Here is a 144,179-nt window from a genome sequence, read left to right on the forward strand (position 1 = left end):
TTGATGAACGGTAACTCGAAATTAACTAATCCTTGGCTGCAGAATTTAACAGGCTGTGCTGTGCAGGAAGTGTCCTCAGCAAGTTCTTGTTTCAAAAGGCTTGGAGTATAAGAATATGAAGCTGAAAATTCATAATTCTGCTCGCATTGGTGAAGAGGCTCACATGCAAATTCATACTCCAAAGTCATCCATCATCTCTGTCAATTTTTCTGATGTCTGATAACCTTTTCTAACATTAGGGCTGTGGTTTAATTTGACTGTGCCTTTAAAACAGTGTTATTCTTTTAATATATTAACCATACAAAAACATCAGACAAGAACCCAGAGAGAGCAGACGGTACCAGCATTCAATATGGAGAGTACAGGGATTAAAAGCAGGAGAAGTACAGCTGTGATGCCCAATTGCTCATATGCCTCTTCTTTTCCATTTCCAGTCTCTGTCTCTTACCTCTAGGCCCTGGGATTCCCAAGAGGCAGTCATTGTAGTAATGACGAAGCAAAGAAGGCATTCTGTATCTCTGCCTCCTCAGCATCCTGTTACCACGGCACCCACCTCACTTAATAGCAAACCCATATTTTCCATAGTTTTCTTTTTACTGTTGACATATGTAAAAAAAGCTTTTCTTGTTATCTTTTACCTCCCTTGCCAGATTAAATTCCAGGTGGACTTTAGCCTTTCTCATTGCATCCCAAAGGCCCTGGCAACATTCCTACGTTTTTCCCAAGTGAACAGGCCCTTTTTCACATTGGACCTTCTTCTTCCCTTTGAGTTTATCCATGAGCTCCTTCCTCACCCATGCAGATCTTCTGCCTACTTTCCCTGATTTCTTACTCTTGGGATGCATCAATCTGCAGCTTGGAAGCTGCAGGGCACTGGGAATCTGACTGCAATTTGTTAAAGGTGCCGTTATTGGAGCTGAAATGGTAAAGGACAAAAGAGACAGTGTTGAATCCTGCCTGTGGTTCAAGGAAGCTGAGCATCTCTCTTTGTTTGATGTCTCCAGCTATTTTTAGCTCTTGCTGAAAGTATTCTTAGAAGTGCGGTTCTCTTCGCACGGTGCTGCTTTCCCGTGGGCAGCAAGGAATCTCCTCCCTGCTCGTCCCCGAGCCGTTCTGCACGCCATGTGGTGAATGGTGACAAAGCAAAGCAAGGTGTAGCTTGGTGTGGTCCTTATTCTTTCTGTACTTGTTTTCTTTTCATCATCTGAAACTTGAAATCTTACCAGGAACATTTTGGATTTAAAAATGCAGAAAGACTACAACCTCCTGTTATTCTAAGCTTTCTCTGCTGTTACTTTTCTCCCTTTCTGAGGCCCTATCGCGGGTGATAAGGGCAGCATCACTCAGTGTCTTGGAAACTTGAGGCACAGGCTGGTGAGCACGTCCTTGTTGCAAGCAATCTATGTCCGTAGTGCTCAAATGCAAGTGCTGCTTTACAGTTGTAATTATCCAAATGTTCTACACTTAATGTGTAAGTATTAAATCCTCGTAAATAGTGCTGTCAGGTCTATTTGATTTTAATTGTTTTGTTGTTAAACAAAACAAGCACTATATTTAAATTGATTTCCCTTGCAGTTCCGTTGTTTAGCTTTTCTTCTATTTTTATTTCTATCTTTTAATGACAAAGAGAAAAGTACATCCCTCCTGTACAGCAGGCAACAGCCAAAATAAAAGCACATCAAATGAGCTTACTTAAACAGACATACTCATAAAAAGTTAATGAGATATCAAATAATTACAGGAAAAGGCTGAAGTCCAGCTCTGTGTGGAGTCTAAAGGTCTGAATTGTATTTAAGGCCGATCAAATAAAATGTGTGTTGATGGTATAATGCCAAGGCTCTATCATCAGCAACGCATCCATTTTTTTCAAGGACAATAAACTTTAATGGGCTAGAGGAGTTGCATCCAAATCCCATAAAATGCCCTGTCATTGGACGTGCAGAAGAGACTAAAATTGGTTTTATGGTTCAAAATATTACCCTACTGTGGTTTTGCTCATCACACTTCTATTTTGACACAGGAGCTAAGTAACATATTACATTATAGTGTTCTAAATGAGTGTTTCTACTACAGGGGCAAACACATCCTTGTCATCTGCAAACAAATGTTGTTTGTTCAGCTAAGTGGGGCCGTGGTGGTGCTGGTGGAGCCGTGTACCAGGGCTTTCTCAGCAGCTCTCCCTGACACGAGAGGTGATCCCCAGCAGCAGCAGGGAGAGGGCTGAAGTTTGGAGGAGGGGAAGGCAGTCACTGCAGGGTTTGGGCTGCTTCTGCCCGTTATCCTTGCTGGGCGGTAGTGCAGTCTGTTGGCTTGGTGAAAGCTTAAGGGATAAAGGACTTTGGTGCACCCTAGGTGCATCTCGAGATGCAGATGCAGATGCCGTGCCGTGCAGAAGGTGCGGATAGGAGAGACCTGCTCTGCCTGTGCTTGTGGCTACACACAGACACGGGGCGTCCCAGGCTGGGAGGAGGCAGAGCATTCCTGTGCAGCATGGAGGGATCTGGCTTGGGCACCAGGCCAACCATGAGTGCAAGTGCCAATGTTTGTGCTGGCTCTGCGGCAGGGGGTGCCCTTTCCTTCCCTTTTGGGTTGCACTAATTCCATATGGGATGTTCAGCGGAGAAATTGGGCTTTTTTCTGGCTCTGTGCACACCCTGAAGCAATGCTTTATTCCAGAGGTTCAGAAGGTACTTCTGGCAGCAAAGGAAAGCAAACAAATGGCAGCAGATGGTACCCTCTGCTTTAGCAGCTAGGAATAAAAACAGAGAGCGGTTTAAGATCTCTAAACTGCTCTTGTGATAACGTTAAAGATACACGGAGGATTTTTAACAAGTTGCTTTAGCGGTGGGAAAATGGATTTCCTTTCACTGATTTTAAACGCTCCAGTCAGCATTCTTGTCTCCACCTGCTGGTAAAAAGAAGCCCATCTGCAGCCCTCGGCCGCGCGGTGCTGCAGGCGCTGGGTTACCATGCCGGCTTTCACTCCGCGTTAAAGGTCTGACTGATGTTATTTGCACACAGCAAACTCTGTAGATATTCAAGGTATACTGGGATTGTAGAATGTGCCTGGAATGTATATGTTGGCAGAAGCTCCTTCGTGAGTATTTCACTATAGTGAAACCAGTGCTGTAATGCAGTCCTCTTCCTTCTTAAAGATGCCTGTATCATTTTAGAATATATAAACAACTCTTAAATTGTTTTCCCTGAGCACCAACAGGATTAGAACAGCAGTTTCAGAGGTGAAAGGCCTGTAATTAATACAGCATGCCAATCAAATCCCATCAGTGAAACACATTTCATTAATATTTGTTTTTTCTCTGTTAAATCACGTTCTAAACACTGTAACAGCTCACATCTGTCTTTCATAGAACAATTGTAATTGAAATTAAAATTTTAGTTTTTCTAAGGTAATTCTATTTTAGGAGTGTACATTCTTGCTGGTGGGTGCATGATGTCTTCAGCTTTATATCTCAGAGCACTGAAAGCTCTATTTGATCAATAGCAACTGCTTAGTTTGTCTTTCACCCGATAAAAGGAAACAAAATGTTTCCCTGAAAATTCCTCTCCACCTTTACCATGTTTGGACCTCCTGTCTCCTGCCTCTTCCCAGCTCTTCCCCAGTATTCAAACACAGGCAACTTCAGCCCATCTCCATCACACCCTCTCCATTTCTTTGCTGGGTTCTGAGGCTGGAGCCGGGCTGTGTGTGTGGCAAATAATAAAACCGTTCCCTCCAGAAGAGTCCTGGTGTCCTCACAGCCGCCCTCAGGTGATGAATCCGGGGACAGTTTAGAATGACAGCGATTGCTTCAGAGAGCAGTGACTGCGTTGGCAACAAAAGGTTTCCCAACAAGATGTTGATGTCATGCAACTTTTATCCATTTTGTCTGGCAAAAGAAGATTGAAAGTTCAAACTCAGACAGGCTTTACGATTTCTTATTTAAACAGCAACATTAATATATTATAGAATCATAAAATCATTAGAGTTGGAAAAGACCCCTAAGATCGGCTGCTCACCTCCCAGCCGTACTCAACCATGCCCACAGCACCGCCTCTTCTTGAACACTTCCACAGGCAGTGACTCCACCACCTCCCTGGACAGTCGGTTCCAGTGCTTCCTACTATCAGATTTACCAATGAACCACACTTTTTCTTAGTATCTTTGGTAGCGACTCCTTTCCACACAAAGCCAAGGAAAGGAATTTCAAACACAGAAAGCACCGGGGCAAAAACCTCCTGAATACAAATGTTGCATGCTCCTCAGTGTGTGACCAGCTTGCAATCTACTAATTGAGGTCTGATGCTTTCCTCGTGCTCTGCAGTGAAATTACTCCAAGTGATACAGAAGTATAAGCCCTGATCCTGCCACTTCCCCAGCCTCACAGCTGAGGAAAACAGGACATGGGAGTGCCTTAAATGCACTCAATCGGCCTCCTGAGTAATCTTATAACTGTCGTATAAAATAAATAAATAAATAGTAACAACACGGCGATATTCTCAGTCTTATCCCATTTTTTTAGAAGCGATGGCTTCATTCCCCGACACCGGTAAAGAAGCGCTCACGTGAGCTGCGGTTTGGGAGCCGCAGCCCCGCTCCGCTGTCGGAGCCCCGCGGCACGGCGCGGCTGCTGCTCGGTGTGCCGGGAAGGGGAACGGGAACGGAGCGGGCAGTGCTGGGGCGGCGCGGGGCTCTCGTTCCCCACATTCCCGCGGCCCTGCGGCGCTCTGAGGGCTCCGCGCTCCGCGCTCGGGGCCGTTGAAACGCCGCTGCGGTGGCTGCCGGGCCGGGCGGAGCGTTCGGAGACGTTTTTTTTTCACGTGAAGGCAATAATGCCTTTCATTTAGGCACAACGTGGCATTCAAAATTAAAAGTGTAAACGCCTTTATCTACTGGCTTACATGACAGGCTTCTTGAGCCCGAGCTTTTAATTTTGATTTTTCTCTCCTAATTCGAGCTTTCGTAAAACAACGCCGACGGTTGACAAGGTGTTTGCCTCCGTGTGGGCGAACGCCTGAGCAAATCAGAACTCATCCTACGGAGTCACTGCTTCAGGAGCGCGGGATGGGCGCTGCAAGGACGGCTCACTGCGCCCGCGCCCGCAGGTGAAGCGAACCGCGACCCGACGCGTTCACGTCTGCGGGGATCGCAGAGAAAAGGCACCTTGAAGTTCTCCGTTCCCTGTTTCAGTTCACCGCTTTTTAACGCAGGTTAAAAGAGTGCTCTAAATATGTGGTGAATGTGAGTGTTCTACTACACAGTTATCATACAACGGGATCCCCCCTCGGACACACCCCAGCTATTACACAAATATTGAACTCCACAATATTTGGGGTTCTGGGAAATCTCCGGGGAAAACAAAAGACAAAGTCTGGCTCTGAGCCGCCCTTTCCATCGACCTCTGCTCGTTCTCGGTTTTCTGCACGCAGAGCTGCACTGAAGTGTACGAAAAAACCACATCTACAGTAAAAGAAAAAAAAAAAGAGAGAGAAAGGGAAAGGGAAAAAAAAAAAAAAAAAAAAAAAAAAAAGAGGAAAAAAAGGAAGAAAAAGGGCAGGCAGATCCAAAGCACTCCTCCATTTTTACCAAAAATAAGAATGCTAAAATAACGAGGGGAGCAAATCTGTAGTGAGGGACGTGTCAAAGTGGTTCATCTGCAATTGCCTCAGTGAGGCTAACGGTGAAAGTGTTTATTGTTCACGATAACCTTTGAGCCCTGGGATCAGAGGATTTCTTTTAGGAAAACACCTTTCAAAGAGATCACTCTTCAATCAGCTGCCACAGTCGGCTTTATGCACACTTACTATTTCTCGTTATCTGGGAATGTAAGTGCTGAGCTCACTGACAACGGATTGAAAATCACTGCGTTCTCCCAACTCGGAACGGAATGAGGACGGACCGCAGTTCGGCACCGGCGGCTCTCTTTCAAAAACTACCGAGCCGGTGCGGGGCGATCGAAGCCCTGACTTCTAATAAAGACCTCCGAGGGCCGCTCCGAGTCTCGTCTTGCCAGTATGCAGCGCGTCAGATAAACGCAGACATGCAAGGGAAAGAGATAGGACAAGAAAATGCTGCCAGAAGAGCCTGCAGCTTCGTGTGCATCTTTAGAGTGATCTGTTGGCATCAGGTGAGAACATGTCATGTTGTGGAATTACATCAAGCAACTGCTCTTCATGACAAACTGCCGGCGCTGTGTGGTGCGGATCTTGGGAACGGGAGCCTGTAAGTGAACCGCATCTGAGATGAGAGCGACGGGAGCGGCTCCGCGGAGCTCAGCGCTGCAGAGCGGGGCGCGGAGCGAGCAGCGCTCCCGGAGCACTTCTCCCGGGTTGGGAGATTTGCTTTAGCGTTACTCTGCGTTCTGTGTGGCACACACACACTCCAGTGATTTCCTTCCCTCTTGTCGTACTGCGTGTGCTTGGAGTCCCAAAGCAAATATTTCCACCACTGCATTCTTTAATGACAGTGCAGTAATCACTAATATAAACCAGAAAGGAACTCTCAGCTCTGCTATTCCAGGAGATTCTCAGGCTGGCGATGTTAACAGCGTTACTTATTCTCACGGTTTCTGATATCTCCCCATTTAATGTGATCGTTTTCTATTTACAGAGGTGCGGGAGACCCAAAGCAAAAAGACCGACTATGTAACGTAACAAAACCACCTACTGATTGTATTTGCTGGTAACCATTAATATCTTACATGAAAAGATAAACTATCTCGTATGCAAATCCCTCTCCTTTTTCTGTCTGCTCTCGGTCTTTATTTCATATTTCTCCCTTTGGGAAGCAACAGGCAGAGCAAGAGCACCGCGAGATCGCCGGCTGCAGCCGTGTAAAGCGGCAGCCCCGAACTCCGACAGTGAACCGCGGGCGCGGAGCCGGGAACCCCCGGAGGGCTTCGGCCACGCACCGGCCGCGGCTCCGCTCTCGGTTTCCCACGGAATTTCCTCGGATCTTAGGAAGTCCCGGGACGGCAGCTGTGCCGTGACGGCGCCGTCGTGCAGGGAAGAGAGTGGTCGGCGGCAGTCGGGATCCGTGCTCCCTTCGGCTAGGCGGCAGGAGACGTTGGTCGTAAGCGAGCGGCTGCCCAGCCTGGCCAGAAAACTATTTCTCGTTGTTGGATTTCGTTTGCTCCTGAAAATGTGCTTTTATTAGATTTGTCGATTAAAGGTATAGATGTGACCCTGCAGTGCGTCCGCAAAGACGAGGAGCGAGCAGCTCCGTCCTTTCCAGGTGAGCCGCCTGCCCTCCCGTCCCGACTGAGCCGAGCCGTCGGAGTCCCCGGCGTTGCCTGCAGCCCGGGCCGGAGCGGGGACCGCTGTGCGGATAGAGCGCACCGCGCGTACCGAGCTGCGAGCCGCCCGCAGGGGCTGCCCCTGCTCAGCGGTTCCCGGCACTGCCCCCGAGGCCCCGACGGCTCGGCTCGGCCCGGTTCCACGAGCAGCGCTGGTCCCGCGCCCCCTCCCGGGCAGCCCCACGCACCTGCCGATCTGCGGGGAAAAAAAAAGCGGAAGATTCGGGTGCACTCATTCCTCCTTGCGGCTGCTGGGCATCTCGGCCTTCTTGCGCCGCACGGCGCGTCCCGCCGGGCTTTTGGTGCGGTTCCCGCCGGTGCGGAAGGTGCGGCTCTGCGGAGCGTGTCACGGCTGGTAACCGTGCGGGCGCTGCCTCGTCGGTGACCGACGGCTGCGGAGCATTCGAGACCGACGGCTTCGGCAGAACGCCCAGCGCTGGGCTCGATGCACACACGGCGATACGGGCACCTGCCGAGCCCCGCCAGCAGGAGCCCACCGGCCTCGGAACGGCCCCCACCTCACCACCAGCCCGTTGGGCTTCGGAATTCCTGGGGCCGCGCCGAGGGCCCGAGGGGGAGCGCGGGCACTTCGGACCCGTCCCGCAACCCCGGGGCAGCGGTCGCCCGCCCCCGTCCCCCCCTCCCCCGCCGGTCGGCGGCCCAGCAGATGAAAGGCTGCGCTCCAGGAGCGCCCCGCGCCGCAGGTCCCCCCCCACCCCCCCGGGTGCACATGTCAGAGTTCACAGACCTGGCTGCTGCCTTTACAACGCTGAGCTGTAAAAGAGCGGATATTAAACCCGTATAATGGATCCAACTCCAAGGAGAGGTTAAATTTCCCAGTGAAATGAAGGTATTTGCCCTGAACTGGGAAAAGGACCCCCGCCCTCCCCCGGGCTGGGAAACGCGCGGAGCCATCAGAACTCGGCGGTAAACTCTGCCCCCAGCCCTGCACCTGGCACCGGCCGCCGCCGGACCACATGTGTGCGCCACGCCGCTGCCAGCCGGGCCCAGCCCGTCCCGTCGGGCCCCGTCCCTCCCACTCTGTCCCCGCTCGCGAACACGGGGTGCCCGGGAGGGCGAGTGCGGATTGATGGTGGGGGCGAGGATCGGCCAGAACGAGGTCGGGGTCCGGCTCGGTGTGATGTGAGCGGGGACCGGAGCCGGGAGAATGCGTTGGGATGCGGGCACGTTTTCCGCTGCCGCCGCTTCTGGCCTCCGAGCTCAGCCTCTGTCCGGAGCCGGGCCAGACAAGACAGCCTCTTCTCAGCGCGGCCGCTGGCGGGCGGGGCAGCTCCCGGGGCAGAGGGGCGTGGGATGCGGACCCTCATGCGCCGGGAATGCCTGGGGAACTTCGAGGCCGGGTCGGAAGAGGCCAAGGTGCCCCACAAGCGGCCCCATAAGAGGGTAAACCCCGTCCCGGCGGTTCCAGTGCCGGGCGAGCCTTCTGCCTGCGGCGCGGGGAAAGCAACGCGGGGCCGAGCCTGTCGCCGGACGGGGCCGATTGCGTGGGGCTGACTTGGCGCCTCCCGCGGACCCGTGCCCGCGCCGGCGGGGAGAGAGGGCGGAGGAGCAGCTGCGCGCCGAGCCGGGACCGCCCCGACGGGCCCCGAGGCCGCCGCTCCTTCGGGCGGGCGGAGGGTCCGAGGCCTGCGGCGCTCAGCAATGCGGGAGGCGCTCCGCTGGCGGGGAGAGGACGATGGGCCCGGCTTCGTCTGCCACGCTGCCCTCAAAAATCCACTTAAAAAAGATGAAGGCACATGCAAATGCGTGGCGCCTTCTTGCTTGTGCCTTTAATCATGGTAAATTGACTCTCGTTCCTCCAGGCCCCCCCAAAATACACACAACGCGCACCGCACCTCGGCGGGGTTGGAACTCCCAGCGCGCCGCGCACTCGCACGCACCGGGACCTGCCCGGGGCGATCTGGCGCTGCACGGCCCCGTGCGATGCCGCTTCCTCAGCAATTTTCCTACCCAAAAGCTGCCGAGAAGGGAACAGAGATAGCATCGGGCTGCCTATATCAAAGAGATCCTGCTTAATTAAAGCGGCGGCGCGGTGCTCTCCGTCTTCCCCACAGCGCGGCCCGGATCGCTCTCTGCCGACGGTTCTCGCAGCCCCCGGGTGGGGCCCTCTGACATCCCGCGGGGCGCCGGCCCCGGGCCCCCTACGGGCAACGGGCGTCCCCGCCGTCGTCCCCCACCTGCTGCCGGGGCTGCGGCCCGAGCCCCGGGGAGGGGTGGCTTCGAGGCGCGGGGAGGCACCGCATTCTGCGCAGAAATCATTTGTTTGTGCCACCGAGAGGCAGCCCGGTAATTTATTGTTATTGTTAGCGGTAACTACACTTCGCGGCTCGCTTACATTTATCCTTCCGAAGGAGGCAGCGCGGGCTACATCCGTCAGCGCCGGGCGCACCCGCCAGCCGCTCCGAGTGGCCCCGCAGTGCGCTGCGAAAAAGAGGGCGGACGGCAGAGCGGCTCAGAGCCACAGGGCCCGACGGGGCGGCTCTGGGACTCCGCCGGCTCCCCCCTGCCGGTGCCCGGGCCGCAGCTGCCCCCGTCGGGACCGCCCCGCAGCGGGCTGCTCCCCTCGCAGCGATGGTCGATGCCGAGGCCGTGCGGGGCGCGCAACGCCGCTGCGAGGGGAGAAAAAAAAAACAAAGAAAGCCGCCGAACCCCGCAGCCCCATCACCGTCCGCTTGTCGCACGGCCGTGGCAATGGGAACGAGCGGAGCGGGCAGCTCCGCGCGGGGCAGTCCCGGGATCGCGTCCGCCGACTACGGGAGTCCCGAGCTCGCCTCGCCCCGCCTGACCCCGGTCCGCTCCCGGCCCCGCAGTTCCCGCGGCGCTCCGGGTCGTGCCTCCGCGCGCCGGCAGGGGGCAGGCTGCGCTCGGGGCCGGGCCGGGCCGGGCCGGGCCGGGCCGGGCCGGGCCGCGGAGCGATCGTCGCCTCCAGCGGCCACGGGAAGTTCACCCGCAGCCGGGACTCACGATCTCCGCTCGCGAGGCCGCCCGCACTGCCGGCGCAGCCAATTCCCGTCCCGCGGGGATCTCCTCGAGCCCTCGGGGCCGCCCGCCTGCCCGCCCCCAGCCGGGAACTCAGCAGAACACGCGAACGCGGACGGGCCGCACACTCCAGAACGCGCGGACATCCTCGCAACCGCCCGGGGACCGCGCGCTTAAGGCAGAAAAATCGCGGAGCTCCTCTGTCTCCGTCCCTTCGAGTAACGCGGGGCCTCACGCTGTCCCGAACGCGCGCACAGCGCCGAGCGGAGCTCTCGTGGTCCCGCACGGGGTCCGACCGCGGCCCTGAGCGGCGCTTCGAGCGGGGCTGATGCGGCCGCGGAGCTCTCGTGGTGGCCGCAGCTCCGCGCCGCTTCTCTCCGCTCCGCCGCCTCGTTCGGGAAACACGGAGCGGTGTTTGGCCGCTGTGCTCTCCAAATTAAAACAAAACACCTCAAAACAAAAAGATTTGTCTTGCAAATAAATGCCGAATTAGAAGCAAGCCGCGGAAGGTGGGGCTGCGGGGCTCGGCTTGGTTTTATTTCTGTGATGGTTTTGCGCGTGGGTGTTTTAATTGTATTTTGTCTTTTCGTTAAAAGCACTTTGGAAACCGAAGGTAACACCTCATCGAATGGCTCTCGGGGCAGCGGGCAGGGATGGAAGCAGCCGGCGCGAGGGAACCCATCTTTAGGGCGATATTTGTGAGTGAAAGCCGAAGAACAAAGATGGAATGGATCCCGGGGGTGCAAGGATGTTGAATTCCCGCTCCGCTCCTCACGGCCCCGCCGCACGATCGCTTCGCTATTTTCGTTTGGTTTTTTTTGTTTGTTTTTTTTTTTTTGTTTGTTTGTTTTGGGTTTTTTTTTTTCTTTACTTTTCTTTTCTTTTTTGGTTGGTTGGTCCCTTTTGATTTTGATTTTTTTTTTTAATGAGAATTTACGAAAACTATTTCGGAGAGAAAAGTGGGGCTCTGATTGTCCTCGTAGTCGTAAGAGATAGACTGGTGAAAGCCCAATGTGGTGGAGAAACCGAATCTTTACACGAAAATAAGGAGGTAACAAAGAAAATTAGTGTACATGAGATGCTTTTCTCTCCTCCGATTGAAGTCTGAAATTTAAGCAGCTTTTTATCTTGATCTCAGAATTGAATAATCGTATATTATTTTTTCAGCATTAGCTACAAAGGTTTTCAGATTTATAATGTCCCGAATAAAAATAAAATAGTCTCTATCACTTAAAATCCTTTCCAAAATATTTGACTAAATCACGAATTTCACTCAGAGCTGTTTCTGCATCAGCAGGAAAAGGCTTTATCTTAAGACCCAGAAAAAGACGCATTAAGTAATTCAGGTTAACACTTGTCCTGCTTATTAAATATCAACATTTGAGGAGCATTACAAAATAAACTCTCTTCCTTCAGCGGGGTCACAGCATAGTACGGGTCACATTAAGAATCCCGCGCAGAATCCTTTCCAGATTTTTATTTCCTCAGATTTAAATTTTAACAGTATCAGCAGAGAAACAAAAACGAAAGGAAAGCGCGAGCCCGGGAGCTCGGGAGATCTTTGTCCCGCGTGCGGAGATCGGTGCGTCTCGCTATTCGTGGATCGGTTCCGAACAAGAAAACAGAAGAGCGCATTATATTAAAATATGTTTTGTTTTTTTTTTTTTTTCACATGCATATTGTGTGCAAATATACGCATTGTGTATATAAACACGGAGCATCTACGCGTTTCAGTACTTTTGCATTTAAGAGTACGAAAAAGCACAGCACATCCGAAGCCTTCGGCACGAAGCATTATGTACGAAGGGCGCAAGGAGCCCTCCGGGGCACAGCGCGGGCCGCTCCGCCACCCTCAGCCCCGGGCGGTGCAGCCGGGGACACGCGGGGCCGCCGGGCGCTCCCTCGGGCAGCGCGGAGCTCCGAGCCGGGAGCGGCTCTCAGCTCCGGACCGGCGCGGGCCCGGGTGGCAGCGGCGAGGCGACTCCGGCCCTTTCAGGTGCCAGCGCGGGAATCGGGCGCGGCCCCGGAGGCTCCCGCTCGAGGGCTGCCCGTGGTGGTCGGGCCCCTCCGCCACCTGCCCGCGCCCGGCCGGGGGACGCCAGAAGCGGGGGAAGCGGCGCAGCTACGTACCGCTGGGCAGGAGCCAGGAGCCGCCGTCGGGCCGCGCCGCCGGCTCTCGGCTGCCGCCCGGTCGGTCGCGGCACGGCGGAGCTGAGGCTCGGGGCTGCGGGCGCCGCTCCGCCGCGCTCCTCGGCGGCCGCGCTCTCTCCTCCCGGTCCCCGGTCCCCGGTCCCCAGCCCGGGGCGCGTTCCGGCTCCGCACCCGGTCTGCGCCCCTCAGCCGAGCAGAGGCGAGCCAGACCGGTCCGCCCCGGGGTGCGCGAAGCCCGCCCGCCCCGCGCCCCAGGCGCCGCCGCGCTTCGGGGGCTGCGGGGGCCCGCCGGGGCCAGGGCACTATTTGACGTCGAGGAGACGGATCACCGCGGCGCAGCGATACTGCGCGCACCAATGGAGTTCAAATGTCAGCAAGTTTGAGGAGGGGTGAGGCGCCGGGGGGTGTGTTCCTCCGCCGCGGCCCCTGCTCTAAACGGCGCGGCTCCTCGGGACGCCGCATGGCACAGGGGCTGCGGAGCGCCGGGAAGCCCCGCCGCCGCCCGGCCCCACCGCTCCGCCCGGCCCGGCCCCGGGAGGGCCCTCCTGCGGGCGTGGGGCTCGGCGCTGCCGGGAGCAGGTGACACCGCGGCCGCCCCGCGCCGTGTGCGCGGCAATGTGCGCGCCCGTGTAGCGCGGCCGCCCCATGGGCACGGCGCCGGCTCGCTCCTCTGCCCCCCGTCTCTGGAAGCGCCGGCAGGAAGCGCGCCTCATGTCTCCCAGATAAAAGTAAAAGCGCTCCCTCCTCCTGGCAACGCAGCGCCCCGCGCTCGGCCCGACGCGGGGTGCGCGGCCCCGCAGTCCCCGGCTCCCCCGCGCCGCCGCCCCATATGGACATCGCCTCGGGCCCCGAGTCCTTGGAGAGGTGCTTCCCGCGCGGCCCGACGGACTGCGCCAAGATGCTGGACGGCATCAAGATGGAAGATCACCCGTTGCGCTCGGGTCCGGCCACGCTCGGAGTGTTACTGGGTGAGTCCCGCTCGCTCCTCGGCCGTGCCCCAGAGGAGACGCTCCGCGGCTCCGCGCCGTCCCGGGCTGCGCCGTGCGGGGCTGACCGCGGGTTGCAGGCGCGGGACTGAGTGACACTTCGGGGCGCGCGCCGGGAGCGGCCGCTCCGCGCGGTGCTGCCGAGCTCGGGGCCGGGGCCGTCCCGCCGCCTCACGCCGCGCTTTGCCGTTCGCAGGGTCGGAGTGCCCGCACCAGGCCGTGTGCGAAGGCTGCCAGAGGCCCATCTCGGATCGCTTTCTGATGAGGGTGAACGAGTCCTCCTGGCACGAGGAGTGTTTGCAGTGCGCGGTGTGTCAGCAAGCCCTCACCACCAGCTGCTACTTCCGGGACCGAAAGCTCTACTGCAAACAGGACTACCAACAGTAAGAGCACCGTGCGCCCGGCGCGGCCCGGACCGGCTCGGCTCGGCGCGGCGCGGCTCGGCGGCGCGGCTCGGCCCGGCCCGGAGGAGCGCCGCGAGGCTCCGAGCGGACGCCCAAAGCGCCGCTGAAACGGGGCAGCGCCCGGGGCTGCCGAGAGCGGCGGGGACCCCAGAGCCGGGGCGGAGCGGCCGCCTGGAAATGAGCGTTGCGCTGAAATAACGCGGAGTCCAAACGTCCTCGCGTTTGGACCCGCTGCGCTCCGCGGTGCCGTCGGAGGGGGCAGCTCGTTGCGGCCCGCTCGGCTGTCCCACGCGGCTTTCGGGGGCACCGTCGCGGGGAGCCGGGCCGGTGGGCTCAGTCCGTCCGAGGCCGAGACCCGTCCCGTAACCGCCCGCGGCGCCGGCGCTGCTTAGGATGGTCCTGGGAGCCGCGTCCCTCCCGCCGCGCCCGGGCGCCGACCCGGCCGGGAGGAGCCCGGAGAGCCGCGTGCGGGCGGCGAGCTCCGAGGTGACCTTGCGGGGCCGTCGGGGCGCATCTGCCCGGCGGACGGGGAGCGGGCGCGGGGCCGTGCGGGTTGTGCGGGGGTGAGAGTGGCCGTGCCCGCAGGGGCTGGCGCCGACCGTGGCACCGCGGCCGGGCGGGGCAGGAGGAGCCCGGCGCTGCCTCCTTCCTCGCGGGCCCGGGCGCTCCCCGCGCTTTATTTTATTTACACTTTGTCCCCAAAATGTCAGGCTTTGTCGGGAAAGCGGCCCCCCGCCGCGCCGTGTCCTTGTGCGGAGACAGAGCTCCGGCCCTGCGTGGTGTTTGTCCTCCCCTGCAGAAGCCCACTTCATGCTTGTCACCGAAATTGAGGATCCTTTTTGTGCCGGGAGGGGGGCGAACATGGGCACTTCAATCACTAGGACATAATATGGCTCTGCTAGAAGTCTGGCAACAAACAAAGAACAACAACTATTGGTTTGCATCAACTTTTGTCAGGCATTCAGCAGGCTTCCAGAAAGGCCTGAAGTGGCTTAGTGGCAACAATGTGCATTTCATAGCTACAGCATGAAAATCCATCTCCATGGAAACTGGTAGTAAATGCTAACATGACATGCTGAGTATAAATATTGTTAGGGTTATAACTCTTGTATAAATGGCCCAGATAAATGTCCCCCTGTTTAGGAATTACAACAAAACGTGTTATTTCATACTGCAGCCCTTACCAGCATGCTATTAAAGAATCTTCCACGGGCCTGGGTACTTCACATGAAAGTAAACCAGAGTTCTCTGCTCTGCCGCAGTCCTGCCATTGTGGGGCTGAAGCTTTAGCAATATTTGTGTTTTCTTGGGCTGCTATTAGGGAAGCACCTCCACATCCTTTGCATTTGACTTCTACACAAAATAAAACACACGGTAGTGGCTCTACTGGGAGGTCAGTGAAACTTCTGCCCATGTAGGCAATATTACCTTAGGAACTTTTCTTAATGGAGAATGAATTTAAAGTGGCTGTTAGTCTACCTGAAAAACATACAAACAAACAAAGGGCATTATTTGGCAATATAAATATTTATGCTTATAAACGAATGCATCACTTCAGCCCTATCTTTTAGTTTCTATAAAAATAAGGATAACAGTTTGTAAGTCGGAAACCAAGGTGATAGGAGTATTGTTTCGGGGGGGAGAGAAACTTCTTTGACTGCAAATAGAAATGTAACTTCTTCAGAAATTTCTGTGTTATCAAAGGGGTCCGATTGTTCAGGGGGAGCGGGGTAAGCAGGCTGACGAGCAATAAAAAGATATCAACATGTTGGCCTTTGTTGCATCCCAGCACCTAGTGTGACATTACATGGTGGCCTGCTGTGTGTGCCCCCAAGGACTGACAGCAGAAGGAGCTCACGGAAAGGGGAGGGGAGGCACGGTACATCCAAATTTGTTTTCTCTGAAATTTTATTAGCCCAAAAGAGCAAACGTTGACATCGCTTGCGTGCTTTTCCTCTCTGCAGTGTTTTAGCATGGAGAAACCGTCTTTTGTGATAGCTGAAGTACAAAAGAGCCATAAAGACACGCCGGCTGCTTCCGCGGCAGCACGATGCAGGCGATGGGTTTTGTCAGTGCGGAGGAGCAGTGCAGCAGCGGCGGCTGCTCAGCATCTCCTGCTCACAGCCGGCCCAGAGCTGCCCGGTGCTGAGCGGCGTGCCGGGGTGCAGAAGGGCACTATCAGTAACATCAGGTGCTTTCTGTTACTGGAGTCCTGCTTAGAGATCTCTGGAAAAAAATAGAAGAGGGAGAATAAAGATTACTGAAATATCTTAGTTGCTGAAATGTACTTTAAATAGATTTTCTGTATGTAGTAATGTAATTTAAAGGTCAGATTTCTCCAGAACTCCCAGGACTATAATCAAGTGCTCTGTGTGTATCTTTGGAGAGCTGCTGTCTCGTCTTTCTAATGAAAGCAAGCTTCTGATGGGTCAGATATCAGACCTTAAACCTTTCACTGGGTCAGCAACGATTCCTGCCCATCCTGGGATGAGGGCATTTGGCATTAGGGGGGAGGCTGCAAATATTTGTCTTTTTTTTTTTTTTTTTTTTTTAATAAAAATGTTGGCTGTTGTCTGTCTGGTGCTACCCCTGTGCTTGGAATGTTAGAGTAAATCCTGGGGGAGACGGCTTAGTGGCCCAAGCACAGTTTGAAGCAGTCAGAGGTGCCTGATAAATCTAATTGATCACAAAAGTACCGCCGGTCTATCAGTAGAACCTGCGTTTTGCTGTGCATGTGTTCTGTGCTGTTTTTATAACGGTGCAATTCAACCTTTTTCTTGAAAAGCACATACTGGTCTGTTGATTTCATGTGAAGTATTTACTTTCTAAGATGTGCTGTTTTGAGGGACACAATACCTTTGCTTGTGGGGCTTTTAGGGAAAAATACGGAGCAGAACAATGGCACCGGGAGGGCGGACTCTTGCAAACCTGAGTCAAACAAAATCGCTTTGAATTTAATGAGACCTTTGCCAGACTGCAGGATTGATACTCATTTGGAACCTTACATTCACAACTTTTTCTACAAAAGTTTTTTTTTCCCTGATAAATTGAAACCTTTAGAATGAACGCTTCCCAAAAATAGCTGTTTTACGTAGTTTTACTCAGGTTATTTGCTTAAATGAGTTTATTTGTTGTGTCACTCGTAACAATGCTTCCTGCTGTAAAACGTTAATATTAATATTACATTTCTTTTCCATTTGTATGGTCCTTTTTTCTCTGCTTTTTTCTGATCCTGCTTTTCTTCTGCTTTGTTTTCTCCTCACTACTCGTTGTTACGTAACGATTTGCCCCAGTTACTGCTGATATTTAAATGTATCTATGCCACGAACAATAAGCATCTCAGGTTACATTTTTATATCTACTCAAAATAAATATAATTTCTAGAAAGACCCATGTTCTTATTCTAGTTTTGAAAATAAAGGCTGTAAAGGCGGTCATTTATTCAGGGAACAGCATAACGAGCCTCACAGTTCGTTTTTCATAATTTTTCATTAATGCATTTTCAGTTTTGCTTAGAGTGGGAAAGAGGAGTATGTAGATTTTTGTTAGATTCTTAAAGGCACGTCAGGCATTGTTTTAGCATCATTATTGGATGCTATCAAAGAAGTACTTGCGATATATTTCTGGTGCTTATTTGTACCATTCTTCATCTTTGAGTCCTTCCTTGCCTATGTCTGTACTTTCTGTGTCAGAGCAACGTGGAGCAGCGTGTACCTAGCAGGAAGGAAACAAAGTGCTGGGAAACCTTGTTGCTGTGTAAATGTTAACTCCCCCAGATTTTGTAAATTCTTTCACACGAGCTTAATACTGAGAGTGATGCTTCCTGATTCAGCTGTGTTTTATATTCAAAATAATACAAAGGCTTCCTATTAATAAATGTCTCTAATTTTCACGGAGGTTATTTTTCTTCCAGAGAGAGAGAGAGAAAGAGAAGGGAGGGAGAGAGAGGGAAAGCATTTCTGCCGTGAGAGCGGGCTGTGGAATGTAGGCAGAATTCAAGGCGCAAGAAGTGACTCGAGCTCTCAAGTTCTGCTGCGTGCAGAATGGGCAGTTCTGTCTGCTAACGGGGAGATTTTATTTGTTTTCAGTTCTCCTCGGCCGTTTTCTTTCAAGCAGGCTCACTGTTGGTCAGTGCTGTCCCACTCAGCTCCTGCGCTGGGCCGGCAGCGCTCCCTGTTTGTGCCATTGTGCGACAGCGTGAGGACGAACTGCAGCTTACAAACGAGGAATAACGCAGGCACATGCTCAGGACGTACAGTAATGATTAAAGTTATGTCATCCGCTAAAAATGCTTTTAAAAGTGTCTGAAATACTCTGGGTTTTTTTGCTGGAAATGCAAACAGTCCCGCACTGTCGGACGTGTGGGCCAGGTCTAGTGTTGTCTGTAAGAATGGGCTTTAGTAGCACCTCCAAACAATTCCGAAATCAGGAGTGCTGAGGAAATGTAACTGTTGTTTGTGCAGATGACGTAAGCAGAATTGCAGGAGTTCAGGCAGAGCCCCCTGGGGTCCCCATGGTGTCAGCAGGAATCCGTCTCTTTGCGGACACGGACAGGGCCTGCAGAGAAGATAACCATGCAGGTTTGGCCCCAGACCGACGGAGCCGGCAGAGAGCAGAGCTGGGTTGGGAGTTAAGGTGAAGCAGTGTCACAGAGATCTGGAGTGGAACACATCTTAAGAGTCTGGGGAGACATGTTGTTTCCTTCGATAAGCGTGGTAACCTCACTAGACAAAGTAATTGCAGTGGTAATGTATAGTTTTATCCACGGTAGAAAATGATAGGGAGGATCATTTTACAACATAGGCAATATGCAATTATATTAATAAGAGGATAATTTATAATACTTATCTTTCAAGCTTAGAAAAAATAGCCAATACGTATGATACATAGTACTGAAATGTCTTCGCTGGTGTAAAATGAACAGGAGTGCTCTTTATCCCCTTAAGAAAATGCATCCATTATCTTTTGGCCTAAACTACTGAGCTAATTCACAGACATACGTTACACCTTTTCAGTTATCGATAATATATTGTGATAAAATAGCTCGATTATAATATAACTTTTTGGACTGATTATTTTATTAATGTATTTTAATTGTAAATGTGTACGCCTTTTCCTCTGTTGTGGAGCAGGCCACAAAGCAGAAATGCCTTGAAATGCTTACTGCTCTCGTGAGCTTGAGAGGTGGTGGCAAAGGCTGCCTACCTTAGTCACATAGATGGAAACAAATTTTCAGAAGAAAAAGGAGTGCTTTTTCATAATGCAACTGTAATTCTTTTTTTTCATTCCAGACAAAATTCACAAAGGTGAGATTTATACTCACCCTACTTTTCTTCACCGCTGTTCTTGTTGCAACAAGAATTGATTTCGTTTTGTTAGTACCTCCTTCCGCTGGCATGAAGAATGCAGCAGATAAAGTAATCATTGGATGTGAGCTCAAGCTCCCCACATGCTCGCAGTGCAAGTCAGCAGGAGGTCGGAGCGCACCCGAAAGAGGACAGGGCCTTCAGTGTAAGGAGATCCATAAAGCCACGCGAGCTGTCCTTGCTGTGCAGTCGTGCACACAGACACACGCACAGGGCCTGCACAGCCCAGCGCCCCGCCGTAAGGAGCACACAGACTGCTGCCGGCAGCTCAGTGCGGGGAAGGGAGGACTGCTGAAATACTTTTTTTGCTTATCACTGCTAGGCTGAAGAGCAGGCAAGCCCACGCTGTGTCTGCTTTGCACAATGCTTCTCGTGCTGTGTCGTGCTATTGGCAGTTCTGGAAGAGCATAATGGTAATATTTTGTGATAATGCTGGAGAGCAGTTTTCTGCTGCTTGAATGGACTGTGTGCTTTTGATGAGTTGCACAGAGCGCAGGTTCACAACGGCTGTTAAACACTGGTGAAATGGAAAAAGAACATGATGGTACCCTTTAAGAAGGATATTTCAGGTCTGAAGACAAACTCGCAGAAAACAAGCAAACAAACAAAAGAACAGGGATAAATGCTTCTTTTTGCCTGCATTTCTTTTGCTTATACGATAAGTCTTATTACTGCTTCAGTGAAAGAAAGCAAGCAAGTAAATAAATAAAGCTGTGGAGCGAGTGGTGCAGCAATCTCCAGTAAAGGTAAACAAACCATGTGTTGCTCTTGGATGGTTTGTGTGGCAGAAAGGTGTTTTGGCATGATGTGGGGATGGCTGCATTACTCAGAAGGCAAAGACTGACTCAGTGCAACGACAGTGTCTTGTTCATTAAAAAATATCCAACCCCCACATTTGTTCTGAAACAAAGAGTTTGGTTGGGTGTACAGAGCACTGTGGTGTGAACCCTGCCAGCTGAGCAGCCAGGTTCTGAAACGAGAGGAGTTACAGTGCAGTGAGATGGGTGCTATGAAGAACAGAATTGTCCTTTCTTTAGCTGGGTTGGAATGAACGTATCAAGTGAGCCAGGAGTGATTGTCGAATATACACGTGTGTCACTGAGGAATGATTTTATCTTGATAGAAAATATTTGATTTGTTGTTTTTCGTGGTTTTTTTTGTTTTGTTTTGTTTTTTTTTTTAGAAAGTAGAAATGTTTTCTGCATGAAGGCACATGAATAAATTAATATCTAGTGTAAAAGAAAATAAAAAAATCAGGCTAGACTTCTGAGTTCAAGAATACAGAGCACAAGAGAACAAAACCTTTAAGGTAGAATAAGATAACTTTCGGTTTTAAATATGGTTTTCTTTGCTGTTTATAACACACATGCTGATACAGGTCTGAATCTTGCTTCTTTTGCTCAGGCAAATTATTCACTGTTTCTGGATACTCTGTTAAATTCTAGATAAAACTGAGGCAGATCTTCAATAGTTGTTTTACATGTGTATGTATGTATACATAGATATATATATCACAGCTCTTACATTTACTTTAAGTTCTTGAACTTGCTTTGACTAGACTGATATTCCTCGAATGAAATATTGTCTTGCTTTTGTTTTACCCTTCGGTGTGCCTGCAATTGCTCTGAATGTATCTCAGCAACCTCAGCAGTCGCTCTGGCTGACGCAGTCCCCGAGATCAGAGCCAGTCATGGCATCAGAGATATTCTGAACATCCGGGCAGGTCGTCATTGCTACAGTGGTGTGAGGAGGAGACAGGAACAGAATCCTGGAAGTGAATGGGCAATTCTCAGCAAATAGGCTCTAGTTGTTACCAAACAAATTGCCAATAAGTATATTCTCCTTTTGTACAGCCAACACATACCCAGTATATATGTATTGCCACTGCCCTTTACTGGATACTGAATGTACCTTATTAGTGGGAAACACCATGTGTTGCAAATTATGCAATTTTAATAGAGTTTATGTAGAAGGAAAGCCCTGAAAATGAAGGATCTTGTATGCAACATTAAGTACACCCTGCCTATAGAAGATAAAGTTGTTACTAGAGGAATCCAAAATCTGTTACAACTTTTCAGGACTGAGGTGGAAATCTACCAGCCCACCTCAAACCTGCCTGCATGCTTCTTACTGTGATGCTCAGGCTGAATAGAGGGAATTTTACTCTTCAAAAACTGTTTGCCGTGGGCTGGTGAGCAAGCAGACGTTTGCAAGGTTGTGTTAAAGTGAAGGAATTGTTAAAATGGTTAATCCCAGTGTGTTAATTTGTTGGTTTCGAAATTTTACAGTGATCTTCATTATAGATCCAGCAGAACTGCTACAGCGCAAATTGACTAAAAGCCACTTAATATCACCGCAAAGGAGGAGTAGCATATTTCTTAGGAACTTTGTTAGGGTTTATACTCTGGTGCTTCTGTAACAAGCCAACGTGTTTACGGAGAACACTTGTAAGAGAGGTCATTGCTTTGCTTCCAAAACATACGACATATTATTTTTAATATGCAAAAAAATTTCCTTTGCAAATGTTGACATGAACTTGTGAACATGCAGTTCCTATTGACTTCAGTGAGAGCTGTCCTCTCTCATCAAAGGATAGAGTTTGGCTCTTGATTTTACTGCAATCAGTGTATTATTTATAATGTACAAGTGTGCACATGCACTCTCCCAGTAAGAGCTAATAGAATTTATGTGCACATGCTGAGGATCAAATCCTGCTGGTAGCTGTTAGGAAGTTTGCTCTCATGTGTTTGCTTCTTAGTGTAACCTGAATCAGCATTCACTGACTGAAAAAACAAAACATAAAGATCTTTACATGACAGTCTATACCCATACTCTTTTCCACACTTGTTTCTTTTACTGTAGTTTGTTATTATGATAGGAAGTGAGCAGATTTGCAGAAGAAATGACTAATAGTGTTTTAAAGCATTTATTACAGCTAGTGATTACTCACACTGTGCTATAAGACTGACAAGCATCACTGCTGCTCACAGTAGTTTCTCCTTACAAATTTAGCACTAGTGCATTCCTTGTATATTGGTGAGAAAGCACATTTCCTACAGGAGGCGGATGTGAGAGGTGTGGCCAGCAGTGTGTTTGCTGCTCCAGCGGAGCCAGGGTCACTGGGAGCTTTGTGGGGCTTTGGCTGCAGCGTGGTACCCACCAGAACCCAGGAGTGAGAAAGGCTGCAGTGTCATTGACAGCCACAACACAGAACGGCTGTGGGATCCTATCCTTTGACATGATCAGTTCGCTTACAGCTGCTATTTTTTCTATCACCTGATAGAACCTATTCTTGCAACTTCCCATTAGAAATCTCTGATTTCTAATTTTCTCTTAACTTCAGTGCAGTTTAATGGGGGATTGCCTGTTTGCTGAGGTTTCTTTTGGTAATGCATGTGAGATGAGATGACCATTTAGTTCTGTATTGTATAGAATAGATTTATTAGAAAATCCTATAAGAAAGCACTGTAGAAAACCAGGAAATGGAGCGAGTCGCAAAATGGAAAAAAACCCCAACACCAAACAAACAAACAAAAAAAAAACCCACAAAACAAAACGCTGAAATGACTGCAAGCAGCCTCTGGAAACCTTTGGTGCAGGAGGGTACAGCTGTATGTGGCAGCTTGGTAGCCCCAGCACCATCCATAAATCTTCAGGATCTTCAGCAGACATTTATTTGTATTTAATATTCAGCTTTAAGCAACCTCTCCTGCAGCTCTCCATTTATTTATCTTAGTGGTGTTGTGCCCTCAGTGCTGTGCTGATCTTGGCCAAGAACAGGCCCACCTCCCAGCCCCACAAGCCTTGCAGGAGCATTCCACATGGTCAGAAGCTGCAGGAGGTCTGATAGCAGTGACGGCCAGAGAGCCAAAAGCTGGTGGAGCAAAGGGTGCCCCTCCTGCCTGGGGTCCCACTCAGAATTGGGTGCAACTGGGCAAGCACACAGTGCAGCCTGGTCTTCACCTCGTGTGCTTCCAGCAGTTGGGGTCTGTGTTGCCTGGTCTGTCCTCCTGCTGAATGTGGGTCAGTGACCCTCAGTGTCTGTGCGGCCGTTGGGACGTTTTGTGCATCTGACATTGTGTGAAATCCTCCCTCCTCCCCTACGTGGGTATTAATTGTATTAATTGTCCTAGCTTGCAGGCTGAATTTCCTCTCCATGAAGGCTTGGACACACGGGCTCGAGTCAGTACCTTTCTGTGGCCCTTGAAGAAGCCGTGGTGCCTCAGGGTGGTGGGCTGCAGCTCAGGCTGAAGCCAGCAGATGCTCCTGGAGCCGTTCCTGTGCTGGGCCATGGCTGCTGCCCATCCCTCGGCTCCAGCAAGGGCCCGGGCTGGCAAATCCTCAGTCAGGGCTCAGTGAGCAGAACCATGGGAGCCAATGACCCTGCCTGCAGCAGCTTGCAGGGTTGTGCAGGGTCAGGTTTCCTGACAGCAAATGTCCGGAGAGAACTTGGTATAGCTGCTCACTCAGTATTGCTCAGGCTTTAGGGACAGGCTTCCTTTAGGTCCACACAGCCCTAAGCATGTCACATAACATTGTTAGTTGGCTCTCAGCAGGGTTCTGGCGTTGACCTCATGGACAGTGGAAGGTGGCATGTGGAGTGACCCCACAGCTTAGCTCCTGCTGTAGCCAGAGAGGGCAGTGGTGAGCCCTGAGGTAGGTAATGGTGCTGGCAGCAAGGGCATTAGGGACCCATCTCTGCCTTCACCAAACATCTTGACAAAAATCAGCTCCTGTTCTTTGCCTCGTGTTCCTCTGTATGCTGGTAGTCCTCTCTGTGTTTACAGCTGTAGCAGAAATGCTAAGTCACGATTTGAAGCAGTGATTGAGCACCTGGTGGGAAGGCAGGACCCAGGGGAGCTCAGGTGCATGCAGTGTACCTGAATGATTGGAAGGGATGGAGCCAGGATCCAGCCCTGCACAGACCTCATTTGAGGGTTAGCAGTGGAGACAAAGGGTATCTTGCTGGAGAGCCTTGTATACATGAGGTCTTCTAAGGGTAAGTAGCTTGCACTTTTTTTTTTTTTTTTCCCTGTTGTTGTTGTATTTGAGCATATCCTTACTTGCTGCAACTTATGACTTTGCTACTGTGCTGTTGTTGCTGTACTTTCTGTTGTGTATTATGGCATTAGGACAACTCACTGGAACAATGCAAGTAGCGTATTTCTAGTGCTTCACTCAGTCTCTAATTGTTAATGATTAGAATCCAGAGTTATAGAGAAAGAAGGCAGAGAGAAGAAAAACAAGAAGAAACAGCAAAAAAGTTCTGGAGTGATTCTACTAGTCTACTAGTGATAGTAGCTGGATTACATGTTGGTCTTTTTTGATACCTGGGAGCAATTACACAGACTCAACATCAGAAGAATGTACATGCCTCTCCATGTTCTCAGATAGTCTTATCTAACTTTCATGTTGTGATGCTTAAACTCTGTGCTTTATAGCTAGACGTGATTAAGGAAGACCCGGTGGACCAAAGCCATATGGAGGAATGTCCCCAAAAGACTTCTGTAGAATGTGTGCTTGCGCCTGGGGAGGGAGAGGTGTGAGACCCCATGCCCAGTACCAGGGCTTTGCTGGAGCTGCCAGCCTGAGGGGGCACAGACTGGCTGTGGGGAGTGCAGGGCCTGAGTTGTGAGCCATCTCTGGTGCAGGTCCAGGAGCAGCATGCCCTGCCACACCATCTTTCTGAGGGCCCTGTGGGGGTGCAGAGCTCTCCCTGGGCTCAGGCCCATTGCCTCTGTCCTCCTTGCCAGGTCAGGCTGGAGGGAGGGGGAGGGGGGAGGAAGGAAGGATGTCACCTTGGGGTATGGCTCTGGGTAGCTGCAGTCCCTGCTCCATGTGACTGCGCTGGCAGTGATGCTGCTGTGCTGAGGAGTCACTTTCCTGTGAGCAAGTGTGCAGAAGCCTTGCAAGGATGCTTTCCCTCTTGTATTTATGCACATATGAGTGGAATTACTTACATCAGCACTTCATTTCACAAGACGTTCCTGGGCTGCATGGAAGCTGTCTGCACATCTCTCCTTAAAAAGTCACAAAGGAGTGACATGAGCAGTGTTGTATCCGTGTGCTACTTACATTTGTGTTGGCATTTGCGTGAGTACTCACACTTGTACCAGATAGGACCGTGCCCTGCATGTGCGCTTTGTTTTGTGCATATGAGTTTGTGAAAAGACAAGCAACGCTCTGGTTTTGTGCAGGTGGGGAGTAAGGATAGGAGTACGTGTAGTACAAAGGATGGGTAATTATTAAGAGCAGTATATAAAATGTTGCAAAATTACAAACAGTAGAAATGTTTGAGGGAATAAGTGGAATGCGAAATGCTGCAGCGATGTTATCACTACTTGGTATCGTCGGTTTGAATCTGCTAGGCTTTGTGGTTGGATCTGCAGCACACTGTCAGTCAGCCCATGGGAACAGAAGGCTGCAGTGAGCAGCTACGCCCTTAACGGGGTCACTAGGATGATGCTGAGTACATTGCCAGCTGCCACAGCCCAGAAGAATGCATGCAGAATGTGTGTGGGGTGCATGCAGGGTGTCTCATGGCCGTGGGTTTCCTGCCTGCCCAGCTCTGGCCACACACTGGCCACTGGCAAGGGCTCTGCCTGCTGCTAAGGACCTAGCCTATCCTGATGAGCAGAGCAGGTGGTGCTGGTGTGGCAGGCAGCTCTTGCCAGCTCTGTCCTTGGCCTCCCTGCCTGGGCCAGTTCCCCAGCATGGCATTGTGGGCGTGGAGTAAATTAGCCTTGATGGCGCCTGCATTAATTTTATGTGGGAGAATCCCCAGTGATTCTAGGGCAATTACAGAGAGCAACTTTGCTCAGAGCAGCTTCCTCCCATCCACCGCCACTCCTGCTTGAGGCGGGTGGCCATGGCAGCGCCTGATTCCAGGCTGTGGGCAGCGGGGGCTGCATGGTGCTGAGCTCACCAAGCTGGTGATGGTGTTACAGAAGGGATGTAAAACAAGCCCAAGGCATGTGGGCTGTCTTTGTTTCATGCACGTCCTATGAATATTGGTTGTCTAGCATAATTGAAGCCTGTTCCAGTTGTGGCTTTTTTAACTTCAAAATAAATTCGTATTTTGGCAGGGGTTGTCTGGGTGCATAGCGGATACATTCAATGACAAGAGCTATAACATCCATTCAGTTTGTTGGATGCCACAATTAAACCTCAGCTTTTTCACCCAGCCATTTGAAAGCCAGTTGCAAGTTGTCACTCAAGCAGGAGTACATACAAACAAGGGCAGAGCATAGCCCCAAACCCCAACAATGTGATTTTCATCGCCTTACCAGTCTTTGGGGAGTCTTCAGCTTCCATCTGGAAGTACCTTCAACCCTTTCCAGCTACGGATCTTGAAATAACTAGAACAGAGAGAAAACCAAAATTACACGGAGTTTATTGCCATTTCAGAAGAAAAAAAGTGTTTGAAAAAGTTTATTCAGGAAGCCAGGGGAAGTTAAGTGGGAGACATTTGCCATTTCATCAGTCTGTTGGTGATAGCCATTCATGTCATAAATGGCTTGTGTCATTTGATGCCAAAAATAACACAATTTTCCTCCCCAAAGGCCTATAGGGTTTTTTTGCAATAAATGTTTATTTGTTAATAATATACTTTAAACAGCCCAGTCGTGACCTCAAGTCTCCAAAAGAATCCATCTTCTCTCTGAAAAATCCTACAAAGTTTGTGTAATTTTTTTCTTGGAAGGTGTAATTGATGGTGCAGTGAAGGGTAGTGTGTTTGCTTTAACTACTGCAGCTGCGTGGATTAACTGTTTATAAGGGCCTACTGTGCTTTGAATGGCTACTTTCTTAGGTTTCAAGCTATAGTTGACAGCACTTCCTAATGCTTTCATGGATCTGCTTGAGTCTGATCAGTGAAAATAAATTTCTGTGTTTAGGTCACCGTTGTCCCTACTCTGGTGGCTGACTTGAAATCTTTTAAATGTTCCTTTGTGTTAGTTCTGTTCCACTGATGAGCCTCCACAGTGCGGTGTTTAACGCAAAGATGACCAGTACCACTTTGTGGTAGAGCTGAGCTTGAGCCTAATCTGGTCCCACATCTTCTGTTGATTTCAGAAGAAAATGTAATAGAAATTTGAGTGTGTAGCAAATAACTTACAGAAAATATTTTCAGGCAAGAACTTAGTTAATGGGGATTTTAGTGTTTAACATTGAGCTAGCAGATATTTAATATGTGATATGTCTTATGATGTTTTCAAGCATTTAAAAGGATTTTGTAAATGTGCTTAATATAGAAACATACTTTAAGAGGAAAAAATAAAGTCAGGTAGTTGATTTGTAATATCTTGCAGTGCTTTGAAATTGTCTTCCCATAAGCTGGGGTTTTACACTGGCAAAGTGTGAAATGTCAGGGGCGTATTTTGGCAGCCCAGAATCTAACAGTTGTCTCTTCAGTAAGTGGCCATCTACCACTATTTAAACAATGTTAAGTCACTTTTTTCATTCTATCTTTCTCCCTTCAGATTTTCATGCAAATTTTCAGTAAAAATGTGAGGAATTAGGACACTTGTCAAGATTTTTTTTTTTTTAAGATGATCTGAGTTATGGAAGAGAATTACACATTTAATTTCTCAAAGCATTTCAGCTTAAAATGCTAGTTTGTTCTTGACTGGACAGGCACTTGGATGAAATAAGGAACAGGATGTGTAAAATGAATGGAATTCATTTATTTTTTGCCCAGTTCATGTTTGCAGTGCTAACTTATTTGGCTAATATGCACACTCAGATGCCTTTTGTGAAACTTATTTCAGTGGCACAGAGTCTCACAAAAATGATACCAGCAGTTTTTGGAGAATGTGTTTGTAGTGCGTTAATTGTGGAAATACTGGCAATTTAAAAAATTGTTTTGAGAAGCATAGCTACTAGCTTGGGCTGCAATCTTGCACTGATAACTGGATCCTTTTACCCAGTTTTGTCAGCAGCTATTTACACACCCAGCCAGCTGAAGAACTGGGGGACTTGGGGTAACTAAACTGCATGGCAATTGCTGATTTACTTCCCAGAGGTATTTTCTGTCTAAGCCGCTGTATCCTGAACAACTCTTCTCCTCTGCTGCAGACAAAAGCTTGGCTGAGCTTTGTGTCCAGCTTGATTTCTGTGGGACAGACTTCTTGACCCTAAATCTGTTGGATCTCTCCTGTTAAAACAAGATCAAGTCCAAACTTTCTTTCCCAATTTCAAATTTTTCAGAGAATATCTTTATAACTTTTCACAGCTTCCTGCCATTCTGCTGTTTCTGATGCTGCTGGGGAGATGCAGCCAGGGCAAACAGCCTGTGGGCAGGGCCTATGATGGGAGAGAAGGGCGTGCAGCACAGTGCCCTGCCAGCCATACTACCTGCATTGTGTGCAGTGGCCCCAGGGGACAGAATGATGTCTAGGCTGTGCTGGGATGTTTAAGGGGCCACAGGTGAGGACATTAGTCCTGTGGTGACTGGGGGCTGTGCTTCATGTGGCTGAGATAGATGTGGGCTGCTCACACAGTAGCTGCTGGCTGCATAAGTTCCAGCTGCACCATGCCCAGGGACAGCACTGCTACATCCTCAGCACCAGGGCTGGATGCTGAACAACCTGTCTCTCTCCTCTGCCTCAAGGCAGCACTGTGCAAACTTCACATGCTTCTTCTCGGTTTTGAGAGAGCTTCCATGCAGCCTGTGTGTGGGCCAGGCCCGTTCCTCTCCCACTGCTAGTCCTGGCATCGAGCTGTGCTCCTGGCTCTCTCCTCCAGGCACTGCTGTATTTCTCCATGGTCACTGCAGGGCAGTGCAAGGTGATTCACTCTGTCAGCACCAGATGTCTTTCAAATACCAAAAAGAAACAAACCTGTAATTGGCTGAGAGAAACAGATGTATGTCTAAGGCTAATATGGCCTTGCTCCTTTAGAAGAATAGTGAAAGTTCCCCTTTGTTGCGCGGAGTCCAAGCTTTGCAGTCTTTTGGTCTTTTTGCCAGCTTACTTTTGTATTAAAGCAACTGACATAACGTTTAACTTTATCCTTGTGCATGAGTACACTTGCTAATTACTTCAGTAACTTACAACCTTCTGTTTAAGAGATCACAACCGATGCTGTTTCTGCAGATGCTACCATCCTTTTGGATCCTCAGTTGCTCGTTTATTGTGAGTATAGCTGTAGTGTAGATGGCTTGCATCTTTGTCCCATTATATTCTTGTAATAGCTAACATTAACAAAGTTAAATGGACAAATGAACAAGAGCAAGAGAAGAAAAGGAGAGGAGCAATTAAATGTAACTTTTCATCATGAAAAAGGATTTCACTGGTTTATCTTCTAATAAGATTATGTCACCAACACAAGTACCTAGCAGCCTTTGATTGACAGCCTCCTGTACTTTTGTCAGGCAGCGTGACACTAAACCTCTGGGCCTTTTGTCCGATAGAGTGAGCTCACGGAAACTTGCCATCCTAATCCCCTTATTCATGTCAAGCACAGAAAAGAAGTCCTGATCAGATGGCACCTTACAACAGTGTCACCTCCACCCCCTCGTGGCTAGATGAACAGGGGACATCTCTGGCTTTGTTCTCTGCCTGCGCTTTGTTCAGTCAGAGCAGAAAACTCCTGCCTACTGTACTACGCATCCTACCCTGCTTGCTCTGAGCTGTTGTTATTACGTGGGTTTGATGTATGGTGTTACGCGCTGCTGTGAATGACTTTCGCTTGCTGTTATCCTTCCATCCTTCCTAATTCCAGGAGGAGATGGATATATGGTGCAGAAAAGTCCCAGGAGGACAGTAGGAGGATTCGTAGGTGAATGTTTTGTGTTTAAATTTTCTTTTTATTTCTCTAAAGACAGAAAAAACCTCTCAAGACATTTCCTTTCTCTTTGTATATGTAAGACTATGTGGAGACATCTATCACGCTTCTTTACATTTCCGTTCAGAGAAAGGAGAAAATGAAGCTAAAATCAAACATCGAAGTGCAAAATAGTGTTGTTCAGTGGTAATTGTGAAGGGGTTTAATATTTGTCCAAAGCTGAGAACAGAATTCTGTGTAGTCCTCTGGGCGTGGATACCTATAGAATTCACTCCTAAGTGTTGTAGAAGTCAACAATGCATCCCAGTAGCTGGTGTTATAAGTTTCATAGCTCCAGCCCTTTCTTACTTGTAGGAATTCCTTTGTGCGTATCTCTGCAGTAACCTATTTCAACTAGTGGTTCCCTGTGGTGCTTTATTTACTTGTCCAACTGTTTGGAAGTCTGTTAGTCTAAAGATCAGATGCTCTGAAACAAATCTTATTACTTCAACCAGCTCTGCAAATTCTTCTTTCTCCATTTTTATTGACTTCTCTTCAGCTAGAACTAATACACATGCAGCAGGTGGGCAAGTATGTCTCTCAAAGTTTAGCCTCTCAGATTTAACATGAGAAACTATAAATCTTTCTGTTTTTCTTGGAAAATGTGGGAAACCACAGGTATTTGAAGAGTTGCCTCCTCAGTGGATTTGTGAAGTTTATACTGGTTGCTGCAATTTTTGAAACAGAACTCAGGGAAACTTTAAAAGAATGCTGTATTCTGAGGTATAGACTAATTATTTTTTTCTTATCTTTTTAAGCTGTAATCAAAACCAAGGGAACAATAAATTTTTATGATTTTCTTTATTTTCATCTAGTCTAGAACTGCTGGTAGAGATACTCCAGCTGATTTGCTACCAGGTAGTTTACTCAGCACTACCCACCACTCCTAGTTTTAGAAGGTGCGTCCAGCTCCTCTGTACTCTTCATCTTTATGCACTTTTTTTAATAAGTTTAGATGTTAGAAGTCAGTGCTAATTAAGCTTTTAAGAAATTTTCTTTCAGGAATTCCCCTTCCCCCCAGCCAGTCTCCTGGCGACCTCATGCTCCCCAGCCTGAGCACACATCTGATGCATGGGAAATGTCTGCACCTCCCATGGCACTTTGCTTCAGCAGATATCAAAGTCCTTTCCAAAGCGACCTGCCCAGGGTTCCTGCAGGCTGGGGCCTGTCCAGGGTGCTCTCGTCACTGAGGCGCACCATTTCCCATGTCTTCTGAGGACCTGGGCAGCACCAGGCATCAGGATGGGAAAATTCCCACGTCTGATGTGCATGGAAGAGTGCACTGCTGCTTCCTCCAGATTTGTTTGTTCCACATGGAAGCAAGTGAAAATGCACACTGCATTGTTTTTTTTTTAAAAAAAGAGCAGCAAGTGAAGGAATCTGGAAAGTAACAATGCTTCCCTTCAGCAAAATGTTTTCTTTAAACAGAGCTCTCCTCAAATCTCAAAATCCACGTCAATTTTGTGGCAGTCTTACAGTAAGGAGAGGACTGGATGCAGTGAGCTGAAAACCACTTTAAATATCTAGGTGATCTGTGAGAAGGAGTGCCTATAAAATATCTGCAGACTTTTAAGGCCAGTTAGCTAATAGCTGAATTGCAGCAGCCAGCTGCTCTGTGATATCAGAGCATGCCTAGTGACAAGGCTTAGTAAAACAGATTATTGCTCTGAAGGTTAACTTTTTCGAGGAATCAGGACTATTTTAACAGAAATGCTAAATGCAAACAAAACAATGCATCAGTAAGATGTGAATATTTCAGAAACAATGACTTCAGAAAACCATCTGAGATCCCATTTATATCATGGATTTAATGTGAAATATTGTGCCTCTGCTGCTCCAATCTGTGCATATAAGCTAGTAGCTCAGCCAGCAAAGGTTCCAGTTTGGATGTTGTATACTAAGAACTAACGTTTCTACTCCATAAGAAAACAAACAGTGCAATGTTTCTGCACCCACCAGAGATGCAGCAGGCCCTGCACAACACCCCCCCAGACCCACTCTGTGTCCTCTAGTCCCTGAGCCAGTGGGTCAGGTAGTGGGGATGGCAATCCACCCGCAGGAGGTTGAGAAGGTGGTGCTGCATTAGAAGCACTCGATGCTAAAGCATTCTCATCGAAACAAAAATAACTTTTGGACAAAAAAAAAACCTTTCTGGGATTGAATTTCAGAGCCTCCCAGCCTTTCTCTCAGCCTCCTCTAAAGGCTGAAATGATTTGTGTGCGAGGGCCTGTGACCCAGGGAGGCAATGAACAGCAGAGAAGGGAAACATTTGGAGTTCAGAGGGACAGTGGGTCTTGATGACCGCCGTAAGACAATGCAGATGTTTCAGATCAGGAGGTTGCTGATGATGACAAGGAAAGGCCCCCAACAGCCTACAGGCTGGTTCTTTTCTGCAGTTCTATTACCTTTTCTGTGGTGTCTCGCCCCACAGGTTGTGTTTTTGGGATTTGTTATAAAAGAATCCGTGTATTTACTGTATTGGATATCTCTGAGAAGTGAGGTGGGTTTGTAGTTCCTCTCTCGGGAGTCACTTAAGGACTGTGCCATAGTGTCCCAGTGCCCCCAGCAGAGCTGGGCTGTGCGTGCTGTGCTCCCTGGCTGTGGCGGCGGGAGAGCTGCAGAATGAGGAGAGCTGGCAGAGGAGCAGTTCTTGGACAAGAGTTCAACAATTACTGCGTGTCCCATTGCCTTGTGTGATATAAACAGATTTCCTGGAAGGACAGATTCTGGGACAAGGAAAGAAAAATATTGGCAGAGGGATGGTGGAGGAGGAATTGTTCAGGATCCCAACTCAGCAGTAGGGCCCCCTCTGCCCGTGTGCTGCTGCTTTGCAGGCTCTGCATGCAGAAGAAGTGGGGGGGAAACCACAGGCAACACCAAATGCTGGGCTCCAGCCCCAGCATGTGGCTGGGACCTGGCAGAGCATCTCATGAGATCTCAGTGCTGGAGATTACTTGGGATTTTACACCTCAACTGTGCTGTGAAAACAGTGTATCATCATTATATAGATAACATATATACATATATACTCATATGAGTGTATATATATATATGAGCAACAGGAGAGTGATGTGTGTTGTGGAGCCCAAGTTGAGGAAACAGCCCCTGAGAGTGCTGGGCTGAAGACTTAATGCCTGGCTGGCAGCAGGAGCAGCCTTGCTGCTTGGCTGCATGCTGAGGCTGTGGGATCCCCAGGGCTGGAGGGGCAGCACAGGCTGAGAAGTGGACTGTGGGTGGGCTCACTTTGGAGGGCCATGGAGCCACTGCTGCACAACTAAATCCTGGGTTACATGTTGGCAGAGAGGATGGAGGAGGAAGATTTTCAAGTATTGTTGACTGAAAAAGCAGTCTGGCTTGTGGGGATGCAGAGACTGTACAAGGTCCTCCCTGCATCTCACTGGGAAGAGGAAGGATCTTCACATCTGCTGCGCACTGGGGAAGGAGGTGAGGAGGGGCTGGAGCTGCTTCCTGCCCAACACAGAGCCTAGCTTTGGGGCTGCAGCAGCACAGGGCCACCTCAGGGCTCAGCTGCTGTGCTACCTGCGGTGCTGTCACTCTGGAACCTGGCAGAAATCAGAGCCCCTGACAGTGACAAGTGCCTGCCGAGACGTGTCTTCATTTACAAGTGTTGTGTTCAGTTACCCCTATGTCTTGGGAAAGCTGTCTTGTCCCTCCGGCAGTGTCCCCTGCAGTTTGAACAACCTCTGAAGAAAAGACTAGAAAATGCTTTTTGCTTTACAGATGCTTAGGAATCCTGTATTTTTTTGCAGCCAGCTTTGACTTCTTGTGGTGCCACTGGCCAACATGGTAACATACCTTCCTGGTTTTATGATGTAACACAGAAGTGTCTTCAGCTAAGCTGTTCATCACTACTTATATACGTTACCGTTTTCTTATCAGGTATAGCCAAAAGAATAAAAATAAAGCTGTGGTGCCTAGAGATCCTCTATTGCAAAGAGGTGTAATTAAGAAAATCCTTCCCTGCTCGTTTCTGGTTTTTGGAAAAAAGGGATCATTGCTCCAGCATGATTTTGCACCAGTGAGACTGGTACAGCTTTACCATTTGATTTTGGCATTCACTGTTGGGCTTATAATGAAGCATGGCCTTTATTGTCATTATGGTTGAAAGAGCATAAGCAAGGGCACGGCTCAAGTTTTGTAAACATATGCTGGAATATACGCTTAAAATATTAAAGTTTTCAATAACATTTTTATTTAGAAACAGAAGATCTTGGTTTTCCATTTCTGGACTGCTCTGTGAGAAGCCAAATGGTTGCTGTTCCAGGGATACAGTATCTGCAGCACTGAAATCAGGGTTTCAGATGGGAGAGAAGCAAAATATCTACTTCAGTATGGTACTGAGCTAGAAACAGTGCTTCTGAGGCCAAAACAGCTTCAATAAGTACTATCTCTGGTAATCAGCTGATTTTTTTTTTTTTTTTAGGTCATATGTAAATTAAGAACACATCTGCTTTCCATATGTCCTGCATACACAGCTTACATATGTTTCTGAATGTATTATCTTAATCATATTTATTGGCCAAAGGAAAAAATTGAAGTTTAAAATATTTTTGGATTCATCATATTATAAAACCAACAATTATAAAGCAAATGAGTCATGTACTACACTCCAGTTATGGTGTACCATTACGGCGTGTATTTAAAGGCTATATTTCTTAGCCGTAGTGAAATCCATAGGCAACAATGCTATCTCTCCTGTATTTTTTGTCTAGTAGAGATCTAAAGAAAAATTAATTACACTTCTTTGACTGATTGTTGTTCTGCTGAAGTATGGTTCTAATCCTTATTAACATTCTCTAAAGTCATGCATGAAATATGACTTTTGCACCACACTCTGTGGCATATGTTTTCTCTTTCCAGAGTATTTTTCAAACTATCTTCAACCCTCACTGCTGTTCATTATTTTAAGATAGGTTTAAAGTTTGCCACAGTCTCAAAACTGATCCAGTACAGAGCATTGCAAGGGAAAAAAATGACACATCATTCTGCTCATGAACACAAATTGCTTCTGATTATTTAGCTTTGAATGTTCTCCTCATACTGTTTTTATTAAAAGCCCCAGTGTATTTACTCTTGATAGTGTCTTCAATTAAGTTGAAAAGAGTCCCTTTTCTATAGCAGTATGTAAAGAAAATAGTTGTTACAACCGCAGAATTACCGAAAAAACCTGGTTCTAGTAAAGTACTGCTTCAGTTCAACAACCACAGCACGAAGTTTGCTGTTTTCTTGTAGGCTTTCCAACCATTAGATAAACAGTGTCTGTATCTTCACATAGAAAGAAGCACCCTCTGTAAGTACAGTTGTGTTGGGTTTTTTGTTGGTTTTTTTTTTTTTTTTTTTTTTTTACAGCTCTCTGCAAAGTAGGAGCTCCATTAATCCGTTTATCAATACAGAAAGCTTGCTCATTCTGAGCTGGAGTTGCTCTTTTTCACCATTGGCAAGGCAGGTCTTTGCTCAGTGAATAATTTTGGTAACAAATTGCTAAATGACGGAGGCAGAGTGCTCTGGTTCTGTTCATTTGCCTCCTTGTGAGCGCAGTTAATTTCAGCTGTGACAGGGGGAAGGAAAGTTGTTACAAGTGGGATCCTGTAACTTCAGCACACATTGCATGCAGCCAGGAATGTTTTCCTTTTCCTTTTATAAAATAATGATTTGGGAAAACGCTCTAAGTTTAGCACTTTTTGGAGCTTCTATGTTGTTGGCTTCACAATAACTGATTCCTCTTTTGAAAACATTGTCTTTCAATGCTGTGATGTCACAGTCTAATATTGTACAAAAGCATAACTGGACTAAACATGTCAGAAACATGTCAGTAACTTTCCATAAATTATTCAGTCTCTTTGGGAAAACCCCTAATTATGTGTTAACTCATTTTCTACTTCAGAGAAGTTTTGTCTTCAGAATCCAATTGCTGGGGAGCTTTTATTTTATTTTTTAATTCTTGGATTACTGCATTTTTTGCTTAAAAAGAGACAGAACTGCAAGGATCTGACAGTAGTGGGATGGCAAAAATCAAAGTATGGTGAGAGTGAGGGCGTCAGCTTTAAACTCCTTCAGAAAAAATCCTGGAAACGTGCGGGTAGCAGTGGCTCTGCAGAGCTGTGCTCGGCTAAAAGCAACTGCAGTGCATCCTTGAATGAATGCTTCACATTCTCCAGGCTATAAAGCTGTTTGTGCTTTGAAGGCAATGGGGTACGGAGGAAAGGACTGTTTGAAACGTGTCACTTTGAACTGTGCTGGAGGGTCCCAGGGAGCCGGCCACCTCCGTTCGCCTGCGTTCCCTCTGAGCTCTGCTTGCAGCCTGCAGGCCCTGGAGCCAGCCCTGCAGTCTGCTCAGGTGGCCCCACTGTGAGATGTCAGGCTGATAAGTGAAAGTAGAGACCTTAGAGGGAAGATCAAGAGTTTACAGCTTGAGCTGAATCTCTTGCTATGTGTAACAGTTCAGTGTGGTAACAGAAGGGTTTTCCTGCCTGCAGAGACAGATGCTGCCTTTTCAAAATGTTGCTTTACGTTTGAGGCCTTAGCACATGCTGTAATAAAAACTGTCCCAAAACTTCAATGGATTGCATCATGGGGAACTGTGGAGAGGAAAGAGCTTTAGGTGGATCTGTGGAATCACATGTGAACGGATGTGCTGTTAAAAGACCAGGGCTGGCACAGAGGCACCGCTCACTGCCCGGGTCCATGCCACCCGGTGCCAGGCATGGCAGTGCTCCTGCCAGGGCCGACAAGGAGGGTTGGGTCGCTGCTCAACTGCCCTGAAGTGAATTTCATGATGTGCATTTAGTAAGTGAGGCAGTATGTGGAAGCAGCCTCCTGTGGCTGAGGGCAGATAAAAGAGCGACTGTTGGGGTTAGAATACAGAGAGCGGGCATTTAAAAAAATAAAAAATAAAAAAAATCTGATGAGGAAGAGGAGTGAAAAAGATATATGGAGGCTATGATTGCCTACGGTGAATGCAGAACCCTCTGACTGGTAGAAGGGATGCAATTCAACAGATAGGTTATTACATCTTAGTAATTTGCTCTGTGATGATTTTGAATGGAGGGAAGGCTGCAAATTCCTGTTTGTTGTAGCGCTGACTGTAAGGAGCATTTCAAAGCAGGCTGCCAACTGGAGGCACGCAGACTGGAAGGAAAGGTGTTAAAAAAGTCAAGAATCTTTAAAAGAAAATATTTTCTTGCCTGATCCTTGAATTCCAGCATAACACAAACTGAATTTTGTAGAGCTAGATTCAGAACTTCACATTTTTGCAGCCGATTTTTTTTTTTTTTTTTCTCATGGCTATGTACGTCTGCAGTAGTTTCACTGAAGCAAAGCAAAGACTGCATAAAGTTTGTGTGACTTTATCTAGCACAGCCCTTCCAGAAAAGGCCATCAGATGAGCATGAACTCTCAGGCCCCCAATAAAGATGCTGCTATTAAGTATAAATAAGGAGTTGTTGGGTTTTTTTAATAACTATAATTGACGCATGCGGTTGTTTCAAATGAGTAGGAACTGGTTTTGTCTCTCATTTTGTAGCAGGGATTTATTTGAGTCATTGAGCTGCTTCAGAAGCATCAGAAATGGGCTCAGAGCAGTGCCCCGATCTGGTAGAGGATGGCCGGCGTGGTGGCAGTGGAGCCACGCGGGCAGGGGCGTTGTGCTGGGCAGGCCCAGGGCCTTCTGCGCACACCAAGAAGACAGTGTGTTCTGGAGGAAGTGGCAGAGAATAATGGGGCTTGTCAGCCTGCTGTGTGTGCAGGATCAAACCTCACACTGGGTCCGAAGGGAGGCAGTAGTGTGGGCCAGAGCCTCGGCTGATCCTGAGGAGCAAAGCAGCCACAGGGCAGTGTGTTCTCCTGGCCCACCCGGGGGGACTTAAGGTGCCTGTCCTGCCCAGAGCTCTGCTTCCATCCACAATGGGGTCCTGGAAGGGGGGGTTCTCCTCCACCCCTGCCCCTGCGGGGTCGATGTGGTAGGCTGCTGAGCACGCCTAGCACGCTGACGAGATCAGGTTTCTCACAGAATGCAGAGGCAGCCAAAACTTTCTCTTAAAGCACTGCCAGAGAAGGAGTTGGTTGTGCTTCTCCCCTCCTGCGGCAGCCGGGCACGCCGGGTGCCTGGCTGAGCTCCACACCCCCCGCTCACCATGAGCCCCATGCCTTGGGTGTGCCGTCCCTGCAGGTGGCACTGGCTGTGCTCAGGCTCTTTGCTGGTGACTTCTGCACCTGGTGGAGTGGGTCTGCATGAGTGTCGAGGTGGGATTGCCTGCAGCCACCTTCTGGCTGCCGGTGAGGGAATTTTGCAGCATGGCCGAAGGTGTGAAGCTCTGCCCTTCATAAGGGCTGAAGACATGAGGCTGTGAGAAGGTGGTTGGGCAGGTTGGCCTCATGCAAGCTCTAGGTGCATCACTGCTGGCACTGGGACAGCTGCCACACATGGGGTGATGGGTGTTCTAGTCCCAGGGGAAGAATGAGTGCGCACGTGTGAGCCTGCTGGGCTGATCCTGCATGATACTGAGCGTGAAGGCATTCCTGAGGCCTCCTCAGGATAGGCTGAGTGTCAGCTAGCCTCTGTCAGCATTTCCCAAGCTGTTTCACCCCCTGTCCCACTTCCAGGTGAACCTGACTCCTACACCCCCATGTTTCTCAGCCTGGGCACAGTGCCGTGCTGACATGGCTGTTCCAGCTCCAGGAGCTTATCCAAAGCCCCCAAGCATTCCTGCATCCTGTCAAGAGGGTGTGCCCATGGTTTGAAAGTATTGGCATGTGTAGAGAATACTGGTACTGTGGCCTGCAGAGCTCTTGGAAGTTGGTACTCCTGCTGATAAGGGGCAGCAGAGCCAGCAGCCTGCTGGGAGGGGTCTCTGGCCAGGGAGCAGCCGTCAGCACGTTGGAACATATGTGCTAATGTGTGTGAGGGCAGTGAGCAGGGCCCAGTGTGCCACCAGCACTTACCTTTGCACACCCATAGCCATGTGCCTATGTGGTCAATCTTGTGTGCCTCATCTGCATCCTTGGGCAGCGTTCTGTCCCATACAGCTCCTGCTGGGTCTCAGGGAATATAGAGCTTTAACGCACACAGTCCTTTCAACCTCCTCATGTTCATGGTTACATCTCAACATTTAGGGTCAAACTTCATCTAGTTATGTGTGAGCAGTACAACTGATATCTGTCACATTCTGTTCTACCGCGTCCTTCTCACAAGGAGAGGCATGGCAGTTCTGTGTCCTTTTTCCACGAGGCTCTTGGACAACTGTCTCTGTACTTGGAAGAAGCAAGGTTGAAGAAAGGTGGATGGCAGAAAGGAGAGGGTTGGGTCAGTCCTTTCTTTTGTAGTGAACTCAAAAAGTTCATTCTTTTTTCCTTTTTTGTGATTGGGCAAGCATTTCTTAGAGGCTAGTAGTAGTTTGGTAACTACTGTAAGAGGGCAGATTGTCTGTCCTAACAGCAACAGGCAGAGAGTGTCCTCCTCACTGCTCCATAGCTGAAGATCAGTTCCAGAGCGTGACTAAGGATGTGGACAGAACTGGAGAAGAGCATGAATGCTGGGAAGGAGCCTAACTTTGAGGCTGGTGTGCAATAAAACCACCCTGGAGAATGAATCTGTGACATCTCCCTCCTGTTGCAGAGAAGATACCTGTGAACTTCTTGGTGAGTCCTTTAGTCTCTGGTGGTCTGTAAATAAGCATAAAATGCGTGTTAGTTTTGGCTCGGGTTTCTATTCTCAGATGAATGAATTTGAATGAACTTGTCTTATCTGTGGAATCTCTTTTGGAGCTGATATTTGCAGAGAAGATAAATGTGCTGCTGCCTGTCTGCTTGTCCTGACTTAATCTGTGATGCACTGAGCAGTGTCCTGGGGGGATTAGGAGACCTAGAAGAGAGCTTGGGATGTCAGCCTGCCAGGACCTGGTGGTGTGACCTGTATCAGTATCTTCATCAGAGATAAAGCTGTGCATTGCTTGTTAGCAGCAGTCTGTCATGGTTGCGATGTTTTTCAACATGCTTTGTTGCAGGCAGATGTCATGCATTTATGTTCTGTTACTGCAGCACCCAAATAAAGACATACATTAGAGGGGGAAAAATCATTCCACATTGATGTGAAGGGAAATCGGCCTGTAGACACGAATGTTTTCTCAGGCTGGTTTCTGCAAATGTTAAAAGAGCTCGATATTGAGCTGGCCTCTCTTTCCAATTCCCTGCACAAATTTCTGCTTCCAAGAGCTTGTGAAGATCCTAAGTGAGAGCACTGTATGTTACAAATGTCACTAAGTTACACTTATTGAATGTAGACCACAATGATACTGTTGAAAATGTCTGGAACACCTACAATAAGGACTTTCATTATAAATGTATCTAGCATCAGTTTCCTTAGAAGCATGCAACATAGTCTCAACATTTTTTGTCCTATAAATGGAGTGTTTTACTGGAGAACTGCTTAAAGCATCTTTTAGACTAAGGATTAATTCAAGGTAGAAATAAAATGAACTGAAAATGACTGTGGGGTGAGCAATGAGCAGTCCCATAGGCTAAATCTCAGTAGGAGAAAACACTTAAAATTTCTTTAGTGCTGGCAGGTTCAAAAGTCAAGGCTGGTTTCAATTAGCCTGGGAGAGTCTCAGTGATAAACAATTCCTGTGGTCTTGAAGCAAAGGGGCTAGCTGCATGCAGCCCTTCTAACTACTTGAGCTGGCCCTATTCCCTCTGCTTGGGGAGTAACTGTCTCTTTGAATGAAGTATTTGTCATCGTTTGTATATGAATTCTTCTGAGTTTCTGAGAGCAAGGAAAACACAAAGTTTTTGGGTTAAGGCATTTTGGTCTGAAAATCCCCCAGGGTTTCAGCTTAAAATATGCATGACGTTCATGCAATTTATTTTCTTTAAGGGGCTGGAAAATGTGAGTGTGTGCAGATGTTTGTGTGTATGGCTGAATGATCCCCCAAGTTCTGCCTACAGATAAATTTGTGGGAATGCCTGCTTTGCAATTGGGTAGTGTGGAAAAACAGGTGGAGGGCCGCCACTGCCTGTGACACACCATCGTGTAGACAGGCAGGCTTCAGAGAGTACCTGGGGCTGGAAACCTTGTTCTCCTCTGCCTGCATTATTTCAAGAAAGGGGCAGGAATTTCAGGTCCTTCCAGCTGTGTGTGTGGCATAGGAACCTATTCAAAGCTCCTGGAGCATCTCAACATTCTGTGGTTGCTCACGCTGACAAAGCCCATTGTTACAGCACTTTGGGCAGGCATGCTGGAGCATTGCAGCAAGGAGATGCATCGTTTTCACTGGTGCTCACGCTTCATGTATTTTTTTATGTATTGTACACTTTATAAAGGGGTAAAGTGAGAAATTAGGATTGGGAGTATTATAATTCTTACTCAGAAAGATTGTATGATCAGTGCTCAGACCTGCATAGGCAGCTAGTAAGGTGTAGCTTCTGTGTCACTATCTTGAGCCCCACTCAGGACCAGTGCTGGTCACTTTCTTCCAGGTCTGCCAAGCCTGTGCTGACTGGATGTGCCTTTGTACTTGCAATTTACTTTCACACGCCTGAAACATTTTTGTTTTGTTTTTAAGATACTGCATTCTGTGTCTGCTCACCTCTCAGGAATTGTGGCGCCGAATATATATATGTATTCTAGAATTAACAATAAATCATTTCAATTTGAAGAACATTGAATAGTCAAATGCAGGGAGGAAAAAAGTAATAGCCCACCTTCTTTGGTAGGGTTTCTTATTGTATTTTGGTTCTCTCTGCTCTGCTTGCAGAATTAAAGTCTGAAGTCACCTGAAATACCTCATCATCATCCTGGATTCAGGACTTACTGTTAGAGATTTATGGTAACTAATGCCTAGGGACAAGTTGGAGGATTATGTATAATAATTATAGACCACCATATGCTATTACTAAATAGAACTTTTATTTTTAGCCAAAATGCTGAGAAGCGCAAGCTCGCTGTTTTCATTTGAAAGGGATGGTAATGTTTTCCCTTAACATGCCCGGTACAGCAGAACCTATTCAAGCAAATCTTGGTGAAAGAAAGAAATTTTTGATAAATGTTTTCTGTGCAACAAAACAAACTGCACGGAATAGCTCAATAAGCCCCCTTAAATCATGCACAGTACAAATCCTTTGGAGCAGGAGGATCTATTTTTATCATGTGAGTTTCCATAGCAAAAGCTGATTTAACTCCTTAGGGTAAAGTTCACGCTGGTGCATGTCTCTGTGAAAGATCAAACTCCCTTTAACACATGGATGTGGGACCTGCAGAGATCTTACATTTGGAGTGGGGAACAGATGTCCATGCACAAACATCCAAGTGTGTACTGAAAAAGTTTGTAACTATGGTGTGGCATCTCCACTAGCAGTGATGAAATGTCAGAAAACTGCTCAGCAAACAATGTTGGTTTGGCTGTGGGCAGATATCCTTTCCACTCTCTGCTTCAGAACAGAAGGCCTTGTAGGGATAGCCCAGGAATTTTATTCTGGAAAAAAAACAAAAACAAACAAACAAAAAAAAAAAACAACCAAAATTTAAATGTTGTAGCTCAGTAGAATTTCTGAACTCTGTGGGGTGCAGTTATCACAGAAAAGTATTTAACAGGGCAGAAAACTGTTTGTGCAGCTACTGGTTGTCAGGCAGCACATAACCTCCTGTGAGCAGCAAGCACCTGGTGCCAGTCTCGGGTGGTACAGGACAGACCCTCCTATGTGCCTTCATCTGGCATCCTGTGGCAGGTTGGCCTGGCCTGACTGTCTCCAAAATGGCCATTTGCTGTTCAGAAGGAGAACTTAAACACAGCTGTAGACCCTGCTGTGTCTCCTCTCATGTGTGTTCAACCTCTGTGTTCAGAGCAGCATTTCTTTATGCTTCCAGCTCTACAGAAATACAGAATTTCAGGAAGGCCTGAAGATATTCTGTCTCTGTGGTGATGCAGATGATGTTACAGGTGTGATTTCACCTTGTCATGCTTGCAGCAGATGTGTTGGAAGGAAACAAGCTTGACAGGGTTAATGAAAAGAGTTCTAGCAGCAAGTGGCTATAAAAAAAAAAAAAAAAAAAAAAAAAAGGTTTTGTGGAGGACTTGAGTGCCATCTCCAATATGTGATGGATGTGTTGAGCTGGGATACCTGGGTCTCGTGGCCAAATCTGCCAAGGGCTTGGGCTGTGCGCAAGGGAGTGGCAGGATTGTTTCCCGGGCAGGTATGATTTACAGGGCGAAACCGAAGCGATGAGGTTCCCGGGGATGTAAATCAGCCCGGACCTGGCCTTCCCGCGGCAGTGACGCCGGTTCGGGCTCGCGGCGGTGTGGGCAGCAGCCCCGGCAGCGATGCCCGCCGCGGGGTGGCGGAGCGGCTCCGGGCTGTGCAGGGCGCGGCGCTGATGCCGTCCCCGCGGCGGCGCGGGAAGGTCGGCTGTTGGATGGGCCGTCCGCTGCGTTGAGCAGCCCCTCGTGCTCGAGCACGGAGCGCGTGGAAAGGATTTGTCCGTTTCTGAGAAATTCTGGAGCAAATTCCTTCCCAATAGAACTGGAAGAAACTCCATTGAAGTGAATCCATGACTGAATTTTGTGCATTGCAATTTCTTGGAGATTCTCTGAATTGTAATTTTTTTTTAAATAATAAGGGAGCTTTGCAGTGAAGTCTTCCCATAGCCGTAAAATGCAGAGACAAAGGTGGGCTGCAGCTCTGTCACAGCACCCGAGTTACTGAAGGGTGATCGGGTTAAATAACGTCAGAGGGTCCTGGTTTGGGTGGTACCTCCTTCCTGGTTCTGATATGCGAGCGCCAGTTCCCCCTAAAAAGAGAGATTCGTACTTAAAATATTCACTTCAACTCTCAAAAATTTTTATTTAAAGTTGGATAGCTGTGTAAACGATTTCAACGTTGTTCAACAATTTGAAACTTGTTTATTGGACAAATAGTATAGCAATATAGACGTAAGAATCAGTCTGCCATTTAGCTTTTATTCACCAGGGAATGGTTTGGGTCTACACTTCTCCTCACACTGAAGTTCTACTGAAGATTATCTTCAGTCTGAAAAATCAACTGTGGGAGTTTTGCTTCAAAGTCCCGAACAGGAGCTGTTTTACAAATATTCTGTCGTGATCTGTAGCAAATCAGGATTTCTGCTAAATTCCATGCAGGCTTTCTTCATTTTAAAATGTGCAGAATTCATTCCAACTTCAAAAAATTTGACTTGTCATGTGCAGATAAAATTCAAAGCAATATGCAAGCTCTGGTGTTAGAATGGCTCGGGGTGTCAGTGTTGAGTTGTTTAGAGTGTATAAATCATATGTATGTGTGATTCTAGAGCTGGTACCTGGGGATTTGCTTGATATGATTATACACACTGCTCTGCTCACTTAGTTCATTTCACGTCTGCCTCAGGAGCGACCTCAGGAGGCGTTTACATTGATTATTTCCCTCACAACAGCCAACACAGTTCAAATAAAGCAGACTATGCATAATTAAAGGCATCATTGCTTTCTCACTCAAAATAGTAATGGAGCAGTGGATCTAATTTCCTACTTAACCCATAAAAGCTGTGCTTATTAACTATTCCTATGATTATTGTTTACTAAACTAATTTCAATAATGGTCTGTGGACTCCCAACTCCCCTTCTACATTTTTTTTTTCCCCTTGGAAAACTGAAGCTGTTTTCTTTATACAGTAAGAGTATGACAGGGCAAACAGCTGATCCAGAGAGAGAGGCTTGGCAAGCATCCCTGGGGACAGGGCATCCCCCAGGGAACTGCATGGCTGGAGTTTTAGACTGCAAGGAAGTATTTATGGTGTATTGCAAGGTGTGCAGAGATGGAGAGCTGCATAGAGGAGAGTCAAAAAGGAGGTGGGGAAAAAAAACTAAATTCCTGTTTAAAAAAACCCCAAAAACGAGTGAACTGGAAAGGTGCTTCTGCATCTCAGTAATCAGTCTGGGGAGGCAGACAGGAAAGCACTCTGTGGAACAGCTGCCCAGGTTGTACTCTGTGTTTGTCCTTGGAAATGCTGCTCTGCTCACAGTGAGAGACTGTAGGTACAGAGCAGCGTGGAGCTGTTCCCTGTTGCAGGGGAGCACGCCTGCATTGTGGGCACTGCACTGTGCACTGTACAGCACAATTGCATTGCAGTTTGCTCATGTGGTGGACAGCTGTGGTTTTCTGACAATGCGGTGGTTAGTGTAGAAGACGCCCACTCTCAAAGCCGGCCTTGTATCTGTTTTTCCTGTGGGAGAAGTTTTAGCACTGCCACCAGACTTTGGCTTGCATGCTTCAGAGGGCTGTTGTGCTCTTATTTCATTAGCATAATAAAATCTGCACCTCACAGTTTATTCCTCTGAGAACCAAACCAAAAAACAAACAAACAAAACAAAGCTCATACACTGATGTTTGTGCCACTGAAAGAGAAAGTTGGATGATGGGGAATGGCTGAAGGATCATGCTGATGGCATGGAGAAGCAGCTGATGCAGCCTGACGTCAGGCAGAAGCGTGTCGGCTGCAAGCCTTGATCCAGACACCGTGCCCTTGCAGCAGGAAATGATTACACCAAGCAAACTCTCGCCCTGGGATTCCTGCTCAGGCAAGACTTGCACGTGCTGTCAGGCCCTAAATTATCAGCTTTCCAGATATAAATTCTGGAAGTTGAGGCATTTTGTAAACTAGTCTTCTCATCTGATAGAATTACTAGCCCAAGGATCTTCTGTTAACCTAAAACTGCCAGGAAGTTCTGGACTAAATTCTGTGTGAATGCAGCCAAAGCCGGCAGGTAACAAACTGAGTGCAGGGACTTGCAATGAGAAAACATCTGGGCTTTGTCATGTTCTCACCCCTTGCTGATTCTGTCCAAGGCTGTGTCTTGCTGTGGAGGCTCTGAGGTGGAGCGGCTGACTTGTGTGCTTTTTCCAGTACTTGCCCCTCTGGGGACACAAATAACAGTAACTTTATGGCTATTTTACATGCTGTCATATTCATGAACTGTTCCAGTTTTGTGGGATAGATAGACATCCACCAAGATAACATATTGTTCTTGAAGGGTGGAGCAGCTTATGTCATAGAACCACAGAATGGTTGGGTTTAGAGGGAACCAAAGCCCCATCCCTGCCATGGGCCAGTTGTCCCCTGCCAGCTCAGGCTGCCCCGGTCCCCATCCATGGCCTTGAGAACCTCCAGAGATGGGGCATCTGCAGCTCTGGGCAGCAGTGCCAGGGCCTCAGAGCTTTGGGTGAAGAATTTCCTCCACATCTATCTTAAGTCCTGCCTCTTACAGTTTTAAAACTGCTCCTCTTGTCCTGTCATTATCACACCGTGTAAAAAGTCGCACTCCTTTATGTTTATGAGCTCCTTTCAAGTACTGGAAGGCCACAGGGAGGTCTCCCCAGAGACTTCTCTTCTCAAGCTAAACAAAGCTGGCTCCCTCAGCCTTTCTTCACAGAAGAGGTGCTGTGGGCATCCCCACTCCTTCATGTGCTGGGGGTTCCAGGCCTGGATGCAGGACTTCAGATGAGGCAGAGCAGGGGGGGATGATCCCTTTTGTCACCCAACAGCCACCCTGCTACTGATGCAGGATGCTGCTGGCGTTCTGGGCTGCGCACACACACTGCTGGCTCATGTCAGCTTTTTACCCACGGAACCTCAAGTCCTCCTCCACAGGCCTGTTCTTAACGAGCTCGTCTCCCAGTCCTTACACATCTGGAGTGCCCTGACCCAGGTGCAGCGCCTTGCACTTGATGTAGTCCTTGAGCAAAATCCTTCAGATCTTATTACTATCAGTGGATGCAAAGTCACAAATCTCCTTTTTCAAGTGTTTCTACCAAAGTTAATACAACTCCCTGTTCTGCTGCGTGGGGCTAGGTCCTGGTGGCTGTGCCCAGAAGGTTCAGGCTGGTGACTGCATGCGGGGGCTGAGCACGATGTATGGGGGGCTGCCATGCAGACCCTGCAGCAGAATGAAACCGTTCTGTAAATAAAACACCCCGTACCTGCGAGCCTCACATTTTTATGAACTTGAGCAAACAAAAGCAAGCGAGTGTAAGAAATAGCTGAGAAGTCACAAGCTCAGTTTGTTTCATAGGCTGTTAAATATCTGACAAACTTCTGGTTAGCTTTAGCAAAGACCAACGACAAGTGGATTATTGCCATTGTAAATTGTATCTAACAGTTTAATAGTTGTAGTACCTGGTATGTTCTTTTTAATCATATGTGCCTGGAGTGTTGCAGAACAGAGAAAGCATCTGGATCCATAGCAGCTGAAGTAGAAAGTTGTTTTTCTGTTTACAATATGACTTTCTGCTCATAAGGATATTCTTTAACTGTGTAGTAAGTGCACATCTCGTGTGTAGATGGTATTTAGTATGTGAAAAAGGTGTATTTTGTGTCCAAGCTGTTTAGATCCTGGTGGAATTCTTTTTTGATTGGAAATGAGAAAACAAATACACTGAACAGAACCCACGTTGTTTTCACTGCAGAAGAAAGGTGCATCTGGAAAGGTGACTTCTGTGTGTGGCTGAAGACGCGAGGTGAGGGCTGTGTGGCTCAGCTGTGATGAGACCATACAAACCAGCTATGCTGAACCCACGCTGTAACTGTGTAACAGCTCCCACTGCACAAACACACAGTGAGGGGGCTCTAGGAATTCATCTCAGCCTGCAAGCATACGCCCATGTTAGCCCTTTACTCAGTAACTCGTGTATGTGTATATTAGTGTGTCCAGCTGACTGGAAAGGGGTTGTAAATACAGTCTCATAATTTCTGAATTTTGTTCAGGCACCTTCACAGCTTCTCCTACAGACAGGAAACTTCAGTTCTAGCTGATAGACAATCAAAAGTAATGACTGGGACTTGGCAGAGCTCTGGGTCCTGCCTGGTTCTGCTGTTCCTCCATATGAGACTAGATTTGAAATGGGGAAGGATTCTGGTTGTCTTACTCTGTTGAAAAACAAAAGCCATAGTATTTAAAGAGGTGGGCAGGGCTTTTCAGCACAGCCTGGGTGAGCTAGGGCAAACCTGCAGGACACGTCAGTCGAGGTGCTGAGATTCATTAGAAAGAGTCAGCTAAAATTGAGGTATCTGTGAAACATAAAAACTTATTAAATAATTGCAGTATACTTACTTTAAGCATGGATGGAGTTCATTCACTAGTTCGAGGTCCAGCCCCAGCTTTCACGCAGGAGAGACTGCTCTTGGAGTTTAGCAATGCACATTGCTAATTCATGTGTCGGTGTTTCATCATAGGCTCTAGAGTGACCTCAGAGCAGCCCCCAGGGCATGGCTCTGCTGGTGTCTTTCTGTCTCCCTTTGCTGGACAAAGCGGGGCAGGACTCACCGCAGACCTTCTCCTTGCAATACCCTTGGTTTGTTGCTAATCTGCTTTCTACCCACTCCGTTTGTGATTCAGAGTTGAAAGCAAAATCATTAACACAGAAGCAGTTGTGAGATGGAAACACAGTAGAATTTGTCTTGTGACTGCTTTGCTTCCCTCTGCCTGTCAGTCTCTTCTTCAGGTGTAGGTTCTCAAAGTAACCTGTTTCTGTTAGGATCAGAAGGACCAAACCCGTTCTCTCTTGCCCATTCCTTACTCAAGGAAGCTGGTATAGTGCACAGTTCCCAGGCAGGGCTTTCAGATTGGCAGGGTATCCCGTAAAGGATGGGCTCTGTTATTCCATAAGATGTGAGTGCTGCAGTCCCTAGATGGGCGTCAGTGCCCAGGCAATCCTATGCAGGGAAGATTAATATCAGTCCCAGAAAGAAGCAGTCAGAGCTGAGATTATCATCTTCCTTCACGTGAACTCTGTTGGAGGCTTCCAGTAGTTGTCCTGTGAATGACATACTTGGGAAGCAGACATGGCAGTGGATGTATTGATGAAAACACTGGAGGATTTATCAGAGCAAGTTGCCTCCTGCAGCCCAGCTTTGTCCCAGCTGGCTGCCAGTGTTCAATCCTGCCAGATTTCTTTCCCTTCAGAAGGTAATGGGCTGGAAGTATTTTCCACTTAAAGATAAATGATTGGGGAAAACTTAGGGAGGAGGGCAGTGGAACAAGGGAAGCCCCTGGGTCATCTCTTCCTGCGGACGGATAGGATGGAATCGGAGAGTCCCAGCTTCAGACTGAGAATGTTTATTACTTTTCTATTTCCATACCTGAACCACTTTACAATCAGAGTTCAGTCCAGGGCTCAGTTAGGTGGTCACATGAATGCTGATTCCCACACCTATGACTTAATGTAATTTATTCAAGCTAAAAAAAGCTGCCATTAGAAGGTAGAAGGGATCTGTGGCTGCTGTCTTTCTGCCCATTTACCTCCATGGAGATCTGTCAACACTGATTTTGGCAATGTGTACACAGGAGTTGCAGCTAGTACAGGGGCTGTGCACAGAAGCTGTTCATCAGGTCGGTGAGATTGTCCATGGTCGTTTTGGGCTGTTGTATTTCTATGTCCCAGCATCAGGAAGTGTTGATGCTCCTTTCTGAAGTGGTTGAATGCAGTGCTGCACACCTGCTTTGCCGTGGTTGTCATCTGCTATCTGGTAGGCTGATCGTGGCATGCTTTTCTATTTTGATTTGGAGTATTTCTTCCAGCCCAGTAGGAAGTGGTTCCTTGCTTCACTGCTCATCAGATGTAGCTTTAGGATACTTTCAAGCTGCTCACACAGCTGAGGTTGCAGATACCTCTGCTTTTTAGAAGCATATTTTCAGTGCTTCAGATTGGATGAGTTCAGGATGTATCCCGTCCCTTAATCCTTGCACTGCCTTTCACTCTACAGAGCTGACCAGATCATGTAAGTTGTCTAAAATTTTGGGCCAAACAGTACCAGCGGCATCTAACCTTGGGGAACTGCTCCTATGCAGAGAGATGCAGTTACTGAGCCTGTGATCTGCTTGGTCCTAAAATTATTCCTGGGATCAAACAAGTGGAATTGACTCATAATAATAGAGGTCCCAGTAGGCCTAAATAGAAATTGGTTTTCTCAGATTCTTGATTTGTGTTGGTGTTAAATACAATCACTGATGCATCATTTGTGTCTGCAGATGTTGACACAATACTTGTGAGGACCCAGAATGTGGGTAGGCTGCTGCTCTGTTTGCAGCCATGTTGCTTTGTGCTATCCTAGTTTTCCAGCTCACAAAAGAAAAAATAACTGAGATTTGTCTTGTCTTGGGCTGACAGTATAGCCAAGTGATTGCCAGTCCAATTTGGCAGTTTTTAATCATTTTATCTCTGTTCTCTTCTCTCTGGGGAGACAGTCAGTGTTTAGCAGTCTGCTCAGAAAGACCTTGGGGCTACTTTCAGCGGCAGTGGCTCAGAGCTCCGATTATTAGCTCTGCTCTTAGGAGCACACTGAGATCTTTCCCAAGGGAGTGGTGTGAAAAATTAACACAGGCTTAGAGCAGCAGTGCAGCAGCAAGCTATGTAACTGTAATTACTCCATTGATATTCCTCACACAATAACACTGTCATCAGTCATTTACATAAACTTTTTCTCCATGAAGAGGGAATGGCTGCTTATAACCCTATTGGGTGCTTCCAGAGCATGCATTATACATTTTATTTGCTCTAATTTCAGTCTCAAGGCCTGTAGGAACAGAGAGAGAAAACATGCCTTCTTTCTGTTGTTTTTTCCTGTTGTAGCAGTATCCATGCCACTCCACAAACATCATGCAAACAGACTAAAATGGACCTTGAGAGGATATCAGGAACAATTTCCAGAATTTGAAATGTTTTTTATAATTAGAAATAAACAAAGACAACCCCCAAATATTTTCAATAGAAAGATTCAGCTACTCGTGCTCTGTCCCAAGTCTCTGTTGCTCATTTTTTCAGGTCAGGTCTACTAAGTATTGTCCTCTTGCAAGAGCCAGAACTGCTCAGGATTTAAGCTTTCTCAGCTTTTTTTTCTTCCAAAGCACACTGCATTGTTCTGTGCCCTCCACCTGTGCCAGACTCCTACAGCTTCCCTTTTCCCACCACTCCCAGAGAGAATAGCTGCATTACCCACAATTGCTCTCATCTGACAGCAGGTAATCCAAGAAAGTAACAACAAATAATTGGTTAATACAGTATTAACACCATCCTGTCTTCTGTCAGGGATGCTCCTTTGCTTTCCATCTCTTTATGCAGTGTAAAAGCTAGAGCTGTATAAAGCAAACCGCATTTCTCCCAGGTCAGAGTACAGCACCGCAGCGCTGGGCCCAGCAGCGCTTTGTGGTCCTGGTGGCCTGTGATTTGGAGCGGCTGCCTGGATCAGCATGCTCTGCAGCTCTGTAAATAAGTGTGCTTCTTTGAGCACTGCCGAGCCTTACACAGCTTGGCCCCGTCCTCAGGCTGTGCTGGACCACAGGTCACTGTAGAGGAGGAAAAGAGGAGATGTGGTGCTGAGCTTCTTAAAGGAGTGTCTCATGAGGGACGAGATGTCCCTATTGCAGGAAGTGTTTAACTTTGGTGGATGTTACACTTTCTCTAATTAAAGTCTTCGGAGCCAGATATTCCCGGGGCCAAGGCTAATAACGTATTCCGAAGAATAATAACCCTGTCTGAGCCGCAGCGCTTATTGATGGCGCGTACCTGACGGCGCTGACCGCGTCCCCTCGCCCTGCGCTGCGCTGCTCAGGCCTGCAGGGCACGGCGCCGCATATTGCTGTCACAGAAAGAACTCTGAGCTCTGAAGCAGGACGCGTCTAGCGGGGAAAAAAGGCGCATGATAGTCAAATTTCACTTGCTGAATATTTAATGAAGCCTGCAGTGTTTATTTGGTTAGCCTGTCGATTTTTATCGTTCTGTCAATAGCTTCTCATATGTGGCACGGTGATGATCTTTAGCAGCCTGTCCCCTGGGAGCTAAAGCGCTAAATGCAATTATGGATTTTATACCGCAATGTGTTTGATATTTCCACTGATCTAATTTGCAGTCTGGTAGTTTATTGTTTGGCATTTTAATGGCGTTCGAATGCTATGGAAAATTTGATTTCTCTTTATAATTCACCCTAACATCATTAATGCTGGTAGCTGGATGGCATAGATTTTAAAGGACTAAATATATAGGAAAATTATTTTTTTAATATGGACCAAAACAATCAGTTTTAACTAAAAGGAAGTCTGTGTCCTATTTTTCCAACACTTCCTCTTTGTCACTTTCTGTTAAACACTGAGATGGCTTTGAAGAAATGATGAAACGAACGCTGGACCTTGGCAAACAAAATACAAATGCGATGTCTTCTTATGGAGGCTTTGCTGCAGAGCTCAGAGATCCTCAGGAGTCCTTTGACAGAGGAACAGAATGAGAACCATCTCTGAGAAGTCTGATTGGACTGTTCCTCTTTTCTACTCCAGATCGCTTTCACTTCATAATTAATCCTCCACATGTTTTTTTTTTTCTTTAGGTGGGGGAAGCCCTGAGCCAACTACTTACTCAGATGTGTACATCTGAACACCACACCATCCCTGCAGGAAATCACATAAATAAAAAATAAAAATAAAGACACCCAAGCCACAGTTTCATGGGAGTTCCTGACTGTTGGATTTGGGCTGTCGGCGATAAGAAGGGGTGCGCAGAACCGCGTGGGCCGAGGTGGCTTGGGGGAGTTAATCACGGTGTTATTTTACACATCTACAACACTTTTATTGTGCAGTAACTCATGAGTTATGGGTCCTCTGCAATTGCAAAATAAATCCTTTAATTAACCACCTAGTCAGAAACAATTTAACCTCCTCAGTGTATCTCATAAACTACATTAGCCCCAGATTTATTTAGAATAGTGTTGCGCAAGTGTGATCTATTTACATTAAGAATATGCCCTTTGTTATGTCGGGCATAGTGGGACAAGGAAACAAATCTGGTTTATATGGTTTCATCCATGGCTTTTAATGATTTTTACTGAGAGTTCCTCAAATAGAAGCAAATGTGTTTTTCCACTGAGCAGCGCATGAAAGCACACAGGCAGGACGATGGCCATTTCACTTACACAGATAACTTCAAGTCGTTCTGCTTCTTGTTAAGGTCTGTTTTACAGACAACGGTGTTTGAGAAACCTTACTCTTCTACTATGTCCAGTAAAAGTCAAACACGCTGACAAGCAATGATTCTGTATCTTGAATGCTGAAGAGTTTGTTTCTGTCTTTCAGCAGAGGTGTGAACACAAGGCCAGTCAGTGTAATAAATCTTACCGGCTGCCAGAAATAGAGCATGCTTTGTGGTTTGTGAGTTTCAGAACATTAAAGAGGTTCAAGAGAGTTCCTCTTCTAATGTAATCAAGTAGAAAATCCGACAAAAATAAGAAGTCATAAATGAGACTGAAACGAGGTGCCAAAAGCACTAATGAATGGGTACAGAGTAACCAGCCCCATGACTGACAAAGCCCTTCAGTGGTTGCACTGATCGATGGACTGTTCTGCTTTTTGGATGTGATTCATTCCCATCCACAGGTTCTCAGTGCCTCTCTGGAACGTGGCTGCATTGATGCTGCTGCTTGCACTGTATTTGGTGACAGCAACAAGCTCTGATTGTATTTGTAATTCATCTCACGGTTCTTTCTATTATTAACAGATTTTTGCAAAGGCAGCGTTCCCTAAAATATATTTTCTCTGAACGTGTTATATGGTAAAAGCAATAGTGGTCACATGGAGGAGAGACTTAACTACCACAGTATCTTCTTTCGGGTCCGTGTATCTCTCAGGGCACTCATTTTGTGCCATAGCGATAGGCAGTGCTGTTGGATCACCATGAGTTTGGGTGATCAGAGGCTGCATGGAGGGCACCTGGCATCCTGTGGTGAAAATAACCCTGCAGTGTAGCATGTACAGGAGCAGCAGTTGCTGGAAGCAGGACAAAGCATCACACAGCTGTTTCTCCAACAAGTATATATTAAAAGAAACAAACCTACTGTATTATTCCAGCTCTGGCCTGTAAAAAAGTCAGGTGGAAGGTTTTTGATGTTTTTGTTTGCAGGATCTAAAGCTCACATTCTGTCACCAAATGGTTGACAAACCTAGTTAGCAGGAATTAAAAACTGCCACCAAGTTCTGGGGAGAGGCAGGCTAATGACATCTGGGCTGGCCCTCCAAGTGCTCTGTTAGCAGATGATAGATGAATGCACGCCTCACTCGGCAGCGCCACCAGCCTTGCTCCATTCTTGAATATCTGTCAAGATGTTAAGTGGACGACTGCAATCAACAGTGAAATAAGACCTGTGTAATCTGATGTTCCACTTAGAAAAGAAAACAAAATTCCTACCACCTAATATGAGACTACACCAGTCAACACACAAAGGCCTTTCAAGGAGGCTAGGTATCTGATAAAATCTTTACACCTCATTATCATTTGTAATTTAGAGATATGGGTACAGCTGTATCTACAAACAGTGCATGATGACATTTCCAGGGATTTTTATCTGTGGCTGTTTCCAGCAAACAGCTCTTTATTCATGTTGTGCTTTTACATTTCTTTTAATGTGTTTTTATTCAAATTTTATCTTGCTGGGAAGGGTAGGCTGCCTATTAAAATTGTCCCTTCAGTAAGGATATATGTAGATTAGCAATAAGGACAGTCTTCTGGTTCTCTTCAACAGAAGTTTGGTTTTGGTTAATTCAATGTATATTATTTTCAATTTATACTCAAGCTTAAGTTATCTGTAAGATGATAGGAAATGGAGATATTACCTTTAGGTGCAGAAAAATCGCACCTCTTACGGAGAGTCTGAGAGAAGCAGCAACAATGTGAACATTAAGTAACATTCAGTTTTCAGTATCTAGGACATGACAGCCCAGCGACAACATCAAGCTTTGTTACTGTTTAATCTGAGCCTTTCTGATTGCTTTCACCCACATAGTTTGGATTACAGAGGATATTAGCTGATGTAATTGAATGCACAGCAGTTTTCTGTGAGAAGACAGTCAGCTGTATAAGCACATTTGCTTCCTCAGCGTTATAACAGAGGTTTGTAGGATGGATGCTGAGGCCTGAGAAAGTGCACCCAGAGGACTGATTGAACATTTCAGCAGAAAATACTGAATGAAGTAAAAACGCTCATACAGCTCAATCCTGAGCACAATGTGCACTCAGTGATGCAAGGCTGGCTTCCACCATTGACTGCTCTCATGCAGAACTTGGGGGTACTGCTGGGATGAGCACTCTGTATGTCCAGCAGCATGTTCGGGCTGCACCTTTGCTGTACGGCTCCAACTCCCACTTTGCGCCTGGGCTCCTTTCCAAAGGAGGATGGCTTATGTCCAGGACTTACCCAGAAAGCAGCTGGGGCACAGGCAGGGCACCCTGTGGGGATCAGCTGTGGGAGGCATAGTGGAGCCTACCATCAGCACAGCGTCCAGGAGCGCTCTGCTTTAAGGTTCTCAGTACTGTGCTGGATGCTGTGCCTGATGTTTTGCACAGGTCAGCAGCTCGTTGTCACTGCGACAGGGTGTTTCAGAGCACTGATGTTACTCTGTAGTTCTCTGGAGCAGAGTTGCTCCTCTTTGCTGCTCTGAGTCCGAAGGGCTGTATCTGCAGGTAAGAGGTAGGTCATATTTCTTATTTGAAATCAGTTTGAGTTCAGGATCCTGGCTCCAACCCGTTCAGTCACTCAGTGCACTGCATGCACCCAAGCTCCCCTGGGCTGGCCCTGCCTTCCCACCAAGTGCTCCATCAGTGCTTCAGGCCATGACTTAGCATTTCTGCTATACCTTGTAAGACTACAAAAACTACGTGTAGCTTGATCTGTAAAGTCAGGTTTAACAGTCAAGGAGAAATTTTCTTGTGACAAATATCCAACTCTAGTTTCTAATAATCACGAAATTTTAAGCAGCACCAGACATTCTGAAATAGATTTTTTTTAAACTGCTTTTTTTGGCTTTGTGCTTTTCTACTCTCCCAATATGAGCTGACTGTAATTTTAGGATTATGATGCTAAATAAAAAGGAGAGATTGGCAAGGATAAACTCCATAAAGTGTTCTGCAAAGACCTTTATTCCAACCTGGTTCAACCACTGGAACTCAAACAGCAATAAAATTATGATTACTGTTATTACTATTAGACATGTCATGAATGTACATCCCCAACATTCAAGCAATATTCACTTTTCCCTTAATGCTGCAGAAGCTCCCACATTCTCACCCGTGACCTGTAAGAAGAGGTTAGGACAGGTGCACTAGAGTTCCTCTGTACTGAAGTGATGCTGTCTGTCATTTAGGGGAGCCCAGATGCATTGTGCATATTTACCATTTCACTTACTAGCAGTGTATTGCACAGCCTGTTTCTTAAAAGTGGAGAGTACTGCTGGTAGCATTCAAGTGATAGAGACATCACCTTCTGTAAGGTTTTCACTTTCTCTGTGTTTAATGTTTTGTAATTTTTTTTAATGACTGAGAGTATCTTTCATGCATTTTGGCTGAGATGGGATTAAAATCCTTTGCAGAGGCCTATATGATATTGTGCTTTGGATTTTTATGAAAACGGTGTTGACGATGTTTTAGGTTGTTGCAAGGAAGTGGCTACAGAGTCAAGGAGTTTTCTGCTTCTTACGCAACTCTGCCAGAGAGAAGACTGAGGGGAACTGTGCTGGGATGGCTGACCCCAGCTGAGCAAAGATATTCTGCACATATGGCACCATGCTCAACCAAAAATGTTGAGGGAAAGGAGGAGGAAGGGAGGACATTTGAAGTGATGTCATTTGTCTTCCCAATAAACTCCACATCATGAGCTCTGCTTTCCTGTTAGCAGCTGATTGGAAGTAGTGAATGAAATCCTTGCTTTGCTTCCATGCAGCTTTAGCTTTACCTGAGAAACGACTTTTGTCTCAAACTTTGGGTGCCGTGCACTCTACCTTTCCAACTCTCTTCCTCATCTCAACTGGGGAGAGCGAGCAAGTGGCACCTGCTCTACAGCTCCGCCCACTGTGAGCATCCCAGAAAACACACTGCTTCCATTATGTAACTAGAAGGGAAAATAGAGACCTAAATAAGACTGAAAATAATGACTGAAATTGATATGCTGTGCTTACTGTGTGAAGAGACTCTTGTTGACCCTCTGCTGTTCTGAGATCACTATGCTGCTTGTTGTTATCTCTAGAAATTTTCCCAGAGAAAAGGAATAAGAAGGAAGTAAAATTGTTTAAAGAGGTCAGGAATGGAGGAAAAGAGGAAAGAATGAATATTAGAAGGAATGAAGGGTGTTAGGGAAGGAGGGAAAAGGAAGGAGAGAATGAGAGTTAAGCATACAGAGGTAGAGATTAATATGGATGTAGACTCTTTCTCAGGTACTGTAATACAACAGCTCAGTGAAAGGCTGGAGCAGAGCTCCTGGTGAGGCTGCAGTCCTGTCAAGGAGGATCTGTGTTGTTGCATTAGGAAATGTACATGGAGTTGCTGATATTTTTTTACTATTCTCTTTGCCTAGCACTGTATTTAAAGACTTGCATCTTTTTACAAATCTGGCCTGAAGAAAATCTGTACACCATTTTAGACAACACAGTACAATGTACCATGAAACTGCTTAACGCTGCAGAAAATTGCTAATGCAACGAAACAGAGCCCCTTGAAAAATCAGCCATCACTTTGTTTTGCCTTCCTGGGTCCCTTTGACCCCATTCACAAGGAGCAACACTTCCCCCAGAATAGTTGCAGCACAGAGGAGCTGTTTGGATTTCTGTTGTGGCTGCACCCTCCCCAGTGTTGTGTGCTTTTGCAGTAGAAAAGAATGCAAAAAAGCTTCTTTTACAGTCACTCAACAGAAGGCCCTATCAGGTGATAGTAACTCTTCAGCCAAGCTCAGGGTGGTGTCCTGCCTGCGGAACCCAGAGGAAAAAGACTGAGAGGTCTTCAGCTTTCCTTTCGTTTCCACAGCTTGCTCTGCTGTTGTGGCTGCTGCTAGCAAAGGAAGAATACATGGCAGGTTGAGAAAAGGGTTGCCAATGGATGTTGGCATGGGCATTTTCTCTTGGCAGGCAATCTTTGGTTATTTAATTGGCCCTAAGAGAGTCACCTGAGCTAAAGCAGTAAAAGTAAAAGCATTAATACATCTTAATCTTACATTAGGTGATGTAGTTTTATATTGGATTGGCAAAAAACTGTCCTTTGAATTAGGAGTTGACCTGCAGTATTAGACTAATTGGGAGCCAGGATCTTAGTAATTAAGCAATGACACGTGTTACATAGCAAAAGAAAAAACAGTTTCTGTCATTCCTACCATTATTTGTATTATAACATCTTCTGAGGGCCTTGTCTACACCATGGCTACTGCTGTCCTGATAATAAAAGTCAGACCTTAGAAAAAAAAGACCTTAAAAGAGAACCTTAAAAACCCAATGGCTTTGAGGCTCTCCACTTTTTAATAAACTACAGACAAAAATACATATGTAAAGACTCCCTAATTCAGCAATGAGAAATAATGTAATAGTGTGCATATCACAAAACTCATCAGGACATAAAAATTAGGTTAACAGCAATTACTGAATAAAGGAACTATATATGTAAATAAAAAAAAAAGTATATTCAATGTATGCATAAATACGTTGCAGGCAGAAGATGTAGGGCTTCTACAGGAGAAGATAATTAAAGGTTCCTGTACTTCATTGGAAAAGAAAAGTTCATTGAGATAATTCCAGCCCTTCTCAGGGGGTTGGAAAAGTTAGAGCAGCAGAAACAGCTGCTGTGGTGATTCCATATAAATTTTTATCTGATGTCCTGCACAAGCAGGAATGCCTGAGTGATCACTGGTGGACAAGAGAGAGGAGATCTTGAAGGCACATGCTTCTGGTTCCCATTGCTACCTTAGCTATAGCTGGAGGTTTGAAAGGAGCCTAAAAATTCTTGAAAGCAGCGTGACATTTCACGCATTTCTAGAGTGGTGTAAAGGGGTTCCACATCATTGAAAGTCAGGCAACATAAAAGGTGCTGGGACCTTTCTGAAAGGGGGGGGAAGCTTGTGGTAGTGTTGATAGACTTAAGCTCCTTCCAGCCTCTGTGCAGCTGGGTAAATCTCCCTAGGATTGGGCTGGCTAACAGAAATATTGGCATTCCTTAGTGCTGGGTGAGTGAGTACAACTGATTCATTTCTTTGCTCTGCAGCGTAATTCTAAGCAGCTTCTTTCTAACAAAAAGGATCAAAGTCTCCAAATGAGAATGTGGTGAACTTGATACTTCTCCACAAGCCCAATAGGCATGGACAATATACATTCTGTAACCAAAACCTTTTGGGGTTTGTGTAATACAATACCCTTTCTGTAACCCCCACCCTTTTTCTCCATCCTTGTGACCCTGCTGCAGCTAAGGGACTGGACAGTAGAAAAACATGTCAAGCATGAAAAGCAGCAACTTGAGGGCAAACATGACCCCTCAGCTGCTAGTTACTGAACTTCTGAAAGTACGTCAAGCAAGCAGAATCAGCTAAAAAGGGAGGCCGGGGACACCTCATGTTGTGCAAGATGGGAGGTTAGGTCTTTGCTCTTTAGAACTAAAGTGTTTTGTTTTAATCATGGAGAGAGCTGCTGGCTTGGCACAGTGTGAAATGGCTTTAGAAATTCTGAGGAAGGAGGAATTTCTCAAAACAGTAAGGAAAACAAAAGTCAGCAACAGGGAAAAATTGGCTAGCATTTTTACAACAGGAAATGTGGAGGATACTGGAAAGAGAAAATTAATGACACTGGGAGTACGATCCTGTTAGCTGTTATTGTTGACACCTCATTTCTAGACTACGATGCCAGTTAAGGCCATGTATCACTTGACACTAACTTGAGTCATCTTTGCCCCACTCAGAGAAAAAGAAATACCAAGCAAGAGAGCAAAACTTTGTAATAAAAATCAAGCGCATCACAAGAAACTTATCTACTTTTGGAATCCGATCAGCAGCTGCAGTACGACTGCTGCAAGGACTCTTCAACTTGATTGCACCAAATATTTTGCTGTATTTTATTTTCTGAGGTAGAATAAATGTTCCATTATGAGCATTGGAAAATGCTAGCTATACCTATTTTAAACACAAGTGTAATGTTTTATAGCCCATATAGGGATAATTACAAAGTACAAAATCACAGACTTTATAGCAGATTTTCCCAGGAGTGCAGTTAGGAAAACAGTATGTGTCATGTAGCCAATTTAGATAATGATTCTGATAAAGATAAACTGAATTGTTTATAATAAGTAATTGGGCCTACAAAGGCCCAAATGACACAGTCGAGTGTGCAGACTTGGAAATGGCACAGAATGCGGTGCGGTCCCGGATGGTGCACGGCTCTCCTCAGCTGCAGAGCTTCTGCCCGCGTGTCTTTGGCTGGATTTGATCTTTCTAATGCAGTTAATTTTTCTCAGGAATAGCAAAGATTAAAAACAGTTGAATCTGTTTTTCCTTTGAGACTCCGAGGCAGTGGCTTTTGTTCATCTGTGCTGGAGGAACTCTGCAGGGCACATCAGCTGATTCGTGTTTCCCTGTTGAACTGGGAGAGACACCCGAATGCCTGAAAATGCGAAAGGAAAACCGCAGCCTCCTCTGCTCCTTGCAGAAGTCCTAGGTCACAGGGCTGAACCATAAAGAATACTGGCCTTGTAAATACAGCATTGCTTTACCACAGGCAGGAGATTACTTGTTGAGTAGATTATCTCTCTTGAGATAAGACAAAATCCTTCAGACTGGAGTGGAGTATCTTGTCTGGCCTATTAGTATATGACAAGATGCAGTTTGGGCCCAGTAAGCCTCTATCAATCACAAGATGAAGTAAAGCCCTAATTATCATTTAATTGCTGCCTTCAGCTTGAGCTGCCCTTCTTCACAGTTTTCTGCATCCATTTGAGATTAGGTTGCACTGAAATGAGAACCGTAAAGGGCCTGGCAAAGGTGTGAAATTCCCTGGGTAACTGAATTAATGACAGCGCACTCCTGCTGCTAGGGGGGTTTCTGTTCTCTATGAAGACAGAATGAGTGAGGGCAAAGGGAAATAATGGGGAATTGGCAACGATAGCTCTCAGCCATTTGTTCACAAAAAGAATGACACAGAGCAAGCTGTTTTGGCCAAACTTGAGGAGAACAAAGGAAATACCACTCACAGACATCTGAATTTATGCTAATTTTGTAGAACTGTGTTGTAAATTATTTTGTTGAATAAGAAAATGCTGTAATATGTCCTGGTAGGCAGCTGAGTACAAGTAGCGATGATAAGCACTGTTAACAGTAATTTTTCTTTTCTACATTATTCTATCAGGGCAGTTTGAAATTGATTACTGGAGAGGCTTGGGGTGTTTGGGAGTTGGTGTGGTCTAGTTTTGAAGCAACACTTGTTGTTTTCCTATGTTCTACATGGCAGGTGTGTTTTCTAAGTAAACTGCAGAGGCTGAATGGTGTTTCACATGATGAAATCTTCCCAGCAGCCTGGCACTGACATTCATCATTAAGATGCTTGTCTACACTATGTAGCTTTACAACATCAAATTCAGTTTCAAAGATAATTACAGGCCATTAGTGCCTGACACATAGAGTTTAATAACAGAGAGTAAATACTGTGGTGATTTTGGAAATGCATAAATAAATAGATAAATACATGAAACGGAGTTGTCTGGCTTTAAAAATGAGCTCTATAATACTGGTATTGCCTGAGAAACAGGCATAGTTGCAACTGGTCACTTAACCTCATTAGATGAAAGATGTAGTCCTATTAATCCATCATTTTACTAGTCTGCCTGGCAAGCAAATGCTACTCTTCCTAAATTGGTATTGCGCAGTGAATGTTTGCGGTCCTCTGTAACAGGGTGGACTATGCAAACCTGATACCTAGGAGCACATGGGCAGCCTTGCCATGGTTGTTGGGTTCCAGACATTTTATAAGAGTTACCAAAATAAGCATTAAAAGCTTGATAAACTTTTAAAGCATACATACTTTTATTTAAAATAAACACTGAGCATTCTAACAACGTAGTTGGAATTCCTTTGTCCTGCCTGACATTTCTTCAGTTTAATTAAGACCATAGAATATCCCAAGTCATAGGGATCCACGAGGATCATTAAGCTCATCTCCTGGCTCCACACATCATCACCCCAAACCCTGTGTATCTCAGAGCTCCAGCAATATCTGCTTTAAGATCAAGAGTGGTCAGGTGCCTTTGCTGATACCGAGGTAACTGCATGAGCCCTGCATGGCTTCTGGCATAGCAGCGCTTCAGGATGTGGTGATGGAACCCTTGTGTGTTCATGGCTAAAATACTCCTAGGCCAGGAGTTGGTTTTAAGCATTAGGAAACTTCTGTCAGGACATCTCTGGCGTTGGAATAGCCAGCTGCTGAGAGAACTGAATGAAAATTGCAGAAGCTTTGAGACAAAACCGCTGTTTTTGCAAAGGGGCATTAAGTAGCATTTAACACATTAGAAGAGAAGGGAGCAGACTTGCCTATTTTTGGCTTATTCTTTAGAAAGAAAATATCCATTCAGCTCTGACACCAAGGTTGCTTGAATTCTCTTTCTTGGAGGAATATTCATTTCATCGAGCAATTATCAAAGTCAGAGCTTTTCTTTTTTTCTTTTCAGAACATCCATTTTAACCTAACAAAGCTTATTATGACTATCTTGCTGTATTTCTCATATGCTTGAGAAAGTTCCCATGCTGAGACTTTGTACAGACAGATTTAAGCCATCAATAGCTTTTGCAGTGTGCTTATAAATCATACAAAATTAAGGCTTATAACAGGAGAGATGTTGTTGCTTTATCCATGAGGCTGCAATGGTCTGTAAGCCGTTTGTTTGGCTAACATATTACAGTAAACTACACCTTATCTGCTATGGCTGTAGAATATGTGCTTATAAACTGTAAGTGTTCCTTTGTTGTGTTCTGTATGCTGGGACTTAAAGTGCTCGACAAACCATGGCGTGTCTTCACAGCTAATAGAAAAGCCTTTACCCATGTTAAGCTGGAGAAGACAAAGTGGCGTGATGGTGATGGGTTGATGGTTGGACTAGATGATCTTAGTGGTCTTTTCCAGCCTTAATGATTCTTTGATTAAGTGCAGTTCAGTGCTAGACACTTCTGAGGAGAGGTGCTGGAGCTCAAAGTCATAAGCAGATGTTCTGACTTCGTTTCTCTTCTCCCGCTGCAGCTTTGGGCATGGCTGTTCAAGGCCAACCGAAAGGTCTGCCTCTCCAGTGTCTGACTCTAACAATGTCAGTTAGTATCTTCTTCTCTCCCTTTTTACGTTTTGCAAATCTAAGCAAAGTATCAGGAGCTTTCAGGGTGCACCGCAATCCAAAAATAAAGTACTCATTTCAGTACACACTAATCAGGAGGCAGCCTCTCCTTTTTCCACCTCTCAGAAATTTGCCGTAGAAATCGGAGATAAAATGAAAAAGTATAAAAGGCAGTTCATGCTGGCTTTTTTCCTCCCTGTAGCCTTTTAGTCACAACTGTACTTTGTTCTTTTTTCATGTTCTGCTCCATGTTCACATTCTAAAAAAAAAAATCATAATTCAAAGAGAAGCAAATCAAATTGTACTTCTCCTGCAGGTCACTGGTGGGAGTATCTGGGACTTAGCATTGAAACAATAGGGAAGTCTTACAGAGGGTGGGGTGTTTGCAGGCAAATCACCCAGTCTTTTAGTACTAACATACTTGCTTTGGGTAACTCTGAGAATATGGTTATGGAAAAACTGTGTAGGGCTGGAAAAGACTTGTCCCGCCCTTTGCAACCACCATTAAAGGCGGTGGTTAAAAGCAACATTAGGGAGGACACTGGACAGACTCCTGTTCATTCAGTCCTGCACTCCCTCTGCAGTCATTAGGGTTTTTAAGTGTCTCATTGCGTTGAGTTTGACTGCATGAAGCTCATTTCTAGCTGGACAGAACTTCCTTGGGAAGGACGGTGATTTGAATGCAGCGTGCCGTGCACTGAAAAGACTCAAATTATGATCAAAGCAAGAGTCACACGGTGACTGGCACAGCACAGCTGATTATTTAACTTCTTATAGACCACACAAAATTCTGCTCACGCCTGGGAAAGCAGAAATTGGTCAGCAGCTTTCAGCCATCCTCACAGGCTGCACGCAGCATTTGTGTCCAGAGAGCTCCTCTGCATCCATAGTGTCACCACACAGGAGCAGGAATGTTGAACAGCCCGCTGTGCTTTAGGGCCTTCGATAGCATCTCTGTTTTGCAGCAGAAAAGTTTGGTTATAATGAATGGGAAATCATTGCCACGGCTCTATTTTCTCACATGCTCGGATCCCTGCAAGCTTTGAAAGCCGATGCCTTATTACCCCGGGGCATTACTGCAGGCAGAGCGCGAGCCCTGCTGTGAGCTCGAGCTGTATCTTGCTCGCCTTTTGTCGCTCGCCTTTCCTCGGGCTTAGGGAACCGCGGATGTTAATGCTCGGAATCCTCCGGGGATTGTTTAATACACTCAGCAAAAGGCTCCGGGAGAAGCGGGGAAGCCCATCTCCAGGAGGCACAGCTGTGGGTTCCAGGTGAGGCCCCAGACCGCCCAGTGCCCGGCTTCGAGCGCGGCCCCGAGCGTGCGGAGTGGCCGGGCCGTTCGGTGCCGTTCGGTGCCGTTCGGCGCCGCTCCACCTCGCTGTAGCGCCGGGCTACACTCTGCGCTCCCTCACGTTTTCCCAACGCCATTTCGTTTTCGGAAAAGCTGTGCTGCAGACTTCGTTACCCACCGCAGCTCCACCTGTGCCCGGGCTGCCGGGGTGGGAGGTGCGGGGAGAGCAGTGCGGAGCTGGTGCTCAGTAATTACATCCAGCCCGAGCGTTCTGCGGCTGGGGACGGATCTCCAGGCCGTAAATAAGGATTAGGAAGTGATGTCCTTTTAAGACTAAGCTATTTTGCTAGATTTAAGGGTTGTTTAAATTGTAGTTAAGTAGAATGGCTCAAAATTTTAGGAATATTTGGTAACATTTAAGATCTGTTTAGGATTTTGTCTTCTAAAAGAATTTATTTTGGCAGTAGCTGCAGCATCCCAAGGCTTGGTGTCACACATTGTCCAGCTGACTGACTGTCATCCAGGGCTGTGGGTTCACTTTAACCTTTTGGCCCCACTACAGGAAGCTGCGCTTATGGATAAGAGTAAAATATGATTTGAAATTTTGCTCCTGCGTGTTTTCCAAAAATTGTTTGTTTATTAAAAACTTGGATGGAAATTTTTCTTAACTCCACGTTTCAAAATTTCATCAAGGCTGATTTATCTCACTCATGGTCTCATTTGCTTACACTAATGACAGTAATTACCCGTCCTGTTCCTAGAAAAATAAAATAGAGTGACAGTAGTGGTGAATAAGCAGTTTATGTTCTCAGTGGAAGAAATACATCTGTGGAGATGAATTTCATTAAACTGTTAACTGTAACAGTGAATTTTCAGGTTGGTTCCATCTTTAGCCAGTGTGCTCACCTCTACTCAACACCACATTGATGGGACGTTTGAGATAAACCAAACCAAACCATAGAAGGAAGCCTTCTCTCCCTCTACTGCTTTGTCTGGGTCAACGTTTCACCCTCCTGATTAGATTTGGAACCTACTAATTAGATATAATTCATTATCTGCAAAAATGAGATCAGAAATCAAGAGCTTCTTTTCAGAATAAGGCGATCTTTCCCCTCATCCATCATGGCTATAAGTAACCAATTTAAAGTCAGACAAATGCATAACCAGCATTATTACCTTGTCATAACTAGTTAGGGAGAAAGACCTGGAATAAGCTGGCATTATAAATGGTTTTTATCACATTATTTTGCAGTTATTTGTCAGCCACTTTGCGTAAGATAAATGTAGAACAATAATCAGATTCTAAAACTGGGCTATGGACAAGATTTTGTTAATTGCAAAAAAACACCTCTGCAGACTGATTTTTCTGTAATAGGGAACAGTTCATAAATTTTCTTTATGGAAGAATTGTACCAATCGTTTGACCCTGAATATCTGGTGGGCCAGAAAATAAGAAGGGGTCTGCTGCTCTGGAAACACAGTGCAGTCTCCCAGAAGTCAGCAGATGGACTGCTTAGCGAAATGGCTAAGGAAAAAATATCAGTTTCTGAGATACTGATCTTGTGGCAACAAATGGTGTAACTCATGCGAGGCAGCTTACAACAGCACGGCAGAGGTGCTGCAGCTCTGAGACTTCTGACGCGTGCAGATGCCTACAGCTGGATTATCCGTAATCACAGATGCCGAGCTGTGCTTTCTTGATGGAATGAAGCGCACAGTTAAATTGCAGCCACGGCAGGATTTTAGTTTGAGAGCAGCTTCAGAGAGTGACCGATGTCCACGGCCCCGGCCTCGTCCTCCTTGGTGTGGGGAGGCAGCAGATGTGAGTCCACAGACCACACCGCAGCGGCTGCGCTTCCCTGTGTGGCGGAGCTGCGGTGTTCCTGGTGTGGCTCCAGGAAACCAGGACTGGAATTTGCATTTAGAGAGGCCGACTGGAGGAGAGGTACAGGTGGAGTTCCAGCAATATAAATCCAAAACAAAAATAGCAGTCCCCCAGCTATACCTTCATTTAGACAAGGAGCAGCTTCACATTTTAAATTCTCCTGTGGAAAGCAGGATTAGGCCATGAACTATGCAGATATTTTAATGATACTTGCAAACCATTCTTAAAATTGAGGGGCTTCAGGTGTGGAGGAAGGTTTCCTCAGGTCTACAGTCCCCATCACACGCAGGGGTGGGCAATCCTTCCACAGGGTCAGCTTGTGTTAAGGGCCATTGTTCCTCTTTGTCCTGGGGAAAAAAAACGTCCTCACAGTCCTTTTCTTCTGATGACAGAAACGCTCTGATTTGTTTTATATTGAAGCGTAAAAGGGTACAGTTTTAAAGCAACAGTATTACTGCTGGTGTTATTGTGGGGGTGGAGGATGTGTGTGCTGAGGTGTGAGGATGCAGAGTTATTGAACTGCAGTGCTGAGATGCCACAAAGTCGGCTCATCTGTCAACTGTAATTCCAGGCTGTTAGCACACTCCTTTTTCTCTGTAAGTAGGTAAAGGCCATAGTTTGATTTTTATCTCAACTGCAGCACTCTGAAGATTTCATCACCAGATATTTACTAGATTATTTGCTTTAGACTAGAATTTTGCTGGAAAATCAGCTATGTGTTTTATGTACCGTTGGCAGAGTGCTATGAAGGCATACCTTACTAAGGAAAACATACTTAAGGAATACTTACTGTCTGGATTTCTTCTTGCTTTTCGAAGAGACAAGCCTATTTAGAAGCGTTAATATTATTGCAACTCAAGGGGAAGTAATTTTTAGGAGGAATAGGGACAATTGTAAAGTACGGGTTATTAAAACCTGAATTATTCTTCTGCCATCTCAGAGTTTAAGCCATCACCAGGCAAACCGTTTTCAAATTTTTTACATTCAAATGAGAGTGTTGTGCCTTTTGTCAGCCCGTGAATATCAGCACAGCATTATATTGAATCTGCCAGAGGAGGGACTGTCACCTTCCAGACTCCCATCCTGCTGCAGCCTTCAGCAACAACAAAAGCAGCAGTGATTGTAATCGGGCGCTGTGTCGGTGCTCCTGCACAGTGTGCATTTCTGTTTGCAAATAAATATTTTCTGAAAAGTAAAGAAGTGGTTCTACCTGATTTTTGCATTTGGGATTCACTTAAAAGCGCTGATCAAATCGCCGGCTTCAGACAAGTTTTTCTTTTTTTTTCTGGTTAATGCAGTTTAAGTGGCTGTAACATGAAAAGACTTGACAACCTGGTAGCATTAATGTACTGAGTATAATGAACACCAACCATACAGCACATGGTGCTTGTCTGCTTATTGGTGAATTTAACTCACTTTAATTGCAGTGCTACTTACGTGATGAAGATGTAGTCCTCACAGGGATCGTTTGAGGGAGGAATAATATATTTGTTTAAAATAAAATAAAACAATGACAAAACTAGCAGATTGTACTACTAGCTGTAGTAAATTACACTTTAATAATTATTACTGAGATCGTATTTAGCTTAAGGTTAAAAAAGAGGCACCTCTGGAAAGCAGGATAAAAGCTTGCCTACAGCACAGCCACCAGGGCTGCCTTTTGCAAGCTACACTGGTGGCAAGATGCTCCCCAGAGCACCTGGGAATAAATGGAGTCTGCTGGGAGGAGAAAGTGTCTGCCCTCAGGGCACGTCAATGGAAATAGAAGGTGACAATGAGCCCAAGGCCTGCTTGGCCACATCACATGGGTCTCCTGATTCTATTGAAGGTATTGCACAGCAACCTGCCCTCTGAGCAAATTTGACACCTGGGAGGTTTTCTATGCAAGTGGGAGGTGTAGGACCTTTACCCTCTAGCACAGAGCTAGTGCCGTAGGCAGTGGGACGCTGGTGGTGTTAGAACCTCCTTATGTCTGTCATTTGTACCCTGAACATTGAATATCTTCCTCATTATTCATCCTACCACACTAGAAACAGCTGGTCTTCAAGGGAAATTACCTAATGAATCAACAATAAGACTATTGTGTAGGCGTGACATTTCTGATAATAAATTATAGCTTTCAGGAGGTTGACCACACTCGTCAGGGTTTTGTGAATTACAGACTCAGCTGCCTTGTCTTCTGCTGTTTTACATAACTAACAATGTAAACCCTTGGCATTTGACTGGAAGTTGTTCCCTCAACTCCTAGATCTGTATCATAAAATTTTCTTCATCATCTGTTCAGGATAATTTTACTAGGCATTTCCAACCCATACTTAAAAATTACAATCTTTGATTTTGAATTGATTATCTTTTTTATGTGATATTTATCTTAGAATTAAGTGTGAATTTAAATATTTCTATGCTAGAAATGTAGAAATGTTCGTTATAAATGCAGAGACTGCATTTCACTTTGGTTTCACTTAGGGAAGCAGTGTGCTTCTATGGCTCATGCTTACACTTAAAGGAGTATCTTCAGATATCTATGATGTGGAGGAAGATCAAAATATTAGCTTGCTAACTTGCTTCTAACTAATTTGGAACTGCTTGTCCCATAAGAAGTGTGCTTCAAGGATTATTGTTTGAAAGCATATCTTTGGTTTTAACTTACAAGATGCTCTTTGCCTTTCACTTTGTGTATCCAAGCATATGACACCGGTTAGCGTTTTAAAACAAAAGCTTTTGCTTCCTCTAAACTGAATGCAAATGATACTGAAATTCAGGCAATATCTGCAGCAAATGTTGCGCTTCATCTCAGTGGAATTCTGTGGAACCAGTTCCTTAGCTTCTAATATTGCTAGTCTTTTCATAAGTATCCAACAAGTAGAAAAGGACAGCACTTTCGTTTCTTTGCCAGATTTCTTGGGGGCAAAATACATACTTTGAAATATGAATGGAGTAGGCTAAGGTAAGTGAAGCTGGAAAGGAAGTCAGTATTCCTGCACAAGTAGTGGTGGAAGTTAAAAATGAGATCTAAGGCAGTGAATGTGTGTTGTAGCAAGTATACCATGTGACTGCTGTGCTATTGCTGTGCACTGGTAGTTGGTATCTGATGACTGCTGCTGCTTCCACTCTCTACAGAACATTTTCTTAATTTAATTTAGTAGAGCATTTTAGTATGTTACACAGGGCTTGCTCACTCTAACACAAGTAGGTGGGTTTTGTGGTGTGGGTTTGTTTTGTTTTTTTTTAAAACAATTTAGATTTTCCATGGGAAAAAAAAAATAAAGAAAAAAACTACTGTGTCTAAGGAGTGTCTCTTCTGACACTTCTTATCTGGGACAGTAGGAAACCAGCGCAGTTCAGTTTTAAGAGAGTACTCTGAACTCTGCCTTGTGTCTGAAATGGTGCCAGGATCCCTTCTGTCCAGGGCTTTCTAGGAAGGCTGCTTTTAAGTGCAGCTAATCCAGTAGCTGTCCTTGCAAACCCCCACCGCCAAAACTCCCAAACCAGGAAGTCCTCAGGGAATCTGTAAAGTAAAATCCTTCTGTAGGAGAATTGCACAAAATCTTGACTTCGCTTTAGAGAGTGCCTGGAGGCAGCCTCATCTAACTCTTGAAACACAAGTACAGCAGACAGGAGTGCTGGTTTTGGTTCCCTGCTGACCCTTTGGCCCTGAAGGGGTTTCTTAAGCCTGTCTTTTCAAGTCTTTGAAAACTTTTGTTTCCTTTATATTTTGTGCCCCATTTGAGGCACTCGAAACTTCAGTTGTGGGAGCACCAGGCACTTGCTACTCTCACCAACTGTATGTATAAGGCAATAATCAGACGTCAGGTTTCTTGTGCTCTCCCCAAGCAGGAATGGAACATCAGCAGCTTCAGCCTGTGCTTTCCTGCCTAGTGAAAGGTGTGAGCACAGAAAATGAGCTGCCCGGTGGTTGTGTGGGCTCAGAGCTGTGTGCCCTCCTGGGAAAGGGAGCAACACAGCTCCAGCACTGGGGGTTCTGTGGCCTTCACACTTGGTCTTGCTCCACACACCAGCTCCCAGTTTGCAAGCAGGCTCCCAGTCATAATGTCATAATAGGTTCCATCAGACTGCTTGGTAAGCAAAAGCTGAACTTTGTGAGGAAATATGTGAGATACTATGACCTTTAGTGTAATATCTTGGCATCAGTTAATTAATTGTGTGTTTTACGTGGGCCAGTGGGGATGAGTTGCTGGTGGACTAACTGGATTATCATGGACATGTTCTGTTTATAAAACAATATCTGTAGCCTGCACCAGGTATGCTGGGCAGCTGAAGGCAGATAGGCTTTCACAAGAGAAGCTCCTCTGCAGTTTGTGAGCCTCTCGTCCTATTGTTGTAGTCCCTCAAGAGGGGTCTTTCTCACCAACTCTTGCTGTTGGTCCGCTGAGCTGCCATTCCATTCCTCCTTGTCCTGGAAGGAAGCTGTGTCTCCTGTCCACTCTGAGAACACTTAGGCAGCATGTGGTAGCCGAAGATGAAGAGAACACCTGAGGGGCTCTGGCATTCACCCATGTTTACTGCAAACATCAGAGCGGAGTGCTGGGTTTGGACGGTGCAAGGAAGTAGGTTTGTAATTGCTTGAGCACCGTCTCTTGAGTTTATTGTGAACATTTCTAACTTATCAGGACCTGGTGATTTGTGTGAGCACCGTTCAGTTATGGTGCAGAGATGGGGTGATTGAAAAAAGAAACAGAAAAAGATACATAACTGAAGATCACTTGTGCACAATTTTGGGCTGAGGCTGTTAGTCTAGAAAATTTAGCTAAACGTTAGTTGCAACCGAAGTCCTCTAAAACTGAATTCTGCTTCCCTAAAACTGAATTCATTATTTGAATTTCTGTAATTTTGGGGGGTCCATTATTGTAGGCAAATGCCTGCTATGCTCTTCACTTTTTCAGAGAATGGACATTCAGCAGAAGTAAACAAAGGTGTTGTAATCACGTCACATTGTCACTTAACTTTCCCCGCTAGTCTTCTGGTATAGACAGGTTGTGTTCAGCTGCATACAGACGTAACAGCAATTCTGTCTCCAAAATCTGGCTTTGCAGAGTAAGGCCTGTTGAGTTTCCATGGCAATGGCCACAAATTCCTCCCCAGCTCTTCAAAGTGAAAGACATATTTGTTTTGCTAGTGCAACTTTGTAGCACAAAAGCTCTCTTTTTTCACATAACACCTGCTAATCTGCACTTGGTTCCTTTGAAGCCTCCTGCTGATCAGAAATTCAAATACATTTTTGCATGCTAATCTTAGTAGTAATCTAGAGCTTGCGTCTTTCATGTTCTGTCTGTGAAAACAGTTTTCTTTATAAATCACTGAAAATGTTGGCCCTGCTTGCTCTCCATGGCAGGATGAGCCGATAGGGAAATCACACTGTCAACAGCTTGGATGTTGATTTTCTCAAGGTGCAACACAGCTTGGACGATGCTATCAGATCAGGGCTTTTTAACCGCCCGTTTGGTATTTGTGAAAAGAAAGAAGACAGAGGAGGGGGGAAAAAAGAGCAGGGAGGGCTTTCGTGAGCTGCCTGCCGCCATGAGCGCTGCGTGCTGCCGAGCGCAGCCCTGCCGAGCAGCCGGAGCACAGCACGGAACCCGCAGGGTTTGCGCTTTATCTGCCGTTTTACGCCCTGTTCCTTTGCATGTCACCTTGACAAAGGAGCAAGTGTGGCTGCAAAGCAGGACAAATGAGTGTTTGCTGCGGTGCTTTTCTGCTCACCTGATGAATAAGCAGGCAGCCCCAGCGCTGGGCGGGTGGACTGCACGCTCCTCCGCAGGGCACGGCACGCACAGCACCGTGGGGATGTGCGCACTGTGCTGGGTGCAGCTGCCAGTGTGGGGGAAGATTCCCCTCAGCCCAGAGCCGCAGTGCGAGACCAGGCTGCCAGCACAGCTCTTCCTTTGCCTGCTCCTGGCACGGGGCCCCCTGCGCTGGGACGAGGTCTGGTGTTGGCAGGGACGTGGTGTCGGCAGCTCCCAGGGCTAAGATCCAGCACAGGGGACTCACCTGCTGGCCTGTACCATCATCACAGCAGTCATAGCCATCGTGCAGCGAGGATGCTTGGTGGTGTCTTGTTTGCATCAAGAGGAAAGGATTCAAACTATTTTCCCTTGGGAAGTGCCGTGCCCGTGCTCGACCTTTGTCTACCAAAGCATGCTAACCCCGTGTCCCACACACACTCCAGCCCCAAACTGCCTTTAATACTCTCTCCTGTGGTCCTGCATCCCACCAGTACCTGTGAGCGTGGCCCAGCAGCGGCTCACAATCTGTGCTTTGTTCCTGCTGTGTTCCTTTGTGTCTCGGAGTCCTAAAACAGAAAGGTTTGAATTTCACTGCAGCTCGGACATAGGTGAGCCTCTGTGGCATGGTTATTTTAAATGAGCTATTCCTTACAGAGCTTTACCTTGTTTAAAATCATCATTTTTTTTCCCTGCTACTTGAACAACAAAAGAAACCTTCACAGTTAATTTCTTAACTTATACTTCAGAGAATATGTACCGTTTTTCTCTGTGAAGAGATTAAGTTTCCGCACATACACAAAGCGTTTTACATGCTCTGTACTTTTTGAATAGTGCAGGAAATCATTGGGTGAAACAGTTTCTCCCCAAATGCTGGCTGCAGGAGCTGCATGCCGCCTGCCTCCAGCAGCAGAGCAGGGCTGGCAGCAGAGCAGGGCCGTGCATTCTGTAGGTCAGACTGTGAGCTGAGCCCTGCAGCTCTGCCTCCGTATTCTGCATTTCTGAAAAAAGAAAAAAAAAACAACAACAAAAACTCCCTAACTTAAAAAAAAAATTACAAAAGCTTACAGTGTATTTCAGGTGGAATTCATACTTGCCATTTCACATACGATCACTATAAAAATATTTGAAAGAGGTTTTTCTGTTCATTGTCTTCTGCATCTCACTGTTACTCAGACTGTTCCATTCAAATTCTCTTCCGTTATTTAGGAAGAAGAGTCTGGGTGCACAAGGAGGCCATGGTTTCATCAAGCAGATAATGTAACCATGTAATATAAACGTTGCATTAATTTCCTTAGGCTGTGTGAGCCGCCAGACATGTTGAGAACAGTTGGCAAAGGTCTGGGGAAGTTCCCAGCACCGTGCAGCAGCTACCAAATGGGTAGGAGACCTTTCTGCCTTGCTCTGCTGCACTCTCTGCCTCTGCTCTCTGGCACTGCAGAGGTCCCTCTGCCACCTCTCCAGGCAAATCTGCCTACAGTCACGCTCTTACAGCTTGCAGAGCTCATTAATACACCATCACCAGTAAATTGCAAAAAAACAAAACAAAACAAAAAAAACCAAACCAACCACCCAAAAACATGCAAATGAAAACAGCAACATAAATCTTGATCTGTCTATTCATTTACTTTTGTGTGTCCTGAAAGGAAAAATGCTGATAGCATGCTTGTTGACAAGAAGTCTTTCAGTCAATGCCAGTTCACTCAAAACTGGCATAAATAAACAAATAAATCACAGCTAGAATTTGAGAGCTGCACTTAATTTTCCTCTCCCTTCTTGCTTTCAATTTTTCAGTAGCTGAGGGGATGCTCAGTATATCACGTGCATTTTACTGTGAGCTTGTAGCAGAGCACTTTTGTCTTCTGGAGTAGGCAGTCACTGGGTCCAGCCAGGGAGGATCTGCTGGAACTCGAATATTTGCTTGCTCTGTGGCTGTTACTCTTCAGTCTGGTGAGTGTGACTTTAAAACAGTATTATTTGGACTGAAGAGTGCAGCCAGGCAGCATGGGGCCTCGTGCCTCCAGGAAGGGCTGTTCCCGTGCTGCAGTGAGCAGCCTCAGGATTGGTAACATCTGCAGGACTGGGACGTTCCTCTCTCCCCTCAGGCAGGACCAGGTTAATGCCATAGTGCCGAGTGCAACCGACGCAACAGCCATTTCACATTAAAAATTTTCCTACATGGCAGAAATCTTTGGGTTTCTGTGCACTTTCAGCTGCAGTAATATTGCTGGGTTAGATAAACCCAGATTGAGTTATGAGATCCTGGCAGCTGGGCCTGGGTCATCATCAGGATTTCAAGCCTAATAAATACATGAGAAGTAGTTCTTTGGTGAGGTTTGTGCTGTTTTCTCCTCTCTAGCAATCTCAGTGCCTTCTCTAATACAGCAATGACTGCCTGTTTTTACAAGTGGCCAGTCATGCTGTTGGTAGAGATTCTTCTACAAGGAAGTTCATCTGATAACTCAGTGTACTGAGGTGGCTTTGTACCTGACTGCTTGCAGGAGCACTGTGAGAAGGGCTGATGACCACTTCAGAGCCCCAGAAAATACATCGGTATCTCTGTGTTTGCACGTCGTGACTGAGGCACCTGTATTACCCTGCACAAGTGTGAACAGCAGCTTATTGACCTTCACGGGTCTTCCCAGGAGCTACTATCTTGTCTTGAAGTGCAGAGCTCAGTGCTATGCTTTGTTGAGGAGTGTTGGACATGAAGGCCCAGGGAAAGTCATGCCCACATCTCCTCCCTCCCTGAGCCAAGGAAAGCCCAGCTGTGAAGGTGCTGTGTGCTCTGAGATGCTCGTGGCCTACCACAAAGCTGTGTTCCCTGTTTTCTCCCATGTTGATGGCACCTCCAGCTTCTGCTTCCAGCTACCTTACACATATCTAGAAGGTGTAATGTATCTTTTTCCACCAAAGCTGAAGTCTGATGCTTTAGTTTATAAAAAAAAAACATGTAAAAAGAAAATAATCTACTTATAATCTTTTTTTAATTATAAAGACTTGATCTGTACAGAATCACTGGATCCCCACAGCTGCAGCAGTGATAAGAAATGCCTTTTGTTGCTTCTTGTGCTGTATCATGCACTTGCTTTACAGCCGTGCTCCCCAAGAGAATACAGTGAGGGTTCTTAAACCTCAGGGGCTTTTGTGATCTTCTCACTTGCTATTTATAACTGATTAGGGCTCAATTGTGATATAATGATAGTTCCCCCCATGCTGTATTGATCCGAGTGGGAACGAAGGGCACTCGGTGTCTCACATGATCAGACCCTTCACACCCCATCTCGCTGCTCATTACAGAATATGAGCAGGAAGACGGAGCACTCCTCGATTTTCTTATTCAGACTCATTTCGAGCTCCGGCTCAGACTGGAGATTTGCTGAGTAAATAGTCTCAACAATAATCTCAGCCTGATTCCAACTAATTAAATCCTGTACAAACATCCCTCTCTGGGCCAATATAGTGAAAGACAACGAAAACACAGAAAACCAGACATAGCTTTCCTCCAGATTTTGCCCAGCCCTTTAATCCTGTATCTTTTGAAAGATAGTAACGTCCGTAAGATGAGGGGTCAGCCTTCCTGCCCTCAGCATCAAGCAGTGGAATTTTTCAATAATGAACAGCTGGGTCACCAGCGACACAAAAGCTGCTGTAATATCCTGTAGGCTTACGGGGCACAACAGAAATCCCAAAGCAAATCATGATGTACACAGAAAGGGACCGTCCTTTTCTATTAAGGAGACCACTTCAAACCAGACTCGACACCACCTTTTCTCCAGCTTTTCGGAGGCTAGATTATCCCCTGCGTATTTTTAATCACGCATTGGGGGGTAGCTCTGATTGCCTTTTTAGAGTCAGAGAAGTTAAAGAACATAGTTTGAAGGCTGGTATTGTCAGCGCTGCATCTGTGTGTTCTCTGCTGAGATGTGTTTACAAACAAGCTTTTAGATCAAGGAGAATGGTAACACTCCGTTGGGCTCATGCTTAGGTTTTGCACCAGTTGGACAAAATTGGTTTTATTAACCCAGACTCCAAGTAAGTGTGCAGAGAGCTTTTACTGGAAGTGGGGGTTGCATTTGTTTTTTAATTTTTGTGAAACCCCATGGAATTCATGGCCTTTTGCAAAGAAAAAGTTACGCTGCAGAGCTTTTCCTACAGTACTCAGTAATGCAAAAAGTAAACCATGGTAACGGGACAAAAAATATTATAAAAACTTTTTAATGTGCCACAAAAGTCAGTCTGAAATGTATGCAAGATATGTTGGGGGTTCCTGATTAAAAGCAGTTTGTGTCAAGGAAGTTACCACTTGCAGCATGTAGAACATCTGACAGTGATTAAACGGAGCTAGCTATTAGATTTTTCCTAAAGAAACAATAGTTAAACATATCTCCACAAGTATGAAACACTTTATGTACTGTATCTGGTACACCTCATTTAAATTGACTTAGATGGAACAGACACACTAAGTCTAACTAGTAGGTTATTAAGAATATAAACCTGGTGCCCAAGAATTTACAATCAGTTATATGGGAGGTATCCTGACTTTCCTCCCTTTCCCAGGGCTTTCATTTACTAAGCATATGCTGTAAAGATGTCACATTTACCGAAAGGGACAAGTTTAGGATGTTTCTTACAAACAGTTTTAAGTTACATACCTGTAGCAAACACATCTTGCTGTTCTGTAACATGCTGTGTAGAAAGTCTGCCACAGGCTCCAGAAAGCATGTGTTAAAGGAGGAATGTACATGTTAGGAAGAACATATTTGTAATTTGTTTTTCAGTTTGCTTCTTAGAGCTTGTGAATTTTGATAGAATAATGATATAAAATTGCTTTCTGCAAGATGACAAGCCTTTCAGCTCTCTTAAACCACTTACAGCATCAAGAAATATGGTTTAAATTAAGTGTATCGTACTTCTAATTCTAGTAGGTACCAGAAAGAAGAGCTGGGAGATTCATCCAGCCTGGAGTATTTGGTCGTTGCAAATAAGCTAAGTGCTGTAAATAATAATGATTTTTAAGAGTTCCTTAAAATTCTTTTTTAGTTTGCTTCACTTTTGGGTCAAGAGATGTGTTTAGATGATTACTGCAGGGCTGCACTTACACTTGGATGCTATAACTCACATTCCTGAATTGCATGGCAGGAGCAGGCAAGTCTTGCAGTTTGGGGTTTGAATATGATTTTAATCATTTATTTTTTCCTATTATTTTGTGAGATGAATAGGCAGAATTGCTAAAGTAAATCACTGCAGTACAGTTAGCCCAATCAGAGTTACTCTTTGGAGAGTGGAAATTATATAGCTTTCATTCCTTTTTTCATTGTCACCTATAATGAAGGATTTAAAAAAAGGAAATATAACAGTTGCATCAACAATCAAAGGAAGTCTGCTTTCCAGTCTGACTTCTAAGGCCCTAACCTACCTTGCTAGCTCTGTCTGTACAGGGTCAAGTCAAGAATTGCATTCGGCTCCTCCAGAGCAGAAGAAATGCCACGGGTCAGTGTTTAGTAGGTGGGAAATCATGTGAGCAGTCCTCCAGGAGCTGAGAGCTAATTTATAGTTCGGTCCAAACTTCCCCAGTTTGCATAATGCCAAGTTCATTAAAATATACGTAGCTTATTTTCCTTTCAGATAATTTAAGACAGACAAATTGGAAAATACCGCTTCAAAAATAGGGAAACACTGAAGAAAATGTCTTGAGATAGAAGGTGTTTTACTACTTCTAATTTATCCGTTTCAGACTTACAAAACTTCTTGCAGAGTTAAAACTGTGTTGAGTTGCTGCCAAGTGAAAGCCATTGAAACTGCCCTGAGTATGGTCATCTTAACCAGAATTCCAAGAGCTGGTATAGGTCAGCTGAGGATGGACTTAGAGATGTGGCATGTGTGCTTCATGGGGTGCCAGGAATGCTCATGCTATAAGAAATGGCAGCTTTAAAGGTACTTGTTTTCTTGTGGTTGGAGTCAGTTGACATGATTAGGGCTTGAAGCTTTGCCAAGAGTTTGCTCTTAACCAAGAGATCATTACTGCAATTAGGTGATAGTTTTGACTGATACACTCTGTGAAATGTCAAATACTGAAATGTCTGTGGGAGCAAAAGAAACCCTGGGGCTAAATGACAGTTCTGAACTGAGTGTTCCATTCCATCTGTACTTATCCTATACAATTTCTGTCATTTGGCAACTGAAGACGAAAGATGCATTATATAATACATGAGAAAAAAGGAGGACCCATAGGACTGCTCTCTGTGTAACTGCCAACGGGGCAGAGCTACCGATGAGCACCAGAAATGAAGCTGGCATTTCTGCTCCTGGAAACCAACGGAGCAGGGTCTCACACAGTTGCTGGTCCATTCCATCAGACAGCTCTAAGTTCTTTAAAATTCAAGTATAGCAACTCTGTTTCCTAAATACCAACTGCTTGGTTAAATCAGTACTGTTGATCACGCTTATTAGAGCGAGCCTGGTTTGCTGTGCGAGGCACTGCGTGACACAGGACAGCAGAAAATTGCTGTCACAAAAAACTCCTTGGCCTGGCCTGACCACGCAGACGCTGCGGAACACAGTGTGCAGCGAACTGGAGGCAGATGCTGCTTTAGTTTTGGTGTTCTCTGACAGAAAAGTAGAAATGATACTTTTCTTTCTCTTCTCTCTTTCCTCCGAATACAGACAGTATGGGCATCGTTCCTTCGCACACAAACAGAACAGTGACAGAGCAGGCAAAGTGCCACTGTCTCCTAAAGAGGCAGAAAAAGTAATTTTTCTTCTACTTTGTGATCTCACCTTTCTTGGTGCAATGTGATTATAGTATGGCAGAAGTGTTCCAGTGTTCAAGTGAAGGCTGTGCCATTGGGCATTGAAATGCATCTTCCTGCTGCATTTAACACCAGGAACGAGAATACCAGCAGCTACGTGAGATTCACTTCTGCATCCCTTTGCTACTGTAGAAGTCACTGTAACCGCTTTGTGTCTTTTTTGCATTTCTAGTCTTTATAACCCTGGTCTACAATGTGATGTTATAGAATGTTATAAAAAACAAAACAAAACAAAACAAAAAAAACTAAACAGGAGTGCAGCCTTATCAAGAAAATTTTTGTTGATGAGCTTTTGCATAATTTATCATGAACCTACAAATGATAGCCAAGTTGTTAGCTGGTGTGTGCTAGCATTAGAGTGCAAATCTGCAGACTTGCATTGATCTATTTACGTCTTCATAATATCAGATCAGGTGCTCCCCTTTTTAAATGTCATTCTTTTTGTTTTCTGTCATTGTCAGCCCAGGACATCTCTGTAAGAACTGAACAATTCTGTTTTATTCCTCTTCGGATTGTTGGTAGTTTCATGATACTCTTCTCTTAAATTCAGTACTATTTGTCAATAAGGGCTCATTTGGAAAGGTGCACTGTTAATCTATTAACCCTGAAATTATTTACAAAAGGATATGGACTTTTCTTGACCAATCCAGGAGCTTCTGTACAGGAGATTGCTGCGTAGTCAGAATTCCAGCATCTTTCCGGAGCATGATGAGAATGCACTGCAACTCTGGTGGTTTGGCTGATCTATCAATCATCTCATTGAGGTATGTGTCTCAATGAGTGGGAGCAGTCCAGAACAGGAGACGCAATGGATTCCCACCAGTGCTATGCAGGTGAAGGGAGAGGTGATGGTTGTGTACAAAGGCTTCATGGCGAGCGTCTGGACGGGATTAAAAATGTGCACGAAAGAAATTAATTCTGTGCCCATTTTTGAATTTGTGGACTGGCATGGTCTGGGCTGTACTTATTTATTTACTGCTGCACCTATAGGTTCAGGAAGGAAGATTTGGTGGAAAAAAGTGAAGTCTGTGGCACCGCTTTCTGATTTCTGATCTTACTTGCTTTCAGATATGCTTTTCCTAGTAATCTTTTTAGAGTTCAGATGTTAGGACCCAAGCATTGCTCTTTTCATGTTATTGTTGTTATTTGGGTTTGGTAACTTCTGATGAATTAACTTTCAAGTTATTGGAGAATCCCTTGCCTTGGTCAGCACCATTTATTCTGGACTGACATTTTCATCTGTCGAGACTCTACTTTTCAAACAGAAAATCCACTTGCGGCCTTTTATGTGTTTCTGTTGAGCAACCACTGAGTCCAGCTTCATTGTGAGACAAAGGGTGTTGTGAGCTTTCAACAAGTAATAGTTGGATATTCTTCCATGTTGCACTTTGCCAGTATAAAATACACTCCCACCAAAAAGACATTAAACAAAAGCACTCACTTGAGGGGAAAAAAAAATAGTAGAAGCTGCCAGCAGCGATCAGATGACAGATATTTTTGTTAGGAAATAATACCTTTCTCTGATTTCCTGAGAGGTTGAATACAAAGCATAAAACAAGGGACAGTGATGAAATCCAGAAGAATTACCTCTGTGTATTCTGCTGGAAGAGAGTAAACAAGTACTTATATGCCACCCAGGTAAAACAGGCATTGTTTGGACAGCTGCGTTGCCCATTGAAAGGTGCTGCTTGATAGTGGTGCATTGAGAGCAATGCTTGTTTCATATAAGGTTCATATGAAATTGTACATCTCTATAGAGATAGCTGTGTTAATAAATCTTACACAGCAGAGAAGTTGGATTTTCAGATGCATACCAACTACTAATGTAAAACATGCTCCAGAGAGAATACCTTGGGAAAAAAATGCATTTACTGCTGCAATAATAGTAAAAGGTCACCTTGGATCACATTTGGAAAAGGTCAGATGCTGGTGGAGATAACAGCCTGTACACACAGAGCAAAAGCTGCTAGGCTCATTGTAGTTCCATCTGCAGGCACAGCTGAAAACCAATCAAGATTAGATGTGGGAAATTTTTTTTTCTATTTTGCGTGATTCTGTGGTAGGAGAGGGACTGTTCATGTAGTTCGTTTCTGGGCCTAGCAAATAAATGTCAAAAATGGGAGAAATCTTTTTAAATGCACCATTGTGCTGAGCTCCTCTGCCATTGCAATGCATCGGAACGAATGCATATCTTTAAGATGGTTATGGTAGCAGTTTCATAGAGTAGCTTGTTTCAAGCAACATGTGATGCAGAATGTACCTGTGCATGCTTTCCAGCCTGATGTCTGTACAGTAAACCTCATAGGCAAAGGGAATCATTATCCTCAGTGACCTGGGAAGTTTTCAATATGAAATGGTTGGAGATGAGCTGCTTGCAGTGGATTCTGCATTTTCAAAAGTCAGTTCTACAGCAATTTGCAAAACGCCTCATTGAGTTGCTGGAGTCCAGTTCAGGCTCCCTGGAGCCCCACCAATAACTGATGAACCTTAAGCACAGAGATAAAAAAAAGTCTGCATGAGTGCTGCCTTTCCAGCTGTTCTCAGCCAGATGTGTTGAAAATGTTACAAGCTTATTCTCAACATTGTGGCATTCTCCATGCTTTGGAGAAATGCATTCCCAGAGAGTCCCTGTAATTGAAACAATCTCAAGAGGAATTACCATTTCTGTACACATATGCTGTCTCCATAAGGTCTAGCAGAGGTGATGAGAAAAGTTTGTAGGAATGAAGATCCCATCTAAGAAAATCTTAACAGTCCTCCTGTCCATCTTGCAGACCGGCCCCTCTAGGTCTTATATAAATTATATGTGATCTACTCTCAGGTAGTGCAGGGGAAGTTAATTCGGTTGTGATGGATTTACGTTGTTCTGAGTGATTCTGCTGGTGATATTTATCTGTGTCAGGGCACAGTCCAGAGACTCCCAGTGAAGTTTGTAATACTTTTCCCTGCACAGAGGACAAACGATGGTGTTCGCCTAATGAATTTATATTCCATTATAAGCAAACCACGTCCTTCTTTCTCCAAATTATCTGCCATAAGTTAAGTGTTATTTATCTTTGAAAATGAAATGTTAAGACACATATCACAGGCTCCTAAGCGCTTCAGCGAAAGAAGGCAGCATGTACTCATGGCTGGAGTCTGCCCTTAAATCCAATCACATTGTCTGCTGGCCCCTAATTCCATCACTGTGATCCTCACAGTGTAGGGTGAAATATAAAGCAGCAACTGACAGTAGTTACTGCAGCTGCCTAAGACCTGGCAGGCTTTTACAGAGCACACAAGAGCGTTTGGTACCATTTATTGCTAGTCTCTGAAGGACGCAGAGTGATCAACGCACTTGGAAGTGAATGGTCTTTTCATGTTGTTGATTTCATTTTTCTGGATGGACACAGCGCTCCTGAAAGTGAGGGATTAATAGTCCTGGCTAGATGCAAGCAGATTGCAGCCAGCACTTGACACTCTGGTGCTTGAATCAGACTCTGAAAATAAACTGCGGGACTCAGAAAGTGATTTCCAAATATTTGACAGAAAACTAATCAATGAAACTGCGCCATTCCCATTTCTAGGCTGCCAACAATATCTGGTAAATTTTCCCAGAGAATCGCTGCTGTCCGTGGCATGGTTCTGCTTAAGATTTACCTTTGCCTCTGGGGCAGTTTGATGTTGCTAAGCAGAAAAGAATAGTAGTCTTTCAGGCATGTTTGGGATACTCGCTGCATTCAGGCTGCTAGGCAGACACTTCAAATAAGCGTCAGAGGCTGAAATGCTGACCAGGGCTGCTAACTCTGGCATTCAGTTAATTTCGTTGTACAAAATGCAGCAGAGGCTCCAAGGAGGCATTATCAAACACTGAGCTCTGGAGTTAAAAGAGAGAGGGGCTCTTTGTCTGAGTGCGAGAGCGAGCTGTAGCGGAGCCAGGAGCTCGGAACAGGGGCGGAGGAGAGCCGCGAGGTGCAGGCGCCGCAGGTGCGGGATGGGGCCGCGGGGTCCCGGCAGCGCCGGGCAGAGCAGCGCCGGCAGGCTGTGTGCCACGCGCTCCTCACCTGCAGCCACCGTCTGCCCCACGCTCTTCTGCCAACACAAACCCAGCCCACGGTGGGGGTTCGGCTGATGACATCAAAGCGTCATCACCCGATGGCTTTCCCCAGCTCAGGCTGTGTGGGTGCTCCCCCACACGCTTCCAGTGCAGAAAATGCAGTATTAAGTCTCCGTGAGGCGATCGCTCGTGGTTACGTAATTGCTGCCCATGGAGCAGCCCTGGTGCCACGAAGGGCTTCGCCTCGCTTTTCTGTTGGAAATGGTCGCTGATGCTGGTGCAGATCAGCTCTGCCATTTCGACTCTGCAGTGTTTCGAGATGGAATATTGATGGATTTGGGTTTCAGAATGACTAATTAGCATGTAGAATTCCTCAAAAGGGTTAACGTCGGATCTTTTTAATTGTCAGAAGAGTTTCAGGCTATTAGTGTTGGCATATTCTTCAATAATCTGTTTTATTTTTACCTGCTGGGAGCTTAATTAAAAAACAAAGAGGCTCAATTTAAAGCCCATTACTATGCTAATTTTGTAAGAACTGGGCGGTGATTAAGAAGCTTTAAAAAGAGGAGTTTAGTTTGCTCTAGGGAATGGGTTGCAGGCAGGTTTTATTTCGTTTCATTAGCTAGTTACAATTATTTATAAACTAAATGGAAATGATATTAAATAGTAATGAAAAAACAGCATCTATGTATTATTGAACAGCAGAACTTTTTTTAATTTAGCATCAATGTGTGCAGAGCCTTTATTACTGCAACTTGCAGTTAACGCAGCTAAATGCAGTTGTTAAATATAAGAGACTTTTAAAATATACCCATAAATATAGAGCTGTCTGGTTTGCTTTTCCTATAGATCACTGGAGTAGGTTTATAAAAATATCGACGTGACAATAACGATGAAGTACTGTCTCTTTAAAAAGGAAAAAATGTTGAGGCTTTATGCATGAAAATTTCTTAACAATAAATTGCAAAGATGTATTTTTTATGCTATGTACTTCAGTGTTTTTCACTGTATAATCTAGCAGCGCCGCAAACTTTCTACTGTCTTTTGCTGTCATGCAAACCCAAAATATTGTACGCAATTACTGTGGTGCAAAGCGTACCCAGGAGGAGCGGATGTGTTGAAGGAACGTTCAGAAGCTGAGAGCCGGGTGAGCACCAGCACAGTAAATACAAAAAGTTTCTGCGGATGAGGACTGAAGGGTGAGGAACAGCAGAGGAGAGCCTCTGGGCTGGCAGCTGAGCCTTGGGCTCACCTGGGGCCTCTTTCTCAGCTGTGGGAGCTGAACCTTGGCTGTTAGTGGTGTGGGCCATGGGCAGGATCATTTGCGGCTATGCTGGCGGGAAATGTCATGCAGTTCCAGAAGGGAGAGCTACACCACCAGCAGGAGGCTGCAGGCAGCCACACACGATAAACAGGGTTACAAATGGAGCCACATCAGGGGACCCGGGCAATGTTGCAGGAGCAAAGCATTGGGGCACCAACCGCCCATGCCAGCGGTTTGCTGCTGCAGCGCCAGAGCACAGTGCAGAGCAGAGGCCCAGTGCTGTCTGGGCTGGATTTGTCCTGAGTGCAGCCAGGCAGAGTCCTGTGGGAGAGCCCGGGGCTCTGTTCCTTTGCAGATTCCTCCCAGGGTGTCACCACTGCTGGGGATGCCATCTTAGTCCCTTCCTCAGCCTTGCTCAGATGTAGACCATCATTGCCTGCTGCACTGGGATGTATTCCTTCTGTACACATTGCCTTGCTGAGGAGGTTGAACCTGAAACATCACGCTGGGTGATGGAGGGCTTCTGCACTGGGCTTTGCATGGCATGACAAGAGAACTGCCTCTTTTTACTTTAATGTTATGAAGAGATCCTTTGGGAATGCAGGAGGGAATTTTCCAGCTTACTTTAGGGAGGTCTGCCCTGGCAGCGGTGAAGGTCTGGGGATCTTCCCTGGTACCCACAGGATCTCCATGGCATGTGTCTGCTGCGCTGGCCCTGCCACCCCCAGAGCAGTCGGTGCATTTCCTTCCCTGTGCTGCTGAGTGTTTCAGAACAGCAACTGTAATGCTGCTCATTTTTATAATTAACACAGGGGTCAGGAAGTGGAGTTTGTGCATTGGTGTTCCTTCATGGTGATAGCAGCCTGTGGGAAGTTGAAGGTGGGATGGCTCCAAAGACAGGAACGCCACTGCTAAGAGCTATATCCATCAGGAGTCCCTTCTGCACAGCTTTTCTGTGTCACAGGGTGACAGAGCACAGCCTCAGCATCACACAGTGATGCTAAACCATTTCAGACTTCCAGGCACTAGAATCTAATATAAACTACTGAGATAAATGTTAGTTCTTTATCTGATTTTAAGAACTTGTATCAAGTTTGTATTCTGTGTTTCAAAAATCAGCTGTTAAAGGAGATGGGATTATTTCATCCTTGTTATGAACATGGGCATTTGGCACAGAAATATATTTTGCTGTATTCTGGCATAAAAGAGTGGATGCTCAATCTTCTCTATTGCTCTTCTTGGGTGAAAGTTATTCAGATGGCTCAAAAACACTACAACCGATTAGAATTAGGAATGCACTGGAAATCTCCCGTCTGTGCAGCACTTGACAACTAAACAGCCCTGGAGCTGTTCACATCACCTGGCCCTCAACACACAAACTTCAGATTCTTCAAGGAAACCCGAGGAGCTTTGGAGCTGTACACTCTCTTTTGATCTGTGTCTGAAAAGCTTTTTTCCCAGTAAACAAAGGGGTCATTAGCTTTTCTTGAATAGCTGCTACTGGGTGCTGCAGGTGCTGCTGTTGTCACCAATGGCTTGGCTTTCCAGTTACAGGCAATTTTTTTCTTTCCAGTAAGAATCATAGCTGCATTGGATCGTGGCAGAGAGCGTACAAATTAGTACCTGCTCTGTGTCCTGCTGAACTGGCATGTCCTGGTTCATAGCATGTCCTTTATGTTTCATCAGTGATTGTAGCCCCAACAGCACATAACTTTTCTATAGTCAGCTTCATCTTCTTTCAGGCTGTTGGTTAAAAATAGGAAGCAACCTCTCAGCTGGTGCTATTGTGAGGGTTCTTCAAGAAGGACACCACCAGGGAACCCTCTAATGGAGCGTGCCCTCTTCCATTAACCCGTTCTCAGGCAAATCTCTTCCCTGACTGCAAGGGACACAGACAATTTTATGTTGGCAGGAGTAAATGTTGCAATCTGCATTAGGATTTGGTGTGAACTTCATTATGGGGAATCTGCCAGAAGTGGCCTTTTTTCAACAGCTGAGCCGCTTCACCTGTCATCCACTAACCACTTCCTTCAGTTTATGTTTCTGGAGCCAGGATTTGTGTATTGCCTGTGTTTTGAAAGTGTTTGATAGATACTGTTGTACAAATAAAGACCTTAAAATGTAATGTAAACAAGCAGGTATATTAAAGAAATCATTTGTACATTTATTTGCAGGAGACCTTATCCAAGTCTGATTAAAGTAGTAACTAGACTAGCCCTCTGGAGGAAACCCAAAAGAACTGTCACTGTGAGCTCCATGACAAAAATGGGACTATTTCCTTTCTACTGACAAACTCTTCAAAGTGTACATGTGGGACCTCCTGTTTTCCAAACGGAATTTGTGAACTGTGTAGGGACTCTAAGACTCTTGTCCTCAGATCCGGGCTTTTTCCTGGCACGTACCAATTGTACAGATGTATATGACAGAGCTATTGCTGTTGGTTCTAAAAGTTATTTTTACTTTTTTTTTTAATTAACAGCCTTATGCTTCTCACAGCAAAATTGTTAATTGGGCATCTCTGACTTAAACAGTTATTAGTCATTAAAATTATTCTTCAGGAAAGACAAAGTTACAGGAAGAGTTAACATGAAAGTTAAAATTATTTAAAGTGCCCTGCATGTCTGTGGCTCAGTTACTTATAGAAACCAGCAGGACTTCTGCTGTCAAAGGCTTCTGTGTAGACTGTAGAATCCTAGTATGTAGTGGGTATAACATTCTCTCACCATTTAGCCTCTGTCAAATCCTCCTTTTGCTTCCACAGTCATGTTAGGGTGAAAAGCCTAACGCTCCAAGTCTGCAAGTCTGTTGTTTCTGTGGGTCAGCTTGTAGCAGGGCCTGGCCGCAGAATTTCCTCTTGAGATAAAGGTCCTATGGCAGAATACTTCAAAAATTTCTTTAGGTTCTAAACAACGAACCAGCTATCTAGGATCCCCCAGGTCTTAAATGTCCCTTGGCCTTCTTTTGACCCTGTATACACCTTACATTCTTCCTTTAATGATTGACACTCAGTGGGTATGTGCCTTCGGGCATATTGAAGTTGTAGCTGCCGCTTCATCAAAGCAACTGTTTACAGCTGGTTTGAGTTGGATGCCAATAAACAGTATTCTTTTTGTCTCAAAATAAAAAGCAGCTTAAGTCCCTAATGATAAGGATTTTGTGCTTTGTAGACGAAAAAATCAGCTGGGTGGGACAGCTAGCCACACAGCTTAGCAGGTCAGAGTACTTTATACTTCCAGCTAAATCTCTTTTATCTTCTCAAGTGAGTGAGCTATAGATTCTTATCATTGTGGCAGAAGTGATGAGGGTAACATCTTTAGCTGGAAATCATTGGCAACATGTGGAGAAAGCTTAAGATGTTGTCACACTTTAACTTGGTCCTAATCTGTTCAAAGGCAGTTCATACTTTCTAACTGTGCCAGCAGGTAGTGAGAGAGAGTCAAAGACCATCGGGGTAAAGTAGCTCCTGCTTTTCTTTGGAGAGTTTATGACTTTCATAAAGAAATTGCAGCAGTAACAGTTACTGTCTAAATGAAGAGCTTATGTTCACCCAACCATATTTCATTAACTTGTACACCCAGGCTCCTAGGTTTCCTGACTAGTTGGTGCAGTGCAAGAAGCAATCTTAAATATTTTAATAGCGATTGTCAGTAAATGAGAACAAAAGAAATGTGTAAGTCAGTCATGCCCCTTCCATGTGACTATCTGACTTGCCTGCAACGATTAGCAGGTAACATACGTAAGCCATGAGCTGGAGTGCTATCTATAGAATTTGCAAAATTTCCAGTGCAAGCTCTTTTGTGACTTGTGATGTGTTGATATGAGATCCAAAAAATTAAACATTTTCCTTCCAACAACAAACTGCTGACAAATGGCTGAAAACACTTTTAATGTTGATTCTTTGAGGAAGCAGTAGAAAATAGATTTAGGATAGACCCCTTGATGGAGCTAGACATCTTTAAAGCCTTCTTATCTGTGAATGAAGTCCCAGTCCTATTCCTGTTGGTATCAAAGAAATTCTTCATTTTGCTGCTTGAAGCAAAAACTGATACACAGCTTCTCATTGTGTGTAGATTACTCTGAAAGTAATGCCTCCCCTTTATTTCAGTGGAAATTACAAGGGATACAAGGAGTACAATAGCCCTGTTTGATAAAGCAAATTCTCAGCTACATTCTTTTTCAGCAGTCATAATCACCAGCTGAGTATTTTCTCCAGCAATGAACAAGAGCTTGCATGCCACATTCTTAACAATCTGCACCAGCAGAGGTGATCCACCGTTGCTGGCACTACTGCTGATACCACCATCCACCTCACTGTGCTCACATCCACTGTTTGGTCTCTATAAATGTTCAGCAAGCACCAATGGATGTCAATAGGTGCAATTTTTTCCACATGGAGGAATTCAGTGACACACCTTTGCTCCATCCACACTTCCATTTCAGACTCCATTCTATCAGACTGCTCCTCTGCTGCCAAATGTCACACAACAACTAATTTTAACAAAATATTGGCTGGATGGTTCAGCCCCTACTGCCAGCCCACCGACATCCACCTCTGATGTCATGGGCCGACATAATAAAACAGGAGGCGTTACTTTTGGAGCAGCCCTTATGTATTTGTCTTTTGCAGATGATCTTAAGAACCTGAGAACTACTGGTGAGCAAACTTCATTCTAGTTCAGCAAATATTCTGTTTAAAAGTGCTTCATAACTTTAGATAAAAGTTCAGTACAACCAGATCTGGATTTTCTCAGTCAGATATTGAACAAAGCACCTAATTCTGGAGAACATTTATGCCACACTCAGGAATATCATGAGATATTTCAGTGTTTTTTATAGGGAAATGCTAAGCAGTACAACTTTTCTTACCAAAGGAAGGAACGCTGTATTGCTGCATAAGGTGGTGGTGATTTTGGACCATTTCTCTCAAAAAAGGCATGTCAATTTTTTCCACTCTGGATGAATGTGTGTGTGTAATACACATTCGTATACATAACCAAAAGTTAAGCAATATTGTCCAGCCTTAATGTACTTACAAGTTTTCATTTAATTAAAAAAAATCTGAAAAAGTTAATAAAATGTTTAGACGAGCCTTTCAGTCCTATGAGCTTAAGGAAATAATCCTCTTTGCATGCCTAATAATGTTGTTGGTATCTAATGGGATTTCATTTTCACACATGTGCTCGTGTCCTGCATGATATATGTCAGTGCTGGAATAACTTAAAACTTGTGCTCATGTTCCAGGCAAAAGAAGAGTCTGGCCATGCTACAGGGCCTCGCTTGTTTCTTTCTGTGTGTGTTTAGAGTCCAATAACCAAATCCCAGGCAGAAATGCGGATGTTGATGGCCAACTCTTTAGGACTCAACTGACTATATTTTGACCTTACAGAAGTTAGCAGATTTTCATAATTCTCTGTTATCTAAGAATTCAGCTCATAGAGCAAGTATAGTAATTGTTTATACTAGAATAAGCAGGCAAGTCTGTATATTTACATTAAAAGGTATGGATCAGGTATTTGGAGCCTTCAAAAATGCCCGTATTAAAAGAGCTACATGTTTTGTGTCATAATGTTAATAATGTGTAATTGACATGATGTTAATAAGAGGGAGTCCGTACTACTAGAATAAATTATCGTTTCTAGGGCATTTCTGGGCACACCTCAGCTGTCTGAGTTTCCCTTTTTTTCTTCCCAGTGGTCCTTTCCCATTGGTCCACTATTATTATTATTAATTATTATTATTATTATCAAAGAAATTATTGCCTCTAGGAAAATGTTTTTGCTGATCTGCCTTATCAGTGAGTGAATTTTGTTGGAGAATGGCAGTAAAGAGAAACTACGTAGAGATGATTGGGTGAAAAATAAGTTTCCATCCCTTAAAGGTCAAGCTAATAGACCATGATTTACAGCAGAATAAATTAGGGACTTTTGTAAGACAAACAGCAACTTTTCATGCTCAGATGGGGATTCTTGGGTTAAATTGCTATCTTTGAGTTCTGAACTTGGAAAGGTATTAAAGTGGAATTAAACCTTTACACAATCCGGCTCTTGTGTCATTCAGGATTTTTTTTAGTTCTGTTTAATTGTACATCACAGTGGGGTTCTGAGTGACTGGTGCTCTAAAGAAATGAGGGGTAGGGTTAAGTCTGCAGCCCACTGCTCTCTGCTAATCCTTCTTGTTCCTTGAAGAAGGATTTACTTTTGCTGCCAGCTTGTGAAAGACTTTCCTCGTCCCGAAGAGATTGTTGTGGCTTTCCTGGGGAGGTGTGGTTGCTATAGCAGGGAGTCACGCCTGGGTATTTTCTCAAACCCTACTGAGAGCGGGCCAAAAAAGAGCTGAAGAAGAGTAAAACTGGGGATTAAAAAATGGAACAATGGGAGACAGGAAGATAGGAGTGGGAACAAATGGGAATTACAGCACCAAAAATAATGCAAAGTGACAGAAAGAGGAAATAGAAAAATAATAGCTGACAGTCTGACTGAAAAGAGAAACACTACAAAAGAACAGTTTATTTTTTTACGGGCAAATAATGAAGGGACATTTGGGAAATAAGACGTGGGCACTTGTGTTAAAGGTTTTTTTATTCTTACTGTGTTGCAAACACATACAGATCAAATATTAAAACTGTTCCCCTTCTTTCCCCTTCCCTCTTCCACCTTTGCTGCAATCTATTAAAATCATCTCTGATTTTCAACTGTATGTTTACTTACTTGCTGTTAAATGATATTTCTAATACTGTCTATTCCTACAGTCTAAGTGTAGGACAATTCTGCTCTTTTCATATCAAATGCAGATATTTAGATCAATAGCAGAAGAAAATACCCAGTTCTCCACTCAAATTCTGATCTTGACTGATTCCCAAAGGAAAAACTGCCTCCAGGGAAATGCCTGTGGGCACTTATTTTTGCTCCTGTTTACTGGAGACGAATTCTTCAGTTCCTGCCATGGCAATGCCCCTGACACAAATACCTGGTCCTGCCTCTGTGGGGGCCTCGTCTTCTGTCTTCATCTCACCACTGTTGTATGCTGAAGTTGCATTTACCAGCTTGTGGCTGCACCTCGAAGAGCTTGCCTTTAGCTTTTTAGATGCTGCTTTTTGCTCCTAAACTCCTTTGCTCTCCAAATAAAACACAGCCTGATTCTGCAGAGAGCTAAACTTTTTCATCTCAGTGAAAGAAGCAGAAATTTTCATTCAGATGAAAGTTTGTCACATTACAAATAAAATTTAAAACGAAGGCATTCCCACATCTAACAGCAAATCTCTCTGAACGCTTTTCCTGCACCCTACTGCTTTATATATAGGAGAGGCAGAGAGATGTAACAGATGAAACATTTTGTTTATGAAGTGTCTATGTTTTGTTTTATTTCACATGTTTTTGCAATATAGATAACAGATTACACCACAGAGCTTTCATTGCCTTGTGCAATAAAGATACTATAAAGCCTTTCTGGGTATTAATAATAGATTGTGTTGATGAGTTTGGAGAAGCTGGCAATAGACCCCCCACTGTAAAGACATTAACACCACAGGACTAAGGTATCTTTCCCTTGCAAATCAGTTTCTAAATTGGCTGTGCTGATGGGTTTGGGCACAAGCTCTTGTACAGCATCAGTGCAGCAGGCACAGGAAGTTATTTTGTTTTATACTGGCAAATAACGTTTCTTCCTCTTAATACTCTCAGTTGAGAGGAAAGGCCCTGTATAAATTCTTTCCCTAAGTCATTCTTGCCAGCCAAGAAATAACTTAGAAATTACATTTGAATTGTTTTGACATGATTATTTTTTCTTTAAAAGTGAAGGCCAAAGCAGTGAATCACCAGCAGTACAATTTCCTTGCTTATGGAGCCTTTAGGGTAAATTTTCATACAAAAATTACATTAGAAGAATTTCACTGTGTTGCTGGCAATGTAAATTCAAAGGCAACTGTAAATTCAGTATGCCACTTAGAGAACAAGAAAGATAAGACTTCTTATCAGACTAGTGAATATTCAGTACATTGAAGAAAGCAGTTCTCACAGATCTGGTTTACAAAATAAGGCCCTCACTGTACACAGCATCAGCCATCTTGTGTGCTTGGAAATCAGTGCGGTTGTACAGGTAGTGAGTAAAGATGGATTTGGTGTAATATGTGTAAATAACTGAGTATGGATCCAAATAAAGAAAAATGGGGAAAATGTTGTTTGCCAGTAATGAACTTGCTTAGCAGAGTTCCAGCAGAAATACAAACTCCCCAGACCTATTATGCTTTCATAGCACTTTGATATAATTTAAAGTTATACAAAAAGCATAAAAGAAGCCCATTCACCTTTTTTTTTCAAACTCGAAGACAAAATCACATTATTCCCCAAATGTTTGTGCTGCCTAAAAATATTATTCTAACAAAATTGTTGTATTTTGTTAATCCATTAGGCTTCTTAATTGCAATCCTGACTTTATCAATTCAATTGGAGCCCTTAACTTTTATAACAGTTTCTATTCTCCAGAACAGATTAGGAGAAAATTGCAGCCATAATCTGTACAGTGCAATTGCCATGCTATAAAGAGGAATGGGAGTAGCTGGGAAGAGCAATTGGATTCCCAAAGGTGGAGCACAGTAGAGCAATATCAGTGACTTTGTAAATGAAAAATTGTTTTAATTCCCTTCTAACAGCAATAATTCGATTCTTCATAAATTTTTCCATCAAAGCACTGTAAGGAAACATGCTATAAAAGAGAGCTGTGTGGCAGTGATGGAAGGCAGTCAAACAAAATGGTCAATTAAAGGGTGAAAATTAAGCAAAGAAAAGAATCCATTTTGTCGCATTCTACTTGAAGGAAGAAACTCCTCTGTACTTTACATTTTATGTTTTACTTTATAGTCAAGGAAGATGTAACTTCTCCCATCGTTCTGTCTCCACTTTGACAATTTGCCATCGCAATCAGTTGCTTCTTTTTCATTAGTCTCAGAATGGTGGGCTCAGTCCCGGAGCAGTCAGTGGGAAGATGGTGGGGCTGTGCAGCACTGTTGTGGAGCAGGGCCTGGGCCTGGGGTACCACGTGCAGGGGGCCCAGGAGGAGTCGCGGGGTCCCAGCAGCGCCATGTGAAGGCTGGCATCCCGTTCCCATTCGGGCAGATGGGACCTGTTCCTCATGTATGTTCTGTGGAGAAATTCAAGACCCATCTGGACACCTGCCTGTGTGACCTATTGTACTGATATCTGCTTGGACTTGATTTCTTGAGGTCCCTTCCAACCCCTGTGATTGTGTGATTCTGTAATATTCCTCTAGGAAAGAAATCCCAAGCAAAGGGTGCTAATTTAGCAGTGTGGATGCCACAGTTCACTGTCAGAATCAGGCAGGGGAGCTGGGGGAGCAGGAGCGCGAGCTCCCATGGGCTTCAGGGTGTGAGCGCACAGTGGGACTGTGTTGTCTCTGTAGGTACAGTGGGTAGCTCCACAGTCCTCCTGATGGACACGTGAGTAGAGTGTTTATGGGGAAAAACCTTGGTGCCATGATATGCCACACTTGAAAGTAGAAATCCACTTCCCCACTGTGCAGCACAGCTTCAAATGCAGCATTCGTTAGTAGTCAGTATTCTTAACACATAGAGGGCTCATAAATGCTTTCCTCAGACTTCCCACTAGAGAAAGGTGGGCTTTTTTGTTTTAGTTTCTCTATGTATATTACTTTTTTTCCTAGAAACTTTTAATTTTTGTGCATGCTTTATTACTGCTCAGTGAAAGGGAATTAGCTTTATTTTGCTGAAGTTTCATCTATGAAATTGGCTTTAATAAACTATGTAATCACTTTTTCTGCAGGGAAAATATTTTAAATGGATTGGTTTCTTTTTTTTTTTTTTTTTTTTTTGAGTTTCTTCTTTTCCAAATCATAAAATTAAATTTCTGCTTTAGTTCTTTAGTGCACGTGAGATTTTTTGTATGTTCAGGATTTAGTGCAACCAAGAAAGTTTTCATCTTTTATGTGCACTCGTGAGCTGGAAGGCGCTACAAAACCATTCAAGTCCTACAGTTGAAAAAATGCGTAGTGTTTTCCCCATTCTGCATCATCTAAAGATCACGGAAGCATCAAAATTTCTCCTGACGAAGAAGTAACAGATGTTATTTGTTAGTAATTTAATTTCTTCCCTTAATAAAACTCAGTTGTGTGAAAAGCATAATGTATTTTACTTTGTCTCTAACATATTTTGTTCTCTGAGTGCCAAGTGATCTCCCAGCTGGATATATAGGCACAATAGGGATGTCATATACCAGCTATTATCAGAAAAAAAAGTATCAGAGTTTCAGACTATACCTACGCTATTAACAAAAGCTTGTGTCCACCATCTTTGCAGAGTTATTAAATAAAGAAAATGCAGCTATCTGCTGTAGTTTCCTGCAACACATAATGTCAGAATAACGGAGAAAGGAAAACGTTTCAACATCTCTGGTAGTTAGACAGCAACATCTGTCCTCTCGCATATATCAAATAACAGATAATAACTCCCTATTTACTGCTTTGCAGCAGAGGTCCAGTAAATAAACAACCTGACTGAATGAGTCTATTTTTATACCTCAGTCCTATACAACAAACCTCTTGAACCACACTTAATGTGTACAGCAAATTTCACACTGCACATTGAGATCTCTCAGCACAGATTAAATTAGTTATAATAAAACAATTAAAATATGTTTGCCCACAAACAGGAGGAAATGAAGAACCTGGATGAGTAATAGAAAGGTAAAGTGTGGGTTGTCAGGACATTATAAGAGTAAACATCAGAACAGTGATTCTCAGGAGCATATCAGGGTCAAGCTTACAGCAAGATAGCTGTGCAAGAGATAATAAATCAGTGATACATATTAAACACCAGATGGTTGTGCCCATGCAGGAAGGCACAACAGATCATGTAACTGTGGTTGTTCCTAAGGATTACTGATTCAGCCTGACTTCACAGGGATATCCTAACAAATAAAATCTTTATGGCCTCTTCCGCTGGTGAACATTTTCCTCTACTGTTTAAAGACAGGGCCACATGTCTTAGTATTTCATTGCCCTGCAACAAATGCAAAATTATTTTAGTAAATTCACCCAGTTTAAAATTGTGAATATTTTTTGTTATCTTGTACTGTAAATTTACTTCCTGGTGATTGTTACAAATACTTGAATGGACAAACAGGCCATTGTTTCAAACCTAAGCTCAGCTGAATCTCCTAAGTGGTTCAGTCATGGAGACAAGCACACTTAAAAATTTCTGAAGTTATTGAGTTGTCTTTCAAAATAGTCCATGCAACATAATTTATTTATAAAACTCTTGCAGTCGTTGATTCAAAACAAGGTTTCTTATTCTGCTTTTCTCCTTTGTCTGCTTTGAACAATTTTCTTTGGAATGTTTTCGTTGTGCTTAGGAGTCAGAGATTTCCTGGGGCTTCTAATAAAGGCATTTGATTTCCACTCTCCGCATACTTGAACAAGTCCAAGGATTTTGAGGTTGGACATTAACTTAAGAGAGCTGGAGATAATCATCTGTGGGGGTAAAAAGTCAGAGCTATGCAAATTATTGGCAAAATGTATAGAAAACAAAAGAAATATTTCTTTAAATGTAGTTGAGTAGGACAGTGTTTGTCTCTGCATAGATACCTGCATGCTCCTCATCAAATGTGTTGCCTTGATTAAAACCTACAAATGGGTGATCTGTAAAGTATTCTTGCTATCCTACACTTCTCAACAGGTTTATTACCATTCATTTATAAAATGAACAGTCTAATGAGCAGTGTTTTAGGTCACAGATATCAAAGTCTGGTCATTTGTCAAGATTGGTTTCCTGTTGTGAGACTGCCTTGTGCAAAAAAAAAAAAAAAAAGAGAAGTGCATAACCCTGGGTTACTTTCTGGAAGCTAAAAAACATCTATAGACATTTTAAATGATAAATGTAATGAAAATTTTGTAATCACAGAATTACATCCAACTCAGTGTAAGATGGGTGAGTGCATGCTATAATGCAGAGAGTACCCAAGTAAGGTTTATGGGATGTTGTTAGATTGACAAGGGACAATTAAGCATATGAAAATAACACAGTATTGTCAGACAAATGTACATTAATTTGAATGATTTAATACTACACTGACAATAATACATTTCTTTGTATATCTTTTATTTTGCAAACAAGGGAGAAGAAAAGCCACTTGGTAAAGCAGTATGACATAGAAAACACCGGTCATGTAAACAATACACGCTGTAGCACAAGGATAAGAAGACAACAGAATATTATTATGTTCCAGCTAGGAAATGTGAGGGGGAGTGTATGCTTTCCTCCTTAAAATTATTTCTAAACAATGCTACATTTGTGTTTGCACTTCCACTGAACGGTGGCAGATTTTGCAGCTTGCTTGGGAGAAAACTGGAGACAGCTGCTGTCTTATCTAATGTCGTGCACCATTTTTTGCAGTGTCAGTCCAGCCTCAGCTTCAGCGGCCCCAAGCTGCTGATGCGCTCTCTGCAGAAGTGCTGCATTGGCCTTTCTTGTCCGGCCTCCCGCAGCCCTCTGAGGGAAGCTGCTGCCCTTACTGCTCCACTCAGAGGGGAAGCAGGGAAGTTCCTGCCTGCTCCTTTCTGCCTGGGCTCTCCTGGCCCTGGCGAGCAGTTCTGCAGTGCTGCCCACGTAGTGCTGGTACTGATCCAGTGGGCTTGCAGTAGGAATGGTTTGGTCTAGGAAGACTTAATGTACATTTCCCTTGGAGCCATCTCTGCTAGGTTCTTCTTTCAAAGAGATAAAGCCCGTATTCTTTGAGTGTCTCTCAGAGCCTGGCCTCCCTGGTCTGCCTACAAAGGGGGGTGGTGGAGCAGACATCCTGCATTAACTCTTTCTGTGAAAGCCTCCAAAGTACACCGATCTTTCAGCACTACTTTTATTAACAGCCCGACTGCAATGCTGGGTTTTATCATCATCGCAGCAGTATTGCGAGGGGTTTTAGACAGATCAGTGCCTGTACCTGCAGGATCGCAGTCGCTTTCCTGAGTTTCTTTCTAAGATTTCTCAGGCTAGTAGCACTGATTTGAAATTCAGATGAAGTCAGGAACCTGGAGACTGTAGAAACAGAAATGCAGCAATGTTTCCTGGTCAGGCTGTTACATCTGCAGCCCAGCAGAGCAGCTACCACATGTAGGGTCTGTCCCATCCCTCCTGATAGCCAGCCATTGAGTTTTACTGAAGCGTGCACAGGTTAACTGTCACACCAGTATAAATGAACTGATGGCAGTCAGGGGAGCCGGATGCCTTCACACCAGATTTGCTAATCTTCAGATTCTTTAAGTGTGCTCCATCGTCGCAACAGTCCTCAGACAAAAGATACAAGCTTAATTAAACTGAGTCAAATAGGTTTAAGCAGTTAAACAGAAACAACTTTTTTAAGTGCTTAAAATCTGTTTGCTCTTTTTTTCCCCCATTGTGTTTTAATCCTTTCAGATATGCTATTGTGCATAGATAGAAATATTTCCTGCATAGGAAGTTGCTAACGAAAGCACTGTGATATTCTTGTGATGCTTAGTAGCCAGAACGTAAAATCACATTTCCCTCTTGCTGCTGAAGTTTGCCTCTAACAGTAAAGTTGTGGACAGACCCAGCAGACAGTATGACATTAAGAGGCCCTTTCATCAGCAGTGGCTGGTGGTCCTGCACACCGTCAGTTTTCCTTTAATAAATTTATTCCATTGTGTACTCAAGAAGGAGTTGCTCAGTGTTCCTTCTGTGATTTGTACAACACAGAGCTGTTGTGCTGCATCTCTGGTTGTGCAAAGACATGCACAAACCAGCACAGTTACTACAGTAGATTTCTTTTCAGATCAAAAGATACAGGTGTAAGAGCCACACAAGTTCTTGGGCAGTCTGCCTTTCTTTGGATGCAGTATGCAAATGTATTTACATTTTCCTTTCCCTCGTGCCTATTTTGTGACTTCATTGCTTTGCTGAAGAACTAGTGACTGCCATTTTGCTGGATTTTCTCAGCTCAGACAAAATGGAGGCTTTGGAAGGCTCAATAGGTGCCACAGCCTGCGCCTTCAAAAATTAATCATATTTGCCCTTAATAAAAAAGGTGATAATTCTGAGGACGAAAAAAAAAAAACAACAAAAAATCATCATACGCCACCATGCAATGTAGAATCTCCTTTTTCTTGTGAACGCATCACTGCAGTTGTGTTAATTTCATTGAAAAAATGTAAATATTAATGCACCTTGCGCTTTGATGTATTGCCATAAAAGCCACTGAATTTCAAATTACCAAATCCACTGTGTGGTACAGGGATGTAACTCAGCTATTCATCTTTATTTGAAGCAGCCGCCTTCCTAAAAGCTCACTTAAGGAGATTCCCAGTTGCCATTAGAAAAGCAAAATAAAATTAATCAATATCATTCTAACTTTATCTTAGAAAATTAATGACGCATGAAAGAGGGGGTTTATAAAGGTTTAATAAGAATTAGTCTGGAATATAGTGTATATTGTAGAGCCTGTGATTATAGTGGTAATTTAGCAGATTGTATCACTGCCTGTCTCTGCCAAAGGATGTTTCACACCATTTAAAATGCACAGGACTGTCTTTGGAAACAGGTTATTCTGGAATAACTCAACGTCCAAAGAAAAGCCACATTATTTCACTCCTCTCTTTATCAATTACATGTATGTGATTGCATGTGTGTGTCATCTGCTCAGCAACAGCACTGCGTTTCCATGCTTGTTTCTGTGTTCATTTGTTATAGCCTCCTCAGACACAGGCAGTACCAGAAAGGTGAAGTCATGAAATATATTCTGAAATCAAAATGCCTGCATAAAGAAAAGTCTGGCTCAGCCTTTCCTCTAAAAAGTGAATTAAAATAAGTTTGATTTTGAAGGAACTTATCCAAACTCTGAGAGCGCCTTAATGTTTCTTATCCTAAAGAGGAACAAAGCAGTGGGATGAGAACAAATCTTTATATTTTTATCCAGCACAGGCAGTTTGGGAATCTGCAGTCCAAAGTGTCTGAGATTTGAATATGTTGTGATGTTTCCAAGACTAAGAATACAAGTCCCGCATCTACAAAAGTATGAGGCAGTCTGATCTGTAGCTAAATTAAAGAACTTTATGTGTTTAAATTCATGCAGTGTGTGGATCTGATGTTCCCTTTGACTTCTTTGCCTCTCTTTCTTTCAGGCTTTTTGCTGCTAAGTGCAGTGGCTGCATGGAAAAAATTGCCCCAACAGAATTCGTGATGAGAGCCCTGGAGTGCGTTTACCACTTAAGCTGCTTCTGTTGCTGCGTTTGTGAGCGACAGCTGAGAAAAGGGGATGAGTTTGTTCTCAAGGAAGGGCAGTTGCTCTGTAAAAGTGACTATGAGAAAGAAAAGGACCTCTTGAGCTCCGTCAGCCCAGATGATTCCGACTCAGGTGAGCATTCCCACTCCTGTGCCAGCTGGAAAAGCTGGAAGAGCTTGCAGAGCATTTTACAGAAAAACATATCCGTTTACGCATCCGCTTTCTCTACGTGCTTTTGTCACCCATACAAGTTACAACTCTTAGCAGGCGCAGCTAAAAATCCCCGCTACCAGTTGTTCTTCCTGAATTTGTTCCTTTCCCTAATTTGCTGCTGTCTTAGTAAAGTTGAAAAAACGTTGAGGTTTCTTAAGGGGTCAATACTGTGCGTTTCTGTGAGATCGCAGCACGTGAATCAGACTGACTTCAGTTACCTGAGACCTCATACTAAGCCTACTCTTTTCCACAGGCATTCCTTCCTCCAAAAATATTTTTGCCCCGATATCAGGGAATCTTCTGCTCATATGCTTTCAGTAATGAGCCAGAAAAATGGGTGGCAGGTCACCATGCTGTGCAAGCAGAGCTTCTCCTAAAGAAAGCCTTGGAGCTCTCCCAGCTGATAGCTGATGGGTGTCCTCCAGCCACCTCCAAGGGAAAGTTTTGAAAGAGTGAGCAAAGCTGCTTGCTGTCTGGATGGGACTGAGCACAGTACTGTACATGATAAAAAGATCACACACTGGGTCTAGATTCTGCAGTCCAAAACCCAGAGCATCTGGCAGCAGTTACAGTGAGGGCTGCCTGTCAGGCTCAAGCATAAACAGGAGGAACAGCATTCCTCCTATCTGTGCCATGTGCTCTCACTGAGACTGGAAACTTCTCGTTGCGTGTGTGCCCTGGTTGAGTCCAAGACTAGAGACAGTGTGTGTGCAGTATGGTGCCAGTCATCACAATTGCTCTTTTATTTCCCAAGAAAATGTCCAAGAAAATCAACAATCACCATTCCATTAAGCAGACAAACAACTTGGATCTTTGCCTGTAGTTTATGGGAAAATAGGCACAGTAATTGTCCTTATTGTAATTGTCCCTAATCCAAAAGTCATATTCATCACATTGCTCGAATTTATATTTTTGGTTGGGAACGCAGCAAGAGAAAGGTCACTGCTGTGTCAGCAGGGTGTGCAGGACCAGATATTTTCTTGTTATTTATTGCCCTGCTGTATTTGCAGGAGCATGAGTGCTTTGCTCTGTCATCTCAATATCACAGGGTTTGGGCTCTTTGTGAATTTGCATGAGGTGTCTGAGTTTCCTACTTGCCCTTCAGCATGTTGTTCTGTCATCCCAGCTTCAGCAACCTGCTGCAGTCTGTATCCAGACAAACCCTTTGAAAAGAACAGTGCGGAGCTGTGCCCAGCCCTGCAGGCTGAGCATGGTGATCCTGCTCCTTCCACCAGCGAGTGTGAGCTTGCCACGCCAGGACTGGAAGTTGGCTGTTGCCAGCTGCCTGCCTCAGAGGGCCGTGTTTGGCATGGATGCACGTTCCTTCATGGGTTTTGTACTTTGTGATCAACTGGGCAGTCGGCTGCCGAAGAAGTACAAAACAGGCTTGCTTTCAATTTCATTTTCCACTGGCACAAGGGATAGTTTCTTACTCCTGGAGGTGCTTTTTGTTTTTTTTCCATTATACTCTGTTAGCCAGACATGAACCTGAAAAACAAGTTGACAAATTAAATGAGATGTTTTGTCTCCCGTTCTCAAATGCATTGAAAACACAAATCTCCTAAGTGCCTGAGTGAGAGCAAATGATCTCCTGTACCCCTGGCTGAGTGTGTGTCCTTCTCTAATCAAATATTTATCCACTGGACACAAAAGTAACTCTCCAATGAGCAATACTAATCTTCACTAACCTTTCCTTAGAAATGGCTTGCTGGAAAGTTAATAATGTCATGGTTATTAAAATGACTGAACTTCTCTTTAATCATTAGGCAAAAGATGCTTATTAAAGTAAAAGGTGATTAGATTGCTAGGTGCATAATAATCAGACCCAATAATGAATAAAAGTCTAATTTGTTAATTCCCCAAATGTAATTTCTGAATATATCAAAATGATGGTGAGTTTCTTAAGGCTGAGGTTCCTGGAATTGTACATTAATGTCTTCTGGTAGAAAAAAAACCCTGGCAGTCTGTTGAAATGAAATATACTGAGTTGGAAAATTGTTTTTCGCATCAGAATTCAGACTTATTCTTTAATGCTTGCCACTGAGAATGAAATTTCATGGTACAATATACCAGCATACATAATATCACTAGACTATAAGAATATTCATAGCCTAACAGCGGAAAATACAAATAATCTATTTACATAAGCACGTACATATTTGTGTTTTTGCCAAGAAAAATAAATTTGTGCATACACGTATTGATAGTTTGTAATGAACAGAGAAAGAATACTGAAATGACAGGAAAAAGACTTTATTTAATATTATCTCCGGAGCATCAACATTTTCAGAACAATTTCTGGAATCTACACCATATTTATGTAAACAGACTTTAAGATACTTTGGAAATATTTGCACTTAGACTGTTTCGCTGCCTCAGCCTTGGGGACAGCGGCACCTCTCTGAAAGTAGTGCAGAGGGAGAAGATGAAGCCATTCTTTGAAGGTAAAGGTGTGTGTTAGCCAGTGTGGTTGCAGCAGAGTCAGCAGGTGAGCAAAGAGGGAATCAGATGATGGTAGAAGGGTACCAAGAGTCCCTGAACCAGTTTATGGAGATACCGCATTGTATTCTGAATTTACAGCCCCTGATCTGTCCCATGCCCTCGATTATATATTAAGTAGAGAAAAATATTCTTCTCCTTTTGTGGGATTTGATTTAGGCCATACACACAGATTTAAGATAGCCTCCTCCCGCCTGTAGTAAATGTAGGTCTGCAGATAAACACAGTCGTTGACCTGTTGATGAGTTTGTAGCTGAAGAGTAGTTCTCAAATACCCCGTTGTCTTGGTGGAACACAAATAGTTTTATATCTTGTTGATTTTTCACCAGTTAAAAGTGATGATGAAGATGGAGATGTTAAGCCCACCAAAGGACAAGTAACACAAGGAAAAGGAAGTGATGATGGGAAGGACCCAAGGAGACCTAAACGACCGAGGACAATACTCACTACACAGCAGAGACGAGCATTCAAAGCATCCTTTGAAGTGTCTTCCAAGCCCTGTAGGAAGGTAGGTGCTTCCATAGAGACCTACATTCTGTTCTGACACCCAGCAGTGCACAGGGTGAGAGCATCAGGTCACAAAGGCCCCTGCCCTTTCCTGGGCCAGCAGCAGGCGCTTGGAGGTGAATGCAGAAACCAGAAAGCGTCCTGGGACCAGTTCTATGTCTATGTCATTTTTTGTTATTCATTATGTAGAGCAGCTCTGTGACTGATTCCCATAGAGCAACATATTTGTGTGCTGTAAAACAAAGTAATGGGCTTTCAGAACCTGGGTAAAGTGACTTCAAGCCCTCCTTCCCACCGCAGAGGGATTCACTTTCTGGGGAGTTGGGTGCACAGCCCTGGACCTACCACTTGTCCTTCCAGTCCTGTTTTTTTAAGAAAGTTAACCATGGTGTTATCTCATTTGTAGCAGCTAAGGAAAGGCCTGATGAAGCTGATGAAAATGAAATCTTTTGAAAACTAATCTAGAAAATTATTTAATCCTGAGTTTGTCTGGTGAGAAAAAAAAAAAAGTGGAGTTGTATCACAAAATTTGTTGCAAAAAATGACACTGTCCTGTAGGTGTACAAAATGCGTCTCCTGGGACAGTGCAGTGTGCCCTGTTGCCAAAAGCATAAACATAATTCATAGCTAAGTCTGTAATTTTTCATGCAGAACTGGTTTATTAGTAAACTAAAAATCATTAAATGATTTAGTAACATTTCACACTGCTCGGAACACTTGTTTATTTTTTATGAAAGTAGTGATGTGAAGGGCAGAGCTTGCACAGACTGTGCAAAAATATGAGGAATTAAAAAAAATAATTCTGTGTATGCAGTACTTATTGTAAATGCAATTATATTCCTCAGAATGTGACTTACCAGATGTGGGGAAAAACAAATACAGCTTTAAACATTTCCTCCTCTAGGTCAGAGAAACTTTAGCAGCTGAAACAGGACTCAGTGTGCGGGTTGTCCAGGTTTGGTTTCAAAACCAAAGAGCAAAGGTAGGTTGTTTCTCAAGTTCTCAAAAGTAATACACGAATTGTTCTGCAACAGGGACTCCCTTATCCCCACCCCCAAGATGTTGAACATATCACAACGATCCAAGGGACTGAACTATGCACATTTTGCATGCTTTGCTGTCTACATCCATGCAGGAACACGAACATCAAGTTCATGTCCTACAAGCACAACACCAGGAGTAAATTTTATTTGCAAATGTGAACTGGAAACTGAACCCAAAGTGTTATATGCATGAATATAAGTGGTCTGTATTGATTGATTTGATGTTTACAGAGAATTTTGGAAGAAGAAAAAATTGTTCCATTCAGACCCATGAGATTGTTCTGTTCTTCCTCTTTTGCTCAGATGAAAAAACTAGCACGAAGGCACCAGCAGCAGCAGGAGCAACAAAACTCTCAGCGACTAGGGCAAGGTAGGGGATCTGTGATGGAGGCAAAGCAAGGGGGAAAGAACCTACAAGCTTTCTCAAAGTGCCATTTCCACATGGATACATACTGTCTCAGTACAGCCATGCAGAGTATTCACAAGTGTGTACCATCACCTGTGGTAGCACACAGAGCTGCTGTGTCTGAGTGACTGTGGTATGTTATCCCAAATTCTTCTCAGACCCACAAGGTGCTTACAGAAGCCAGTACCTTCCTGTAAGAAATCTGCAGTGCAGAGGAGCTTACACTGGCGGAAATCTCCAGGAAGCTCACTTAATGGAGATCTTCCAGTTAGCTTTATTTTCTTATGAAGAGAGGGTACTGTGCTCAGCGGTGTTACAGGGAGCCCCTCCTGTGCCCCACGTCCGGGGCAGAGTTGCCAGGACATGTCCTGCAGCTTCAGGGTTGCTGCTGAAGAGCAGCATCTCAAGGCCTTGCAGCCTCAAATTCTTCTGACGCAGAGCAGAAAAACGGTCATGACCTTGAGGATCATGAGCTGCATGAGGGGCTACTGTTAAGGAAACATATATTGTTTGCTCCACATGACATCCACTCCAGCATAGAGAGTTGCTGTACTGTTTCTGCATTAGCAGTATTAGGCTGGCACGAACAGGCACTAGAGAACGTAAGGGCTATAGCAGTTACAAGGAGACTTTGGGAAGATATGAGCCAGCACCCACAAGTGGGTAATATGGTCCAGAGATCTTTGCACTTAATAGTTGTACTCTCAAACAAGATTGGGAAGGCATCTCTGAATGGCACAGACTCCTACATGCATCCACAGTGCTCTTATGCTCAGTAATGTCATCAGCAGTGATATCTGCAGCCTTTCTGTTGCTAAGCAGTGACTGTGCCCTCCTGTGTCTTTTGCAGAAGTAATGTCTAACCGAATGGAAGGGATGATGACATCTTACACACCACTTGCACCACCACAGCAGCAGATTGTAGCAATGGATCAAAGCAGTTATGGCACAGACCCTTTTCAGCAGGGTCTGACCCCTCCACAAATGCCAGGCGACCACATGAACCCTTATGGTAAGGCATGCATCATTCTGCCGCATCAGAAATAGCAGGGTTCATATGCTGGTTCACACTCCAAAGGTTCAACGGAGTTACTTGCTGTTATAGTCTTTTTCTGGGATTTGTACAAAGGAATTTCTACTGGTCAGTTTTGTGTGTATATTTTCATGTACACATAAAAGGGTAGAAGAGGGCTCTTCCCACCTTCTGGACACTACTACAGAGTATAGTTTTGATAAATGATAAAGATAAGCAACATTATCTCTCCAGCTTTACTTTTTTAAATCACTGTCCAAGACTAAAAATAAACAGTGACAAATTTTCCTTACCATCCTCACAAGTTTTTCCTTTTTCCTAGAAGCTTTGGGAAGATAGTGCCTTGAAAAGTGGTCTAATAAAGAGAAGTGATCCATTTATTCAAAAATAAATAACCAAACCTCAAAGATCCCTCAGATCACATGCATGGATTTGTTTTTGAGCTATCGGGAGATATGTCACCACAGGACATTGCTCCTGCATAATTATATTCTCTGTCCAAAATCAAGATGATGGTTTGCTTTTACAATTTCCTTACATGCAACATCAAGTGAATAGGTACACTAAATGCTTCTCAAGCATATTAGCTGCCTAACAATTGATTCCGAACAATTGCAGTGTGGCACTTAAATAAAATTTCAGAAGATTTCTCAGACTGTGACTATTGGCCTTGCCGTAGACAAAGAGGACCTGTTTACATCAGACTCTTTTGTGTTGACCGGGAGCACTTCATTGCAGTTAAACGTGCACGTGACTGTATGAGCATGGATTGCACAGACTAACAAGAAATCTGGCTTGGGTCTGTATGACTGCTTTTTCCACTGGGGCAAGACCACAGTGCTCGCCAGGCAATTTGGTAAATACTGTAGGATATTTGAAGTGCAAATGAGCATTAGATGACTTGTGATTTTGTTGCTAACAATGTGCTTGGCAACTTCTAAGCAAAACTCCTCTGGAGGCAACTCCTGTGTTCCAAAATCAATGCAGGAATTAAGACAAAGCCATTTTAAATGAACGTGTAAGGAAAAAGAACCAGAGTAACACTTTCCTAAAGCTCACATTACTTGAGCTAGAGCTCTTTCTGGTACCTTGAAATATGAAATAAGCTGAACTTGTAGTTGCTAAGGGAAATAAATGGCGCTGTGTTCCAAACCAGTCCACAAAGAGTGGAATTTTCTGAAAAGAAAGCATATTTACAGCTATAGCTTATTTGAGGCCAGGAAACCTGGGCCCGGTCGGCTTTGTCGGCCGGCGTTTTGCCTCGTGTGTAAACCAAGGCCATTACTGGTTATGGTGCTCAGGCCACTTTTTCCCTCTGTGGGCTCAGTGGTCCTGCATTCCTGCCCTGAGCCCCCACATGTGCTCAGTGGCAGCTCGTGGGGCACCAGGAGCCCTCTTCTCCCCTGACTGTTTGCTCACGTCATCAGCCAAGGCTTGCTGCTGACTGACATATATATTAGAAACTGGCAGTCTTCCGCATTTCTAAATGATATTGCTGCCAGCTGAACTCTGCAAATTTGTTGCTAGCCTTTCTTTTCATAGGTCAGACCCTTAGAGCCAAATTGCATTAACATGCAAAAACAAGACCAGAAGCATTCCCTTTTGCTGCAGTGTGCTATATACAAGCATCGCATCCGTGTGTACTGTGTCCTCTGGCTGCACAGAATACAGCTTAATGTATACATTTCATTTGCAGGAAACGACTCCATTTTTCATGATATCGACAGTGATACCTCTTTAACTAGCTTGAGCGACTGTTTTCTTGCCTCTTCTGAAGTTAACTCCATGCAGGCTAGGGTAGGAAACCCCATTGACAGGCTGTACTCTATGCAGAGCTCGTATTTCGCCTCATGAAAATAAACGAAAACAAACAGCCGGCGTGTATTTAGCCAGTGACTTTTTCCAGTGCAGACTCTACAGCCATATGTTGCCCAGCTCTTCCTTCACAGTGACTCCTGCTGCCTCTGGACTGCAAAGAGCATTTTTAGGAAGACTGTATTGGTGTGCATATATGTATGTATGTACGTGCATATATCTGTACCTACCTACCTACATACATACATATATAAACAAAAACATCTACCAGTCACATAACCTTGATTCTCAGCTTGCACCAGACCAAGAGAGAAGCATGAGAGGAACAGAAGACTCTGCTCTTCAGCAGCCTTTGTTTTGGTTTGGTTTGAGCTCTTCGTTGTAAAGGAAATGGATTTTGCGGAAAGCTAGACCTTTTCCTCCTTTCTCTCTTCCTTTCTTTTGGATGTTTAAATTTTTTTAAGCCACTGATACTGACATCAGTCAACCATATGACAAATAAATCAAAGAAACTGGAGGTTCCTCCCTTTTCTTGCTGCATGATTCATACTATGTTGTGGATAAATTGCCATTTGAACTGTGAGAAGTTAATGTAAATGTGACGTTCAACATTTGTTTCCTTTCTACACTTTTTCTACATAACCTAGATCTGCTCATTAGTTTATAGCCCTTATACATATGATATTGAGGAAACTGGTTAACAGTAATATTTGTGGAGAAAGCCAGTGATTTTGTAATAAAAAAGGTCTATGACCCTGGAGATGAGATGCATGTTAGGGACAGAGGCGTTTAGATTAGTATTGATCTTAAATAATTAAAACTAAAGGTGCTTACAAGACAGAGTTTTATTTAATTTTTCTGAAGTGTGAGAATAAAACATTTACTTTGTTTCTAAGTATTTCAGTGCCAAATTTTAAGTCTAGACTATGATTGGCAGATATGTTGTTCATTCTGTTCTGTTTATTTATGTTTTGCATGAGGCATAAGTGTGCTATACTCCATTGTCCATCTGGAATAATTAAGCACTCCTTTAGTTAATTGTCTTGCCTCAGCAAGAATCCATGGTATACTATTCTAGACTGAGCCATCAGAAGTCCTGAAATGTGCACCAACTGAGAAAAAATAGTAGGAAAGAGATCACAATGGGAGGTTTGGATGTATTGAACTGGAGTCAAATCAAATGCCTGCAGGTTTCACACCGATGGGACTCCTGTATTCATAATAAATACTCCAGCTAATCTTGTAGTAGTGCAAATGGAGGAGCAAGAAGTGCTTGAACTGAAGGGAATGTCCCAGCTGAAGTCTGATCATCTCAGACTCTGAAGTCTGAGCATATGTCATATAGGTTTTCGTAGGGCATAAAATATCATAAATAATAATAGCATAGTTATGAATATTGCCTGGTGATAATTATAATGTGGAGAGGCAGACAAGTACAGTCATGGTTCTTAGTGGAGAAAACTTCATGGGGAAAATTTGCCAGGGTAATATCAGTAATTACAGGGTGTGTTCAAAATAGAGCTCATGGGGAAAGATTGGCAGGATAGAACTTTCTGAAACAAATACCTTTACTGTATTGACCGTAACAGACAAAACCAAGTCCAGCGTACTGGATGACATTGGGCCAAGGACTGGCAGTGCAGCAGAGCTGCAGTCTGCAAAGGTCACAGCATGGTCACGAGAGCATGATCGCTCCTGGGGTCCTGGCTGAGGGGCAGCATCCCTGCAGGGAGCACCCACTGCGCCCAGCGCTGTCCTGCCAGGCAACTCCGCCACGGCCGCTCACCTCTTCCTGGTGCAGAACAGTTCTCCGTGTGCCCAGGAGGGGTGGGTGGCAAGGGTCAGAGGCCAGGTTTGAGGAAACAAATACCTTCACGGTTCTCTCTGGAATGGAAATGTGGACCGTGAGTTAGGGGTTTATTAAGCAAGCAAACTTTTATCTCTGAGATTAGTTAATGCAGCTTCACTCTATGGAGGTGAGGCAAGCACTGGGGGTGAAGACTTTGTGCATACAGTACAGCAGTGAAGCACAGATCTGGAGATAGACCCCTTCTGCTGCTGCACGGCAGCCAAACCCATACCACGATTCCCGGTGCCCAGAGGATCCCATGGCACCACGCAGGTGCTGGAGGATTCTCCCCTCCCTGCAGCTGCCCATCTCGTCTCTCTGAGGAGTTGGGGCCTTTACACTTGTGTGCTTTTGCTGGTGACCATTCTCTCACTTTCTGATAGGGCTTTTTAGTTGAAGGCTGTGAATGCCCCGATGTTTTGAAATTAGAAGAATTTTCTTTCTTTCCCTTTCCTTGTGTATAAAAATAAAGAATTTCCTTTCTCTCTGCATGGTAATAAATATTTATAAGGAACTCAGGTGAGCTTTACTGCTTGCAGGGCAGAAGGCAAGCACTTTTTGTATGGCACATTATAAACATTCATAACCACCAATCTCAATGGATTCATGTTGTTTTCTTCCCCCATCCTCCTCCTGTGCTCCTTTAGAGTCATAGAAAAGCATCTTGACCATTTCAAACATACTGGATTTATAAACTAGACACAAATCTTGCATTGTCCCTCATTATTGGCAGAACTGAAATGATATTTTTAATGTAAACAGAGACTTGTATGAGAGCTATAATGTGACCTGCAGAACTGCTTTGTCCCAACTCTACCTCTGCTTCTGTCCTGGATGTTGAAAATACAATCCATTTCCAAGAAAAGGATCAGATATCCCATTTGATAGCTAAAATAGCCATAATCCTTTGTTGTTCTTTAGATGGCGTTTTGCCACCCTTTCTTTCTCTTTCATTGCAGTGTGCCTGTATCTACCATCTCTTTTCGGTAAGTGTGTTGTGTGATGGTGTCACAGCTATATTCCTTCACTTCTGGTGCCACAGGCACTACAAAGTTGAGCTGCCTGGCATACATAATGCTTCTTATGCCACTGTGTGCTGCTGGTCAAGAGAAGGAATGTATAGCCGAAGGTTTCCAGCAGACCCATTATATCTGGCAAAGGCCAAAGTTCATTAAAACAAAATAAATGTCACTTTTTTTTTTTTGTGGAATGAATTATCCTACTGGAGCGTGATCATTGTGGTTTTAACCTGGGACCTGCAGTAAAAGATTATATAGCAACCTCTGACCTTTTTGATTTTTCTTTTACTCTTCTATTGGCAAGGGAAATGTCACCAATCAGGTAAAAGTAAAATGTTTAATGGGCCATATCACAGTAATACCTTATACTGAGTCAAGTTGATAAACCCTTGCCAAAAATTCTTAGCATCTGGCACTTCCACGGAAACCAGAAACAATGATTGCACATATGGGAGCTTGGAGGCTAGAGGTCACGACAGCAGTTTATTACATGCACCTTACAGTGATCATTTTCCCTAGGAAATTAACCTTTCTCTAATATAAATGCATCAAGTGAGGTCTTCACAGTGTTTCAATCATGTTGTTTTGGCTAAGCAAGGAATACATGTTAAGGTAAAGTGGTGACAAGATGCAATTAAGTAAAAGATGATTAATTAGGTTTTGGTGTTTGCTCAATAATGTTTAAAAAGGATCTCTGTGAGATCAGAGTGAATACACTACATAACATCTTCCTCAGAGGTCTTCAGATCTGTTCATAAAAGCAGTGATAGCACACAGATTTTCCTACGTTCATAAATGGTTTCTGAGCCGTGCAGCCACCAAACCCAAGTGGCTCTCAGCTGGGTGGCAGTGTGTTTCATTGCATGGCTGAATGTCAAGGGAACAATTCCTACCATGTAGTGCTCTTCTCAGCCCACTATTTTCCAAAGTACTATGGAATGAAGCCTGTGTTCTAAGTGCTTAGGGACTGGTGGTAGATATGTTTCACAGTCACAACATGAACTATAGTTGTAATTAAAATACAGTAGTTAAACTGAATGAGATTGAAACAGCATCCCAAGAATTTTGATCTCATTTTCTTCTTTAAAATCTGTCGTTAAAAACACCTGGACCACTTGGCTCAGTCACTGCTAACCATGCTCACACATGATTCGCTCCAGTCTCACGATGGCTGCTGAGTGGATTCTTCAGACCCACCATGCCTGTGTCTGATGAATACTCCCATGTCCTTGAAGGAGGTCAGTGCTCTTCTGTTGGCAGCCATTTCACTGTGCCTCATTGCATGGGGAAGGGTCTTCATGCTGGCATACCTTCCAGGGATGGTGTGAACCCACTTACCTCTTCTCACTCTGCTCAGGACTCCCTCCAGCTTCCTTAGCAATCAGAGGTACATCCAAAGCCTCCCGGGTACCCCAGGAACCCAGCTCTCCACCATGCTCCCAGGGTGCTGCAAGCTGGGGTTTGTGAGAGCACCTTCTTCAAATCAGTAATCCTGGCCACCCCAAAAAATTGCTAAAATTTAACAGCAGAAGCAAAAAAGATGGAAAGAGCTCTTACAAGTCCCAGATTTTGTTGCAAAAGTGAAAGGAAAGAGAGTATACTGAAGCACAACAAAGCTGCAGAAGCTGGAGCCACAGTACTCCAAGTATGAAGTGCTCAGGGCTGCTCTGCACACAATCCAATGCTCAAAGCGCTTCCCACATCCCTGGAGAGCAGGGGCTCCTGCATGTGCTGGTCCATCTCTAGGTGCCAGCCCTTCTCCTCACCTGGTGGCACTGGCAGACAGCAGCTGCACCCGCTGCAGTGTGCCGGGGCTTCAGGTTTCAATCTGTCTCACTAGGGGGCTCCTTAGGCACGTGCTTGCCTTTGGGCAGGTACGGAAGGTGTTGCCTTTGGGGGGACTTAGGCACAGCCTCACTCACTTGAGGCCTTCCCCAGTAAAGTGGCGGTCATTTGCCTCCCTAAAGGACACAGCCCACGTCCTCTTGGTTCTGCCACTGTTGTTCTGTTCAGCAGTGACTGTGAAGGGACTGCCAGATATTTTGCATTGGGAACTCTCTTTTTAAGTGAACACCCTATTTTTTAGCTGTGTATGGCTGTATTACTTGTATATTTATATATTCTGTATTTATGTTATCAAAATGTAGTATTTTGTAGTTGTCTGTTACAATTTGTTTAACTTGTAAAAATATGAATATGCTCTTTCACACGTAACCATCTGCCTTTCGCAGTAGCTTCCCCCTTCTTTCCTTCTGTGTCGGTAAAAAACCACCATAATGTATGTAGATCATTGTTGTTTTCTTTATTATTTAATTACTTGTCATTGTTAAATTATTTATTAGTGTTTTTAAATTTCATTTTGCTGATTTTATTTTCTGCCACCATGGCCTGGCAGCCACGATGCATGAGTTTCTCAAACATTATGCTTCCTCCATGCACACACACCCACCCACACAAAGACACTGAAGCAAAAACAGAAAAAGAAAAAAAGAGAGAGATTACACCTCAGTATATTTGTAAATAAAAGCAACCTGTAAACAAAACAGGATTTTCTTTCAGAGTGCAGTTCTTTCTTTGCTTTTGCAGACTGAAAGTGTTCTATGTATACTGGGGGATGGCACCACTGTTCTCTCAGGCCAGAAAACCAGGGGATCATTGCAACCAGGCACTGCATTGGTTTTTTCTCGGTGATGTGGAGCCATCTGCTTGATCCACTGAGCAGCAGAGGTGTAGAGGATTGTCAGTTTCTGATGTCGCGTGAACCGCTCCAGGGAAACACTGCATTAGTTCTTGCTGCTGCCAGCTGGGGAGACCAGCAGTTTGAGTGGATGTCCAGGACTCAGATAAGCTTGTGGAGGTAAGAGCTATTTGCTGCTGCTAACAGTGCCCTGGGTGCAGCCTCTAGCTGTCCTGCTGCTTCCTGGTGCTGGAGGTCCATCGAGGGAAGGATTACTCAGAGAACCCCACTGTGCCCTGACACAGCATATTCCCTGCTGACAACAGTCAGAAATGGAATTATCACCCAAAGAGCTGTGATACGATCTTGTCTGCCTAGTTGTGTTGTAAGGCAACTTAGACACTGTTAATAGACTTCCTTCAAAGATTTATGTTGAAACTATTTTTAAGCTGAGAATTACGGTTTCCAACTAAATGCTGTTTCTCACCTACAGAAAGAATATGCTCAGTTTTCCAGAGATAAAAATAAAACGACTCAAGTTGAAAATGTATGGCCAAACCTTCTAGATTTTCATCAGAAACTATGAGAAAAGAACATTTTCTGAAAGATGTATTCTTTGAAGTGAAGCAAAGTGAAGCAAACACAGGTATGGAAAGTGAATCAGATCCAGAACTCCCAGCTGGAGAGCCTGGGCCAAAGTTTTTTAAACTTTTGCTCTGCTTATGTGTCACAGAAATGGCCATGTGGTTATTTTTTACTATCTTAAGCAATGCTATTTATCCTTAACTGAAAAGTAAGCAGTATTGCTGACTTGGACAGGCAGTAACGCACAGAGCTTCAGGGGAATGAGGAAAACCCAACTGACAGCTCACTGTTGCCCAGTATTCTTGGACTGTCTCCTGAGCAGGTTCTGCTCCTCAAGCTTGCTGAGCATGGGGAAATAAAGCCAACTCAAACAACATTTTCCTGTCCTTCCTTGGCAGAGGAAATGTGCTGCTCTGTTGGTCCCTGCCACAGAGTGCTCATATTGGAAAACAGAGCGTTAGTATCCTTGATGTTTGGACTCAGAAAGCCCTCTCAGCTGCCAGTTGTCTCTGGTATGTGCAGGCAGCACACAGGGACCAAAGCACTATTATAGCCCTGCCCAATACCACCTACCTATGGGTCCCTGAGCCTCCCAGGTGGCTCCAGGTTGCCCTTTGCAGTCAGCAGATCTGTGTGATCTGTGAGAGCCACTGGGAAGAATGGCAGAAGCACAGCCAGTGGCCCTGGAGAGGCCCAACATAACTGTCCAAGGATGTACAATTTGCATTTGAACCCCTCAGAAGCTGCTTCACAGTCTCCTGCTAATGTGGGACTTGGTATTTTCAGTGAGTGAACAACTGCAGATTTATCTGAAATGAGAAGCAGGCCCTATACCAAAGGTGAAAGTTTGTCTGCTTGTTTAGATGAGCAAGGACTATGAGTGCCACACACATGCTGTGTATGGCTGGGCCTGCCCAAGAGCTCAGAGGGCACCATCTGAAGAGCACAGCCCATCTCAGAGCAGATCCTGAGCCGGGCAGCTGCAGCAGTGCCCAGGATTGGGCTGGCAGGGCAGAAGCCCGGGCAATGCTGTGTGTGCACTGCAGTGGTTTCAAAGCGATCCAACAAGATCATTTATTGAGGCAAAACAGATGTGAGAGGAGAGATATTCTAAAATAGACAAGTGTACATAACTATTACCAATGAATTATAAAGTATTCACCTGATAAAGGAAAATCTGAGACCAATATATGCTGATGTCTTTGGGACAGTGTGAGCAGTAAAATTCAGCTGAAGTTTGATTGCCAGTTGCTATTCCTGTTGTCTGGAGACACTACATCTCTTTTCTATGCTTCAAGCATAAAGTCACAACTTCTATTCATTATTAAAAGTCAGCAGACAAATTTTTACACTTGACCTGAAATCACCAAAAGGGGCAGCCACCCTCACTGCCAGGCACAGTCTTTCAGCACATCCTCTGCAGCCCATGTGCAGCAATGTGAGTTCATTTGTGTTGAAAAGATCCCACAAAGGACCAAAATGAAAGTGGTTTCCACTGCAACAGCGGCGTAATCCACCTTGAGTTGTGAACACGTGGCTGCAAAAGTCAATGAGAGAAAAGAAATGCACTGGGGAAATAGGACTGGGCAGAGGGAAATCATGCTGTCCTTTCCCTCAGTGAGCCACAGTTTTACCACTGGAGATATGGTGCACTCCAAGGATGGCAGAGAGCTGCCTGGTCTTTCCCACTGCAGTTTGCACATGAAGTGTACATCATTGCACAGGGCATAGCACACCAAGATGTAGTAGCTCAGTGACATAATAAAAATTGGCCATAAGTAATCAATTTTTTTTTCAGCGTTTGCTAATTTAATTGCTGAGAATGCCCACATAGCTGATGAACACAGGTATCTTTCTGCCAAAAGTCACACCTCAGAACGCAACTGAAAAGATTGATCAATAATTGTCTTTGTTCCCAGTCTAAACCTTCTTTCCCTTTTGCTGTCCACCTCCAAATTGCATCATCTTGTCCCCCTCGTGCTTGTTATTGGTGGAATGGCACTGAGGAAAAATGATTTGCCATTAGCAATTGGTTTCACCTAAGTCAGAGTTAGCTGCTCAGATATTCATGCTCTGCATGCATGTAATATTTATGAAGAAAGAATTACTGAGTTGCCGACAGCCATTCTGATTCTCCCCAAAAATATAGGTAAAAGGAATCAGCAAAAAAAAAAAAAAAAAAAAGAAAAAGAAAAGAAAAAAAAGAAAAGAAAAGAAAAAGAAAAAAAGGGTAAAAGATTAATACATTTGGGACTTGCTGTTCTGCATTGTTTGTGTTGTGTTTCTCTTTGGTGTCAGTGAGACGGAATGAAGACTGATTTATATGCCACAGCTGTAGCAAACAAAAGAAGAGACCGTGGAAATGGCTAGAGGTAAAAATGCCGGTGCAAAGGGCTGAAGGCCTGCACCTGGGTACTGCTTCCCGCAGCCTACCCCGCCTTGGAGCACCTTGTAAAATCAGATTATCTGCTGGACACAGGAGTTCAAACAGCCCTTCAAAAGATTTGTCTTAATAATTGCTGCCTTATCTTAACTTCTGTTTTTTTATCAGCCAAACTGCTGCTGGGAGGCAGATCCTGAGGATAAGGTGCTGTCACTCTTAATTATTATTACCTCTCATAATGAAAACGCATTTGTTCATCCTTCTGTGCACTTGGAATTGGTGTAACTAATGAATGTTTTGTGTTTTATCAATATTTTAATAACATAAAAGAAACAATGTGAATATGACCCCACTGTATGAAATGATCATGCATTAAATGCTATTAAATACATAGTAAACTTGCTTCTCCTTTATTTGTATACAAATATAAACCAATTACTCGTTAAGAATAAAATATATTTTCATATTCTCAAGAAACCATTCCTTCCTGAAAACCATATTTTGCAGTTAAGATATTGTGGGTCTGTTTTCTGTCAAAGGAACTTGCTAATTAGCCATAGAACCTTAATGCATATTCTAAAATGAGAGAGGTGACAGAGAATGGGATTTCTTTGTTCGCTTATGACAGGAAAACAGAGCAATTCTCTTTGGAAGACCACTAATGAATTTGACTTGTAATGTTTATCAAAGCAATATCTGCCATTTGCATTCTCAAAATATTTTTTTCTCATATTTTGAGAATTAAACATGGATTTCTTGAATGAAGAAAAAGCTTGCCTTTGGTTGTAGCTGAAGAAGAAGTTATGTTCAGGAAAGACCCTTCGTAACCGTCTTCTTGCTGGGATCTGGTGTCACTTCTGGTGGTAGCTGAGATTGGACTCATCCCAGCCAACACATCACTGCATTGTGCTGCACCCAAACATTTCCGCATCACAGCTTATGCAGATCACATTACGAGTGAGATGTGTTGCTTACTATTGATGACCAGAGCTTCACCCAAGCTGGAAAGGAAAGAGAGTAATACTGAGTGGAGAGTGACATAAAACACAACATAAACCAGAGCATGCATTTTTCACTAGCTCTTGATAGAGTATTTATTTCCCTTTTGCTCTTCTCTACCCTCTGGACTTTCATTCACAAGTATTCTTTTAACCTTTAGCTAACAGCAGGGCATCATATTCCCTCTTTGTTAGTCAAAAAGGAAATAGAGTAATGATATTTTTTTTTAAGCTGTTGGGATGGTGTGTCTGCAAGGAAGCATGTGGGGGGCTAAGGAGAGATCTGCTCACCGAGAAGCAGGCCTGCCCACCAGCTGTGCCAGCTGGTCGCTGAGTCACTGGTGATGAATACCACGTCCATTCTTTGCAGCAGAGACAGTAAGAGTTTGCTCAGACCCTGGCATAGTCAAGTGATGTCCAAAGGAAAAAGTCTTCAGATGACTGGCAGATAATTGCAACACAAAGACTGACACGATGGAGCTGTGAACAGAGCCCAGAAGGCCTGACTCCAGCACTCAATTGAATGTCTTCAGTCAGGGACACACAGATTTTCCTCATTATCTCTTGCTTTTCTGTCCTTCCCTCTTTCAAAAAAAAATTGTTCTGTATCCTGTTATATTCTACTTCTTAAATGACTTATTCAGTATTCTCATAGTTTTGGTAGACTTGAGCCGTTTTTTAATATGGGGTAGTATAAAAAGGGCTGAAGTCTTTCTTACAGTTTTCTACTTGAAATATTATTTCCTGTGTAAGAAGTCAACTTCCTTCTGGGAGTATCAGGACTATGGCAGCCTTGAGACAACTTTTTCTAAAAATACTTCTAGCATTTTTGCTGCTTCATTCAAAAACATTGTTTTGGAAGCTGTAGAGAGAAGATGTGACACTTCTAGGCACGAATTTCCCTAAGCTGCTCATGGGCGGGGGACCATCCTGCAGACACACAGTGCAGACTGCTGCAGCTGAGGACATGTGCCACCGTGCTTAATGCTTTTCTGAGGAGGATGTTTCACAACACAGAAGCCTATGTTATTAAAATGAGGAACATGGGATAAGAAATGCTCTTTTTTTTTTTTTTTCACACTCATTCCTTAATTACCATGACCTCTCTGCAGGAGGAAGCATGTTTGTGGGTGTTGTGTAATGGTTATTACCCACACCAACAGACAGCAAAGACAGGCAGCTCTCTCCTAGGCTCCCCACCATCCCTCCCTCATTACCAACACTACTTAATAATGCTTTCTTAATTTGTTTCTTTGTTCAACTTGTAACAAGTTAACTGGTGTCCAGCGAAGCACAGTGAGTTACTGCCCATCAGATGGCCTGTATCAGCTGTGGGTTCCCTCACATCTGAGCTGTCAAATTAACATCAGTAAGGATCCACTGATAAGCCCCACACAGAAGTGCTCCCTATGAAGCCCATACAGTTTTTTATCCTTCTCTACACCTTAGTGCTATGCAAAAACTTTCTGTTTTAGGACTGAGTAATTATACTCTTGAGGGCAACAGTGCTCATGCAGGACAGAGCACTGCCTGTCTGCTGCTTACTGAAGCTGGCAAAATACGTGTGACCGAGCAGAATTAACCACAAAGACCTGGATAACCTAATTGCCTCTTTTCATTAGTATAATGAGCAAGAAGCCCTGGGATCTCTACAGTATGTTGAGAGAAACAAAGGTGGCTTTGAAGATACATTACTAACAGGCAGCTCCAGGGATGTATCAGAAAAAAACTGCTTCATATGGTGACATGGCCCATGTCTGAAATCTGTGCATCCAAAGAGGGCCATTTCTGCACAGTTTCCTTGACCCTTCATGTTGGTGGTTCGAAAAGGAAAGCTGGAACCAATGTGCCACTAATAGGTTGTCTGCCTAACTTCCAATGGCAGGACAAAGAACGAATCTCCTAAGGGTACTTCGTGATTGCTTCTCCCTTTAATTTGCAGTTATCTTCTGAGAACACTATCGAATGCAGCCTTCGTCCACATTCCAGTTCATGGAAAAAAAAAAAAAAACACAAAAAAACAAAAAACAAAAAACCTGTTGCAATCGTATATCTCACTCTTAAAAGATATTCCTGTTCTTGATACAATATCAGTTAGCTTGTAAAATGCTTAGTGTGGAAAATGCTAGATGGGTATGAAATCCGATTGCTTGTACGACTGAAGCAGCAGTGACCTTCCACATACTGATGGCACACTGTTGCTGCAGTTCTGATAAAAAGAGACTGCATCTAGAGACAAGAGCAGCCAGACAGTATAATTTTCAATTGCTGTGGTGATGCAATCTGCAGAACATAATGGACTGCAGCTTTGCTGAGATGACCAATGGCCTTAACTTCCTGGTAAATCTGTGTTTGATCTATGTTTCAGTGAAACTAATGCATTTTAGTGATGTTTGTAGCAGAAATTGCCTGTTTCTTCACTTTCTTAATCTCTAAAACTTTGGAGAGACCTTTAAAGCATGGAAGATTCCTGCAAGACAACTAAGAAAAGGCGTGAAATAGAACAGGCTTTTGAAATCTAATCTTCTCCAGCTTGAAGTCGAGGTAGTGCTAGGCTGTTGACAGTAGGTCTCTGAAGACTTTCAATGTACTTTTTATTCCACAGCTCTGGCACCACATAGGAAATTAATTCAGTGACAATATTTTCATTAGATTATAACCTGAGTTCTCAATCTTAGGCACATTTGTATGCTTGTAATACATTCTAATTACCTGTAAAGAATAAGTCTATGTGCTGGTTGGTTTATTGAATATATTAAATTAATGAATAAATAAATTTATCTCCATGCTGGGAATGCCACTCGACGTCAAAACTTGCCACAGAAGGAACCAGAAATGCATTCACTTGTGATTTTGGTAAATGATATGGTTCGTATTGTAGGTGGACTTTTCTGTCTCACAAGAGCGATGATTGAAAATAGCGTGAAAAACTTTTTTTCTCAGCTCTCCCCTCCCCCGTGGCTCTCTCTGGTGGTGAGACTTTGTTATAACGACGGTGGGGAGTTTTTCCTTAAGCTCAGCACCTCACGTGTCTTCTCTGGGATGGAGCTCTCAGAATGTTGGCCCACTCACTCTTCTGTTGTCTTGTATTACTAAGTTCTGCAGAGTAGGATGGAATCAATATATATATGAATTAAAATTGTTGCAACGATGGAAAAAAAGTGGCAGGTTTTAGCATACAGTTTCTGTTGTATCCTTTTCTGTTTACCATGTTGTATTTCAATTATTTTCATTTTGCATGGAACAAAGTCAGTAGAAGTGACCGTTTTCTCAGAAGATGGGAAAATCACTGTCATAATCACTACTCAGAACTCTTTAAATTGCAACAGTATAAAGTTCAAGTTTCTCCATTCCTTCAAGTGCAGAGCAACAAAAGCCTCATATTCCCTCCTTCTTCAGTGATTTGTTCAGTGACGTTCAGTTGTCTTTGGAGTGTTCTTTTCATAGAATTATTTTCTCCTCTGGCCTATAAGAGAAAAAAGTGCGGATCTTAGCATGCAAGCAAACAGATGTGATGTTCTGGCATTAACGCCAGCGTTGTTCCCTGGAGTGCCCACTCTGAGAGTGCTTTGGTTTTCAGGGAAACACTCTTCATTTCTCAGAACCATTGCATCCCCTTCAAGTGCACAGTTTTCTGACAAAGCCTTCCAAAATCCTGCTTCAGGATTGCTTTCAGATACTGGGATTCTGTCACATCAAGAACAACGTCCTCAAAAGTGCCTACAGAAGACATGGGACGCCGGGGATTTTATATAGGAAAAATAAGTCCTTGTGCTTCTCAAAGAAAATGGAGGTGAGATTCCAGAGGCAAAGGAAAATAGGATTCTGGTGCTGTAAAGCTGCAATATTGGACAAAGGGCTTAGCTGTAAGACTGAGATGAAAAGAGAATGAACATTTCTTTTCCAGCCTCTTGAAATAAAATCAGCGGAACAAGAGGATGTGGGATATTTTTTGTGGTGTTTTTTTTTTTTCCTCCATTATTCTTATTTTTATTCATTTATTGTGCTGTTCAGGCTGCAAAACTTTGTTGAAGAGCTTCACCCATGTGAAAATGCATAACCCCCTGTCAACCTGCCAAGTGAAACTTTGGGTGATCAGCTACATGAATGCTGGTAGCACATGATAAAGCTGCCTTTGGCTACTTTCAATTACACACCCAATTCTTTTAAGACTTCTGAATATTTGGGAAAGGAGAATATGCAGAACTTGTTTGTTTACATCTGATTGTGCGATGTTTTCAGATTTCTCAACCGCCTTTGGAGCATGTGAGCACAGCCCTTCCCCTTCCACATACCTGGCAGCTCTGCCAGTGCAGTAAATGACTCCTTTCCAGGAGAAGGGAATTGTGTCAGGCTGACATTCTGCAGTGTTTCGTCATTTATTTCAACAAAGTGGGAACTGGAGTAGAGACAGGCATTAAACAGCAAATGCTTTGCAAAGCAAAGTGTCAGATACTGATGCTGCAGTGATGATTCAGGCAGCCTCAGGGGGCATTACCTATGTGTGTGCTGGGATGGGTTGAGGAAAGTGTTGTAACTAGGAGCAGATCTTAGTCTTTAATCTTTCAGGTACTGCTGGAAACATGGCCAAGCACTGACGGGTTTGGGTGCCAGGCAGAACGGGTGCCAGGCAGATGGAAGTGAACTCAGTTTCCCTCTGGCCTCCACATAGCCAGGACTGCCATCAGTTGGCTTCCTGAGGCTCTAAGTTGTTCACTGCATAGCAGTTTTGCTGCTCATTTTCTTCAAAACTGAAATATTTTTTATAGCTATGGATGGCCTATGGATTTCAGAATGGCCTGCCTGTTCAAGTATCTTCTTTCCATATCCAATTTTAAGTGATACTTTTGGATGAAGAACTTACTGAAGTTGATAGCTTAGTTGCTTTGAATTTCTGTACAGCTTTCTGCTCCACAACAGAGCGAGGCAGAGCCTGCACCAATTAGCCCAAATTACTGTAGGTACAGAAAGCACTTTCATTCTCACAATACCTTGGTTGTCTCTACATAGAGCTACTCCAAAGATGTGACCCAGGGGCATTGTAGTGATTTTCTGGACGTTAACTACCATGTTCCATATACTATTCAAACATTCACACTAAAGATGTTATTGCTTTCAGTAGTTTTCACTTTCCATTACAGAAAGCTGTACCATTTTCTTTTTAATCTTCCCGAAACACCCAATAGTGCTCAGATGCTTAAAGGGCACACAGGAGAACCAGGCCATCAAAGCTTACATCCAGATGTCCAGGGCTTAACTGTTTAGAGCTGTTATGCCTTCTGGCAAGTCCATCTAGATTCTCTAGTCCCTGTTCTCCCTGGATGCTGCTTTCCCTCATGTTACTTTACTAACACCAATGAAATTACGCACTCTAAAAGAAACCAAAGGGGTAAAGAAGACTGTGCTGCTCCTAGTAGCAATACCAGTGAAGCCTCAATTACCTTTCTGATCACAGTTTCCAAAAGCTGGAGCTGGTATTTTCTAGTCTGGAATATTCATATTTCAGTAGCAAAATCAACGATTACACCACAGAACAAAAAACCAAAACTCCACAGACTAAGTAGATAAAAATGAATAGTTTTAATCAAATTAATGGAATAATATTTTATCCATCATCACTCATTTGCTTTGCCAAACTTTTCCTTATAACACTGGAGAAAAAAAAAAAAAAAAAGAATTTTTAATTCAGTGAAAAACCTAGCAAACTAGAATGAAACACAGAGGTGGAAAATAACTAAAAAATTCTAAGTATTAGTTTCAAACCAACTGTATGAATGAGTAGTAAAGTTTTTATTAATGAAATACAGTGACAACTTGAACAATAGTTCATTGAGTCCCACTGCTTGACCTGCTCAAGGCTAACCAAAAGTCAAAGCACTCAATGAAGGCACTGTCCAAATGTCTCTGAACACCGACAGTGCGGGGCACCAGTTCTATGCTTTGGAACCCAGAACTGCACACAGCATTCCAAGTGAGGCTGCCTCAGTTCTGAGCCTAGCAGGGGGATGGCCTCAATTGCTGACCTGCACTGTGTTTGGTATGCTCCAAATCCCTTCCCAAAATGAATACTTCCATATTTGAAATTAATTAGATATTTACCTAGAATTACATTTCTATGTAATCATTATTATTTCTTTTTTCTGAAGTAAAATCAGGAAGTCTGAGTAAGGTCATTTTTTTTCCCCAAAAATATTATTGCAAGGCTACAGCATCTCCTACAAACCTGTCCTGATTTTCATGTCTCTTTCCTTCCTCACAGATATATAAAATTGGTCTCCTTGCTTCACTCTGACAGCTTGAGGATTTTGTGCACTTTATTTCCCCCCAAGTAAAAGATATCCAACTTTTACTTTGCAATATCAAAATCTGACCAACATCCAGAATGGAGGCCAGCAATAGCATATCAATTTCTCACTGAATGCTGAGTGGCAGCTTTTCCTTATTCATTTGTGTACCCAGGGCCTGCAAGTTACATCCAGATTCAGCAGTGATGGCTCCTGAAACAATCTCAAGGAGGCAGTTATACCTGGTCTTCCTCTGGGCCCAGGCATGCAGATGCAGGCAGTTTTAGGCAGTTTCACCTGCACTGCCAGCGGGAGCTGAGTGTGCAGAGTTCACTGGCACACTGTCTGACAACAGCAAGCTTAGAAGAACCTGGCTGTGAATGATGGAGAATACACTTGATTATGAATCTAGGATACATCCTGTGATCAATGAAAAGATGAGTGATAGACCTCACCTGAGATAAAAGAGATGCATGGTGTATACACAGGGACATACAGTGGGAAAGCATTTTTCAGGTAAGGCACAAATGATAAAAGTGCCCCATGTGCTCCACCTGTAGGATGTCATGAAATCAGCATTTCCACAGTTAACTCAGTATGCACAAGAAAATGCCTATGGTAGAGCACCTTTGTTTGAGCTGGGGCAGAGCTGTTTTCTTCAGTGTCTGCTGTGATGCCATGTTTTGGTTCAAGGATGAAAACAGTGTCATTGCACTGAGGCTTATAGCTTCTGCTAAGCAGTGCTGTTTGGAGCCAAGGCCATTCTTAGTAACAGGCCCAAGGAACTGGGAGGGAACAGAATCAGGACAGCTGACTTAAGTTAGCCAAAGGGATATTTCATACTATATGATATCATTCAGAAGGAGTTCTGAAGGAGGTGGGAGTTTGTCTTGCTCTCTTTCACTGCTCAGAGGGCTAGTTGGGCAACAGTTAGGGTGGTGAGCAATTGTTTGTGCTTCACTTGTTATAAACATTCGTATATATATGTATATACACACATACATGTTTGTCTTAATTATTATCCTTTTACTTTATCTTAGTAAATAGTTCAATCTCAACCTCAGTTCTACTTTGCTTTTTTTTTTTTAAATTCCCTCCCCCATCCCACTGGGAAAGAAAGGTGTACAGGAAATGCTAAGTCACGGCCTGAAACAGTGATTGAGCATCTGGTGAGAAGGCAGGGCCAACCCAGGGGAGCTCAGGTGCGTGCAATGTACCTGAATGACCAGAAGGGCTGGAGCCAGGATCTACCGCTGCCCAGACCTCATGTAAGGGTTGGCAGTGGAAGCGTGGGCCTTTTGCTGGAGACTGTTGAGTATCAGAGGTCTTATAAAGATAAGCAGGTTTGTTGTTTTTTTTTTTTTTCCCTTCATTTCTGTGTTCACAGGCTGCGTTTTGGCTTATCCTCACACGCTATAGCCAAAGTCTTTGTCACCCTGCTATTATTGCTGTATTTTCCATCACATCATAGTGTAACAGAGGGAAGTGAGAGAATGATTCTCTTGTGCTCAGCTACCTGCTGGGGTAAACCACAACATAGAGGAGGGGCTGGCATATTCAGGGTACAGGCAACATTGGCAGCAGAATCTGCTGTGTCTCTCCCAGAACTGGGCTACTACTTCAGGTGCTGCTTTATTAATTCTGAGTAGAGGGGGAAGATCACCGGGATCACCTCCTTCCACCTGTTGGTGATACTTAATACAGCCAAAGATACTGTTACGCTTTCTAGTGTCAAGGTCACATCTGCCCCATGTTCAACTTGGTATCTACTAAGACCCCCAGAAAGTATTCTGCCAACCTGCTTTCCAGCAGCCCTCTGTTTAGTCAGCTGCTACCCAAAACAACTGTTCTAGGATGCATTTTAGAGCAAAATTTGAACAATTTCTCAAATATGAATTATATTCTTTTCTTCCTAAGTAGGCATGCATGTCTTTATTGGGCAAACACTGTGGCTACTGAAAGGATAATCTTGCTCTGTTGGTAAGTGTCTTCACTGACCCTTTGGTCCATCCCTGCGAGCACTAATGGAGTGCTGGGCTTCGTTCAACAGAATGGAAGTTCAGATGAAAACTGTTGTTATTTAACCATGTGGAGGACATTATACTCACTTTGAACTTCTTGAGTCATTCGGAGCCATAAACAGAATTCAATATTTCTAGGTACTCAGCTCCTGCAAGTAAAACTCAGGGAGGCCCATTTCTAAGTATCCATATTCATTATACAAAGAGCCCACCTATGTATTTCTGTGATTCTCAGGAGTCCTGTGTGTTTTGGAAAGCACTTAGGACCTGCACCCTCTGGCCGGAAGGAGACTGTGCTCCCAGTCACACAGAGCAGGGTGTTCCTTGGAGCTGGATAAATTGATATCTCACTTTAATCTATTGCCATTTTCAAGAATGTACCAGACCTCCCACATGCTACCTCTGTTACTCTGTTATGTAGGAACTTTGAGTCTTGCACATTACCAATAGTGTCCTACTGTGACACCAATACTTCAATTTTAAGTGTCAGGCTAGTAGTAGTGTTGGCAGATGATGACATAGACAATATTTGCGATCTTTTTCAATTTCAGAGGTGTCTTTTGAAAAAACTTAAGTTGCAACAACAAAAAAAAATCAAAGAAATATATTAAGTAATCAATCACAGTGATTTTTTTCCATATGTATGGAGTTTTAACAAGGAACATCATCACTGTATTACATATCATTCTTTTGTATGAGATCTTATGCGGAAACTAAGCAGGACAGAGAGACCAAGAAAAACTTGCTGTGTGGCTGGCAGACAAAGAGGAGAAAACAGATAGGTAAAGAGATAAACAACAAGAACATCTCTATTTTAAAAAAGTATAATATTTCATTGAAACTGAAAAAAAAAAAATTAAAAAATATGTAATTTACTAGATTACATTATGAAACTACCACAGACTACTACTCTGCAGGAAAAGCTTTCCTTCTTTTCTAATACTGTTATGGAATAACTTTCTTCCATGGATTCAGGTGAAACAATGATTTTCAGTCACTTTCAGTACTGCTCCTCTGTGAACTCACAGGCTAGAGAGAGATGGCATTGTTTAGATGGTGAGAGAATGCATACTAATAAAGAATTTCTTTTTGAAATAATTACACGCTCAGTGTTTGATGGAAAACTGGGATTACAAACATTACAAGGGGCTGAAACTTGATCCTTGAGGTTCCTTCCAACCCAAGCCATTCTGCAGCACAAAACCTCCCTTCACCTCTCACAGAATTCTCAGAGCAGAACCATAACGGAAAACTCCTAAGAGGAAAAGGTGAATTATGGTCTGAGTTGTTTCTTTTTCTCTTCTCTACCTGAGCCTTCTCACAGTGCGAGCTGATTAAGCACAGAGGCACAGGACTTTCCCCTGGAATGCACATCAGAAATGCCAGTGAATGTTTCATTCTGTCCAGTCAGCCCAGCTCTTAGTGTTTCAGACTTTGGTTGCTATAACAGTGTTGTCTGTTACCATTAAAGTCTATCAGATTGCTAATGTAATCACTGAAAGGAATGTTACGGGAAGGATGAGCTGTGAGTTTCAGTGAAATTAATTAGACACTATTTTAATTGATGTTCAGTAGTATTTTGGCACATAGAAGCCCTCTGGAAATCCTAGACAAGGCCAGTGGGTGATCTACCATTTCAGCACTGTGCTCAGTAATTTTATCCTCAAACAATTTTAGTTTGGGACACTCCCAACATCTATCTCACAAATTACCTATGGAGTCACATCCCCTGCAGCACTGGTAGGATATTGTATCATGCATCTTTTTCAGCTTATGACTGGAAAAGATAAGATCTGAAAAAAATTTGATGGTGAGGTAGGTGATGAAATTCTGCTGCTATGTTAGAATATATAAGGCAAGAACTGTTGAGTTCTGAATATGTATTCAATTTCCACAGGTTTCTAGGTGACTATCTTTTGCAAGAGTACAAGCATTCATATGCAAATGGAACACACTAACTATCAATAATCCAACGACATTAAAAGAATCAGGAAATATGCTATTCCAAAATAGGAAATGGAGTAAGAGTCATTCATACCTTTAACATTAGACACAGGAGAATTTGAGATTGCCAATGCTGGGTAAGGTAAGAAAAACACTTATCTCAAGTTTTATTTATGTGTATAGGTAAACACAACTCAAATGAGTCCTTTAAAGATGTTTATCAACCTGTACAATGAAGGCATGAAAACAGTTATTCAGTAGCAAAAAGAAAGGGGAAGAACACCTCAACTTGGACTTTGCTCTAGCTCCTTCGGTACAGTCTGTTAAAGAGCTCATGTTTATTTTAGCCATAGCATTGGCACTGTACCTTAGGTATTCAGTGCAGATGGTAAGATGGATGGTTTCTTCAATTTATATGCAGAACAAATGAAGTTTAGCCAACACCTGTGATAGACTGCATGAAAGGTAGCCAGGTGTTGGGAGGCTCTTGGTAGTGGTATGCCTTATGGAAATAAGGCTGCTATGCAGTGATTTACTGTAGGGCCCAGTTGAGCAGTCTGTGGGGGAGCAGGCAAGAAGGTAGGTTGTAATGAAACACACGTACTCTGCATGGTTATCTCTATCTCTTGCTGTGACACAAGTGGGAAGAAAGTGGACATGTTCGGATCTGCTTATTTTCTCCTAGGAAGGAAAAAGAGATATAAAAACAGTGAGGAAAAAATATCCTTTACTTTCAATGTATCTAAGTCAAACACACCAGAAAATAATATTCCAGCAATATAAAACAGGGAACTAATTTCTGATCATCATTTTCTGATGGCTTGTCCATCTGCAGCTGAGCCAGTCCTACTTGTTAGCTCTTGAATGGAGAGCTACCTGCCAGAGGCCAGGTGGAACTGGTAGCAGAACTACTGTCTTGCACCAGGGCAATCTGTCATCTGAACACGGAGCAGGACTTTGCTCTGTAAAAAGGAACCTGCCTGAGGAAATCTTGCAGAGGGGCAGCACAGCCGATACAATAACCAGCTCCCCCCACTCCATCAAGAGTGCGGATTCAGGTCTTACGTCTGAAATATTTGTTTCTCCTCCCTTTTACCCCACCGTGCATCTATATTTCTAAGCAGAGGCATTATGCCTTCTTCCGTTTTACCTTTCAATGAAGCAAACCGAACAAAGAAGTATCAAGCCCCTGAACATCAATGGAGAGAATGCATGCATATTCTTGGGCTGTCTATAGACCAAACTATAGACCTAACATCCTGAGATGCAACAAACGCAGCTTTCCTATTGTCTTGGTGACACCAGCTGAGCCGAGAGGAATGGCCCAGGGGCGGGGGAGAGGAGGATCAGCTGTGGGCCTGATCCCAGCTGCATCCAACCAGCTTTGTTACAGGCAACAAAGAGCAGAAGAAAAGACTTTTGTCCTTTATTGCAAAAGCGACAAACCTCCATCTCATTGGCAGGGGTGACGATTAACCGGAGAGGATTCATTTATTGTTTGGCAGTCAGATCTCCCAGCAGTAGTCCACTCCAGTGTGCTAAAATAATGGGCGGCGCCTTGTTTTCGTAAATGAGTCAGCCTCTCTTTGTCTCTCTCCCTGTGCCAGACTTCGTGGCCTGGAAGAACTGGTTGGCAGTGCTGGAGAGATCTCACTGAGAGATGGCTGTAGAAAACAAAGATAGAGAAAACGTGTGAAAGAAATGGCCACGACAGGCTGAAGATTGAAGCGAGATCTCCTTCCAGTGAACCTGGAATAAGCAAACAGAGCTGGGCTGACAAGCGGCTTATGAGGCCTCTAACACCCCATCTATAAAATCCCTCTGGGGAGAATGAGCAATATGGGCTACTTATGTCAGGACCTACAGCCTGGAGTGAGTTTTCTGGAAGAACACTTGACCCCTGTAGAAGGGAGAGAGTAAAAACAACACAACTGCAGCAGTCTCTGCACTTTCCTGTAAGAGTAAGAACTTCCCACCAGCTCAACTGGGAAAGAATGAGTCCCATTCAGGGACAGAGGTTTGTATCAGGGAGGCCTGCTACCAGACACCCTTTCCTGATGCTTAATCCTCTTCTGCTGTGGATCAAATAATTTCTGTGTGAGTGCTTTTCGTTGGCTAACGAAAAAAGATCTTTAACCACAACAAACCTTCTGCCAGAAAATGTCAATTTTAGCTTCTTGGGTCTGTATTACAAGTACCAGCTACCAATTTCTAACTGTCATTTACTTTTTACTGCAGAGATACCTCACACATTGACATGGGTCTCCTGGCAGGGCCGATGCTTTGCCATCCTCCTGTAAACAAGTATGTGCAGCCCTCCAAGATATGAAAGCAACTTAATTAGGTTTAGTTTAAAACACTGACAACAGTGTTTTAAATATTCTTCTGCAGCACTTTGGGAGTGCAGGAAAATTATTCTACAATATAAATGTTTTCACTAGTTTGGAGAGTAGAGAAGTAAAACCTTGCAAGATTTTAAACCTTGTTTGGGTACCAACCTGCCCCTGCTTCAGGCACTTAAAATACCCCCCCTACGCCCAGGTAACTCAGTCACTCAAACATAGGCTGGAGTGAGTCATCATCCTCATTTCATCCTCTTACAGCTGTGAAGAAAGGTAAGAGAGCCATGCATCTTTATTAAGAAAAGCTTTGAAATATGCTTTCAAAACTCCTTACAAGACTTCCAACAAATCATATAGAGGGTAAATTTTGTGTTTCTGGAAGTAATTCCCGTATCTGTAGTAGGCTTTCTTGGGGGGCATCCTGAGTCTCAACCTAGCTTGGCGGAGTGAGAGAGAGGTGGAGGATTGGCAGAGGAATGACTCAAAATAGCACTGGTCAGTGTTAACTATAAAATAAACACACAATAATTATGCAAGGAAAGCAAGCAGCGTGAGGCTAAGAAAGTTTCTACCACAAAAGAAATTATCACTTTTTTTTCTTAGAAAAAAACAGAAGTTAATTGCAGCTCAGTTGAATTCCCAAGTATCCTGCATTTGATTTTATTTTTCAGAGCCTATTTTCTTGGCTTCTCTCCTTTCTCCTCATTAAGCATAGACAGCTTTTTTTTTTTTTTTTTTTTTTTTTGGCAATTAAACACCATCTTAGCCCAAAGTTTCCTATGAGATGCTTCAGGATTTCCCTCTATTCCTATTTCTGATCCTCATTGCCTGTTGAACTTGCTGCTGGGGGGGTGGGGGGGAAGGGTGGGAAGCAGCAAGGAGTTGAGCTTATTTTTAGAGCAATTTGGATGATTACAGTCCCTGTTCTGATCTCGCAAGCTCAAGGCAAGCCAGACTTCCTTTCAACACCTGCATGCCTGGGTCAGCCCCTGATTTCAGTAAGGCACTTTTTGAGGCTGTCAGGAAAAGACAAAACTTTAAAATAGGCTTTGAAAGAAGTGGAAAATGAAGAAGTAAGTAGCAATTCAGATTCAGAGCTTCTGATGCTTTGAGACTTTTTGTAATTCAACTTTTCTTCACCTCGTAGATGCCCTTCAAATCAGCATTGTGATTAATGGTTCTGCTAATCGAATTATTGCATTTCATATTTGCTTTTGTTTCTGCATCGATGTAAAGAGTTTAGCTGTAAAATTTAAGAACTTACTGTTGCTATCTAGGTATTATTAGGTATTTATTTATACCTAATTATATGTGTAGTATATATAATCAAAACAACGAATTATATAACAGTTATTGTCCCAATAAGGTAGGAAATGGAGCTCAGGTGCAGCATGTCCCCACAGCTGTGTGGCACATGGGTGGCTGCGTGCTGCCCGGCTGGCAGCTGAGACAAGCTGAGGCAGTCTTGTAAGGAGTTTTCCAACATCGAGCTTCTGTTCTGAATGGCTCTGCCTTCCCGGGTTTGCAGAAGTATACTCCATGCTCACCCACTGACACCTGTCCATGAGGTTGGGCGCAGATTCCCAAGTTTGCCAGGCAGAGTGTGCTTCTTCCTGCTGCCAAGGGAAACAGCATTTTGCACACACTGTGAATTTTGTTTTATTTTTTTGTGTGTCCACAGCACACTCATTAGTTCAAGCCTTAGAACGAGCTGAAAATGAGCTACAGATGGGTGCTCAGAGCAACAGAAAGCTACTATTTATTTAAAGCTTATTATGTATGTTTCTCACCCAAAATGCAAAGCAGAGTAAGAGCTGGCAAGAGACAGCCAATTTGTACTGCTTGGTGCAAAAAATATGTTAATAAAAGCAGTTGAATGTATCTATATCTGATGTTTCAGATGTTAAAAAACCAGTCTCGAAAGGAAAGATGCCAAGTGCAGGAGCAAAGTAGCAAGCAAAGAGGAGAGGCCAGGTGTGCTGCTGTGCCACTGGCCAGCAGTACACAGTGCAGCACTGAACAATCCCTTTTCACATCACGGAATCATAGATTGCTTGAGGTGTGAAGAGATCTCTGAGTCCACCTGGCCCAACCCTTCCTCAAGCAGCAGCACCCAGAGCTTCGTGCCCAGGACCATGGCCAGTCCAAAGAGGAGACTCCACAGTCTGTCTGGGCAACCTGTGCCAGTGCTGTCACTTGCACAGTAAAGTAGTGCTTTCTAATGTTATGAAGCTCCAGTTTGTGCCCACTGTCTCTTGTCCTTTTTAACAGTAAACAATTACAGCACCCATCACTATGTCAGCCCTTTACATTGTACTGGTGGGGAGGAAACATTGCTATTCTATGCTAGAGATTCTCCTTCTGAAAGTCTAGTCCCAGTGCCTGAACTAGAGCTGAAAGAAGTGGTGTTTTTTTCTTTCTGTGGTCATATATTGCTTACAAAGTTTCTTTTAAATGTATTGACAATAATCATTTGTTGCTATCATCAAAGGATAGAAATGACTGGAGACTTCTCTATCCAACATATTTTTAACAATTTTATATCAGAATTAAAATTATGATCAAGATCAGAATCTGAGTGAAGCATATGAAGTTGGGTAAATTCATGTGGCATTTCTGTGTGTTTGTGTGCAGTACTCAGAAAATACACAGGATTCTGATTCATGCAGCCACAGAATAAAGCAGATAGCAGCACAGCAAATAGATTTTGAAGCTAGTCTTTTCCATGGCACTTTGTTAAATACATTATTGCTTCATTATTGCTGGTGGTTTATTTTGGCAAGCCCATAACAACATATTTTTTAAAGTCTTCTGCACTTTAATAAATCCAAGCACATTTGGAACAGAGAAGAAACTAGATGCATTGTGCATAACTGGTAACAGTTTCCTGCCCTGCCTGATTAACAGAGTGAAAACAAAACTATTGGCTTCTGTTGGAATTAGTCCCATCCAAGGTATAGGTTGTGTAACTCACCCTTAAGGAAAAGAGGGAAAAGCACTCTTGCTTTGGAAACTGTTTTTTTTTTTGTTTTTTTTTTGTTTTTTGTTTTTTGTTTTGTTTGTTGCTGTTACTTCTACTTTTTTAACAGTTAGTTTTTATTATGAGGAACAAGAGGAGGCCCTGCCAAGCAGGTCTGTGACACAGGTTCCTGCCAGCATTGCTTTTCTGCGATCAGAAATGAATATTGTAGGGCATGCACCTTATCCATCTTGACGTGCAGAGTCCATGGTTGCAGAGGGTTCACAGAGATGTTGTGCAGCAGTACAAAAGGATGGGTGGTGTGACTTGTCATCCAGAATGGGGGAACTACCTCTTCCTTAGTCTAAACACAATTCTGGACAATAAAATTCCCACCTCCTCTTCTCCCTTCATTTTATTATGCTTAGCCACATGATGTCATGAATCCTGGCTATTGGAGTTAAAATAGTCACATCTCTGTTAACACTGAGTTGCACAACTTGCAGGGTGCCCTTTTGTAAGCAATAGCAGATGGTGACTGTCATTTTATATAAAAATTCTCATTCTCTGTACCTGTAAATATTTTTCTTGTCTTTCAAGGCAGTTTCAGTTTGCCACTACCACCAAATGCAATACTTAAGGAGAACAGTTACTTCTATGTACATTTGCAACTATGTTTTTTAATTCAGCCACAAGGCTAGCTTGAAAATCCAAATAATTAAAGTACTATAAATTCCTATAAATTCCTATAAATTTCTCTTGTTATCATCAGCCTTCTGTTCTTGTATCTCTTCATTCTTCATTCTTGCCAAACTGTTCTAAGACGGTCACAGAAAATACTGCTGTGTTTACAGACATGTAACTTTTCTTCCTCCAGCTGTTATTCAGCTAGCAACCGCTCTGAGCTTCTGAAATATTCACTAGCACTTTTGTCCCATTCCAAGTACCACAGCTGACTTCAGTTATACCTTAGAAAATCAAGAAAGTTAGCAGCTACATATGAATGCTCTACTGGGTTTTTATTGGATTATCTTCATAGAGGGGAGTCTCCTTCTCTGAAGATATTCGAGACCCATCTGGACACATACCTGTGCAGCCTGCTGTAGGGGAGCCTGCTTTGGCAGGGGAGTTACACCCAATGATCTCTAGAGAACCCTTCCAACCCCTAAAAAAAACAAACAAAACAAAACAAAAAACAAAAACCAACAACAACAACAACAAAAAACCAACCCACAAAATCTGGAGTTTCCTAAAAAGCAGGTATGGGATCCATCCGGGGTACTCCTGTGAGCACTTCAGGCAGCTGGGAAGGGCATCTGGTTCAGCACCGTGAGTACAAAGGGATTACAAACAATATTCCAGAGGGGAAAATGCAGAACATCTAATGTTAATGTAAGAATAATGAAATAAAAGAACCCTATTTTGAGTATAGCTGTGGTGGACAGACCAGCAGTCCATCATGATCTCTCCACAACACTCTGACAGTTTTCCTTATTGCCCTTTTCACAACACATTCCAGAATACAACTGGAATCTGCAGGCCAGAGTTATTTTGAGCAGGGGAGTTACAGACATTCTTACAGTTTATTGCAGCCTGGGAAGATACCGCTTTGTGATTGCATCTGCTCAAAAAAGATCAGGAGCTGAACAGTGGCAAGGAGAAGAACTGTTCTGTAGTTACATGCATAAAGTATAAAGTTTTATAAAGTCTTCAACGTATGTGCCTTGTCAGAATTTACAGTAATTTAAGGTGCTTATAATTCCTCCAGGCATGGAACTCATAAATACTACTTGGTGCTATTTGTCATTGGCTTCTCTGTCATGCATAAAGTAAAATTAAATACTTATCTCTATATCGTTAACGTATTAAACATTAGGATTTATGGGGTTGGAGATATTACTTGCTCTGAGAACATTATCTTCCTGATGAAAGATCTGAATGCAAATAGAAGGAACGCCAAAATACCCTGGAACATAATTAGGGATACTGAGGTGTGAAGAAGCCCTAGGCATAGGAATGTGCAGTTCTCTTAACTTCCACTTACACGGTGGGCTAGTTTTTTTTTTGTTCCACATTTCTATCCACTGTCCCAATGTGCCATCTTGTTTCTTTTTAACTGGTTGTCAAGTGAAAAAAAAAAAAAAAAAGTAAACGCATTTCTTATATGGATTATCAAAGAAAAGATGTTTCTGACTTAAAACACACCTATGCTGTCTGTACTGGGAAACAGCCATTCAGTGATGTCTAAAAGGTAAAAAAAACCCATAGAATTATCTATGATTTTTCAGTATGAAGAATAATTCCTGTTAGCTTTACTTGATTTGTTGCTATTATTGCAACTCAAGGGTTCCTGGAAACATGTATTGAACGGGGACAACTTTTAAATAAATCTGTATTTCTGCAACATAATAGAAATTGCTTTCTGTGCTGTTGTATAGCTCTAACCAAATCTGTATGCTATTTTATCCATTCAGTGTAGAATAATCACCAGCAACTCACCCCATTCCCATCTCAGTAAGCACAGAAAAATAACATCAAAATACAAGCCACAGCTGATTAGAAAGAACAGAAAAGGTGATGAGGAGAAAGGAGAGCAGAGGAACTGGGACTAAGAGACAGATCTCAGAAGGAGGCTATTCACATAATGGTGAAATAGTAAATGGCATTTAGCACAATAGTAGCACCCAACTCCACCTTGAATAACATGAGTAAAGCATAATGCAGGAGTTACTCATACTGAAGCAGGCAGTCAATGAATGTGGGATTGTGCCATGTCATCAGGTGTCAAAAAAATACATGTTTCCTGGATAAATTTAAGGGTAGCGAATAGATCTGGCCTCGCTCACATGCTCTCACAGCAGGCAGACATTACGGAAAATTAAAATGAATTACCACACCCACAGGCAAGAGACCTGAGAATGCTAAATTATGGGTTACGCAGTCAGATCCATCTGGTACTGCTTCTTAGCTACCGCTGAAGTCATCTACCGTGTTCAGTAATTTTTTTCTCTGAAGGCCTTATTTAGAGAAGGCCACGGGATGTTTACACCTTGGTGATACCCCTCTACACACAAATGTACAGCTCACACCACATGAGAACTTTGCAGTCCCATAGGAAGTTTCAGGATGAGGCTTTGTCAGGACTTTGCCCTCAGAACGTTTGATGGCTGCAGCTACTTCTTTTGCCCTTCCTAAAACTGAAGGCCAAGGCATGCCTCAAGAGCAAAGCTGGTGGCCTGTTCTAATGCACAGGTTGAACTTAAGGCCCCTGTAACCTCCCTTATCTCAACCTAATGAGATAAGATAGGTGTGGGTTTTTTTAGAAGTCATTTTATACTGTACATTGTCTAGTTGATTTAACTGTCCTTAGTGATATACTCCACCCTTATGACACTTTCTCACAGCCCTGCAGAGTTCATTGCCAACTCAAGGTTTCCCATTATTCACTCTTCCGATCATTCCTGCTTACATGATTTCAAATAATTCTCTCGCACTTGAGAGCAGTAATGTATCTTCTCTGACACCAAGTATCTTCTGTAACTTTTCTCATCTCTCTTGCCCCATTTTTATTATGCTATGTTCCTTGCTAATATTTTAACTCTTTCCACTTAAGTATAATTAAATAATTGTATAAATTGCACTATGGAAAAAAATATATCAAATTAATAAGGTCAAACTTCGCACTAATTACAAGAAAACCCGAACTGGTTCTCTCTACCACTGAAGAGAAGCAACGGGCAGTGATAAAAGTGCTACTGCCACTGTTCACCTATCATGCTGCTGTTACGTCAGCAGGCTGTGTTTCCACTTGTTTGCCTACACTTGCTTTTCAATATTGCGTTGGGTCAGCACCAGGTGTCATTAAGTAAAACACACCAGTAACCAGAGTTACATCATGCCATTTAAACTTCAGCTTCTTCAAGGACCAGAGACGCAATTCAAGACAAGTCCACAGACACTATCACTTGCTTTCTCTGAAGACAGAAAGGAAGACTCGCATCATTTCATGTTAGAGCTGTACAGAGAGCCATCACACCTTTGCACTGTTCCCCATAAATGAACAAGAGCCAGCTGTCCTCCAGAATAAAACACTAAAATAAGTTTAGATAATACTTTTCTCATTGTCTTGATAAAAGTACCTATCACAAGGGTTACTGCGCAGAGTTGAGAATTGATTTATCAGACTGTAAGAGTTTGAAAAGGTTTCCTGTATATGGCGGTTCTCAGTAAAAACAGTGATTGTTCTGCTTAGTTCACCTTTCTCAATATTCTCTGGATCAGATCACCGTTGTTTTGGGGGTTAAAGATATTGATCCTCAGTTTTCTCCACTGAGAGATGCCTCTGAAGAATACTGTATGCTCAGGACCATTAGGCAACGCTGTGCTACCATTCCTGAGCTGTAACAGGACAGGTCTTAGTTTCCCAAGGCTGCACTGACTTCCTTGTGTTCAGTAGAATGCCTCTCTCAGTAAACCTTCCTCTACTCTGTGAAGCTTATGCAGATTTCTTCATAGATACTTCAAATTAGCCTCCTGATCCAGACTTTTATTTTAAGTGCATGTGATCAAGAATGACTTCTTTTGAGGAAGACAGGACATAATTGAAAGTGACTTCAACTCCAGCTGGTATCTGTTTTATTTTCTAGTTTCAGGGAAAACATGCATCTTTTCTCTGGTTAGGTCAGACTACAGATTTTTATTATACGTCAGTAACAAAAGCAGTGTTGGCATGTTCACCTGATCAGAGTCACAGATTCTTTAAGAAGCATTTTGAAGAATCAAACAGCACAGTATTTGTTTGGAGATAACTTTATAAGATCTCAAATGGTTACTGAAAGGCCAGTATGATTTCAGTATACCAATCTTCTCTTTTAAGGATGCCTTTTCTCATTCCTTGCATTGTAGATGTTTAATTGAAAGGTTACACAGAGGGTCATCAACAAGGCTCACAATGCCTCTAGCCTTACAATACACTTAACTTCAAAGGGATTGGATACATTCCTGAGCCTTGTACCAATAAGCACTAATAACACTGAAAAATGAAAACTGAAACAGATGTCTCCAATAGCATTGATTCTTATTAGCTGTTCACAGCTATTCTTACACCTCTAGGCATAATGAAGAAAAGCCTGCATGCTGGGTGTGTGGTTGCAGAGGGCCTTGGTAATGCCATTGGAATGTTCCCCTTTGCTTTTGCTCGCTGCATTCTTGACAGACTGTCTCCATTATAATCTTAAGAAAACTTCTTTAAAATGTCATTTAAAAATGTATCAAATATGTAAACTCTTACTTAATACAGGCAGGATTTGACACTAACATGTCTATTCAATCACATTTTTTTCCCAGTTACCTTTAAGAATATTCTTTATTTGAATTCTTTATTTGAAAGAATAATCTGAACTGAACATTTATCTGTGCCTCACTGCAGATTCTAAATCTGTTATGACTACCCAAAAGAAGATTAGGGCAGCTCTGTGATGAAGTAATTGAAGAACAGCAATCAATAGATGAAGTGTTGTGCATGCAACTGTAATGTGAATAGGCTGATCAGACAAGTAATAGACATCAATTCCTTTTGCAACCTCTTCAATCAACAGATACAAAAATGATTTTGTACAACCCACAGGTATGATGAATGCCTGCGCCCTTGTACACACAGTCAAAAATATCCATTTACTTGGGTTTACAGAGCTTCCTCGTCTGCCTGGTTTCCTAGCACATTTCTTATTGTGAACATCATCTCTCTACTTAGAATGAAGAGTAGCCACGATATACATGTAATGATCTACAAGGAACAGATTTTAACCTTATTTAACTGGTGGAAGCTGCTTCTGCTGAAAAAGATGATGCTTCCATTCTGAATGAGAAGCAGTTGGTAGCTTGAGAACAACCTTCAAATGTAACCAGCATTCTGTGCTGCAATAAGAACGGGAGAACTAAAGAGGAGTAGCTTGGAAAAGGATCACATGAACAAAGAAGTGGGCAGTACCAAGGTTAGCAGTCCAGCTTGAGCACTGATATGGGTGCCAAGAATTTATGCCTTTCCATTTTTAACATAGAACTATGTATTCATCCCCAGGTTTAGGTTAGAAAACTTGGAGTTGTAGCATACTGCATACTCAGACCATACTGTGAAATAGGTAGGTGAATTTTCTAATTAATCAGTGAAAAAATATTGCTTATTATATGAAGCATTCTCCCTTTCCCACATCTCAAGTTCCCTGAAGACTTCTTCATTCCTCTAGAAATAATTGTATACTTCTGAAATATCATCTAGCTTAATCCTACTTGCAGAAGAAACCATATCCATCCTGTACAAATGAGAAGAAAAATCAAATGGTGGGTATAACACAGTGACAACAGAAATCACAGCAACAATAGCAGAATAGCGAAGTCCTTGGCCGCTGCAAGTGGGGATGTACTCAAATGCAGCAGCTGCAGACATAAAGAAAAAAAAATTCTAATTATCTTCAGAAGGGCTCAGGCACACCAAGATCACCAGCAAGACACCCTCACCTCCACTGCCAACCCTCAAATGAGGTCTGTGCAGGGCTGGATCCTGGCTCCATCCCTTCCGGTCACTCAGGTACACTGCATGCACCTGAGCTCCCCTGGGCCCTGCCTTCCCACCAGATGCTCAATCACTGCTTCAAGCCACAGCTTAGCATTTCTGCTACAGTGGGCTAAAAACATCATCCCTGTTATGCTCTAGATTTGGAAAAACAGACAAGCGTTAGTAACGTGGTGGAAAAAAAAAGTAGAATTCTGTTGTGATGCATCTGTGGAAACTATATGTGTTGTTTTCTCAACAAGGTGGAGCTTCTAACTGCCCATCTTCACCTTAAAAAACACCATTGCATCATCTCCAGGACATGCCTCTTGTCACTGTCTAGTTCAGTGCATTAGTTTATGGCACTGAGCAAACCCAGCAGCTCTTTTTCATACATTTTCTGATATTTGGAAATTCACCACAGTCCAATCATGATGATGTGTGCCACCAGCACTTATGACTTCATCTACATATGCTTTTGGACCATTCAGCAGTGGATTCTTCTCTTATGTGAAGAATGCTATCGCATACCATGCAACCAGTTCATCTGTAAAAGTCACTTCTGGAATATTGAGAATGAGTTTGTTATGCCTGTGCTGGTCTGTGGGAATTGTTCAGCTTGCTTGAGGGGAGGAGTTCACAGCATTATTGTACACTACACCGCACAGAACTCACAGTTTTACTTTCCAGTGAAGAATACCCCTAAAGAGAAACATCATTCAAATGGCCGAACAGGGAGGTGATATTTTCCACAGAGTGTTTGCATTGATGACAGATTTGTATACACCAAAACAATGAAATAAATAAGCACTGTAAGGGTTTTCCTTTTGGTTGATACACATTCTTGTGAGGTAAAGGGGAAAGAATAACCATCCACACCTATAAGTACTGTGCAGCTGCATTGCTTCTGTGAAAATTCCTTTTTCTCCTCGGAGGAAAAAAAAAAAAAAAAAGTTTTGCTTTGGTAGGTGTCCATTGAAATGTGGGTTTGTCATTCTTCCAGGTCTCATCAGTGAGAGATTCATTTTCTTAGCTGAAGTAGAGAACGTGTTTTCAGTTCCATATATAGAAAAAAAATTCTGTCTCCTGGGTGAGTCCATGTGAGAATTCACTGCTCACGTAGATGTAGAAGAACAGTACTCTGCCTGGTCTGGGGTCAGAAAGTGAGGCCAGTATTTGAGTAGCTTCCTGCTCCCCTCTGCTTCTGCTCAGCATAGTGAAGTCACTAAAAGGCTGAATGCTACCAGCTAATTCTCTGTGATTCCTTTTAGCAGCCAATCCAAAATATTTTGTGTCAGTAAATGCTACACAGTGAGTTTGATCCAGATGCTTCATCCACACAATGCATAAAAATCAGGAAATTCAAAAACACATCTGCTTACTAAAAATAAATTTAAAAAAAATTTAAAAAGCATTCATAAAAGCAGAATTTCTTATTAATACATTATTAATAAATTAAAATATATTTTTTTTCCTAGGTTAGTAAAATGAACTGCTGTTAGTACTACTGTTGTGGTTTAAACCAGCATGAGGCTCACTCCTCCCCCTTCCCAGTGGGATGGGGGTGAGAATCAAAACAAAACAAAGTAGAACTTGTGGCTTGAGATAGAACTATTTATTTACACAGAGAAAAGGATGATAGTTATGACAGTGTGTATATCCTAGGAGCTTCTCTTGGAGGAAATCCATAGGGTACTTCTTATGGGACATAACAAGCAGAAGGCAGTACATTATGCCTTGGCAAGATCTTTCATATTAGAGTGACACGATCCCCACAGTGAGAACTGAAATGGATACCACGAATCCTGGACCTGCTATTGCTACTTCCAAGGCAATGCCATGATAAACCTTAAAATAGCAGAGGAGAGAGCAATGTCCCAGTCAGGGCTTTAGAATCAGTGGCTGATTATCAAGAACTTCCATAGATATGTCATCTTACATTTTGACAAAATACATCCATATGAAAATGGCATGAGCCTGTGCTCTCATGTCAGTGAGATGAGAAGTATTGCCAGTTAATCCTGCTCTTAGCTCTCTCTCCCATGCCACAGCACTATCATGAAGTCAGGTTGTGATCCTGCACTTCCAGAGTGCATCTCTGCATGGCACCAGCCATTCAGCTGAGCAGTGTAAGGTTGTGCTTGTGATCTGTGGGAACATTTGGGGCAAGTGGGTACACCCACGTCTTAGACATTCCTGATGTAGAGGGCAAGAATTTGCCAGTGCATTAAAAACAAGTTACAAACAGCCAAGTGTAAACAGAGGTGTCATACAGACTAGAGCTTTCCCTTTTGGGTGGAGGGAATGGAGAGGAGGTCCTGGTGGAATACGGTGTGCCTGCCACCTGGACACTGCGCAGAAAGCTCCTGCTGGCAAACCCAGAGCTCCTGAAGGCTGAGCTGTCTGAAACCAAGCAGCCTTAGATGTCATTCATCACACAGTTACAAGAGCACCCACTCAGCAACATGCTGTTCAGAAACACAGTATCGTACATGTAGAACACTGTATGGGAACTGCTGAGTCACGGCCTGAACCTCTGATTGATCACCTGAGGCGAGCCGTGAGTCAGCCAGAGGAGCACAGGTGAAGGCAATTCAATTCACCTGTGCTGCCGGAAGGGGTGGAGCCAGGCTGCACCCCTCCTAGACCTATTGAAGAGCTGGCTGCCAGAGGGGAAGGATCTCTTCTGGAGATCTCTGCTGGTGTTTTGTGGGTGAGTCCAGCATAAGGGTAAGCCTTCCATTTATTCTCTTTTGTTATTGTAATCTACTTCACCTAACTCTCTTGTTTATTTTGTGATTGTAACATCTTGATATCCATGGATTATACAAACATGCTGTGAACTTGATGGTAAAACTGCAATATCTACAAAGCAAGTTTAAGAAAGTATGTTTATTGGGTCCATTCAGATCCATTTGTAAGTGACAAGTGGGATATCCCTCAACTACATGGTCTGAACACAATGTAGACAGACAGATGCAGGTCTGAACGAAAAGTGAGAAAAGTTGCAGTGACTTGTAAAATATCTGTTAGTTCTTGGCTTCTTCTTATACCCACTTCTGTCTGTAAAATTTATTCCAAAGGTCTACATTGGGATATATCCCAAATGAAATTATTTTGTACGCACAACTATATTTTATTTGTAGTAAGGGGAACGCCTTGGTTTGTTTTATGTCCACGTGCCTGTTTAACTGGGTTTCTAATTATTTAATGTCACCGTTGCAGAGGTAGTTTTATGAGGCACAAAATCTAATGAAAATTATTCACAAGCTCAACTTCTGACTAGTAAAACCAAGAGTTTAATGTAAGAAGCAAAGTCCCCATCTGGTACTTCTCTTTGAAAAGAACAGCACACATGAAGGATTTATTGTGACATTACAATGCTTGATGTCAAATAATCTAGCCAGAGGAACAATATTGCCCTAAAGAGAGCCATCAGGCCCTCTGTGACATGGGTATTTGAAAGGATTAACTACACTTAAATCAATATGGGCAATGAAAACAGAAATAACCAATCTCTTAGCTGCTCAATTATTTAAGAGTGTCTTTATTCCCCACAGAATGGAATTAAACGCTTGTTTAAGAGGACTGACAATTAAATCCATTCCTTTAATGTCAAGATAAGGACATAGGATCCTTGACTGCAGCAGGGCATGAAGGACTGACGTTTCACAAAGCAGAATACTCCAAAGGAGCTGTTAGGTCACAGTACAGGTGGTGGCTTTGCTGCGCGGTGGAATTCACAGCTACCTGACAGGCAGGGCTGTGTCACATGCCTCCTGGTCTGAGAAAAGATCACATCTGCTTCTAAGGGTGTTCCTATGCACCACTGTCACTAGCACATCTGACTGCTATTGTTAGCTCAGGTTTAGATGTTGTGGCACAGTCTGGGCCTGAAGCACAGTAGCAGTTCTTGCACTCAGCATTGTGAAGTGCAACATGCAGCCCCTGCCCCGGCTCCACATGTAATATGCAGAAAGGTCTTAGCCAAGGGCAGTATCCAAGCACAGCTTCTTAAGTGTCCTTTTCCTTCCCACTGCAATGTTTTAAGAGTATAAAATGCAATCTTTAAAACTTACAGAAAGCAAATAGCTGATAAGAATGTTTAATTAAAGAAGGCTGAAGATTTTCTAGTTATTTGAGTTTTGAACATTTGGTTCTCATTTTTTTAACGTCTTAAAGAACAACCACTCCAACCCTTAACTATGATACAGCATCTCGTGAAGGGTTTGTTTATCTCAGATAAAATGAAGAAATTCCTAATGTGGAAAATTTCAATGATGAATTTTATTTTCAAGGGATAAAAAGAGGGTAGTGAAAGTAGAATGTATTCAAGCATTTAATGCTCATTTGGCTTTTTGCAGATAGTCAGTGACAGGAAAATATCAGATGTCTACCTGCCATCTGTTAGAGCTCTTAGCCAGAAAACTGGAATGTATTCTTAGATTAGAAACAACTCAATGCAGTAGGAATTTGTGACAACATCGAAGATTTAGGTGAGTTGTCCACGATGAATTTCAGTTATTCAAAGGTTCCTGTGAGTTGAAAGATAATTGTAAAAAGCCTGATTGTGTTTTGGCTACTCCACAACAGGGCACGTGAGTGCAGAAACCCTTCCTTATGGTTTGTGACCTGTATGAAAGTCATTCCCAATTAGTCAAATGAATCTGAGGATTTCTTGCTACTAAGCTCCAATTCACTATAGACAAGACCTTCTTCCCAGATCTTCCATTTCTTTATTGCATTTTGTATTCTGTCCTTTAAAATAGTATTGTGCTTTAACAAGTTCATGTCTTTCAGCTAGGTAAAAATTGTGGTCTAGAAAGCTCATATTTTTTAAAAACTATTTATGAAAATGTGCTGCAGAAAATCATTACTCATGAGTTTTGTCTTGACACTTATAAGCATAATAGCTTGGAGGTATTGTTGATTAATGATTTCTTGTTCCTCTGATGTTCTTGTGCTAACTTGTCCACATTTCAGAGTCATTTAGTAAGGAGTAAAAACACAAAAACAAACAAACAAAAAACCAACAAAGACAATTGTCACTTTGTAACCAGAAACTGCAGATTTTATGGCTTATATGTGCCCTAACAGCTTTGTATGCAATTTCTAACTTCAACACTCTTCCTATAAATTGAATGGCTGTGATGCTACTATGTTGAGCCTCATCCTTTGCACATGTCTGGTTTTGTGGTCACCCTGCTGGTTATTTTCATGCCATCATTTTGCTGATCATCACCAAATGATTTATTTCTTCATCTCCCACATCAGTATTACACAGCTGTTCATTCCTCTTTAGAGCATTTAAATCACTTACTTTGCCCTGCTTGCCCTATTACTCCATATACATTTCACAGCAGTCTCACCATTGCTTTAGCAAACATCTTTCTACCATTAACCCATCTAAAGTGCAACTTAACCGATAACGGTGTCATTATTGTCCACCATGAAAAGCTGATGATCTAGGTATAAGAAGATTCACAACAGGTAAAGATGGCAAAGAGACCTGCAGAACATAAGGTAACAATGAGATTATACTAGCCTGCTTTGTCAGACGTAGTCACAGCACATCTGCAGCTTAAGCACT

General features: G+C 44.0%; 1 protein-coding gene across 1 annotated transcript; it reads left to right on the forward strand.

The window, feature by feature from the left end:
- Window positions 1-13,210: 13,210 nt before the first annotated feature.
- LMX1B (LIM homeobox transcription factor 1 beta) lies at window positions 13,211-107,495 on the forward strand. Its single transcript, XM_052668931.1, has 8 exons — window positions 13,211-13,411; window positions 13,626-13,812; window positions 99,362-99,594; window positions 102,504-102,682; window positions 103,586-103,663; window positions 104,028-104,094; window positions 104,981-105,142; window positions 106,860-107,495. The coding sequence occupies exons 1-8, from the start codon at window positions 13,273-13,275 to the stop codon at window positions 107,015-107,017; spliced, it is 1,203 nt and encodes a 400-aa protein (XP_052524891.1). The 5' UTR covers window positions 13,211-13,272; the 3' UTR covers window positions 107,018-107,495.
- Window positions 107,496-144,179: the final 36,684 nt, after the last annotated feature.

Source organism: Tympanuchus pallidicinctus, unplaced genomic scaffold (assembly GCF_026119805.1).
Source record: "Tympanuchus pallidicinctus isolate F22 unplaced genomic scaffold, pur_lepc_1.0 scaffold8, whole genome shotgun sequence".
NCBI classification, from domain to species: domain Eukaryota; kingdom Metazoa; phylum Chordata; class Aves; order Galliformes; family Phasianidae; genus Tympanuchus; species Tympanuchus pallidicinctus.

Bases quoted from the DNA above. Each gene is read 5' to 3' on its own strand.
- LMX1B (XM_052668931.1), top strand. From the start codon at position 13,273: ATGGACATCGCCTCGGGCCCCGAGTCCTTGGAGAGGTGCTTCCCGCGC. The intron at 13,813-99,361 runs GTAAGAGCACCG...TCTTTCTTTCAG, and splicing joins TGCAAACAGGACTACCAACA to GCTTTTTGCTGCTAAGTGCA. The intron at 102,683-103,585 runs GTAGGTGCTTCC...TTCCTCCTCTAG, and splicing joins CTTCCAAGCCCTGTAGGAAG to GTCAGAGAAACTTTAGCAGC.